Source organism: Trichosurus vulpecula, chromosome 5, assembly GCF_011100635.1.
Source record: "Trichosurus vulpecula isolate mTriVul1 chromosome 5, mTriVul1.pri, whole genome shotgun sequence".
Classification (NCBI taxonomy): Eukaryota; Metazoa; Chordata; class Mammalia; order Diprotodontia; family Phalangeridae; genus Trichosurus; species Trichosurus vulpecula.
The window spans coordinates 296,640,842-296,743,469 of NC_050577.1; the positions used below are offsets into that span (position 1 = coordinate 296,640,842).

Below are 102,628 nucleotides of genomic sequence, written 5' to 3' on the forward strand. Positions count from 1 at the left end.
TGTGATCTCCTCGAGGGCACACTATTTTCTTTCATTGTATTCCCAGCGCTTACTACTTCGCACGTCACTCCGTAGGTGCTTAATGAATGTTTATTGACTGTTGATTGACGTCTGAGGGCCAGTTTCTATCTAGTCTTTGCTACTTATTTCCATCTCTTTTTTGCGCCCCACCCCTCCCCACCCCAGCTCCTTGAGAGAAAGGTTTCTCTCTTCAGCGCATAGCGCCCAGCCTGGTCACTAAGGGACAGTTACCGGGCCTGGATCCATGATTTCGTTGTTTTACGGAGCTCCCACGTGAGGTAACTCCCTTCATCGAAGCACCTTCTGAACGATTTGTATGCTTAGTGTTAGCTTGGATCACTGAGGGGTTAAGTTGCCTAGAGTTACACGCCGGTATGTCAGAGGTGAGATCCGAACTCGGGTCTTCCTGGCTCCGAAACCTGGCCTCCCTTCTCAGACTCTAAATAAATGTTCGGTGATTGGCTGATTGGCACTGGGTAGGTTCTCCATAAATGCTTCCTTTTGCTACCTGCGCGATCTGAGTAAGTTACAGGCTCCTCATCTCTAAAATGGGCCTTTAAAGGATGGGAAGATTTTCAGCTGGTGGCAACGTAGGCAAAGGTATCGGTGCCGGGGTAAGCGAAGAGAGGGGACGTAGATGGGATGGGCGGGGTGGGGTGGCGGAGAGAGAAAGGGATGGGTGACCCCCACCGCCCTCCTCCGCCCCTTTAAATGATTCCTCCTTGCAGCCCGCCCAGCTTGGCTCTAGGCTTCCCCATTGGCTGCGCTGGGCCCCTTGCCTCCCGACACAGGAGCTTTTAGATGTGGCTTCGGAGAGCGCGGCCCCCAGTCCAGCGTGAGTTCGCTGCGGCCTCTGTCCATTTCAGGTGTAACTGACTGCGATGTGGTGCGGACGTCTACTCGGCTCGTCCTTGGCCCTAGCCCGCCCTGTGGCTCCGGGCGGGGGAGGCTGCCGGGCACAGTCAGCCCTGGCTCAACTTACGGGCATCCTGGAGAGCCAGCTGGACGCGATACGGGGGGCAGGCACGTGGAAGAGCGAGAGAATCATCACCTCCAAGCAGGGGCCCCACATCAGCGTGGAGGGCACCTCGGGAGGTAAGGCCAGCTCCGACCTGGGCGGAGGAGAGGGAGAAGGAGGGGAGGCTTGGGGGGATGCTCCTGCTCCTGCCCCAGCCCTGAAGGCGAATGCGTCGGACTCGCCAACCCGAGAATTTGCACGGTTGTCTAGCTTAGGGCGATGTCCCAGGACAGGCTCCTTTGAGGATGGCCCTTACCACCATCCCCTTTCCTGCCAAGAAAATTGTTGGCGATTGAGCTAGACTTCTGGAAGTACGTGAGGGCTGGGGATGGAAGGAGACTCATATGCATGTACCATCCACACACCGCCTCTCCACCCCAGCTGCCCCACTTTCCCCCAGGGAGGCTGCTCCTGTTCATTTAACATGATTTCACGGGCGGGGTGAACAGCCTGTCCCCACTGAAGGCTAGGAGGCGGCTGCTGCAGGGGCCAGGTGCAGGAACACCCTTGAGGGCCGGGTCTGCGTTTGTAATGCCTGACTGAAAGAAAGGGGCGGCGAGGGGGGTTGTTGCAGGGGAGAGGTGGGGGGTAAGGGCAGATGGGGATCTCGTGAGAGAAGCATCCTCCATTGCAATGCCTTCTTCCTTACTCCTGACTCTCCCTCCGCATAGCTCACACAGGTCAGCTTCATAATTCAAAGTCCTAATTATATCATTTTGCTCCTCACAAAGCCTTCCGTGGCCTCCTGCTGCCTGCTAAGCATTTCAAGCTTCTATAATCTTACTCACCATCTACCCACAGAGCCAAATAGATACTATGGAGTGTAGCGGGTGAAACATGGAAAAAAAAGTTAGCGGTGTAGAAGATTGGAAATTCCCAGGATCCTATAGCAAATTCAAGGGGCAGAAATAGAATCCACGGTCTCAGTTCTTACAAGAATGGCTAATAAACTAGAGAAATTCAAGAACATAGGGCAGAGAGAGGGAATGTTGGAATGAAAGGCTCATGGTCAGATAAAAGAATGGGAGGGTTCAAAAACTTGGAGGTGATAACAAAACCTAGGCATGCACCATGTCTGAGAGGGGCTGAGACTTACTGCTAGGTACCTCATGGCTGGACCTGGCCACAGAAAGGTTCATCCAATTGGAAAGGAACTGATTAAAAGGAACATTAGAGTCACCTAGTACTTTGAGAACATACATTCTTTTAGTGAGGATTGATAGAAATAAAAGTAATGTAAGAGCATTCTATAGCTTACCCAGCCAGAAGGAGAAAATGGATGATGAGTTTGTAACAAATCACAAAACCTGGCACAGAGCTTGAACCAGATTCTCAGAAGGCCTCTGTGGCCTCTCTGAGTCAAGGCTAGAAAGGTAGGATCAAGGTTGGAAAGAAATGATCTGTCTCTGAGATTCTGTGGCCCTGCAGTTTCCCAGCTAGCCTTTCCTAATACCCTATTTACAAGCAAGCTAAACCAGCTTTCTTCAAGGGCTGGGTCAGCTGTCTTCACATCTCTTCCACCCCTAAACTCTTATCAGCCTATTTGCCAGTTTGGTCCCATTCCTTCCTGCCTTCCCACCTTGCTTTGCTGACCTACTTCTCATGCTTTGGGTCATTCAGAGGTCTAGGTTCCAAAAAAGCAATCTATTTCCTCAAAACACATTGCAATTGACCCAGGTAGAAGCACCTCCAAGAATAGATAAAAGCATTCCAGAAAAAGTTCATGCCTCTGAAAGGAAGCTAAAGCAGTCAGGCAGGAGATTCCTTTGGGACTCTCCATTTCCCCATTCTGGGGTTCAGTATTCAGAGAACCACTTTTCTATTCCTCTTGCCCCAAGGGTCCCACAGCTGGGCCGCAGATCCATTACTCAGGGGCAAAGTTAACCGAAACTGCCCCAGGCCTGCCTCTCAACTCTGATGTGGGAATGTAGGAGTTAACCTGTGACTGGGGTTTAAATCATGCCTCCCCAGGTCCACTTGTATCTTGGCCCACAACATCTGTTCTGTTCCCTTGCCTTTGGTCTGTCTACCTTCCCACGACTACCATTTGAAATCCTGCCCACCTTTACCTCAAATACCACTTCCAGGAAACCTTTACTCATTCTCTAACTCTCTGGGAGCTCTCTCCTTCCCATGATCCCTCCTCCATTTCCATTCACACAACTTAGAGCATTTATCACAGCTTCCTCCTGTTGCAGTCATTCTTACTTTCCCCAGGCTGGAGCAATGAACCTCTCAAAACCTCAGGGCTGAGACAGGGAATTTTTTTTTAATAAAAATATATTCAGTAACCCCCAGGGAAAGACAGTCTTGTCTGCTAGGTGGTAAACGGTGATAAAAGCAGCCCACAGAGAGAGGCAAGGAAGTTCCCTGGGGTCTCAGGAGCCTTCCCTTATCAGAAGTGTGCTAGGGTTTTATCTCTGCTGTGTGAATGGCCCCTCTTCACAGAGGGAGCAAGTGAACAGCTGAGATTCAGCCACAGGGCTGAGTTCAAACCCAGTACTCTGAGAGCCCCAACACAGAAATCATAGGATCTCAAGAACCTAGTGTCTTAGCCTCCTTTCATTCCACAGCCACCCACCGGAATCCCCTCTATTCCCCAGTGTAGATCCCATGCCTCCTGAAGACTGGACTGGTATTTTACCTCTGCTTATAAATGGTGCCTAATAAGTGTGTCAGTGTTTGGCGGAGTCGCCACTACCATGGTGCTCTGCATTGGAGCAAAGAACTTATGGTCTTGTATGGACTGAGTACATGTACCTTGCTTCCCCCATTTGAATGTAAACACCTGAAGGGCGGAGGCCTCGGATTTTTTATTGTATCCTTGACCTGTTTTTAAAAGTACAAAAACCGATTAAGCCATGGCCCCTTCCAAGTATGCCTAAGCGTCAGATGTCAGCTGTCTCTGGGGGAGAAATGGTGTGGGCTGGAGTGCTGGAGTCCTGGAGAAAGAGGCAGCTTTTGAACTTCGCCCCGGAAGGAGGCAGAGAATCTGAAGAAAGGGAAAATAGGAAGAGGGAGAACATTTAGCAATGGGGGAAGGGCCCCCCCCATGACCTTGGAAAAATCATTTCCGCTCTGTGAGCCTGATGTTGCCCTCTATAAAACCAGGAGGTTAGACTAGCGATGAGGAATACCAGATCCTAGCCCTTTTGCCCAAATGAATTTGGATACGTACTTGAGGGGAGGAGAGGTTGAGATTTCCATTATCTCAAATACCACTTAAAGTTACTTTAAAAGACAATGGAATTCTTGTAGGCTGGTCCTAGAAATACAAAACTAACCTGGTCCCCGGGGATGAACAATAGAATAGGTAATTCCCGAAATTTTAAAATTACTGTCCCTGAGTACCTATCTCCCACCTCTTTAGCCTATAAGTCTCTGGTCACCTCATCCCCCCACCACAGCAGATTGTACTCTAAGAACCCCTAGCCTCTCCTGGCTAGGGCATTGCTCCCTTCCTTGGGGGCATCCCCCTCTCCCTTGGGGGAACCTGCCTTAAGCTGCAACTCCCTTAAGGGGCAGGGAAGCCTGCTTGGTGTGTTATATGTTAGCCCCAATAAATGCCTTTACTTGATTTGGAGACAGCCTAGTTGAATTCTTTTGGGACAGCTTTGCACTCCAATATTTTTGGGTGCACCCTGAGCCCTATCACTAGTTCCTTCTCATTTGTATTGGGAGTTAGGGGAGATGAAGATAGGATTTGGACCCTAAAAAGGAAAAGCCCCTGAACTTTCCCATGTGGCTCAGGTCCCTGGTGTTCACCAGGGGTAATCGGCCCTTCCCAGTTAATTAGCTGTACCTGGCCCCAGCCTAGACCACCCCTCCCTTAATTCCATCTAGACCCCTTGTCTGTTCCCACAGCCTTCTGAATAAAAGATCTATCTTGCCTCCATGAAAATGATTATATTCCTTAAGAGGCTGGCCAATATGGCAGATTTTTAGAATCACCCACCTTGGACGGTGTTCTTATAAAACTTGTCTTTGGCTGAAAGAAGGCTTGGGTCGAATTCATTCAGGCAGGACGCCTGTGTCACTATTTTAGAGTTCTAGCACCCCTAAACCTCAACAGGGGGAAGTGTTGGTCAATGAAAACAAAATTTGAGAGTGGAAATGTCAAATACCAAATACCTGCAAGGCCTCCAGAAGCAGATTAAAATGTAATTAGGGAATATTGAATAAGGCAGATTAAAAATACATTAGAAAAGAGATAACGTAAATGTGGGGTTTTCTGAGTCAGACGCTGCCTGCAGGGATCTTTCCATCTAGGTTAATGGCCTCTGTTTCTGTTTGAGTTGGATACCACTGGGCTAGACTTGGTTAGCAAGAAAGGAGCAAAGAGAAGTGGGCCAGGACACCTGAGTGGCAGCAACCTCAGCGAGTGAGGTGTGATTCCGTGGCCAACCTGGAGTGGGTTATCTGCACCCTATGTACAGTGCCACTCCTGGGCCTGGGGCCTCAGAAACTGCTGCTGGCCTTAGCTGCCCTTTTCTTCTTAATCCTCCTGGCTGCTCCAGCCCATCCCCTCCACCCTCCCTCCCCTCCTCTCCCTCCCATCTCTCCCCTCCCTCCCCTCTCTCCCCTCCCTCCCCTCCCATCCCTTCCCTCCCTCCCCTCTCTCCCCTCTCTCCCCTCCCTCCCCTCCCATTCCCCTCTCCCCCCATCTCCACCTCTCCCTCTCTCTTTCCCCCCTCCTCTCTCTTCCCTCTCTCTCTCTCTCTCTCTCTCTCTCTCTCTCTCTCTCTCTCCCTCCCTCCCTCCCTCTCTCCCTTTCTCTCTCCCTTTCTCTGTCTCTACCTTCTCTACTCTTCTCTCTATTTTTTTCTCTCTGTCCCCCTCTCTTTCTCTCTTTTTCTCTCTCTGCCCCTCCCCCCTCTTCTTCTCCCTATCCCTCTCTCTCTCTCCCTCTCTCTCTTTCTCTGTCTCTACCTTCTCTACTCTTCCCTCACTCTTATTTCTTTTTCTCTCTGTCCCCCTCTCTTTCTCCCTTTTTCTCCCTCTGTCCCTCCCCCCCTTTCTCTCCCTATCCCTCTTTCTGTTTCTCTCCCCCTTCTCTCCTCTCCCCCTCTGTCTTTTCCCTTTTTGTCCCTCCCCTCTTCTCCGAATCCTTCTTTCTCTTTGTGTCTGTCTGTCACACACATACACTGTAACCATGACACCAGAGCTAAGAGGAATCTCATTTTGCAGATTAGAAAACTGAGGCCCAGGCCGAAGGGCCTGTCACCGGCCTGCATGCACTGAGCAGGGTTTATGTGTTCAGTAAGACACTAAAAGCTTCCTGAGAGGCTTGGACTCTGTGGGCATTATCCACCAATAATAACGCTGTTATAGTTTACATCTTTAATCTCCTTTGAGTCTCATAACAATCCTCTGAAATAGATTCCCATCTTACAGATAGATAACTGAGGCTGAGAAGGACTTGCCCAGGGACTCATGGCTAGTAGATGCTTGAGGTCAGATTGAACTCAGGTCTCCCAGAGTTCTGTCCACTGCACGATGCAGATGTCTTTAGGGGATATAGTTATATATGGTTGTATTCCTCACAGCCCTGGATTTAGGGGCAGGAGATCTGAGGTTGAATGTGGCTCATCCTTGGAACCTACAAGACCCTGGGAAAGTCACTTCCCCCAACTAGGCCTCAGTCTGCTCGTCTGTATAATAAGAGGGTTGTTCTGAATGACCTCTGAGGACCTCCCACCTCTAAACCCTATAATTCTCTCTCCTCTTTACCACAGAGATCCTTAATTTCTGTGCCAATAACTACCTGGGTCTCTCCAGCCACCCGGAAGTGATCCAAGCTGGCCTGAAGGCCCTGGAGCAGTTTGGAGCAGGCCTCAGCTCCGTGCGATTCATCTGTGGGACCCAGGTATGAGGGAGACCCCCACCCCAGAGCAAGGCACCGAGGCAGGCGAGCCGTGACTCCAGCTGCTGCCTCCCCTAGCCCGATGGCCTGCTTGGCCGTGTCACCGATGGCTCTGGGCAACTCCGTGAGAGTGGGGGAGTAGGACTGGCCTGGGAGACGGCATACCTGGCTTCTGGCCCCGCTTCTGCTGCCGATTGGCAGTAAGACCTCTGACAAATCACTTCCCCTCTCAGACCATTTCCTCATCTGTAAAATGGTGATGAGGTCCCTCCTTACCTTACAGAGCTGGTAATAACCAATGAGAAATCAAACAACTAGTTTTGTTAAGCACCTGTATTATGTGCCACACTTGAGCGCTGGGGACATGAGGACAAACAGTCCCTGCGGGCAAGCTGCTTATACTCAAATGGGGGAGACAACTGGATACAGCTGCTAGATACAGAATGAATTCAAAGAAGTTGAATGCAAGGTAGCTTGGGAGGGAGGGCAGGCACCAGCATTAGGAGGATCGTGCAGAAAACAACCGGGCCTTGAAGGAAAAGAGAGATTCTGCAAAGCAGAAGTGAGGGAGGCCAGTGTAGGTGGTTATCCTGGGCAGTATGACCCTGGACAAGTCACTTAAATTCTGCCAGCCTCCTTTTCCCCATCTGTAAATGGGGATCAGGGTTGTCGTCCAAGTGAGATGACGTTCGTAAAGTGCCTGGCACAGTGCCCCCTGCACATGGTAATAAACAAACGCTCCTTCCCTTCGCTCCATCTTCCCTTCTCATTTTATGGATGAGGGAAATTGAGGGCTGAGGTCTCACAGATCAGGGTCCTGGCCACAGCCCCATGTAGCCTCGAGCAGATTTGGGAGGCTCTTCCGCCCTCCCAGTTACGGAATTAAAAGGCACAGGACAGGGGCTGTCAGCCTGGACTCTGTGTCATGGTCCCCATTGGCCTTCGTTCTGGGGAAGCCTGTGTGCCCTCTGCTTCTCAAGTCATCATAATCCCAGGTTAGACTTCCCAGTATATGGGGAAGGGGCAAGGCAGTCACAAGGACAGAGCTCAGGATTAGGAGACCCAGGAGCTGGTTTCAAATCCTGGTTTTTGTGACCTACATCCTGTGACCTTCTCAGTTGTCCCCATCTATAACATGAGTGACAGATGGACAAGATGGTCTCTGAGGGGCTAGAGCTAGAATCCAAGAACCCATGGTTCCTCCCTCCTGGCCTCAGTTTCCCCAACTGTGAAATGAGGATGTTGGACTAGATGACCTCTGAGGGTGCTGGAACTGAGAGATGCCTGGAGTGGGGAGGAACAGCTACCTGGGACCAATCCCTTCCATCTCAGAGCCTGGGGGGCTATTTCCTTATCTGTAAAACAAATAAGAATATGGGCATGACCTGTGGAATTGCTCTGGGTAAGGGGCTCTAGAAATAGAAATCCCCGTTATTTGGAGAACTGTTAGTTGGAGAAAGGAAAGAGTGGGAAGCATTTATTAAGCGCCTACTTTGTGCTGCGTTACTATGCTAAGTGCTTAACTGACCCTCCCTACCATTGTAAAAAGAAATTTTTTAAATCTATGTCCATATCACCGGATCAACAGCCCCTTACCACTAGAGTTGGCCTCGAGCATACAAGAGCCTAGGTTTTTCTAACCTGGAAGAAATATCAAAGCTTGCCTGGTCCAGTCCAGTTCTCGACCAAGATCAAATAAATCCCAGAGGCAGGAAGCAAATTCAAGTCTTTACCTCTGTCGAGTCCTGAAATAAATCAAAGCCATGAGTTTAAAGCATCTTTAACCAGGATAACTGGCTACCAAACTTGCCTCCCTGGGGGCTATCCGCGGATTTCCCAACTCCAAGACTGTGAAAAAGCTTCTTACACCTTTGGGGTAGGGGAGGAGGCAGGTGAGATGGCAAGGGCGAGTCATGAGAGCCCAGCGGCCAAGGGCTATCCCCAGCAAGGAAAGCCACTTCATCCTGGCTGCTTTGGCCTTCATGCCATGAATCCCAAGGAAAGGGGGCAAGGACGTGAGAAGCTGAGATCCAACTGGCTCCCCCACTGAAGCAAGATCCCTGCATGGGAGGATCTGGGGTGTGGTTCAGCTCAACCTAGTCAGGAGTAAATATCTTAAGAGTAGGAATGTAAGGACGTTATTGAAATTCTGACATTACAACAATCATTTGGGGAAGAGACAGCCCCCATTACATCTGGTATTAACAATTTCTGTCATTAATAATTTTTTATCAGTGCCCCTCCCCATACAGACCCTAGTGAGCAGCCAGGGGCAGACTCCCACTCCACCCACCACCCGGCCACTTCTTCCTGCTTCTGAAATGACACTTTGGCCTTTCTGGAGGAAAGGATGCTGGACTGAATGCTGCTGCACTTGCTTGGTGACCCTGAGAAATAGTGTGCCTCTGGCGGCCTGGGTTTCCTTTATCCGTGAAATCCGCCCGTGTTTGAATTTCTCTGAGATCTGGTCTTGGTCCTGTCTTTTGTCCTAATTTCTCACACATTCAGTTATTTGGGAGCTTGTCTTGGTGCCCGTTGGATGGCATCCTCTCTGCGCACAGGCCTGGCTCATGTCCATTTCTGTATCCCCAGCAATATTTAATAACCACATCATCAATAGAGTTACTATAATAACCTTTAATAAATGCTTGCTGAAGAAGTGATTGAGTGAATCAAATTAAGGGTTTCAACTGTGAGTTCCTTCTCTGTTTTAACATTCGAGGTACTAAAGTTCCTGCCAGTTCTGGTATTTCACTTTCAAAGGTTTCCCCCATCCATCCACCTACCCACCCAATCAGCAGCTCTGACATTCCCAGGCCTAAGGTTCTTCCATATTCTGTTAGCTTATATTCTCAGCTCTGCTGTTCCGTGTTCTAAGCTCCCTCCCAGCCTTGACATTCCATGTTCTAAGCTCCCTCCCAGCCTTGACATTCCATGTTCTGAGCTTCCTCCCAGCTATTGTAAGGCCCCTCCTAGCCCTGACAATCTCTGTTCTAAGCTCCTTCTCACCTCTGACATTCCATGTTCTAAGAAGGCCATCCTAACTCCACCATTCTGTGGCTTTATGGAGGAGGGTAGGTAACTTTGGGGGCGAGCACTAGGTGCCTTCCAGCTCCAGCCTTCATTCTGTAGCTCTGTGGCTCTATGACCCCAAGCCTCAATTTCAAAATTCAATCCTTCCCTCCCCTGGGCTCTCCCAGAGAATAGGAAGTGTGTGACCCTTAAGTGTGAAATGATCAGATGTCATTGTCTTGGAGAACGTCACAGGGCATCCTGACGGAGATGTGGTATTGGGGAGGGGAGAGAGGGAGCTGAAGACAGACATCCCTGACATTCTGGCCAATTTAGTTCAATTTAACAAGCCTGTATTAAGCGCCTCCTGGATGCCAGACGCTGTACTAGGTTTTACGTGTACAGAGACAAAAATGAGCCAGTCCCTGTCCTCAGGGGGCTTCTATTCTAGACCTGCTGGTTGGTTCTGCTGAACCTGGCCAGACCATGGCCTGGGCCTGTGACTTGTTGGCAGTTATCAAGGCCCCTCCCCCAGCTCCCTGACCTCCCATGTCTTATCTAGACTCTCTGCCTCTCCCATACAGAGCATCCACAAAGCTCTGGAGGAGAAGATTGCCTACTTCCACCAGAGGGAGGATGCCATCCTCTATCCAAGCTGCTTTGATGCCAACGCTGGACTGTTTGAGGTAGGTGAGCTTTGGCCTGGTTGGCCCCAGGGCCCTCAGTGACGGAGGCCTGCCTGGTACCAAAGGCACAAATGAGGAGAGTCCGGGAACCCTGGGTAGGCCTTGTGGAGGGCTCTCAAGGAGAGTGGAGAAGAGGTCACTTAACCTGCCAGCCTCAGTTTCCTTACCTGTAAAATGAGAGTCATCATAGCAGCTGCCTACTCCCAAACGAGATGTTCATAAAGCTCTCAGTAAGTGTCTGGTGCATAGTAGGTGTCTGATGAATGCTTATTCTCTTCCCTCCTAGATGTGATATAAAAAAAAATCAATAAAAATGAGGTTAAAGTGTTGAAATATACAGAGATGGAGAAAAGTGACAGGGTCCTTAATCTAGGCCTTGGGTCCCCATAAGTGACAGCAGAGAAAAAGCAGCAGAAATAAGGGAGAAATGTCCACATGTAAACATACAAACAAGAACAGTCTCTAACTCGAGAGCAGAGGCATTCTGGCGTCACAGCGCCTCTTAGCCTTGGGGTCAGATCCCACTTCTGAAAGTTAGTGGCTGTGTGACCATGGACCTGTCACTAAAACACCTGAGCAAGCAGGAAGAGGAGGAGGAGGAGGAGGAGGTGAAAAAAAAGGGCAGAGGTCCAAGCTTCCCAGAAGAGTCAATGAGCCGATGGGGATACTGGGTGATTTGACAAAAACCCAGGGTCTGTGGGGGAGGAGGCAAGGACCCCGGCCTATCCCTTCTCAAGGCTGTCAGGCTAAGCTCTTGGGTTCGGAGGTGGAGGGGAGCGGGACAGAGGGCAGGACCCCAGCCAGGTTGAGATGGCCCAGAGTTGTTGGAGCAGCTCCGGGCCAAGAAGGGTGGGCAGCAGCCCATAGTGGTGGTCTCTGCCCCCCACAGGCCTTGCTGACCCCCGAGGATGCAGTGCTGTCTGATGAGCTCAACCATGCCTCCATCATCGATGGCATCCGCCTCTGTAAGGCCAACAAGTACCGCTATCGCCACCTGGACTTGGGGGATCTGGAGGCCAAGCTGCAGGACACCCAGGTAACTAACTGGATGCCGACAGTCAGCTCCTCCCAGTTCAACTGTTAAGGCCTCAGATTCCCGAAGCCCTTTTCTCACAACAGCCTCATGAGATAAGGTAGCACATGTCTTGTTACCCTCAATTTATAGAGGGAGGGAGAAAAAAGAGGAAAAGGAAAGGGAAGGAGAGAGGAATGAGAAAAAGGGAGAGGGAGAGAAAAAAGAAGGAAGAAAGGAAGGCGGAAAAAGGGAAAGGGGAAAAAGAAGAAAGAAAAAGGAAGGGAGGAAAAAGAAAAGGGAAAAAGGATAGACAAAAGGGAAGGGGGAAAGAAGAAAAGAAATGAAAAGAAAGAGAGGAACAAGGAGGGGAGGAAGGAAAGACAAGAAAGGAGAGCAGAGAGAGAGGAAAGGAAAGAAAGAAGGAAAAAATGAAGGAGAGGAAGGAGGGCAGATCACACAGCTAGTTTTCAAGCCAGGATTTGAGTCCAGATGTCTTTTGACTCTCAAGTCCAACCCTTCGCCCAATTTTTACCACACAACTTCTCAGAAATAAGGCTTCCTGACCAGGGACCTCCCAGTGCAGGCCCCCCCAACCCCTTAGTCCCATAGTTGAAATGCCAGGGATCTGCTGCTCCCTTTGTCTGTGTCCGAGTCTGATCCCATGGAAGGAGGCCCCCGGGATCCCTCCACAAGCAGGTGGCAGCCCACCCTATGTCTCCTCTTGGGGGATCTGGCTCACGGGCCCCTGTGTGTCCTCCGTGGAGAGTCCCTCCCGGTGTGCTAGAGGCCTTCCCTGGGTTTCCGCCTCTTTGGGATTCAGTGCTGGCTGGGCCTGTTGTACCGTTGCTCCTGGCTCTCACTGCCTGACCAGCCTCCCTCTTCTTCTGCACTTACACATCGCCTGCTAGGCTTTGCTCCATGACCCCTGGCCCTGACTGGCTGACCTAGAGATTTGTGCCCGGGTTCAGAAGGAGAGCTGGGAGCAGAAGTGTGGGCACTTCCCAAGCCCCACCCCTGCCTTTGTCCCCTTGCAGAAGCATCGGCTGAGGCTGGTGGCCACAGATGGGGTCTTCTCCATGGATGGTGACATTGCTCCACTTCGAGAGATCTGCCAGCTGGCTCAGAAATACAAAGCTGTGGTCTTTGTAGATGAATGTCATGCCACTGGCTTCCTTGGACCAACCGGCCGGTGAGAAGCAGTGATGCATCCCCACAGTCAGCCTGGGCCCAGGCTTTTGGACATAAAGTCTAACCTCCCTTTTCTCACAGCCCTAGTGGGGTGGTAGGTTTAGTCCAGCCATCTGAGGGGAAAATTGAGGCAGAGAGCAGGCCTGGATAGGCTGGCAGGAGTTAAGTTTGAGGGTTTCTGCTCAGATCACCTGGTCTTCCTACACAGATTAGCGCTCCTCCTTCCTGTGGCTTTCTGTCCCAGAGGAAGCCTCCAGAGGATTCAGTTATTCCTCCCCTCAGCTCACTGGCCTGGCTTTCTCAGGGCCAGCCCTAGTCCCTGATTGCAGGTCCAAGCCGGGCATGCTTGTGGCTCCCTGAGCACTCACTCATCCCAGGGAGAGGCACAGCTGGAAGAATACAAACCCAAAGAATTCCAGACGTTAAGGGACCTTAGTGGAAACTCGGACCCAGAGAAGTTAATCAACTTACCAAAGAGCACGCAGCTTGTTAGTGGCAGACCTGGGCTGTGGCCCAGAGTTCTCTTCAGTCTCCACTTTGGTGTATCCGTCTTCATGGCCTGGATTTCCTGGGGGCCTGGAGGGATCTCCAGGTAGCAGAAGTGGTGATAACAATAGTAGGAGGAATGTGTGTACCTCAGGCAGCTGAGAGGATGCAGTGGTCAAAGTATGTGTCCCTACCATCATCACCAGAGGCTCAGACAAGTGGGCTGGGGACAGAGGACCAGTGGATGGGGAAGGGGGAAGGTGACGCATGAAGGGCTTTGGTAAGAAGGGTGTGTCTAGAAGGCCTCTCTGGCCCCCCAGCCAAACCCAGATTACTTAGGGAGAAGCAGGATATGGGGGCAAGGGGAGGGGTCCTATACCCCAGGGCAGGTAATGAATAGGCACCATTCCCTTGCAGGGGCACCGACGAGCTGCTGGGAGTAATGGACCAAGTCACCATCATCAACTCTACCCTGGGAAAAGCCTTGGGGGGGGCTTCAGGTTGTCTAGATGTCCCTTTCCCCACCCCCTCCCCTGGCCACAGCCTGGGATCCTGGTTCTGAGGGCAGAAGAGGGACTCCTCCTTTCCTTTCTTCTCTCCTCCCCAGACTGAGGAGTCTAGAGTTGAGAAGGACCTCAGAGGGCACTTTACCCAGAATTCTATTAAGTGCCTACTGTGTTCAAGGCTGGGGATTTAAGTACATTGAATGAAACCTGCCTGATGAGTGTTCATCCAGCATCTTCTTGAAGCCTGCCCATGATGGGGAACTCACTCTTTCCAGATACAGTCAGTCTCCCTTTGCTCAGCTCTAATGCTCAGTCATGTCTTCTATGAAGCTGAAACAGGCCTCCCTGTTGGTCCCACCTGTATTGGTCCTACTCTGTCTTCAGAGCCTAAGCAGAACCAGCCCTGCCCCTTGTTCACCTGTCCTCCCAAGTCTCTCAGGTGGGGAGGTTCATGGGTATGGCTTGAATGATCCCAGCTTGGGGGGACACAGTGGGAATCGAGGAATGCTTGGGATGGTATCTGCCTGTAACCTGGTTGTCTTCTCCCAGGGGGCTACACAACAGGGCCTCGGGATCTCATCGATCTTCTCCGGCAGCGGGGCCGACCCTACCTCTTCTCCAACAGCCTTCCCCCTGCTGTGGTTGGCTGTGCATCCAAGGCCTTGGACCTTCTCATGGAGAGCAATGCCATTGCCCGATCCATGGCTGCCAAGACCAGACAGTGAGGCTGGGCCTGGGGAAGGGAGGGAGTCCTGGCCTTGATTCAGGCCCCATACCCCCTCTTCCAGCATCCTGTCTCCCTCCTGTCCTGCACATGCCCCCCAGACAACTTTGAGGGATGCCTCTACTCTGCTGTCCATCTTGTTCTCTGTGTGTAGTCCTCCATGTTGTCTCTCAACACCTTGGTCATTTCTTTCTTTGGCCATGTTGTTCTGTCTCTACACTCAGGCTCTGAACTGGCAGGGACCCCAGGACCCTCTCCTCTACCCTCTGGAGTAGGCCTAACAAGGAGTGATTGCCCCTGTGTTTGGAGGCCTTAGATCAGGGGAGCCCCACTGCCTCCCCAGGTAGCCTGCTCCCCTTTGGGCCAGCTCTCCAAAATGTTGGCTTTTCTTCTCTTTGCACCTCCCTCCCTACCACTGCTACTGGTTCTGTTCTCTGGGCCAACCAGACCAAACCCAAACCTCCTCCACGTGACAGCCCTGCAAATATCCAAATCCACCAGGCTACGCAGACCTAGCTTCTTCCATTGATCTTCCTAGGCCTGGATCCTCCAGACCCTTCACCCATCCTGGTCACCTTCCTCTGAATGCCCTCACATTTGTCAATGGCCTTCCCAAAATGTAGCCTCCACAACAGACTCCATACCTCAAAGGTAGTTCAACCAAGGTCAAGGGCATTGGAGCAGTCTGTTACATTTGTATGGAGCTTGCAGTCCACTAAGACACCCAGGCCTTTTTTCAGGACCTGTTGGGTGGTTCCAACTCCCCTCACTTTGCCTTGAAGTTTTGGTTTTTCAAGCCCAATTTTAGACTTTTACCTTAGCCTTTACTAACTTCTTCCCATCTGATGAAATTCAGCCCATCGCCATTGGCCTTTCTCTATCCAACATGTTAGACATCCCTGCCAGTTGTCTCTGAACTTGACAAGGGTGTCATCTTTATCCCTCCCTGTTCCCTTCCTACCTCATTGTCATTCCTGCAGACCCATTTCTAGCAGACGTGTCCCTATGCCCACCCCTTCCCCTCCTGAGCTTCTGAGGCCTGGACTCAGGGACCAAGCCCACCTAACTTCTCTCCCTCCCTCCCTCCCTCCACCAGGTTTCGTAATAAGATGGGGGCTGCTGGCTTCACCATCTCTGGCAGGGAGCACCCCATCTGTCCTGTGATGCTGGGAGATGCCCGACTGGCATCGGTTATGGCTGAAGACATGCTGAAGAGAGGTAACTCCAGGGACTGGTTGGCTCTGCCCCAAACCCCAGGGCAGAGCCTCTACACCCAACCCAGACCTCATTTTCCCCATGTGTAAGTTAGGCCACAGAGATTATATCCTATGAGAGAATATGAGTAAGACTGTGCAGTCTGTTGTCTTAGGACCAGAGAAAGAGTGCAGAGGAAACCAAAGGTCCTCCCTCCTCCCTCCTCCCTCTTGGTCCGGCTCTTCTGCCCCAACCATTATAACCTGTCCTGCCTCCCCTTGCTTCCCTTGGCCCTGTGCAAGTAGGGGAGGGGCCCCAGTTCAGGGCATGGCCTCTGAGACCTTCAGGAAGTCCCTCCCTTCCTGGGCCTCTATGTGCTAGTCTGTAGAACGAGGGGTTGGGGGTGCTGAGAGAGAGCAGCTCAGAGCTTTGACATTCAGGGATTCCCACCAGGGATCTACGTCACCGGCTTCAGCTATCCTGTGGTGCCCAAAGGAAAAGCCAGGATCCGAGTTCAGGTCTCGGCCGTTCACAGTGAGGAGGACATTGACCGCTGTGTGAAGGCTTTTGTGGAGGTGGGAAAACAGCATGGGGCCATCCCATGAGGGACTGCTCGGGGCCTTCCTGAGAAGCCAGGGGATGGACTGTGCTGATGCTGGGGAGCCTGAGAGCCCCCGAGCCTCCCTTCGGAGGGTGGAGGGGCACAGCACCAACCAGCCCAGAGCCTGGCCCGGCTCCTTCCCACCTTCAGTCTGTTGTATCTCAAACCAAGTGCCTGGGAACTGAATATATGACCTTTTATATTTTCTATTTCCTGTGTCTGTTGAAAAACACCCACTGGCCTGAGCCCCTGCAGTTATGGCTAACAATTAGAACTGTTCAAAAATGGAGTGGATTATCTCATGTAGTAGTGAGTTCCCTGTCTCTGGGTGGACATTTTCCACCCAAAAGGAGGGTGGCCACCCTTTGGGAATAGTAAATAACTTCTGAAGCCCTTTGCTGCCCTGATATTCTGGGAGCAGAGGCAAATCCCTGTTACAAATAGCAAGGCCTCGGAGGGAAAGGAGGGGAGTCTAAGTGGTCCTTCTGAGACAAGGTCCTCCATAAGCACCCAGGCTGTCCTGAGGGGGTGGGGTGGTCCTGCCCACCCCTCCTGTCTGTGCTATTCTGTCTCTGGAAGAGGCAGGGCATGGCACCCAGTGCCATCCCTCCAGACCAGGGCAGTTTCATCCCCTCCCCTCACTCAGGCAGACAGAAAACATTACCAGAACACCTCCCTCTCCAGCTTCGCCCCTTGGCTTCTGTCTCCCCAGCCCTGGGCCTACCTGTCAGTGGGCTTTGGAGTGGTGACTGACTCAGGCCCAGGCACCACCCTCACGGAGGCTGCTTCTGGCCCTCCTCAGGAGCTGAAGCAAGCAGCAATGTACAGTAGGTTTCAGGCCAGAGAACCTTCCAATCCCAGGTATTCTGACATAGATTTGGCGGTAGAGGTTTTTTGTCCAAGTCCCTCCTTTTACAGACAAGAAAACTCCAGTGAGTGGCAAGGCTGGGAGTGGGCTGCCTCAGTATCCTCATCTGTCAAGTGAGAGGGTGTGACTAGATGGCTCTCCACAGTGTGTGGGGTGCTCTCACCCTGAGAGGGAGCAGGGGAGGGGGGTTTTCACCTCATAGGGCTGAGCAAACCCTGTCTGCATCCACTCCCCAGGCCTCATACCATGGCCTGAGGCCTTGTCCCTCCATCTGACACTTATGTGAATAATAATATCCCACACAGATCTAGGACCTGAGGCATTGAAACCTCACACCCCTCCCAACCTCTCCCCTGTCCAAAACCCATGATTTTTATTAACCTAAACTAAGCCTCAGAGAGTGACTGGGCCAGGGTCTGAGACAGGATGAGAACCCAGTTCCTGGAGTAAAGGGGTGAGGCAGGTGAAGGTCCATTTTAGGCTTAGGAATAGGAGCCTCCCTGAGATGAGGGTTTGGAGGGAGGGCAGATTATATTTGAAAGGGTTCCTGGACATAGCAGTTTTTAATGGTGGAATGAGAGGTCTGGGGAGAGACAGAATCTAGTGGCCCTCAAGTTGGGCCCCATTCACCCTTCTCCAGAGGCAGCCCACTTTTGCCCGGGCAGAAGCTGCTTCTAAGGGCTCATGGATCCACCTCCTGAGGGAGAATGCCTGGAGTGCTCAACCTGGGCCTGCCCCTGGGCAGAGATTAGCCCCTGTCATTTAGATGCTCACCCCTCGTGGATGGCTAGTGGGGGAGACCTGGGACCTGGGACCTGGCTGTTTGGGTTTGGGGAGCTGGAGCCCACATGCCCACAGTTGGCAGAAGCCATGTGGCCAGCCATGGCTCTTTCCCGCGATGCCCTACCCCCACTGCCTCACTTCCCTGGGAGCCTGCCTGGCCCAGGAGGAAGAGCAGCCGAGAAAGCCGCGAGTACTTTCACTTCCCACCGGTGTGGGGGGCGGCATGAGAACTGGCTGGTCCCCAAGACAGGCTAGGAGTACCCTGCCCTGTCCTATGCAGGCGCACTGGGTGACCCTGGGATGTAAGGATGAGCAGTGAACCAGGCAGATCCAGTTCGTAGAAAGGTGGAGACCCTGTTGCTTTGTCCGAGGTCGGGGTCCACAATGCTCAGAACCGTGGGGCTGAGATCATGAGGATTTTAACCAAGTTAAGCCGGGGACCTTGGCGTCGGAGGTTACTAGAAACGGAGGCTCTGGTCCAGGGAGATCGCCTGTCTAGGGCCTTGGCAGCGGAGTGGGGGCACTCCAGCTTTTTGGAACCCGCCACCACGACGCCAGGTGTACTGCTGCAGCCCCTAGGCCCGGACCACCCGGGCCGTCGGGACGGCGAGCAGCCACCAGCAATGCCAGCCTAGTGGCCTGATGTGAGTGGCCTGGGCAGAGTGGCAAACCATGCCGGGGGAGTGGTCGAGAACAGCCACGGACAGAGCCGTCACACGGACCGAAGATGGGTCCCGGGACACCGAAACGATGAGAGGCGGCAGCTGGCGCTGTCCGCTGGCTCAAGAGGCTGCACGCGCCGTCCGCCCAGCTCCCATTCCTGGGCGGTTCGGGCAGCTCTAGCTCCAGGCACGGTTTCCTGCGCCAGCTTGCGTCGGTTGCGCCTCCGCCCGCTCGCTGCGCTGCGTGCCCATCCCGGCTCCCGGGATGACCCCGAGGGCTCTGGTTCCAGCTCTGTGGTCCTCAGGGGAAGTTCAGAAGGATTTTAGAAGTACCCAAGCGAGCCGGTATTTGGGCTTGGGTCAGTAGGGGTACTCTCCTGGCTCCCCGGGGAGGCCGTGGGGCCCGAGGGCCGGCTCCAGACGCGGCGCGCGTCGTCGGGGTCCGAGCCCTGCTCGGGTTTGGATCTGGTTGAGACAGAGAGCGCAAGTAAAAGGGGGAGCAGAAGCAGGGACAGCAGGAAGCAGTCACGGCCACAGGAACTAGGGGTGCCCGTCACAAACACGGAGAGCCCGGGCGTCTGTCTGTGTGGTCCCCGGCCATCGGGGCCATTTCTCCTATCATCTTAGAGAGTCTGCCCCGGAAAGGGGGGGCCTTAGCTCCCAGGACGTGGCCTGGACCAGCTCCCAGAAGGAGGGGGCCACTGGCATGACTGCGTAACAGACCCCCACCTCCCAGTCCGCACCCAGCTCACGCACAGTCCCCAGAGGTGACATTCCTGCCCTTATGTATGCCTGGTCTAGTCCCCCGAAGGGCGGGTGATGCCTAACGTCTCCTACCCGGCCTCCCTCCTCCTGCGGTTACACGCTGAGCGCACTAGGATTTCTTTCCTCTTTCCACTCCTGGAAAAGTGGAAGCGGGATTCTGCTCTGTGATGGAGGATGGAGGAACAAGGTGATCTCCGGTCTCGCTCTGGCTTTGAGAGTCTAGGCCCCCGGCAGATATAAACCCTCAAATTCTGCCCAGTATCACGCAGGGCACAGCAGGGTTCCCTCGGCTTCTGCCTCATCTCTTCCCCCTCCCCCGCAAAATGATGGGAGCAGGAGCGAGGAGGGAGAGGGAGGTCTTGCGGGGTCAGACTCAGCATCTCCACAATCTCTTTCTCTTTATCCGTGACAGCTGCTCCCCCCGCCCCGCCGAGAACCTCTCCCAAGGTCCTCCAACCACAAAACTTTACGTCCTGCCCCAAGCGGGTTAGGAAGGCTTTTCAAAGCCCCTTCCAATTTAGTCTCGGCTTCTGCCCAATTCACCCAGGGCACCCCAGGCTCTCTCTGGCTTGTAAAAATCAGAACTTCTGGGTGAGCATGAGGGAAAGCAAGGCCCTGTGGAGAGGAGAATGTGTCCTCCAATGTCTTCCCTAGTTTTTGTAGAATGTAGAGGACCATAGTATGGCAAGGACCAGCGAAATCCAGCCTCTCTATTTTAAAGCTGAGAGAACTGAGTCCCAGGGAGATTGGGTGCCATACCCAAGGTTACCCAACTAACAAATGCCAGAATCAGAATGTGAGCCTACTATGTCCTTTAGCTCTGTAAGCTTTCCCATTTCTTCCAGCGCTCCGATATTCCATTACATTCCTAGGTCATTCCCCAACAGATCAGCACCCTTTACCTTCCAATTCTTTACCACTACAAAAAGAGCAGCTATAAATATTTGTGTACATGTGGGTCTACTTCCTCTTTGATCTTTTTGGGGATCAGGGGCCCAAATTGCTTTCCAGAATGGCTAGACCAATCCACAGCACCACTGCCTCCCCACCGAGGTGCAGGTTTTCCTGCAGCCCACCAGCAAATGTCATTTTCCCTTTTGTCTTTGCCAATTTGCTGAGTTTCATTGGGCAGTTATGAGGGACAAGCTTTGTAAGCTTTAAAATGGTCCAAGGAAGTTTTAGTTATGCCATCATGTGAAGGCTTTATCCAATCAGAATAATCAATGCAAGCTGCTTTTGGATCCTTGCATCTTTGGGACATTTCTGCATCTCCCACCTCACACAGGTCTTACCCCTACCTGGGACGGATCTTACAAGTGTGAGCATAGACATGGATCCAGCCACGTCTGTAGATAGTCCTATACAAGGCATCCTTGATACCCATACGATTAGTTGTGGGGACCTCAGGCAATCTCATCTAATCATCTCATTTTACAGACAAAGAAACTGAGGCCCTTAGGGGATAAGGGTTAGGGCAAATGACCTACCCAAAATCATGGTAAGCAGAATGTGGAAAAAAAAAAAAAACAACAAAAGACCATATATACTCACATATTGGGGGCAGTTAGTTGATGCCGCAGATAGAGTGCCATTTTCACATTAGCCATGTTGCAAGAGAGAGAAAGAAAGAAAGAGAGAGAGAAAGAAGGGAGGGAAGAGAGAAGAAGGGAGAAAGAAAAACAAAATTTTAAAAATATGCTTCAGTCTGCACTCAGAGCTGACCAAGAGGAGGCTACCATCCTTCATCATGAGTCCTTTGGAATTATCTTAGATCATTGTATTAATCCAAATAGCTAAGTCATTCACAATCGATCATTGTTTCAATGATTCTGTTACTTTGTACAACATTCTTCTGGTTCTGCTCACTTCACTTTGCATCAACTTATACAAGTCTTTCCAGATTTTCCTGAAGCCATTCTCTTCATCACTTTTTACAGCACACTAATATTCCACCACAATCATATACTTGTTCAGCCATTCCTCAATTGACGGGCATCCCCTCAGTTTCCATTTCTTTTCCACCACAAAAAGAGCTGCTAGAAATACTTTTGTACATATGCTACTCATCCTTTATTGAACCTCAAACTCAAATGTCACCTCTCTCATGAAGACTTCCCTGATTTCCTCTGTCTGAAAGAGACAGTATGATAGATACTGTGGCCAAAGAAAAGCATTGGCTCTCAAGTCACAGGAGTTGGGTTCAAATCCCACTCTTATATATAGCGATTGTGACACTGGTCCCAGGCCTCCATCCAAATAGGAAATTACATGGTGCTTCTAAAAAGTTTTCATTTTTATTACAAACTTAAATATCAGCAAACAAGAATATTTCATCATACGAAGAAAAAAACTATAAAGTGTTATGCGCAGATTTCCCTCACTATGTACATCTCGTCTTAAAATTAATTCAGATTTAACATGGGAATAATCACATGGCCCTGCTTGGCTATGGCCCCTTTCTAAACTTACTTTTGCTCTTTTCTCTTTTCTTCCTTTTTGTTAATACTGCTATTTCTCCTTCCGTGTTTCCTCCCCCTCCCCCTGAGAAATGGAAAATAAAAGCCCTCCCCGTGACAAACAAGCAGGGTCAGTAACACATATTGGTCACATCCACAAATGCTAGCTGCCTATCTAGACCGTTGCTCTGCCAAAAAGGAGAAACGTGCCGGGTCATTAGTATTCTGAAGCTGTAGCTCAGAGTTCTTGAGCACAGAAGGGCTCTGGAACCCCAATGGTGGTATATACATTCTGTCTTTCTCCTGGTCACAGAAAAGTCACATCCTTCCTTCAAGGTGCAGCTCAGGTGTTCCCCTCCTCCAGGAAAGAAGCCTTCCCTGAGACAACTAAAAGTGTTCTCTCCATCCTCAAATTTTCCAGGAACACCTTTACCAGAAGACTTTCATGAGGCAGCTAGGTGGTGCAGGGGACCTGCAGGCAGGGAAACCCGAGTTCCAATCTTGCTTTAGACAGTTGCCCTGGGAAGTATGACCCTGGGCAAGTCACTTTAATCGTTGCCTGCCTCAGTTTCCTCATTTGTAAAATTGGACTGATAATAATAGCACCCGCCTCCTAGAATTATTGTGAGGACCAAATGAGATAATAATTGTAAAGCTCTTATCACAGTGCCCCGCTTATAGCAAGTGCTTCATAAATGTTAGCAACTGTTATAATCTCTTTAGTGTCAGAACTGATAGAAAGGCAGCATGTCACACTGTATCACTGATCCAAAGAGGGATTGCAATATCCTAAATGTCCACCAGGTGGTGGTATAACCACACCACGAGCCAAATTGTCCTGTCAGTTCGGATATGGTACCTAAAGGGAAATAGCCTTTAAAAACGACAAGGAAACCCACCCAAACCGCCACCAGGGGGCGCTCAGTCTGCGCATGTGCAGACTACAGCATCTGCTACTAAGTCATGTGCAGATGACACATGAATTGTTATTGTTAGCTAATATTAATATAATGCATTGTATTGCATATACAATAGTATATAATACATAATAATATATATTGTATTAATAAATGATATATTGTAATACTATGTAATATAAATATAATAGCTTTAAGGTTTGCAAAGAATATATAAATATTTGTATATATACATCCATTTATGCACAATAATATATACCTATATAACGTGTACATACATGCAAGCACATATTATTGTGTGTACATAATGTATACACAATACGCTCAATAATATATCATGTGTACACATATGCATATGGATTCGGTTTGTGCACACACAGTAATTGCCGTTGGTCCTGTGAAGCAGGTGCTATTATCGCCATTTTGAAAATGGTCTCCAATTTACAAAGAAGAAATGAAGGCTGAGAGAGATGACATAATGCAGCTAGTAAGTGTCTGATGAGATTTGAAACCCGGCGTTCCTGACTCCAGCTCCAGGGTGCCAAGACTGAGGGAAGATTTCCTATTTTTTAAATAGGAAAATCTATCACATTCCACGTCTGGCTTTTCCTCTCTCAGTTTGGACGAACCCTCTCCTTCACCCCGCAGCATTCATAAAACCCAGTGATATGGTTTCTTGTGACCACAGAGTTTACTGGACGTAGGAGAAATTAGAAAAAAAAAATCGATGAAGGGCTCCCACCTGGATCACCCACCCAGCAATCGTGGCTTGAAACTCCCCCTGACCTGGAGGTCGTAGAAAGGGGAAGGAGAGAGGGTGTATCTCCAGGTGACACTGCGGGTGGACCTTATCAGGAGAAATCAGAGGGAAGCATAGGGTTGGGAGAAAATAAAAAGGAGAAGAGAGAAAATACCCTCCTCTCCATCTGGCAAGCCAAGGAGGTTTTCAAAACCTACTGGTTTGGGGCCGTTGCCACAATTTTGTCGCTGCTTGTGCTGGTCCCACATCACTGAAAATGGAACTAAAAGCTGATATTGTCTGATGATGTCATGGAGCCCCTTCCCCCCACTCATAAGAGTAGCTCAATATTATCTTCTGCAAATGACAATGACTAGCACTCTTAGAGGGGACAGTAACTGGCAAGAGGATTGGTCCAAACCTGATCACTTTATCAGAAGACATGTATTGGTGGTTGGTTGGACAGTGAAGAGCCAAAGTGAAATATAAAACGCCTAATCAGCTATCCTGCAAACTGACATATATATATGTATATATATACATATATATTTCCGCATTTGTCATGTTGTAGAAGAAGAATCAGAACAAAAGAGAAAAACAACAAGAAAAGAAAAAAAAGGGGGGAGAAAATAGTATGCTTCGATCTGCATTCAGATTCCATAGCTCTTTCTCTGGATGTGGATGGCATTTTCCATCATGAGTCTTTTGGAATTAACTTATATCATAGCATTGCTAAGAAGAACTAAGTCTATCAAAGCTGATCATCACAAAATGTGACTGTTACTGTGTACAGTGTTCTCCTGGTTCTGCTCACTTCACTCAGCATCAGTTCATACAAGTCTTCCCAGGTTTTTCTGGAATCTGCCTGCTCATTTCTTATAGCACAATAGTATCCCATCACAATCCCATACCACAACTTGCGCAGCCATTCCCCAACTGATGGGCATCTTCTCGATTTCCAGTTCTTGGTCACCACAAAAAGAGCTGCTATAAATATTTTGGTACGTGTGGGTCCTTTTCCCTTTTTTATGATCTCTTTGGGATACAGACCTAGAAGTGGTACTGCTGGGTCAAAGGGTACGCACACAAACTGTTTTATTTTCTGATGAAGTTTAAGGATCACTAGCAGCTAGGTGGAGCAGTGAATTGAGCACTGGGAGTGGAGTGAAGAAGACCTGAGTTCAAATCCAGCCTCAGATACTTACTAGCTATATGACCCTGGGCAAGTCACTGAACTCCATTTGCCTCAGTTTCCTCATCTGTAAAATGAGCTAGAGAAGGAAATGGCAAACCACTCTAGTGTCTCTGCCAGGAAATCCCCAAATGGGGTCACAAAGAGTCTGATAGGACTGAATAGCAACAAGCAAATTGGAATTATTAATGAGTTAAATTACTGAATCCCATGGAAGTCATTCTGTCAATGCTTGTATGTTTAGCATTTCTTTTTATGTAGGAATAAACTCCCACATCTGATTCATATTATGTTCATATATACATTAGTATGTTTCTACTGCCCACTTTGAGAGGAACTACCAGGTGTCCCTAGAGAGCTGGGGTAGTGATTAAATGAGCTGAAGACTGTGGAAAAAAAGGAGCCCTAACCCCTCTCTTTAGAGGCAGGAGATTCATTCTCCTGGAACTGAACCTGGTCCAACCACATGCCTGAGTCCAGAACCAAAGGGCCCTCTGGGGGAAGAAGGACCCCAGTGCCCATGGGCACCAAAGCATTCCCTCAGGGTTAGAATTTCAACCAAGAAAGCCTTTCTCTCTTTCTCTTTTTTCTTTCTTTCTTTCTTTCTTTCTTTCCTTCTTTCTTTCTTTCTTTCTTTCTTCGTTCCTTCCTTCCTTCCTTCCATCCTTCTTTCCTTCCTTCCTTCCTCCCTCCTTCCCTCCCTCTCTTTCTTTCTCTCTCTCTCTGTCTCTCTCTCTCTGTCTGTCTCTCTCTCTCTGTCTCTCTCACTCTTTCTTTGTTTAATGGACCTTCAATTTCATTAGTTTGGGGAGTTACTAGTGGAAAACTGACTTCATTAGGGCTTGGAGGATTAGGGCCTCTCTTCTACAGCTTAAAGTCACAGATGGTTGCCTGAGACAGTGAGAGGTCAAGTGACAATGTGTCGGGGTCACACAGACAGTATTGCAAATCCAAGATCAGTCTTGAATCTAGATTTATGTGACTCTGAAGCCAGCTTTCTTGTCCACTACGTTGAACTGCCTCTTTATGGCAACTTAGGAAAGAACATGGGAAGTAGAATAGACCAGTCGTGGACTAAGGACAAAGAGGAAAAGGTGAGCAACTGGAATTCACATAATACAGAGCACGTTGGATGGACCATCTGGGTTAGATTTATGGAAAGAAATGGACAAGAGTCCCAGAGGAGGGGCAAGCAATCTGTGTTCTTGGCCAGGATATTTATATCAGTGAGATCAAAGATCCTTCTAAATCTATCCAAAGGAGAAATGAGCTGCCAAAAGGACAAGTGAGCTCAAACTGGGAGACTGTCATGCTGAGCCTGGAAGGCTGTTTGTCAGTGATCCTCCAGGAGGGATTCCTGCCCAGGTCAAAGTGGAACTCAGAGGTCTATTCCAAGTCTGAGATTCTGTGATTTCATAACCACACGACCCAAATTCAGAGTGTGAACCCAGGCATCCTGGCTGCCAGTTCTCCCCTATCCTCTCCCGAAAACGGTCTAGAGCTGAGCCTCCCTTATCCTTCTGGGATCTGAGAGGGGGAGGGAAGGGAGCACACAGAGGGAAACCCAGGCAGAGACCAGACACTGAGGGGTTAACTCCCAAACCAGTGTCAGACACAGAAGAATCAATGGGCTACTTTGCGGGAGGGATGGAGGGAGGGAGGAAGGGAGAGAGGGAGAGAGAGAGAGAGAGAGAGAAAGAGAGGGAGGGAAGGAGAGAGAGAGAGAGAGAGAGAGAGAGAGAGAGAGAGAGAGAGATGCCCTGGGAAAACTGAGAAAGGAGGAGAAGAACCATTTCACTGGATGGAGAGAGTAAGAGTCCATTCTGGGAGAAGCAACAGGCAGGAGGGGAAAGGGAATGAAAAAAGAGGAAGAGAGAGAAGGGTCAGGGAAGGCAGAAGTGAAGAATGGGGAGGGGGAAGTAGTGAAGGGAGAGGGGGGAAAAGGATAAGAGAAGGGGAGGAGAGAAGGGGGAGGTAGGAAGAGGGAAGCGATTTGAAAAGAGGGAGGGAGGGAGGAAGCAGGTGATGGGTTAAGGAGAGAGAAGGACCACAGAGGGCAAAGGAAGGGACCGGGAGATCATTTTGAGCCAGTTCATCTGACTTGGGTTTGGACCAAATCCAGCAATGGGTTTTTCTTATCCTTTCCCTTTCTCTGCTTCAAAAATTGGGTGGGTACAGCTCCAGAGAGGTTTAAGGTTGAGCTTGGTACCCCTGCTGAGGTAGGGAAGATGAGGAAACCCGAGGGAGCCTAGACAGGGGTAGGGGGGATGCTGGGGGTGCCAGCCATCTGGGTTTGGGAACAGCTGCCAAATGACTATCTCCCTCTTTCCATGCCTGGCCAACCTGGTAGTGGGAGAATAGGAAGGAGGTGGCCCCATTGTACCTACACCAGCCCTCTGTCCTCCCTACTCCCACCACTGCTCATCCCTGCTAACCTCAGGTAAGAAGAGTTCCTAAGGTGCTTGCCTTCTTTGAGTCTGCAGGTAACAAGATAACACCTGTTAAGGGTCCGTAGACCCCTCTCTGATCTCTCTGCCAATTTCAGGTATGGTGGCACACACAGAGTGGGACCTGATCCTCCAGACGTGATGTGAACGGGGCAGAGGACAGCAAGGCTGCGACATCCCTCCTCCCCACCACCCTGATGTGGAGATGCCCGACACGTGGAACGTGTCCTCAGAAGGCCGGGGCACCCAAGGGGCAGTGGGCATTGTGGTCCCCGTCGTCTTCGCCCTCATCTTCCTCCTGGGCACGGTCGGCAATGGGCTGGTGCTGACCGGGCTGCTGAGACCCGGGCGGTCCAAGGGCAGCCCCACCGACTTGTTCATCCTCAACCTGGCCGTGGCTGACCTTTGCTTCCTCCTGTGCTGCGTGCCTTTCCAGGCCGTCATCTACACCCTGGACAGCTGGCCCTTTGGGACCTTTGCCTGCAAAGCTGTGCACCTCCTCATCTATCTCACCATGTACGCCAGCAGCTTCACGTTGGCTGCTGTCTCCGTGGACAGGTAGCAAGCTGGACCTCCCCTGCCTCACAGCCAGCTCAGGGGGTGGGAGGCTAGGGCTGGAAATGCACCTAGATTTCCTTCAGATGTCTGCCCTTTGGGGACCTGCTAGAAGCGGTGGGGGAGAAACTAAAGAATACTGAACTCGTAAGGTGGAAAGCACTTAAGCACCTACTGTGTGCCAGGTATTGGCAAATATTATCTCGTTTGATCCTCACAGCAACCTTATAAGGCAGGTGCTATTATTATCCCATTTTACAGTTGAGAAAACTGAGGCAAACAGGGTTAAGTGACTTGCCCAGGGTCACACAGCTAGTGAGGCCAGATCTGAACTCAGGTTTTCCTGACACTAGGTTCAGAACTCTATCTGCTGTTAAGCATGTGTGTAGGGACTGTGTTGGTTATTGGGGATATAATGTTTTTTAAAAGTACCTAGCTCCTGTCTTCAGGGGTCTTCAGCTTATTAGGGTGAAGAAATGGGGGCTCGGATGGTGTGAAGGGGAGATCTTGTTCCGAGCCTGAGAAGAGTCCCTGGGTGGGGGGGGGGATGTGATGACACTAACAACCAGTGCTCTCCCTAAGGCAATGCACAGGTAATTTAGACTAGAGGGCAGTGTCAGCTAGCTGGCTGAACGAGTGAGTGAATGAATGAATGAAGTGATTAATGGGAGTCTAGGTGGCCAAATGAATGAATGAAATGGACAGGAATCTAACTGGCTGAATGAATGAAGGCATGAATGAATGAATGCGTGAATGAATGAAGTGATGGATAGGAGTCTAGGTGGTGAAATGAATGAATAAATGATGTGATGGATGAAAGTCTGGGAGACATGAGTTCTTACCAGTTTCTCCGTCTGTATAATGAGCATAATAAGAGCCCCTCCTCCCCAGGGTGGTTGTGAAATATTTGGTAACCCTTAATGCTCCATAGAAATGTGGGCTCTCGACCCTGGAATCAGAGGACCTAGGATGATATCCTGCCTCTGAGGCTTATTACCTATGTTACCTTGAGTGAGCAAGTCACTCAAAATCTCTGGGCCTCAGTTTCCTTCTCTGAGAAATGAGGTGATCTGGTTTTGGGGTGCATTGGATGGAGTGCCAGACCTGGAGTCAGGAAGGCCTGAGTTCAAATTCTGTCTCAGATACTTCCTAGCTGTGTGACCCTGGGCAAGTCACTTCACCCTGTTGGCCTCAGTTTCCTCATCTGTACAATGAGCTGGAGAAGAAAATGGCAGAGCACTCCAGTATCTCTGTCAAGAAAACCCCAGATGGGGTCACAGGGAGTCCACCATGACTGAACAGCAACAAAATAATAGAATTTTAAATTAAGGGCCCTTCTGGCTCTCGAGCTAAAATCCTATTATTCTCACAAAGCAGTGTCCCCACTAAGACCCAGGAAAGAAATTTTTCTGCCGTTTCACAGGTTCAGTTGGACAAATGTAACATGCATTTCTGGAGCGTGTAACTCCATGTAGGGTCCTTGCCTTGGTGCTGGGGATGCAGAGATGAACAATAATCCAGCACCTGACCCCTGGGAGCTTCCAATCTAACCTAGGGCTTCAAGGGCCCCTCACCTCACAATATGGGTCTGCCCTCCGCCGAGGGAGCTCTCTAAGTCTCCCCAAGCATCTCTGAATTCTCCATATCATCCAGCCGCACCATGTTGGCGGTGGCTGCCCTCTTTGGCCTCTGCTGGCTGCCCCACCATGTAGTCATCCTGTATTTCTGGTTTGGCCACTTCTCCTTCAACTGGGCCACCTACGCCTGTCGCCTGGCATCCCACTGCCTCTCCTATGCCATATCTTCCAGCATGGTAATATTTAGTCATTCTCCAAATGATGGCCTTCTCTATGCCAGGGAAGTCCCTCTCCTGTCTTGAAGATAAAGAAACCAAGGCATGCAATTGAAGTGACTTCTCCAAGGTAACAAATGAGCCTCTCTGGGCACCAGGTCCTTCCTGTTGCCTCTCCTGGCACATCAGGGCCCGTGTGAGGGAGGCCTGGCATGCTGTGGCAGGGGCCAGCCTCCCTGCCCTCACAGTGGCGTGTCCTACCTTGGGAGGCAGAGAGGAGATAAAACAGAGATTCATGACAGTGTGCCTTCTTCTCCCCAGGTACCTGGCTATCCGTCATCCTCTGCGCTCCCGATCCCTCCGAACGGCTCAGAATGCCTGGGTGACCATTGGCCTGATTTGGCTTCTGGCCCTCCTCTTTTCAGGGCCTTACTTCAGTTATTACTGGACAGTACAGTATGGACGGCTGGTGCTGTGTGTGCCAGGCTGGGAGGACAAGAGTCGCCGGGCCTTGGACCTGGTGACCTTTGCTGTGGGATACCTGCTGCCTGTGGCCGTGGTCAGCCTGGCCTATGCCCGCACCCTCTGCTTCCTCTGGGCAGCTGTGGACCCCAGGAACCCAGCCTTGCAAGCACGCCGCCAGGCCAAAGCTCGGGCAGGCCGCATCATGTTGGCAGTGGCTGCCCTCTTTGGCCTCTGCTGGCTGCCCCACCATGTAGTCATCCTGTATTTCTGGTTTGGCCACTTCCCCTTCAACTGGGCCACCTACGCCTGTCGCCTGGCATCCCACTGCCTCTCCTATGCCAATTCCTGCCTTAACCCCCTCGTCTACGCCCTGGCCTCCAAGCACTTCCGGAAGCGCTTCCGCCACCTCTGCCCTTCCTGCTGCCACAGCCACCACCACCAATGCCTCCCAGCCCAAGGATCTGGTCCCCCGAAGGGGGCCAGGGCACACCGTCGGGTCCAGGCAGCATCCTTCAGGCTAGCTCCCCTCCGCAGGAAGGACATGTGCTCAGGGGTCCCCCAGCCCCAGGAGGAGGGGACCCAACCCCGCCACATAGGAGGGCAGTCCCCCATGGAGGGGAAAGAGAGGGTCCTGCTTCCTGGAGTCTGCTAGCAGGGCAGTGAGGAGGGCTGCCTGTTCTCACCCCTCTGAGTGCTTCAGCTGCAGAAGGGAATCAGATCTCAGCTTAGGCCTTGACTTTTTTCCATCAGTCCTCCCATACTGGGAGGAGTCAGCCTGGCTGGAATCTAGGATGAATTAACTCACCCGTAAAGAGGCAGGGCCAGGGCTTAAGGACCATCTCAGTGCCCAGTGTCCCAGCAGGAGCCTTTCAGGGCCCACTGCTGGGGAAAGGCTTAGGAGAAGAACTCGAGATTGTGACCTAAATTATGGATTGTGTGCTCAGAGATTCTCATGGCACAGAGCGCCCAAGTTTATCTCTTTCTCCTTGGCCCGTAGCCCTGACCAGGAAACCTTGGACAACATGCATGAAAGTGTCTCTCTACATACAAGCATGCAGTTTACGACCCTACAGGTGGAAGATTTCCTGAAAGAAGGCAGAAAACGAGACAGAGACCTTTGGTTGAGCAACCATGAGTGCCAGAGAGGTGTGGATACCCCCGGAATGATGTATAGTCAATGTCCCCTAGGAAGGCTTCCTTGGCAGAGGCCTGCACCCAAGTCCCCTCTTTGGCAACTGCAGGGGAAGGAGGGGAGGGGAGGGGAGGGGTGGGGCTATTTCCTCTCTCTGACTTTATTTCTCCTCTCCATAAGTCGACCCAATTTCTCAAACAAGGGGAAGATGCCTCCCTAGGGCACCTCTCCATTAAAAACAAGCACAAAATCCCCCTGGTACTTTTCCTGTCTAGGCCCACCAACACTCCCTAATCTCTCTGGTCTTTGTGCCCCCTCTAATCGACCCACTACCAATCTCACCCATAGCCATGCACCATTCATTCTTCTTGGTCACCCCATATTTTTAAGCCTTAGTTTCCCCTTGGCGGCCAGGGACCCTATCTATCCTATCTTTCTTCCTTTGCTGCTCATCCCCCTACTCATTAAACATCCTCGTTGAACATCTACTGTATTCAGGAATTCCCGTATTTTAGGGCTCTGTGGCTCCTCCTTGGGGCTAACCTGATGAAAGGCCATTCCAAACTCCCCTAGACTGGTCCTGTCCGGGACCACAGAGATGTTCCTGGGCCCGTAGCCCAAGCCATTTCTACTTGGCAGAATGAACACACAGCTTACATTCTGTTTGTACACCTTCAGAAACACAGGTTCCCCTCCATGCTCCCACAAGGCATCGGAAGAGGCCTTAAACAGAGGAAAGCCAAAGAATCTGCCCCAATTCTTGCTTTCAAGTTGCTTCCAGAATGTCAGGGGAGATAAGGCTTGTATGTAGATAAATTATTAAATTTTAAAATTTATATATTTTGTTGAGATTTTTAAAACTTTATGAATTTTAATTTCTGAATATTTCTCCATCTCTTACCCTGCAGACCATCCATAGTGACAAAGAATAAAAAACTCAGGGAGGGCGAGAGGGCATTTCAGTAAAACCGTTCCATTAATCAGGTCTGATAATAATGCAATGTTCTACACTCATAGTCCACCACCTCTGTAAAGAAGGGAAGGGGGTGCATCTTTCTCATCTCTTGGGGGCCAAGTAGAGAGAGACAAAGAAATTTAATATAGTTCATGTTAGGGGCCCAAAGAGAAGTATAGATAGTAAGTTCTTCGAGAACTAAGAGTTGAGAGAGGTCTGAGAGGGGTCTTAAGAGGTTAAGAGATGAGAAAGGCTGAGGCGGGCTCTGAGAAGGAAAAGGTTCCAAGAAGGGGTGATTTAGGAATTATTGGGTCCAGCTTCCTCGATTTGGGTCTAGTTCTGTCCTGAACCCCAGTGTCCACTATTATACTTCAGCTTACCCAGGTCAAACAGCACATCCCTTCTCTAAATCATTAGTTGAATGGTCTATTTGTGCCTGGTTTCTCGGATGCCACCCCCACCCCACACCCCCATTTCTTCCCTCTGTTGATTATCACCGATTTATCTTGTATGTATTTCGTTATATATGGTTGTTTGCATGTTATCTCTTCCATTGGGCTGTAAGCTCCTTGAGGGCAGGGCCTGTTTTTTGCCTTTCTTTGTATCCCCAGGGCTTAGCACGTAGTAAGTCCTTAATAAATGCATGTTGACTGGTGGATTCCTGCCAAAAGTGGACCAAAGGTAGTTTTTTATGCATTCTAAGGGGAAGATGAAAGCAGACAACATTCACCATATTCCAACAGCATTGAGGAAGAGTTGGGGATCCTGTCCCAGGACGCCCTAAACTGGTTTAGATGACTGGTATCAAGCAACGCCCCCCCAAGCCCTCGCTCATGTGAGGGAGTCAGGGCCAGGCTGCATTAGTCATTACTGAGTCGTTTTAGTCATGTCTGACTCTTCATGACCCTGCTTGGGGTTTTCTTGGCAAAGATACCAGAGTCGTTCGCCATTTCCTTCTCCAGCCCATTTTTACAGATGAGGAACTGAGGCAAACAAGGGTAAGTGACTTACTCAGGGTTCCATGGCTAGGAAGTGTCTGAGACCAGATTGGAGCTCAGGTCTTCCTGCTCTATCCACTGGGCCACCTGGCTACAATTTTCCTTCTAGAATACCTTGATTCACCCGCTACCTCTAGCCTGGGTCAAGCCCAAACCCCTTCCCCACCCCATGGAGTCAAATCATTTCTGAGATGGCAGGGACCTCAGAAGCTGGCTATCTACTCCCATTTGAGCCTTTTAACCAATGAATGACCAAAGAAAACCCAATTAAAAAAGGATTTCCGGGTGACAGGCATTGGTCCTCAGCTACCCCTCTGCTCAGGATGTGATGGAACCCTTGACTCCAGCAATAATGCCCTGATAAAAGGCCATTTGGCCTTTGCTTGGAAATGTCTAGGAATGGGAAACTCCACCCGCCTGAGGTAGATCTCCACTCTACAATAATTGATGGTGAGTCTTTCTCACACTGTTGACTCTGTCCCCACAACCTGCACCCAAGGCTCCTTGTCCTGCTCTCAGGGGCCAAGCAGAAAAAGACTAATCCTTTTACAAGAAAAGTCCTTCAGATACTTAAAGACAGCTCTCAGGTCATTGGCCAAAGTCTTGTCTTGTGCAGGTGAGGAACGCCAGTTCCTTCATTCTGATGACTTCCGGATGCTCTCTGGGGCATCCACATTCCTTCTACAACATGGCCGGCCCCCAGAACAGAGCCGGCTGCTCCGGACGCGGACTTCCGGGGATGAATCAGCAGCTGTGATTCTGTTCTCTTCCACCCACACCAGAGCCTCACCTGGCCCACCAGGGCTGCGGCCAGGACACATTTGTCCAAAGCCTCGAGGAAGGAAGACGTTGTCCTAAGGTGGTGCTTGAGCTGGGTCTCACAGGAGGGTCTAAATCCCGGCTCGGCTGATTCTAGCAGTGTGATTGTGTTTGAGTTGCTTCACCATCCCTGGGGTCTCAGTTTCCCTGTCTGTAAAATTAAGGGGGTCAGGCTAGATGTGCCTGCAGTTGCTTCCAGACTAAACCATGACTGCGTGAATGATGTTTATTATCCCTCTCTTTTCTCTCCAAACCCGCAGGGCTTCTCTTCACCTTGGATGGGCCTCCCCATCTCCTCCGCCAGCCGCTCCCCCCTTTCTGGAAAGCAGAAGCCTCAGGCCCAGCTTGCCCCAGAGACAAATGAAGTCCATCAATCTGTCTTGGTGATGGGCTAGCTGAGCACAGCTGAGCTCCCAGAGAAGCCATCAAATTTATGAGTTTTTCTGCTCATGCTGCAGCCTGCTGGCTGCCTCCCTGATCTAGTCCTCCCCCCACCCCCCATGACAGGGGTGGGAGGGAGGCTCAGGCCCTCCTAGACCCCCACCGATCAGGGGCGGGGAGGGAAGACTGTGTCTCCCACAGCAGGAAGAGGGCAGCTGGTTCTCAGAAGGCCTGTCCTCCCCTTGCCCCATCCTCAGTTCCATCCTCTCCATGATTCAAGTCAAGAAACATTACGTGCCTACTATGTGCCAGTCAAATCAGAGGACAGAGGTGCTTTAACTACATATACACAAGGTCCTCACTACCTGTACCTCTTGGGCACTGAGCTCTCCTGGCCAGAAGGAGTAAAAGTCGTTGTTCCCATCTCTCTACTGTGCCAGAGGCAGGTAGGCACAAGTACTATTTATTCCCATTTTAGAAAGGAGGGTCTGTGAGGACACAGCCAATGAAAGGGGACCATCTCCACACCACTGGCCCTCTCCCCATGGAGGGATGTCCCATGAGTGGTAGTCAATCCCCAGGCTTCCTGCCCCTGAAAATCCTGCCCTAGGAGCTGGAAAGGACCTTAAAATTGAAGATTTAGAGCTGGAAAGGGTTCCCTCATTTTGAAGATGGGGAAACCGAGGCACAGGGTGGTTAAGTCATTTGTCCAGAGTCCTCCAACTAGTTAATGTCTGAGGCAGGATTTGAACCCAAGTCCTCCTGATGCCAAATCTAGCCCTAAACCCTCATTTTACCCAGGGGTCAGTCAGTCTACAAGCATTATTAAGTGTTTACCTGCAGGATGCAAAGAAAGGCCAATTTATGGCTCCTGCCTTCAAGAAAGTCACATTCTAAAGGGGGAGACAGCATGCAAGTGACTGTGTACATTCAAAATCTATACGGTGGAATGAAAGTTAATCTCAGAGGGAAAGGGGGAGGGGGAGGAACTCACAGCTAGCAAGAGTCAGAGCAGAGATTTGAACCCAGGTCTCCTGACTCCCTACCCCAGAGGGCCAATTCCAGCATAAACTGGCCTGTGGTGTGCTGCAAATAGCTTTTCATTCTGCTCCGTACAGCCAGCTCTGGGTCGATAATGCCTCCGCAGGCCCTTAGAGATATGATCTGGGGACCAGCAGACTCACCACTGAGCTGGGAAGCAGGAGACTGGGAGGAGAAATATAAGGGGAAACGGGCCAGGTTCCCCGGCTGGGAAAATTAATTTTGTTATCCACCGGGGTGGGAGGCAAGGACCCAGCCACTTCGCAAGCTCCTGGGGCTGATTTAAGGTGGCTGATGAAAGAGTCGAGGAGCAGATGGTCTTAATTATTCTGACAAATGAAACAGAGACCAAGGGACAGGACAGCAGGGAGATGGATGGAGGAGGGGAAGGGGGGCACTGGCTTGAGCTTGGCTACCAAATGGATGGAAATGAATGAGCTCAGCTCAATGCTCCACCATGTTTCTCCAGACCTCCCCTCCCCCTAGCTGTCTCTGAAGCCCACCTGCTTCAAGGCTGGGGACTTGCTGGAAGAGGGACCCTGATTGCTCAACCTGGCTCTGGGGTTGGACACCATCAGGGTGGGGGTCCTTCCTCTCTCCGGCTTTACCCCTGTGTCTCCCTAGACCCATCCCTGACCTGAGGCATGAAAACATGTTCCACAAGCATCAGTCCCCATTATAACTATGGTCACTCCAGTTCAGCAGCCAGGCTGGTCATCTCTCATATCTGCCTTCACTTTATGCATAGTGGGCAGACACCATCGTTTGACCAGCTTGCTGCCTCTTCAGATCCTCCCTGTTTTCAATAATGGAGCTTTTATACCTTTTCTTGGGAGCCAGTCATCATGGGTAATAGAAGGCATCTGTAGGCTTCCCCTCTCCCTCCCTCCTAGTCGTTGCTTTGTGAGATGCAGATGCTCAAATGCACTTTCTGTCACCTGTGATTTAATATCTCTGAAAATGATGGTGTCCCATGATCTCCAGCCTCACAGTGTCACTGGGAGAACATCACTGTTAAGAAGGTGGGCATTGTATTGATTAGGGAAGAGCTAAACGAGCTAAACATGGATATGATAGAATGTTACTATCTTGTAATAAATGACAGGTATCTAGAATTCAGAGAAGCATCAGAAGACTTATATGGACTGATAGAAAGCAAAGGAAACAGAACCAGGAAAACAACATGCTGATGACTACAGTGATGTAAATGATGATATCACAACCCATGACAGAACAAAACTGAATTTTATTGTGTAATTATAATGACTACACTTGACCCTATAGAAGAGTTAAAGAAAATATACCTCTCTCTCTTTCTGCAGAGATGGGGCACTACAGGTGTGGGATTTCACACAGGCTGGTAGACATACCCAATGAGTTGAAGTAGCTGAATTAGCTTCTTCCGCCTTCATTTTTCATTCTTTGTTATAAGGGACAGTTCACTGGGTAAGACAGGAGGATTATATTCAGAAAAAAAAAGATAATGCAAAACCAAAAGCTATCAATAAAATATTTTAATGGGATTTAACGACAGGGAGATGGAAAGTACATGATTTCCCAAATGCAATCTAGTCCATTCTCCTTCTGCTTGATTCTGGGCTCTTTTCATCCAAGATATGTGTACTGATAGATTAACCCAAAGGGACAGATGCCTTCTCAACTACCTGTCATAGTCTGGGCAATTTGGAGCTTTCATCCACCTGGTTTTTCCTACGTAGATGATTAAGCTGATGTCTTTTTAAGGACCATGGATCCCATCATTGCATCCTAAAGCTAGACAAAATCAGAACAATGCCTTTTGCCAGCAGAGAATATCACCTTCTTTTCCATCTGGATTTTACACAAAGTCTCTCCCATAACAGCGAAACCTCTATCTTCCCCTGCTTTTAGCTTCACGTATTATTGATAATCAGAAAAATGACAGAACAAATCTTTCTCTGAAAATTGATAGAGACTGACAGGATTACAGCTCTAAAGCTAGAAGGGATCCCAGAGGTCATCATATCCAACCCCGTCATTTTACAGATGAGGGAAATGAAGCTCAGGAACCTTTAAGGGATTCACCATTTAGGGTCACAGAGACAGTGAAGGTCAAAGTGGGACTATAATGTAACCTATGTCCATGGGACCCACCTTTCTGGAGAAGGACCTTACAGGCTGAATTCTGTGCTACGCTATCACCTGATTGTTGGTTTTTGTAACTATCAAAGCACAATCATGTATTTTCTACACTTCTCAGTTAATTGTGATGGAAGAATGTGGTCTTCTCTAGAGAACTGTTCCTTTCTACCATCGCCATCAAGCATGTCCTTTACACATTCATAAATATGATGTAGAGATAAGAAAGGAGATGGGGGCGGTCCTCATCGCTGATATCTCAGTTGCCTTTGGAACAGAGGGGCAGTCTCAGTAAGTCACTTATGATCTGATTTCTTCCATTTTTAATTTAGATAATATTCTATTTCCCCCCCAATTACATGTTAAAACAATTTTAACCATTTTTTTAAAAGTTTTGAGTTCCAAATTCTATCCTTCTCTTCCTGCCTCCCCTCCCCTCTTCCTGAGATGGTAAGCAATCTGATACAGTTTGTACATGTACAATCGTTGAGCATTTTGTACAAAAAGACTTGATTTCTCATTCTTTTGAAATCTTCCTCTTGTGCCCTTAAGATTTTTTCATATCCAGGACGGATTTCCTTAACATGAATTTTTTCTTTTAGGTCTAACTGTTTCCTGCCTTCACCTTCATTTATTAAGTACCACTCTCTCATATCTCGTTGGTTGCCGAGGTGTTAAGAGCCCCAATGTGGATATGCTAATACCAGTGATGATGAGACTAGGTTTCTTTAGGTAGGAAGTGTAGCGCAGTGGGAAGACAGCTTGGTCTGGGCTCCAAGGACCTGGGTCTAAATCATACCTCCTCTGTGAATTCGGACAGATCAGATGAACTTCTACGAGCATCTTCTACTCCAAAATGAGGGTGTTGGAATCCGTGGCATCTGAAGGTCCTTTCAGTCCTAACTCACAAATTAGTTTCAGTTTTACTTTTCCCATCGTTTTTGGGGAGTGGACTCACTACTTTAGAATGATATGTTTGGTAACATCTAGTGATAGAAACCCATCTATTTGGTTTGTTTGTATTATGTTGTGCATTGTTAAAGCTCTAAATACAAAAAAAAATTGTCTTGATGAATCTAAAGTAATTTGCTAACTATCTTGATTCTTCAGAAACAACCCCTAATAAAAGTTTAAAAGGTTCAAAAAAAAAAGTTCTAAAACCGTGAATGTACTAGAATCATGCTGATTGGTCCCATTTCATTTCTTGTTGTTGGCTTTTTGCTTTAGAGATGAGCTGGCTTCGCTGGACATACCGTGCTTTCTGTAGGTTCCTTTTTCTCTTCGCTGGTTTTTACTGTTTTGTGAGTTAATACTAATTAATTAAAGGTCAATCGCAATTTTTAAAAAAATGTCCATTGAGGCTCATCAGGTTCAGCACCTTCCAGGCCTCTTATTGAAGAAAATATCCGTGATGCGCATGAGTGTGATTTCTATCTACAGGTCTTTGGCCTCTTCCATTCCTTAATTGGAAACTTTATTCACCAGCATACTATTTGTTGCCTTCTTCTCAGTCCCTGGTATATGGCAGGCACTTCATAAAAGTATTTTTTTTTATTTTAAGTAACAGCGTCAAGGCACGTGTTGGCTTGGACTACAGAATCTTGTTGAGTACTTCATAGAATTTCTCTCCTTCATCCTCCGCCACAGATAGTGGCACATACACTGCCACTGTCTTCATGGAAGAACCTTTATTTACACTCCTAATGGGTCCTGCAAGGCAAGATGGTGGAGCATCTCTGAAATGATGCCCTTTGGTGCACAATGACACTGACCCCACCAATCCCTCTCTTTGCCCAAGAATATGAGAATCTTCCTCCCAGGTAAGCTGCCAACATGGATACGATTCACTGCTTCGCAAACTACCTTGTATTTAATTACTTTGTATATATTTTTATTTATTAACTTTTTTATAATACTGCTATAGATATGTATGTATTAATAATGCATTATTAATATGTAAGACAAGTATATGTTAATATTTAAAACAAATACTATTACTATATGAGGCAAGTATGTATTCATATATAGTATATATTAATACATATGAAGAGTGTATATGCTGGTATATGAGACAAGTATATGTTAATGCATATGAAAAGTGTATGTACTGATACATAGGACAAGTTTATATTAATATTTAAGATAAGTATATATAAATAATATGTGACAAGTATATGTTAATATATATGACAAATATATACTAATATATGAGATACATTGTGTGAATATATGTATATATATTTCTATTTCTCGGTAGTGTGTGTGAATATGTACGTACATACATTTACATTTCTATGTTGTCTCCATCAGCATGTGAGATTCTGGAAAGGAGGGATTGTTTTATTCTCTGTATTTATACCACAGTGCTTGGCACACAGTAGGCACTGACTAAATGCCTGCTTGATTGGTCCTGGGATGGTAGCTCTAAAAGCACGAGAAGCCTGAGAGGCCTCCCTAATCCTCCCCTTCATTTATAGATCAGGAAACACAGTGACTCACCAAGTCCCACAGGCAGGAAGGAACAGGGGCAGAATTAGAATTCAGGTTCTCCTCCTCCAAAACCTCTCTTTCCCTTGTATCACTGCTGCCTCCTCATGTATTCATCTGACAGAAGGGGAAACTGAGGCTCATGGAGCTGAAGATGGACCTTGAACCCAAGCCACCTGACCTGGAATCCTTCCCTCTTTTTGTGGCCATACCGGGCTATGCAAATGAGGTGACCTGTCCTAGGTACCCCCAAATGGTCCTGACCACAAGGACTCCAGGAGTCTGGAGGAGAGGGCCCTGGCTGAAGCTGGTGGTGGGGCCTCAGTAAAGGCTCCCCAGAAGAAGGCCACATGAGCTGGACTTGGAAGGAAGCAGGAGCAGAATTGGAAGCAGTAAAAACACAGAGGGAGCTGGTCCTTGGTATGAGCCAAGCTGTGAAGTCAGGGAGGCATTGAATATCAGGAGAAGGGTGGCACCAGCAGCCAGACCAACCTGGCAGGAGGTACCTGAGCCATGCAGGGCCATGGAAGGTCTAACCTTGGGGCCAGATCATAGGGAGCCTTGAAGGTTGGACTGAGGGTGAACATCTCTGTCACTGGAGGGACAGAGATAACAAGGACTTTTGAGAGGCAATGTGCAACGCTACCAGTCCTGGACCAGGTCAGGAAGATATGGATTCAAATTCCACCTCAAACCCTGTGTGTGACGTAAATAAAATGTGAAGACTTCACAGGGAAGATATGTATAAATATATATATATATGTATATATATATATATATATATATATATACATACATACTAAGAAATGTTTAAAAATCAAGAAATAGGGAAGTAAAAAAAAAATTCTGAGTCCATGAGAGTCTGATGGCTCAGCCTCTGGGAAAGTTTACCCTGAAACTTTTTGTTCTTTCTTCTGGTTCTGGTTTAAAGATTTGCTCAGTAAGAACAGGGTCATAATGACCTGTTTTTCTCTACTGTAAAGAATGGAGAGGGTCTCCCCCTCCCCTTATCCTATTCTCCTTCTTTAGATTTATAGATGTCACCTCAGTTGTAATCATTAACTAAGGGAATGGGAATTGGAGTTTCTGTGCCTCAATTTCCCGGTTCTTTGTCTAGCTTTCACGCTCAGATTGTAAGCCCCCCCTCCCAGCCAATGGTGAGAAGGGTCAGAGGTGGGTGGGAATTCTCTTGTGTTAGGTATAATTATGGGGACCTTGCCCCTTGTAAAGCGCCTCCCTTGCTGGATTTGTTGTAGCGAGGGATGCCCAATTCTCGAGAATTGAATAAAATTTATTTCTGTTCCCACCCTAAGATGGCTCGTTATTAACTTTTAATTGGTGAGGGTCTTTCATCCCACATACCTGTGATCCTGGCCAAGTCACTGAACATTTCTGGGCTCAGTTTTCTCATCCATAAAATGGATTTAACAACCTCTAATCGCCTTCCTGTTCTAAAATGTGCTTGTGATCAACGCCCTTAGAGCCTTGGACCCAGGCAACCCTCCTGTCCAGTGGTTTGGGAAGGGGGTCGGCTGATGCAGGCTACTCCAGCTTCTCTTTCTCCATTCTCTACTGGAAGCTGGCCTTTAGTTGCTATTTATCATCTGAATGGCTTGTACTTGGGGAAATAAATACTAATTAGCCAGGCCAAGGTTTCCCATTAGTGGATATCAATTTCTCGTCCCTGCCCAGAGGCTCGTTTGGCATGTCATGGGCTGGTTTAGAGCTGAGTAACTGGCCGCCAGGGCCATGGAGACAGGGGAAATTGAAACTGCCTTTGGTTGGACCAGAGCCACAGAGTGACCGCATCCATGAAGCGGGGGTGGGAAGGATCAGAACGGGACTGGGGGCACAATGACGCTGGAGGAGGGGCATGGTAGAAAAGCAAAGAGGACCGTGAAGGGAGAGAGGGCTGAAGGAACAGGAAAAGGGGGAGGGGTGAGAGAGAGAGAGACAGAGAGACAGAGAGAGAGAGAGAGAGGAGCATACTAGGGCAGGGCATGAGAGCCCTGGATCTAAAGTCAATCCCCGGGTTCAAGTGTCTGCTCAGCTGCTGGACCTCTCCCACCTTAGGGAAGTGCCTCAGTTTCCTAATCTGAAAAGTGGTCTCTCACATCTATCATCGTATCCTGAGCTAACTGTATTCTTAGTGGGAGGAACAACCACTCAGACCCCTTCTTTGCCTTTGAAATAGAGACGATAATTTAATTACCTTTTGCTAGAGTTAGTGGGAGAATCCAAAGAGATGAAGCCCTCTGGGACCATGCCTGGAGGATTCTCAAGCTGCCCACTCTCTGGCCTTCTTGAAGTCCTAGGGAGGGGCAGAATGGGGCAAGACCATCCAAGCCCCCTCCCCTACTACAGACAGGTGGGCAAAGACAGGGTGGGAAAGCACAGATCTGCAGCCAGTTTGAATTCTAAGTCTAACTTGTTAGCTTTATGGCCATGGCTAAGTCAACTAATAGGGCCTCAGTCTCCTCCCTATAAAAGGAGGGGGGAGGGTGGGATCAGACGGCAGCTAGGGGACATAGTGGCTGGAGGGCTGACCTTGAGAGTCAGGAAGACTTAAGGACAAGTACCTTGACATAGCAGCCTACTTCCTCATCTGTAAGATGGACATAATAGCTCGGGGCAGTTGTGAGGATCCCGTAAAGCATTTTGTAAACCTGAAACTGCTGTGTAAACGGAAGCTATTAGGACGATGATTACCTTGGTTCTCACTCAGTTCCAGGCTTCTGGGAGGCCTGGAGTCAGAGACAAGAGCAGCAGACCTCACACACCACCCTGCCCTTGCACCTTGTCTCCAAGGTATTGGGGCTGGCCCAGCCCCTCCTGTGCCCAGTGTCCGTCCAGGACCCTGCTGGAGAGAGACCCCCACGTACACACGTGGGAGGGAGGGGGGCACAGTGATTATAATCGATGCGTCAACGTTTTTTAAATGACGTGGGATCTGGATGGGTGACCCTCTAACTTTAGAGCAATCCATCTAAAGGCCGGCAGACACTGGCCAGGAGCTCAGAAGCGGCAGTTCCCCTACCTATTGGATCTTGGCAAGTGTCTTCCCCTCCCTGGGCCTCATAAAAAGAAAGAGGCCAGGCTGGATACCTAAGATCTTATGTTTCTGTAAGTCCATGGGATGGGGATGGGGAGGGGAGGGGGCAACAATCTAGAGATGAGAGATTAAGTGAGGAAGAAAGGGGTCAGAGAAGTGGGCTATGTCAAGAATACAGCCCTAATTCAGAAGAGCCCAGGCTTTAGATCCCCAAGACTTCTGAGGTATCTAAATACCTCCATGGCAGGGTGGGGTGCACTAAGTTATTGCCTAGGTCCTTCCCAGCAGGGAGCACTGACATTCCCTGTTCTAAGGCCCCTCCCAGCTCTGACCTTCCCTGTTCTAAGGTCCTTCCCAGCCCTAATAATCCATGTTCCAAGGTACCTGACTTCCCTGTTCTAAGGAGTCAATTGGAGGGTTCAACTGATGTCTCTGGGCTCCTCAGACTGTGGCCTACAGGGTGAGCTGCTGCTGCTGCTTCTCTAGCCAGATGGGAGGTTACTCTCAGGGATTTCTGGTGCAAACCACTTTTCTAGGCTCCCACCTCCATCCCCACACTTAGGTCTCAATGGTTGCCTCCCTGATTGAGGGAAAATTGGGAAACGTTCATTGGCATAATCCGGGTCTTTTAGCTGGAAGGCTAAAAGGAATGGCACTCATAGATTCTTAGAAGGGGGATTTAGTTCGGTGGCCCCTCTTTTTATAGGTGAGGTTGTGACTTACCCAAGGTCACCTAACAAGGAGCCGGCAGACTGAGAGGTGCTCCTGACTCCACGTGGGACAGTGCAGTTGGGGGCTAGCCCCCTGACTCTGCCAAATCATGACCAGAGATGTTCCCCTCAGCTATTCTGACCCTCCCCTCCCCTTCGAGATGCAACTAGAATTCCACCTCTTGGAGAAAGCCTTCCTTCGGGGACCTCGAGCAAGACCCTTTACTCCCTGAGCCTCTTTTGATCTGTAAGGCTTTAGGCTTGAGGGACAGTCTGAGGCGCCACCCAAAGGTCTGGAGCTCCAAGATCTCACTCCCCAAGGACCTTCCAATCCAATTCCATCCAGTCCCACAAACATCCCCGGCCTGGGCCAGCCCCAATAAGAAACCAACACAGTTCTTGCGCAGTTTACAGTTTAATAAGGGTGAACCCACACATACACAAGTAGGAAACAGAGAGAAGACCTGGCCAATGGAGAGGCCAACACTGGAGGAGGCAGGCAGGCAGCACATTTAGCTAGAAGGGATGTCTGTGGACACAAGGAAGGCTTCCCAGAGGCTGCAGGCTCCAGCAATCAGTTGAGCGGTATAGGAATCACAAGGCCTAGTGATATGGCAGCGCATACCGTCCCTTTGGTCACTGGCTTGCATTTGTGGCTTGTCTCCCCCCGGAAAGGCAGTATGGCCTGAGGAGGAAGCTTGCTGCCCTGGGAGCCCGACACTGGCGTGAGACCTGGCTTTGGAGCTAATGGTGAGGGGGAGCCCCCAGAGGCCTTGGTCCCCCTGGGGTCTATCAACGGGCTGGGCATTTAGTGGGGCTGTGCCTACATACCTAAGTATACAGGGAAGCTTCTGGCCCAGAGATCCCCTGGGGAGAGGGAGTCAGCCCTCCCCACCAAGCAGCAGGGTACCCTGGGAAAGACAGGAGGCAGCAGGGGCCAGGCTACCACCCCCACCAGCCTGACCATCATCCCCCCTCAGACCCCAATGGAGACAGCCCAAGAGCCTAAGCCAAGAGCCTTGGGAATAGTTGTGCTACCCCAGCTCGGGTCCCTCTGCCACAATCCTGGGAGCTGCAGCCTGGGGAGGGCTCCTTCCTGCAGGGGCTGCAGCCACAGCTCCATAAGACCCAGAAAGGAGAGTTCTTATCACCAAGTCCTTGGCCCTGGCCAGTGGTCCAAAGTTAGAAAAGCATTTATTGGTGACTCAAGGGTCAGAAGACTTGTTTTAGTCTCATCGTGTGACCTCGGGCAGGTCACTTCCTCTAAGACAACTTCATTGTCTGTGATGGGAGTAGACCACCCCTGCTCTGCCCCCCTCCCTGGGCTGGTGTGAGGTGAGGACCCACCATGCACATTATGGCACAATGGCTCTAGCCTACAGTGCTCAGATAACAAATGATGGAATGGAGGCTTTGCTGACTTCCCTGCTCAGGGCCTAGACTCCATCACAGGCCATGGGAACAGGGTCTAGGGGACAAGAGGGCTAGAAGCCCCCCAGCCCTTCCCCCCCAAGGCAGCTCCCTGCTCCTGCTCCCCTTTAACATGCTGGCCACATGCCCTGAGGGCCCACCCTCCAACTGCTCCAGAGCCCCTGGGACCTGAGGAGCTGCTGGCCAAGCCTCTGGCACCAGGAGAGCAAGCTCTCACCACCTCCTTGGCCAATTCCCTTCTGCCTTGTGGACACAGCCGTGGCTCTCCGGTTGGCAATCCCTTCCCCTCCCAGAGGCCTCTCAGGGCCCTGTAGCTGCCCCAGGTCTCAGCTCCTCCCCCACGGGCTCAGGGGAGCAGCCTGGATCAGCGCCTGGCAAGCAATCTGCCCCACTCCCTGCCGGCCCCCAGCCAAAGGATGGAGGAATCCAAACTGGTGATTTGGGTCAGAAAAGGCAGGGAGGGGGTAAGAGAAAAGAGGGAATCAGAACCTGCAGGCAATACAGTCTGTTTTCCCACAGTGGTCCAAGACCATGGTAAGGAGGGGAGAGGCAGTGACAGATACCTTGTAGAGGTGCCCTGAATCTCCAAGAGGAGACCCCCTAAGGCTCCCTGTCAAGGCCCGGAAGGCAGGCAGCTTCTCCCTGGGCCTGCCCACAGGGGGAGGCAAGGGAGGGTCCTGCCTCCTGCCAAGAACCAACACTTCCAATGACAGGCTTCAGATCCAGGGTTTTGGTTCAAGGCCGTCCCCCTTCCGCAGACTGCAGCCCCACCCAGAACCTCCCATCTTAAAAGAAAATCCTCACTCAGCTTACCTCGCTCCACTGAGGTGTCAAGTCTGAGATTTAAACACCGGGTGAAAGGTGCGAAGTTTACCTCCAGAACCCCTGCATCTTCCCCAAAAGGCCTTGGAAAAGGGGCTCCCCACCCCACTCCCGCCTTCTCTGCTCACAGCAGCAAGCCTCAAAGTCATGCACTTGAATCTCTGCTGTTGAAAAGCTCATGAGAGAGAGAATGGTGGGAAGGGCTCAGGCCTATCTGCTCCCATTTGTGTCCAGGAAAGGAGGAGGGAGAAGGGGGTCTGGAAACCCCTGAGCTGAGGCTCCTGCTACCAGGGGTGGCTACTGTCCAGATCGAAGCCAACAGCATCAGCCCAGCCGGGCTTCCTGGGGGCAGAAGGAACAGTGCTGGGGTTCTGGTGATGGAGGCCAAGGGACGAGGCTCTGAAGAAGCGGGGGCCTCTCAGGCACCAGTGGGGGATCCAGGGAAGAACAGCAGGCCAGGCTGGTGTCTCCTCTCTTCCTGAGATGGGGATGATAGGAGCTGGGCAAAGGTCGTGGAGGGGACAGGAGGGTCTTCTCTCTGGGGCTACCTCTTCTCCAGCTTCTGCATCTGCAGGCTGAGCGACGTGAAACTGGCCAGGAGGTCCGTCACCTCGTCCACCTGTCACAACCAAAGCAAAGCTCTCTAAGCCTCAGGGTCCTCATCCGGAAAATGGAAAGAATTCTACTTGCTCTCCCTCTACCAAAAAACCAGGGAGAAAACTCACAAGAGAGCAGATGTGACCACACTCCTATTATAAAGGGCGGGAGAGTGGACAGGCAGACCTTCCCTCCCAGGCCTGAGTCCCAGGCAGCCTTCCCCTCATTTGGCCCAAAACCAGGAGGCATTCTCTCTCCACCCACCCACCCAACCCTAATTCTGAGCTCCTGGCATGTGTAGCCCTGGGTCACAGCAAGGGCCTAGAATAAGCCAGCCCTTAGGCTTCTGTCAGTGCTGAAGGCAGGACCTCTGACCCTCCACACCAGCTGGATACCCATTAGCTCCTTGGGGCAGAAGATGCGACCGCCCCAGGCCCTGATGACCCCTGGCTCCTCCAGAAAGAAGCCCCCTGTGGGGCCCCAGAAAGACTAACAGGGCCAGCCACATGGAGCAAGTCCACCTGGGAGGAGGGAGGAGGCCTCCCCAAGCTCTCTGAGCAGTAACTTCCCACAGGTCCAGGACCTCTGCTGCCTCCTCCTGCTGCCCCTACTAGATGTTCAGGAGTCCACTCTGTGGGCAGCTCTGACCTCTCTGGGCCCTGCTCATCTCAGGCCATGTAGGGGCCTATTCAAATGCTCCTTCTCAGTTTCTCTAGAAATTAAAATATTTCTCCATCCTATAATCCTTTGCAGACCTCAAGGCCAAGAACAAAAGGCCTTTTTGGGGAGGTGAACTAAGGTCCCTGTGGTCAGGTCGAGATCCTGGCCTTCCATCCCTTGGAGTGACTGGCCTGTGACCACCCTGGGTGGTCACAGAAAGGACCAGGACAGCAGGGAAGGAGCCAAGTGTTTAATGACCACTGTTCCAATCCTTGGAAAAGAAGCTTAACCCCAAACTGTACTTTAACACAGCATGACATTTTCCTGGTTCAGGACACCTATGGATGTTAGCAAAAACAAAAAACCACTTTGGAAGAGAGAGCTGGGTGAGGGCACAGGAGGGGGCTGGCAGCCCCTGGCAGAGGCGCACCCTCGGGGCCTCACCTGCTCTTTGGTGCTCGTCATTTGGAGGCGGGTGCAAAGGTCATCCAGCCGATCCCGCTGCTCATGCTGCCCCAGCCGCTCCAAGTACTCTCTGAGCATCTGTATGATCTACAGAGACAGAGGGAAGTGGGGGGTGGGGGATGGCGCGGAGGTGAGCTGCGGAACCTCGACAGGTCTGCAGCCAGGAGGGTTGAAGAAAAGGCCCCTGGAAGACAGCCTTGGCCCTCGGCCCAGAGCGAGAGCCAACCAAGGATGGAAGGAGAGGCTGCAGCCTCCAGGTGACCCAGGTCAGAGACCAAGCATTTGGCTTTGCTTGAACATCATGAATTGCTTTACAAATAGGCTCCTCTGAGCCTCACAGCAGCCCTGGGAGGAAGGGGCTGTTATTATCCCTATTTTCTAGCTGGGGAAACTGAGGCAGAGGTGAAGGGACTGGCCCAAGCAGTGTCTGGATTTGAACTCAGGTCTCTTGATTCCAGGCCCTTCATTTTGGGTTACTGCCTGTGCACTTTAGTTCATAGTTTGTTTTAAGGAACTTGCCTTTTCATACCGTAAAAGTATTGATGTCAAACTGGGCTGTGACTGTCATTCTCTTGGCCAGAGGGACCTGCCACAGAAGGCTGCTATCTACATCAGGGAAGGTATGCTTTTAGTGAGGAGATCACGCCCCTGGGCAGGATCAGGGAGGTCTTGAAGGCCAAGCAGCAGCACAGAAGGACCAAGAGAGGCCCACAAGCCCCTCCTCCCAACAATACAGCCCCTGACTCACCCCTATTAACAGCTGGGGACCCTGGGGCCACCAGAGAGCACCACAGGCCTGGAGTCAGGGATCCAATGTCCCAGACTAGGCTCGGGGTGGCTCCCAGGGCCATCCTGAGGATGACTTGGCACACAGTAGGCACCATGGTTACCTGGGGGTCGAGCCTGGCCAACCTCTCCAGGCCTGGTTCCTTATCTGTGATGCTGCGACATGTCCTCAGTCCAGGGCATGTGGGGTGGGCGATAGCACCCAGCGTGGAGCCCAGAAGGTCGTGGCTCTTCTCCCTCCCAGCCCACTCCTCTCTTCCTGGGTTCTAGAGGGGCCACTCTGGCTGGCAGGGGCCTTTCCTACCGGGTATCAGTCATTCCTCATCCAAGAGAAAGAGCCGGCAAGAGACCCATCCCTTAGGATGGGGATGTCCCCACATGTCCCCTCTCTGTTTACGGATGTGCCGACTCCCCAGCGATCCTTGGGTGGTGACCCTCGTCCCCCTCGATGATCTCCTCTGGCCAAGCCTGGCTTCTCCCTTCAGGGATGTGTGAGAACCTGCCTCACTCGGACAGGTCTAAGCCCAAACATCATCACTCTTGCCTCTGATACAGCCTGGAGAATCCTCTGGTGAGGCCCAGACATAGAAATCTTGGTTTGGCCTCCTGACCCTCTCTCAGCACGCTGTTGGCTCCCACGGGCAGCAGACCCCCGAGGTTCTCCCATAACACCCATCACCTCCACGAGCCTTATTCTCTCAACTCAGGCTAGTCCTACGCTAGGAGCACAGTGTAGGACCGAGGGCTGTCCTCACCTGTTTTACTTCCAGCCGGACAGCTTCCAAGCACTGGGAGTGCCCCTCCTGTAGAATATTCAGCTTTGACTTCGCAAGGTGCAAGGGGGTCCTGCCAGCCCGGTCCAGGGCATCTACCCGGGCCCCTGGAAAAGAAGGAAGGGAAGAAGGAGATAGAGGAGGGAAACAGGGATAGGTGTGGGGGGGGTAGTAGTTAGGCAGACTTGAAACCCCTTACCTCCTCGGAGCAGCGTGGTGATGACAGGAACATGGTTGGTGCAGGCAGCTGTGGGGGGAGACATGGCACTCGTCAGGAAGCCACCAAACCGGTCCTGGGGGTTGTGGTGGGTATGTGAGCCCGAGACCCCACTGCCTACAGGTCACCCTACAAAGTCATGCCCATTCAGAAACTTAAAGAACTGGCAATCAGTGCAAGGTGAGCGGCACCTGAGGGCAGAACTCTCTGCACCAGGGGGCTTTAGGGGCTTCCTTCGCTGAAGATGCTGATGTGAGCTGGGGGTGGGGGAGAGGGGATTCTCCTGCTGTCTCAGCACCAGATGCTGAGGATTGAGTGAGCCCTGGCACCACCAAGAGAGCGCCAGGGAGGCGGGAAGAAGGCAGAGATGGCGGCCTCTCAGAGCCTCCTGCTATCTGGTGGGGGCACATACCCAAATGCAGAGGCGTGTTCCCCAGCCCATCTCTCTGGTTGGGATCGGCACCGTGGTCCAGGAGCAGCTGCACTGCAAAGATGATGCCCCAAAGAAGGCTCTAGGAGCTGAGCCCCTCCTGCCTTGCCTCCCCTCCCTTTGTGCCCCGCCCTACCCCATGGACAGGGATGCCCACCTTCCAGAGCAGCAAAGGGATGCCCTGAAGCTGTTGGATCCGAGTTCTAATCTCAACTCTGAGACCTTCTAAAAGTCACTTCCTCGCTCCCTGAGCCTGCTTCCTCCACTATAAAAGAGGGTCCTGAACCTCCAGATGAACTCTGAGGTCCTCCCAGCTCACTAGCTAAAGTCAGCTCATCAAGGTCATTTCTCTCCTTTTCAGGCAGAGACTTCCAAAATCCCAATTCCAGACAGTGCCAGTCTGAGGACCAAGGTCTTCCAATGTCCCTGGCCACCATTCAGCTCCCAAGTGGAAGGACTGCTCTGTGTTCCTGGGGGGTCAGGAAGCATAAAGGGAGTCCCTAGGGAGGCACCTGAGATGTTCAGAGAAAATCCTTTGACAACAGTTTAGAAGCAACTGGCACATAAGAGGCTTGAAGCAGAGGAAGGAGCCGGCTAAGGCGCATCCTGATGGCTCTCTCTGGTGCCCAAGGAAAGGGGAAACGCATGGATTGTACAGGTCAACTGTAGGATGTGCATGAAAACAGCCTTTAAAATGTAAACAGGGTGGGGGAGGAAGAAATCACTCAGTACTTGTGGATCACCTCCCCCGGGGGTCTTGAAAATAAGCTGGGACCGCAGACCTGAAAGCCTCTTCACTAAGCATGCGACATCCCAGCATGGCCCCTGAGAGTCAAGGGAGAAACTCCAAGATGGAGAAAGTGTGAGCCCTTCCTGGGGAAGGGCTGGGTCATGACACCAGTGACGGGCCTCACCGGGCATTCGGAAGCCCAAGGCAGAGGCTAGGGGTGGCCCAAGCAAGGCTAAGGCCAGCAGCTTCAAAAATTCACTCCAGGTGAGGGCCAGTTCCCTGATAGGTGGAGATGGGAGGAACAATGCCAGCCATAGAATCATAGCTAACCAGGTGGGAAGAAGCCTCGGCTATCTCTTAAGTTCAATGCATTCAGTTCACAGAAGTGGAAACTGAGGCCCAAGGCAACAGGGTAAAGCCAAGAGAAAGGCACAGGTGTCCTGATTCCCACAAAGACCCCAGGAGAATCTGGCCCGCAGCCCAAGTCCACTTCAATAACTGATTGATCTAACCATGTTTCCAGCTCACAATGTACTCCAATGCTAAGTGGCATCTCCTAGTGGAGAATGCCCTGAGCCTCCAATCCAAACACCCTTCCCCCGGAAGGTGCGGAAGCATAGGGGTCCTGCCTCTGCCGCCTCCTCCTCCTCCCTTCGATGAGAAGCGACCCATCACACCAGCCCTGCTCCTGGGAACTCACCGATCTGGTCACTACCGTTGCAGGACGCAAAGTGCAGGGCTGTGCGGCCTTTGTCATCTGCCGCGCACGGATCGACCCCATCTTCCAGCAGATGCTGCACTGACGCCACCAAGGGAGGAGGAGAAGGAAAGGAGAAAGGGAGCATTAGCTGAGTACCATGACTGAGAGAAGGGGCTCCCTCCTTGCCATGTCTGTGACCAGCAAAGTTCGGGGTTGAGCTGGGAGAGCAGCGAGCATGGAGCACAGGAGCCCTCAGCACCTCAGCCAGCACCAAGCTCCAGCCTGGCCCAACTCCACCCCTGGAGCTTCAATCTACCTGAGCACAGCCCAAGACTTGCCCAGACTCTCACCCTGAGTGAGCCACTGGGCTGCAGAACGGGGCCACTGAGGCAGAAAAGAGACGAGCCCCACTGGAGCACTTCCCAGGAATTCAGCTGAAATCGCCAAGGAGGAGATGAAGAGAGATGGGGCATCAATAGGTCAAGCGCCAGCAGATGCTCCAGACAAGTAAGGGAGCAAAGCTCCAAGGGCCAGCCCAAGGACACCATCCGAATCAGGAAATGCCTGTACAAGGAGCTCCAGGGCCTGGGGCAGCCAGCTCTCATTCTAAGGTCCGGTCTGACCTGGTGTCTGCAGCTCCCCCCACCCCAGCCGTCAGTTGGGTCTCCTCTTCGCCCTCTCCCCTCCTGGCTAAACGTGCTCAGTTCTACTAAGTCTAGGGAATAATTCAACAACTTTGACCATCCTGGGCATTCTCGTTTACTTGGAAATCCCAAACTTCCTTTGAAGGAAGGCCTGTTCTGACGCACCCCATGCCAGTGCCTTCACCCCCAAACTCCCTTGCAGCCAGGCACACAGTGGATAGAGCGCTGGCCTTGCAGTGAGAAAGACCTGAATTCAAATCATGCCTAGACCCTTACTAGCAGTGACCCTGGACAGTCACTGAACCTTCCTCAGACTCAAGGTCCTCATCTATAAAGTGGGGTGCTAATAGCACCAGATGAGATGCTGCAGATAAAGCACTTGGCAGACCTAACAGTCTCCAGTAAATGCTGCCTATTATCCTTATGGAGTTTGTACCAATGTTGCTTCCTATAACCTAAGGCCTGCTCTGGATGGAGGGCAGGGACTCTCTGGGCCTGGATTCTGGCACATAGTAGGTGCTTAATAAATGCTGATTGTTGGCATCTTTCGTAAAACGTGGTACCCCAGAGCAGAGCCCCACACTCCGTACAGTCTGGCCCGGGCAGAGGGCAGTGAGATCCTCACCTTCCTCCTTGTGGACAGTCTGGGCCTACAGCAGCTTCCTGGGCTGCCTCAATCACTGGACCATCATTTATTCAAGGCCTACTACGTGCCACGCACTGTACAAGACAAAAACAAGGAAGCCCCAGCCCTTAAGGAGCTCATGTGAGCCCACACACAACCAAGTACAAACTACACAACCAGCCCTTTGTAGGAGACGGGCACTGGGGCCAGGGGACCTCAGGACAGCTTTCCATGGCCGGAGGCATTTGAGGGGAGCTCTGAAGGAGGCGAAGGATTCTAAGATGGGGAAGTGAACGAATGAACCAATGAAAAACCCAGGCACCATGCTAGGCACTGGGGGCCAGACATCTGCCCAAGGGAGAAGACAATAGACTTCACGGAGTGTGGTGGCCAGCTGGAGGGGAGTGCCATGCTCCTCCACCTGCAGCCTCTGGGCCGGCACCTCAGAGCCCCAGCAGGAGCACACTAAGCCTCCCACTGAATGCCTTCCCACCACCTACGCAAACCCTGCCAACACTTTTCAGTCTTGGCTTAAAAGTTCATCGTCTATGAAACCTTCCCTGACCACTCTGGCCCTCAACAGGCTCTTCCCTCTGTTAAATTCTACAGCATTTATAGTCAGTACTGTACAATTTAATACTTTGGTACAGGAGTTAAAATGTGTAGCGCACCCGGCACAGGGGCTGGCACACAGCAGGTCCTTAATAAACGCCTGACCTCCTCCCTTCCCTTCTTGTCACATGTGTTGGGACTCTGAAGGCAGGGAGGCAGCTGGGCCACCCTGGACAGGTTTCTCACCCTCTCTGAGCCAAAGTCCCCAATCTGTAAATGGGGCTGACAAAGCCTGCTGCACCAAGGGCAGTACTTTGGCAGTTTCCTGCGTGAAATGTGAAGGAAGGCCCTTCGGAAGGTGCAAACCCAAGCACAGGCGGGCGCCCTGGCATTGTCTGCTCCCTGCCCAGTGCAGGCCAGCTCCCTTTCCCCAAGTTCTTCTGGAGAGTCTGCATTTCATCCTTCCCGTTTCACTGAACCCAGGAAAGAGGCGCTTTATTCTACTTATCTTAACCAAAAAACCTAAAGTCCACCTGTCCTGACCAATACTTACTGACGGATGCGGGGTTGAAAAGCCAGATGCCCACAGCACCAAGAAAACTCAAATTTTAGGGAAGGGAAGGGGACGTGGCTGAAGCAATCTTGGACCCAAAAAGACTTTCGAGCCCTTGGCCTGGCCCTGTGCAGGCACCTCTCCTGGCCCAGCCCCAACTGGGGTGGGTGGTTTCTTTGACAAATTTGTGTGTATAGAGTACAGGGACCATTAAATTTTGGGGCCCCATCGAGGCTTCCTCAGGCTGGCGCTCTTTGGGGTGACTAAGGAGGCAGCCAGGAATCTAGCTGTTTGTTGTAATATGTTGCTAACACACACAGAAGCCGAGCATTCCTGTAGCCAATTCACTTTGCAGAAGCCCTTGACCCCGCTACTCAGGAGGGAAGCACAACCCTCTTAGACACATCCCTCCCCCTCTGTGCCTCAGTTTCTTCATCTGTAAAATGAAAGGCACAGAAGAGTCGGGGATAACCAGGACAGAATACCACATGTGTATCAGCCAATCGCTTCAGGCCTTCCCTGATCACAAGAAAAGGAAAGAGGATCCCTGCTGGTTTTGAAATGTGAATTATACTTGATCAGAAACATCTCTTGGGGTTCTCACCACTTCCTGTAACAGGCCCAGCCTGCAAGGATGATTAATCCCCACCCCAATTTGCCCAAGGAATTCCAGACAGAGGACCCCCTCCCACCCCCTCAGCGCCTCCCAATTGCAAGCTGTGAAGTTTTGGACATGAGGTACAAGAATGACTGTCTCTGGGTGTCAGACCCACCGTCCCAGGGCGTCACTCCAGAATTGCCCCCATTTCACAGATGCAGACATGGAGGCTCAAAGGGGCTGGGGGCAGAATCTAAAGTCACATCTCCCCGACTACAAGCCCAGTCCTCTCTCAGAGACTTGGGTTTGAGCGTCCCTTCCCCTTGCTGTGGGACCTCATACGACTGAAGTAGAACACTGGAGAACTTTGCCAGGAATAGGAAGTTCTCTGGCTTGGATCCCTCTCTTAATTAAAAGAAGGATTTTTCACTGTTCAAGACATGTGCCACCCAAGTCTGATTTCTCCTGCAGGATCTCTGAGGTTCTAGCCCCAGTCTGGTCCCCATGCGGCCCTGGCCTAGCTGCTTCACCCTCCGGGTGTGTACAATGACCATTTCGGCTCTGCTCCCCAGCTTGGAAGCCACAGGACTGCAGGCCAGTGCATTCCTCTCATCTCTCTGGTCCAGCAGCTTCTGATGCCCTGGCAGAACTTGGCCTTGGCGGGAAGACAAGGAGGGCTGGCCGCCTCTGCCCCTTCCTTCTTCCTCTCCAGTCAGGAAAATCCCAGTTGGAACATCCACCTCCCAGGCTGATAGGGAGCCTCCAATGAGCCGGTGTAGGTAAAGAGTCCTGTGGTTTTAACAAGTTAGAAGCAACATCTCTTGCGTTCCTCCGGTAGAAAGCCAAGGAGACATTCGTGGGGCTGTGGCCCTGCCTCCAAATGCAAACAGCCGATGCCAGTGGGGAGGTTTGGAGAGGCCCCCTGCCTCATCCCCAAGAAGCAACCAGGACCGGTAACCCTTGCACCCTCACCCACATGACCACATGCAGTCTGGCACATTGGTTAACAATAAGCTTGCCTCCCTCCAGAGGTTCCCTGTTTCTCAAAGGAATGACATCAGGCTCTTCCTCATCTGTTTTTTTTTTTTTAGCTGCCCAGGCCTCCACCTCCTCCTCCTCCTCCTCCTCAGGGGACTCCCAGGATCCCTGGAGGCATGTAGACACCTCTGTGAAAACTCACCTGTTTCTAAGTCATTGGCATTGGCAGATTCCCGAAGTCTCTTCAGCACTGTCAAGAGAATCAGAGACAACCAGTGTGAAAATAAAACGTCCTCGGAAGGGGCAACGGGGCATCATTTCTTAACTATCTCTCCCAGCCCAGGAGCGCTATCCAAGCCAGGGAAAGAGCCAGGACACAAAAGGCAACTAGAGGCCCCTTCTTCCAAATCAGTGACTTCCTAAGCTCCATAGGAGGGTCAGAAACGGCCCTTCTGCCAACTCCTTCTCTGGCCTTTCTTTGGGGGCATGTTAGGGGGCCACTCGGCTCCTTGGCAGCCCCCTGTGGGTGTCCATAGTTATTTTCCCAGAAATCCTGAGACCACCAGATCTTTGACCTCCTGTGCTCAATATCCCAGACCATTCCCCAAATATGTCTCACATACAAATGTTGCTGGTGATTCCTGGGCCAGAGCTCTGACACCGCAGGGAATGGCTAAGGTAGGAGACACGGGTTCAAATTGTGGTTCTAGTTCTTAACAGCCCTATGGTCCCGGAGCAAGTCACCCTACCTCTCTTAGCCCCAGTTTCCTCACCTCTAAAATGGGGTCAAGACTCAGGCTACCTGGCCAACAGGGCCCTTAAGGGGCCATGGAAATGTGAAATCCTATCATGAAGCATTTGGATGTAGTGAAAAGAGTACTGTCCAAGGAGCTGTGTTCAAATCCTCTCTGAGTGTGGACTCCTTCCCTTCCTCCTCTGTAGCAGGAAGGGGGTTAGATTGTAGAGGTCCCTGGCATTTCCCCAAGGAGGATTCTCTTGGTTGTAACTGGGGGGGGGGCGGATGGGGACTCAGGCAGGAGGGGGGGGGAACTGCCTCTCCGGCACATCTTTGCTGGTTTAAAGAGGGCTGATGATGATGTCCCTCCTGGACCCCCAGGAGCTGAAGGGGGAGGGGGCATCCCTCTGATCAAACACCAATGGCTTGGGGTGGGGGGGGACGGACACCAGAGCATCCCTCTGTCGGGTATGGAGGACCCCTGATGGGATAGGCCGAAGTGGAGAAGGACCTTGCCCCTTTGGCCCCTATGAGCTCTGGGAGGGGACAACCTTGACAGATCCTGGTGTCAGGAGGGGCGGGGGTATCCCTTCGGCAGACCCCGTGTGGCGAGGACGGGAGAGGAGGGGAGGCTTTACTGGGGGCGGGTGATCAGGGAAAGGGCTCCTCTCCGGTGTCCGACCTCGGCGCCCAGGCATGGGGGGAAGGTCTCGACCGTGGTATGCCTGGGGAGGGGGGCCTCCCCCTGCCCCGCCCCCCGCCCCCGCTCACCGTGCACCTCCCGGCCCGTGGGACCCAGGCGGCGGTGTGGCCGGGCCGCGCGCCGCAGGCGGCAGGGCCGCAGCTTCCCGCTCCGCTCACCCCCCGGATCTGGGCCGGGGTCGCGCTGCCACAGCTCGTGCAGGAGCCTCAGCGGGGCGGGGGCCGGAGCCGGGATCGCGGGACCCAGGCCGCCCAGCACCGCCGCGAAGCCCCCGAACGAGAAGCTGCCCTCGGGCCCCGCGCCGCCCTCGGCCCCGGCGCCCCCTCCCGGGCCTCCGCCCGGAGCTGCCATGGCAACCGCGCCGACCTCGGCCCCCGCCGCAGCCGCCGCCGCCGTAGCGTCAGCGTCGACGTCACGTCAACCTCGTTCTGGCCTGCCTCAGCCGCCGGCCCCACAGACAGCCGCGAGGGCGGGGAGAGGCCTTCTCCGTTAGGGCCCCAAGCCCGGAGGAGCAGCCTCTTGGACCAATCAGAGTCTACCATTACCGAGCGGCCGCAGCCAATGAGACCGAGAAAGCTAGGTTTTGCAATGTGGATTGGTGGTACGAATCCGACGGGCACCTTCACAGTCCAGTCAGATAGCGAGGCGGGCCACTCACCTCGAGAGCCAATCAAATCACCCTGCTTGAGACTCCTCCCCCACGGAGCCGCTTATGCCTCAGCCAATCAGTGCCAGACTCCCGCAACCAATCACAAAAGAAAACAGGGAACGGAATGGGATTCTTTCGATAAAAAATTTAAGTCTGACAAGGTTTTTTTTGGTATTTTTTGAGCTTATGTTGCGGGCGTGAAAAAAAAAAAGCTTCCGCCCGTGGGAAAGAAGTTCTACTAGATCCCTCGGGGGACGGAAGGCCTCAGAGCACAAGCGTTTGAAAACAAGGCGGGAGTAGCGGGGGACGGAACGCAACTTCTGACTTTGAGGAGGGAGGGGCGGGGACAAGCGGCGCCCTCTGCCGGGTGGAATGCTTAAGTCTCGGATCAGAACAAACATTAACATAAATGGAAATGTATAATACGCGCTCATGTTTATTAATCATGTAACTCTGTCTCTCCTCCCTTTCTCCATCTCTCTGTGTCTCTCCTCTTTCTCTCAGTCTCTCCCCCCCCCCCCACCCCGTTCAAATCCAGCCTCAGACACTTACCGGGCAGTGTGACCCTAGATAAGTCACTTAACCTCTGCCTCAGTTTCCCCAGTTATAAAATGGGAACAATTAGCACCTTCTCATCCCAACCCGCCCTCCAGACTTGTTTTTGCTTCTAATTTACCGAGGCAATTAAATTCTGCCAGATCATCCACAGAAGATCATCATGATCTTTCCTCAAAATAATATTTTGCAAATTTCCAAATTATTTGCTATTTTTATTTTCACAAGCCACTCCTCCCCTCCCCTCACCCCTCCTCCCTCCCCCCTGCAGGGAAGAAAAACAAACACCTGTGCTATGAAAACCTCAAGCACCAGATAATGGCCTGAAACTTCAGACCAGAAGCTTCTGACTGCAAAAAGGCTTGCTCCCCTCCCCCACCTTTTTGCTTTTGAAATCATTAGAGACAAAACTTTTATAGGAGCATTCTTTAGTCTGTGAAATCCCTTCCCCTTGTGTTGGTAAGCAAAATGGGCCCTTAGCACTTAGTTCAACAAGTGCCCTTGAAGAGTTTGGCTTTGTTTCCTTTGAGTAATTCAGTGTATTTCATGGAGTCTTACTAAGTGCTAAGCCCCAGGCTCTAACCCCTATTAGGTGTTAACCTAACCTACATGGATGTGAACCTCCCAGGGTCCTAAGGGGCGGGGCTAACTCAAGAGCCAATCATAGCAGCCTAAGTTCTGGTCATTCAGATGATGTTTGATGAGGTCTGAAGCTCTGTAAGAAGAGAGGACAGAGCCGTTTGCACCGCGCTCTCACTCATGCTGGTGTGCTGAGGCAGAGACTCCGGGCAGCTATAGCTAGAAGCCCTCCAGCTTGTAACCTGGATGCTGGGACTTTGTTAAACTCTGGTAACTATGTATTGGGATTTGAATCAGACAAGGTCTGTCTGTTGATGTTTGTAATTTGTTTGTATTTGTTCTGAAGTTCAGGGTGCTGGCTTTTCCCCCTAAACTAAGTGAATGATATTTGTATGCTGCATTAAAGTAAGCTTGTCAACCCCTTCACATAGCTTTCCTTAGTTAAGCAGATCAAAAGAACCTGTGCTTTTGCAGCGTTGGCAGCTTTCTGGGTGCTGGCTGTTGGTGGATCTTACACCCCCACAGAAGCTGCTAGCTGGATTGTTGAAACACCCCTACACTGAAGGGGTAAACATTTTCACTCAGCAGGGAAGAAAGAATGATAGAAGTGTCTAGATACAGTTTACATGCAAATCCCACAGTCTCTCCTTTTAATAGTCTCAAGGAACTATAACCTCCCCCCAAAAACACAAAAACAAAAACCACCACCAGGCTATTTCAGCCTATACAAAAACATTTAAACCACGTTCCCCTCATAATCTGGAAATACACATTAAACAGATTTTATTTCAGTTAGAAATTAAACTTGTCCAGCATTAGGAACACAGAGATGAGACAAAGCTAGGAAAGATTTGAAACCTTTAGCAGAAATTTGTTCCCCCTTTTTCTTTTTGACTAATTGGACCACAGAGAAAAGGTCACCTGGATTTCCACAGAACACAGATAATGCGGACAGCATATACTCCATGAAACAAACAAATCAAACACTGCTCTCTCTTACTTAAAATCTCAGAGCGCAGGAGCTTTTATCGTGGTTCTACATGCCCTTTGCAGGGAGTATTACTGGCATTTAGAAAGAAAAAGTCTAGACAAGCCAGGGCTGACTTTGTCAGTTTCTTCTTTCGTCAATTCCACCTATCTTCAGGATGAACCCTGGCCTCTATCCACAGCACAGCTGAGTTTGACAGACAGGAGGATTCTCTATCCCAAAGAACTGAGTCTATCCTGAGGCTGGGGCTGGGTCAGAATCGGTGATTCTGATTAGCCTTGGGAACCAGACTCCCCAGGACTCTTGCTGGGAGATCTAGCAGTAGGTCTCCCCCCAATCCCCACAGGAGTTTTGGCTCACTTCACTCACGAAATCACTGGCCATCAGTCACGGAAACTTTAAATCCAACCAAACTGCTTCTTCTGTTAATCTCACCTGGGAAGGATTTCAAGAAAGCCAAACACCACAAGGTTCAGACCAAAATCCTACTCTCAGCTTTGGCATTGATCAGACAGAGGTGGCCTTCCCATTGAGGCACAGGGTGCCAACATCCTGGCCTCAAATCCTACCTTTCCTACCATAAATCTTGTAAAGTGGGTGTAGTGCCTGCCAAGATGGGTTGACTCAGCCTCGGTTAACAGATTACGGCTAAGACCTGAAAAAATCAGATTGATTCCATATCATTCTTCATTGATCGTATTTACAATTGATTGTGTCCTGTTCAGAAATTCAGCTGGCCTATAATGGGTTAAGTTTAAAAATCCAGTTCTCCTACTAATCGCTGTTCCATTCCTGGAGCCTCAAGGAAATCTGTTCTCTTCAAGGGATGCAGATGGACACCGGGGAGTCTGGTCTAGCATCTTTACACCACGAAGCCATCTTTCAAGGATGTCTGGTTTGTTCGCCAAAGAAGTCTGGTCTGCTATGTCTAACCTTGCAAATGGACTCAAACAATGACCCTTTCTTAGTCACAGGAGGAAAAGAGCCCCTCGTTTCCAATTCCCAACCATACTGTCCCCTACACTTTGGCTCTTTTAAACAATCATAACTTGTTCCCCGACTATGAGGTTCTATTCTGTTCCGTACTCCCCAAAACGATAAAGAGAGGCTGTCCCCCTCATTCAGAAAGTCTTAGTTTTGCTGAGGAGGCTGAGATCCTATTTATTGGTAAATTCGCACTTTACTAATTGATTATCCTTAGACCTTTGTGCCTCAGTTTAGCTGTTACACTTGCTCAGAACAGAAGTGTCCTGCTTTGTAAAGCCTTACCAACAGAAAACCAGCTCCCTTTTCATCACCTTTTAATATGTTCCAATCTGGTCTCTTCCTGACAAAATAAACGTAAGGAAAATGACTTGTAGTGCCCATTGACTAGGAAGAGTACACAGAGCATCATGGGAGGCTGCTAATGTTGGCAAAAATGTCACTTTATGCACATTCAGAGTCACACAAATTGAGGAATTCTCTCAACCTCTTAGGAAAGGTATACTCAGTGACTGTGGATCAAAGACAGGACAGACTGAAAGGAAAAGAAATGTATTAGTGCATTAAAGAAGTGTATTCAGGCTGGTTCACGGAGGACCAAAATGACATCAGTATGTTAGGGGTCAAGATACGGTGTCCAGCTAGGGCTCACAGAGCCCAGCGCCTTCTTTGATTTGGGCACTCCATGCTGCTGGCTCCTTTGCCAGCATCTCCCACGTCTCACAAGTGATTCCAAAGTTCTTCAGAGAGACCTTGAAAGAATCCACGTGTTGTGTGAGCCTTGTGTGGTATCTCTGTAAAATAGTCTTTTAGGCAAGCACACGTTTGGCATTCGAACATAACCAGCTTATCAGAGTGACTCTCTGCAGGAGAGTTTGAATGCTTCAGCTCAAGAAAGGACCTCAGTGTCCAGTACCTTATTTTGCCATGGGCCCTTCAGAATCTTCTGAGGATGATTCACACAGAATCGATACGATTGAACCACCAGTGACAGCAAATGAAGAAATTTTGAATGCTGTGGGCAAATTCACATACCTTGGCAGTATACTTGCCAGGGATGATAAGGCTGATGCTCACATTGCCAGAGCTAGTTTAGTGTTTGGGAGGCGCCAGAGGAAAGTGTGGGAAAGAAGAGTATTAGGCTGCCTACCAAACTGGAGGTCTACAGAGCTGTTGTGCTGACCTCAGTGCTGTATGCCTGTTAAACCTGGACCATATACCAGTGCCATACATTTGGGTTAGGAGAGACTTCAGTTTCTTAGGGTATACTTTGAGTTTTTGTAGCTTTTTAGACTGTAGAGTCAATGGTATTCTGAGGCAAAATAGAAATCAGGGGAACATGTAAACCCTGGAGTCAAAATGTTAACTTTGTGGTCTCAGGAGTTGTCAAAGATAAGGTTTGTTCCAATGGAATGTCCTCTCTAGTTAATCTTATCAGAACATGCTGTTTGAGCAGGCAATGTCTAGGATAGTGGAGGCCTCCTGGAGAGAATCAGTCAGGCAGCTGTTGCCCCAAAAAGGAAAATCAAATACAGTCAGAGGGTCTCTCTCTATGTACACAACACCGTAGCCGTTTCCTTGGTCTCAAAGGTTACTTTTCAAGGGAGCATGTATTTCCCCCAAACTCAAAGTACACAGGTTTATCTACCTCCTTCATACTTCTTAACAAAGGGTTTGAGAGCATTAAGGGGCCAGCGCTCGGGACAGTAATTTCTTGTTTCAAAAGAAAAGTCATCCCAAGCCTATTCTGTTCTCCCCTCAAGGGACACTGTGGCAGAGGCCAGTAGCTAGTCCCTGGCTCCTTTTCCAAATGAGTCAACATTACTTTTCAGGGTTCAGAAAAAACGATGGAGAAGGGCTGATCAGATCCTCCTACTCACACTTCGTGCTACACTCGGCAGCCACTGCCCTCTAAATAGATAAATTGTGAAAACTAAACCGGCTACACCCAGGGGAGAAAAACAGACCACACGTGATAAAACTGTGGATAAAAAGTGGTTTATTGAGTGAACAATACAAATGAAAATGCCTTTATTCTATGTAACAAGATCTGGGGATACAAAAAAGGAAATTGAGACAGATTCTTGATTTCTAATTAGAAGAGACAAGACAGTTTAACTAAGGATAAATAAAAATACCCCGCAAGTCCCCAGGACGCGATGGCAAAGCAGATGGTGAGGTCCAAGGATCCTTAGGGATACAGAAGAATGTTCTTTGTGACCAGTGGAGGTCTCGGGACAGGTGGAGATGAGATGAGATGAGATGAGATGTGATGCTCTTCCAGTCTGTCTGGAGCTGGGTCTTCCTCTGCTATCAGAGACCTTAAGAGCTTATAGGCTCAGTGGAAGAAACGGGGAGGGGGGGAAGGGCAGTAGCTCCCCAAATGGCTCCTGGAGAAAGAGATCCCGAGGACCTCAAGCACATTAGAAAATCAGTGATGGATCGAGGCCTACTGTAAGAAAGTTAAAGAATGACTTCCCATGAGTATTGTAGAACAAGAAAATACCCCCTCCATTCTGTCTGATCCCATACACATGCTGTGACTTTTTTAAAATAATCAAGGGGTGCACTGGAACTTCACACTGCTCAAGCGAAGGAAGAGCCAGCCAGGCTGGTTATCCAACAGGCTGGAGGCTGGGGAGGTGGTGACCAATGGATTCAGGCAGCTCCTGTCCCAGCCTCTGTAACATCACCCCTCCAGCAATCCAACAGGCTAAGCCCACAACAGGTCAATCATCTTGGATGAGTACCACGCATGCCAGACAAGCCCTTATGTATTGGGCTGCCAATCCAGCAGCAACCTCCTTTACTATGGATCCCTTTGAGGGCACAGGTCATGAGTAAGGGGTATCAACAATCCCAGAGGTTCTCCTCATTACACAAAGACCCACGATCTACAACTAAGACAAAGTACAAATGTTTTGAATCTGCAACGATTCCATCTCTCATGCCATGAGAGCAGTTTCTGTTTTCAAGATCTCACAGATTCTGGCTGAAAGGGTTGGCAAGCCTGGGGCTTTTTATCCCTAATTTGTTATTTCCAAGCACCAAGGGGCTACAAAGAACAGCCCTTCACCCCTAGTCCTTGGGCTAGGCATTATTAAAATCTAGGAACAGAAAGCTCTTCCCCAGAGTTTAGGCATTTAAGGCAGAAGGTGAAATTACAAAAGAAGACAGAAAACAAATCTCCTGATGCGGAGCCATTTCTCAGTGGCTTGAGCCACACCCAGAGCATGGGTTTGGGGGCTCCTCTCCAGTCGGGGCTCTAAGGAGGGTCCTTCCCTCAGGTGAACCTGGAGAGTTGGCTAAGTTGATATTGGCGTCTGAGCCGATAAGGGCACTCCTTTATCCAATGACCAAGCTGTTTACAATAAAAGCATGCAGAAGGGTCAAAGGACTTCTTAGGACGTTGCCTCCTAGGTCTCCTAGGGCTTTGCCAGACAATCATCTTTTTCTCCCGCTCCAGCTGCCAGTAGTAGTGGGCTAGAGCTGCCAATTCATGGGTACATTTTCCTTCCCACCCCACACAAAAAGTACGCAGCTGTTCTTGAACTTGGGGAAGGAGGCCTTGGACAAAAGCAATTGCCATCCCTTGGGTGGCACCATTATCTGGGTCATCGATGCCAGAGTGCTCCTCAAAGACCTTTGTAAAGCGATCTAAATACATGCACGGCTGCTCATTCACTTCTTGCTTACAGGATATAATTTTCCCCCAATCAGATTTTCTGGGGCAGACCAGCAGGATAGCATTGAGTAAAGCCCGCCAGAGCCAAACCAAGTATGGCCCTTCTCCAGGATCATCCATAGGCCAGAGCGCCATATCAAAGAGGCGCTGTCTGACCTCTGTGGGCAGCACATATGTCAACAGTCTGTTCATATCTGCCCAGGTGGGCTTAAAAACATTAATAACAAAACTCAACTGATTCTTAAACTCTACTGGTTCTTTCTCAATGTCAGAGAGCTTATTAGCAAGGTCATACAAATCCTCAGGCCTAAAAGTAGCAAGATCACCTGAATTCCTTCTCCACCCTGGGTAATCTACCACTCTGTACCTGGGAGAACAGATGCGGGAGTCTCCAGCTACAAAAGGTGTTGGAGTTAAGGAAGGAGAGGGAGTCAAAGGAACGGAGAAGACAGGGGCTGGAGCCTGAGCTGGCACTGCAGGGGCAGGGACTGGAGCCTGAGCTGGCACTGGAGGGGCAAGGGCTGGAGCCTGAGCTGGCACTGGAGGGGCAGGGGCTGGAGCCTGAGCTGGCACTGGCACTGGAGAGGCAGTGGCTGGAGCTGGAGGTTGGGGAGTTTTGGGAGCACTCGAGAGCTCCCGAGCATCCCCCGGCATCTCCTGTTTTGGTGGAGGGTGATTGGCAGACTCAAAAGCTCGAATCTTGTCTTCCAGTTTCTCAATGGAATCCCTGTGGTGCTGCTCCCGAGCATCCTGGTGCCTTTTGGAAGCTTCTGTGTGCCAATCAATGAAGGCTTTCCACTCACCTCGCCCAACTTTAGAGCCACGAGATTCTAGGACCTCCTTCAGGTGCATTATTCTCCTCAAGTCAAATGATCCTTCTTGTGGAAACCACAGAGAGTGACCATGAGCTCTGGTAAACCTGTTCCAGTCAGCCAGAAACCTACAGCACTTGGGCCGGTAGTGAGTGTACATATAAAATGCCGGCGTTCCTTCCTCTGGAACAGTTCCTCTGCCGTCCTTAGATGCAAGGTTCCCCATTCTGGAGGCTCCTCCTACCTGTCCAACAAACAGTCCTTTTCAGGTTCACCCAAATAGTGGACAGCCAGGCCTCGGCCCTCACCAGTCCCTCTTGAACCCTGATCTACAGAAACCCAGCTCTCTGGGAGGGTGCCTTCACAGATCATCAGGAACCCAATCGCTACTGGGATAATTCTCACTGATGCCCTACCACCTCTTCCCTGGCTTGGGGGCACCTGATTAGCCTGTTCTGTCCAAAGAATCTTAACTCTTGAGTGGGATACAATGAAGACCCCTCAGGGGGACCTAGACATATGGAACTTTTAAGATATTGTGAAAACCATATCTGGCCCCGCTTTGACCTATGCCCAACTTTACTGTAAGAACAAGTTTAGCTACAAAATGTTCCAGGCAGGATTCCCAAGGCCAGTGGCCTGAAAAGGGGGAGATTGGAATTGGGCAGAATTTATGGAGTACTGATAACCGCCTGTACTCTTCCCATTTCACTCTGTACTTTTTCATTGTCACGGGGTGGGGGGGGGGGGAGGTGGGATTCCATGTTTACATTGTACCCTCAAAAGCTCATGACTGAGCCAAGAGGAAGGGGGTTCAGGGAGGGGGAGCTGTGGTCAGGGTCTATAAAAGGTCTGTTCTTTCTGTATTTGGTGCGATCTGACACTGAGACTACTCTCTGTGTGAGTTGCCCTTTCTTGCGAGATCGTAATAAAATTCTTTTCTACTTTCTATCTTGAGAAGCCTCTGATTTTAATTTGGGTAAGGGTCTCAGTCCCACACACTCTCAACCATTCTCTATGTGAACACAAAACAGGGTCACACACATTAAACCAGGTAGAATAGAGTGTGGGAAAAGGACAACATTGATTTCACCCCTTTGAGAGGCCAGGAGAGGTAACCATGGGATCTGTGGGTCTACCATAGGTGCCAGGAGTCAAGAGCTGTGCTATTCTCGGTGGCACCTCAATACCCTGAATCCTGTGTCTGGAGAGGAAAGCAGAGCAGGGGCCACACACTCAGCATTCGCCCAGCAACAAAAGGCCTTCCTCCCACTTCTTGAGAGCCCTGGTCCCATGGCAGGCCTCTAACCAAGGGGAAGGAGGAAGACCCTTGTTACCGGTTAGAGCAACCATCCCAGTCACCTCTCCTAAGACTGCAGGCGGTCTGTGGGGAGCAGGAACCGACCTCAAGGGGACTTCTGACACTGTGTGGGCAGGAAATCAGTGCCTACGTTATGCAATATAAAAGGTGGTTACAGATACAGGCAGGGTACAACCACAGGCACTTAAAAAGTGGTTTATAGGCCAATTCTTAAGGATGGGGATCTGGTCCAACAGGCAGCTTAATCCTAAAACCCCTCGGAGAGATATCATCAGATCTCTTACCTACAGGTGGCACCCGGGGTTTGGAGGTGAGCGATCTGGTGGGATTGCCGATAGGTGCTGGCACCCTAGGCACGGGCTCAGAGAACTGTAAAGGAACAAAAGGGAAACCACTTAGTTGGCTATGGGGAGAGGGGAGGTCCCCTCTTTACCAAAACCCACTGCGAGGGGCAATATTTTGCATTTGGCTTTTTTATATGTAAATCACCAATGTTTGAGTGGGTGACAGAACAGAAAATGAATAATTCAGTGTTTCTTGTGGGGTGAGGACAAGAAAGGGGGGGGGTTCCTTAGAAGGTTTTTAAGCAACTTCAATCTAAGTGAAAAGGGGATGAGCGTGAAGACGTCGGGCAGATGAAGAGGCAGGTGGTGAAGAACGGACGGTCCAAAATGAAACCCTGGCTTTTGGTTCTAAAAAGCTAATGATGATAATATCACAATGTTAATTAATTAATAATAAATTACTAATTAATTAATGAAGTCCCTGCAAGGCTCGCCCACGGTCCTTCAGGAGGCGTAGACAACACAAGAATATGGGGAGAGGGGGCTTGCCAGCAGCTGGGGGTGGGGAGGAGGCGGGGTCAGAAAAAGTCTCATGGAGTGCCAGTCACTGGACGCTGGAAATCCCAAGGCAAAGGGGGAATGGGAGTACTTAGGCAAGCCATAAGCATTTATTAGACGTCTACTGCGTACCGGGGGCTGGGGATACAAAGAAAAGCAAAAATAAACAGGCGGTGCCTGCCCTCAAGGAGCTTCCAGTCTAATGGAGGTGCATGCAAACGACTAGGTAAGAACGAGGTAGAGACGGCTAGAAGACGTAGGGTCACAAAAGACCCGGGGGGCCATCCAGTCCATACCCCCACCCCTTTACAGAAAGGGAAACTGAGGCCCGGAGAGGAGAAGCTACTTGGGGGTCGATGTAGAGTTGGAAGAGACCTCAGAGTCTCCCCACTTATTTTACAGAGGGGGAAACTGAAGCCCAGAGAGAAGTGCCTTACCCGGGGCGGGGGGTGGGGTGTCACCGTGAGACACTGGTAAAATGCAGAATTCGAACTCAGGTCCAAAAGAGAAGCTGCACAAGCGGAGGGAGAAGCCTCTGACTCAGAGAGTACAGTTGGCAACAAGGCTGCATGGGCACAGTGCAGGAAATGGGGGGAGGGGAAGGGGGCGGGGCGCGGCTCAGCCTCGAACCCCGCCCTCCCGAGACTTTGCAAACCCAGTACCTCCCCGCCCAAATAAGGATCAGTTCCTGTCTCAAAACATCATGGGAGATATATTGTCGGACACACGCCCCTCCCTCCCCCACTCCATGCTTAAGCATCATGGGTTATGTTACTGGCCTGGCCTTCCTTGGCCCTGAAGCATTATGGGATATATGGGGGGACCTTCTAAGGCCAATTCCCCACCCGTGTAAGGTCTAGGTTTCCCTGGCCCCAGAGCATCGTGGGACATGTAGTTCAAGCCAGACTCCCAAGGACCAAGATTCCTTCTCCCCAAATCATCTCGGTACATCTCTCTCAGACTAGTCTCCTGAGGAATAAGACCTCACACGCTGGGAAACGCCACTAGAGCTAGGGGATTCTGCGTAGATGCTACCGTGGAGCACAAGAGACATGATCGCCTTTGTGGCCCGCCCCGCCCCTCCGACGCTGACGTAACGTTCCACCGCCGCGTGCGTCTAGGCTGTCCGTGGCTATCGCCTGCTCCAATCTCAATGTCCACCAAAGGAAGGACCAGAAGCTCATCTCTCCACTCTGCTCATTGAAGGGGTTAAACAAAAGCCACAAGGCGGTTCCAAGCGCTCGATCCGTAGGTCTTATTTGGGTCTGGATCACCTGCGACAGAAGCAGGCATGGCTTAAACACCTAAACACGCTTTTCAGGCGTCCTCCGTCTGGGTTTACTAACACGCCGGAACCGGGGTGGTGGGCTTGGAGGAGGCGCCTCCATATTAGGTGTGGCAGGCCAGGGTTTTCTTGCGTTGGGTAACCATTCGTTCATTATCTTCTGCCGACACAAAAACAATAAGGAAGCATCGTCATGTCTCAGGCCCTCACCAGTGGGAAGCTGAGGAGGGAGGCAGCGGCGGAGTTAAAAAAAAAAAAAAAGAGTCACGTCCGCCACTCTCATCATGGCGAAATCCTTTGGCCGGCTCTCCCGGAAGTGCATGCGACGCTTCAGCTTCCGGGAATACTGCGCAGGCTCGGGCGGCCGGCGTTCGCCGCGCGCTTGCTAGCTCCTTCTCTGAGCCGTGAGTGATCTGCCGCCATGTCCTACCCGTCTGAGGATTATGACAATGAGGTAAAAGGGGGCCCTGCTCCCTGGGTCGAGGTCAGCCCCCTTTAGGGGCCCAGGGGGCGGGCGTGCGGTGAGGCGCGAGGTCCCGGCGGGTCCCTCCACCTCTCCTTCCCGTAATTTTTCCAGCTTTCTGGCCTCCCCTCCTCCCCCCGCAGTGAGTGGTACCTAGAGTGCCCCGGGCATAGCAAGCGCTCCTTAAGCATGTATTGAATCGTACGTGTGTCCCTTAACTTTCCCCTTTCGGCGCCTCTCCCTTCTCTTTCAACTTTTCCCACTGCCTGCCTCCCTCATTTTCACTGCGCTGCCCCTTCTGCCTGCCTTTCCCGTTCTTTGCCATGTCCCATCCCCCACTTAATCCCTCTTTCCCTCCCCCCCATCCGTGCCTCCTTCCTCCCCCCCCCACCCCCCCACCCCCGGAGCTGCGTTTCTGCCGAACCTCTCTGTTCCTGAAACGTTAAGACCTCGGGACACCTTCAGCTCGGGCCAGCTAAGCCGCCCACCTCGCTTTCGGTTCCCTCCGCCGTCGTTGTTGGGAGGGAAAGGCTCTGTGGACCCCGGGCTTTCGAATGAATGAGGTGCGTGCTCTTCTGTCTCCTCCTCTAGGCTGCCTACGATCCCTACGCTTACCCGGGCGACTATGACATGCACACAGGTGAGCCCATGCCCTCCGTGCCATCGGCATTCAGGGCCCCAGCCCCTGACCCAGCAGCGCCAGCCTCAGCCAGGACTGGTCTGCACGTAGGCCCGCATTCACTGGCCCGCAGAAGGCATAGCCTCGGTGCCCAGCAAACCAGGTTCCCACGGTCCGCAGACAGCCTGTGCTCGGTGTCAGTGGCAGACGGAAGGCTCCGCCGGTGCTGGGAGGTAGCTGACGTTTAGGTGAAGCTCAATCATTGTCCCCCAGGGACCTGGCAGGAGATAGAAGCTTCTGGAGACTGTCGAGTGTTTCCTCCTTTTCTGTTTGTTATTCCTCTGCCAAACAGCCAGACGTTTCCATAAATCCTTGTGGATCAATTGAGGAGTAATCCACAAATCAGTCTGCATGACTTCACGTGGTGACAGAAGTTACCCGATGTCCTTTGTTGAGGATGATTCCTGGGGTTTATGTGAAAGTCTTGGTATTAAAAGTGCTGTTCCTAAGTCACGTAAATGCTGGCTACTGTTGTGGTTTGGAGTGTTGGGAGCCCCGAAATACAAGGGTACAGGGGGTCTGCCTCAAAAGAATTCAGTCACTCAAGCCTTCTTTCAGTCAGAGTAGCAAGGTTTATTTGCGATGCCCAAAACGCAGGCTAGTTTCTAATTGAAACTTCGAACCAATTGTCATAAGACAATCATAATATACCAAAAAAAGGGAAGAAGGATCTGTGAAAAGATCTGGTTGGGATTAAGGAGTAGTAAATAGCCTGGTGTGGGCCAGGTACTGACCATGAAAGGAGCTGGGTGGTCTGGGTTGGTCCAAGAGCCACAGTGAAAGGACAGTTAAAAGCATCATTGAGTATCTAGGTAGGCTGAGACGGACCAGATATCTCAGGCAAAATGCCAGTGTGAGAAGGTTCAGGGCTGGGTTGCCTTCAGAGACACAGTCTTTTCCTTTTGGGGGTCCAAGTCCCACCCCCATCAGTTTTATATTTCAGGTTCACTCTAAACCTTTGCTCACAGTATTGCCCTGGGTGCTGGGGATCCTCCAGCCCCTTTCACTCATTTTCATCTCTTTGACCCGCAGGAGACCCGAAGCAGGACCTGGCCTATGAACGCCAGTATGAGCAGCAGACCTACCAAGTGATTCCAGAAGTGATCAAAAACTTTATCCAATATTTCCATAAAACTGTCTCTGACCTCATCGACCAGAAAGTCTACGAGCTTCAGGCAAGCCGGGTGTCCAGTGATGTCATCGACCAGAAAGTCTATGAGATCCAGGACATCTATGAGAACAGGTGAGGATGTCGCCAGGGGTGACGACTTCTCTCTTGCTGTGGGTTGTACAAAGCACACGCTAGGAGGGATCTGGGCGGGACAGGTCTGCCCTCATTTTACTGATGAATTTGCTTCTTCCCTCAAACTGTACTGGACAGTTGGTGTGATCCAGAGGCTTCCTGGGCGTTGCTGTCTCCTTTGACTTAGTCTTCATAAACTAAAGTGCTGGGTGTGGCTCCTCTGATCACTCTGGACCTTATAAAAGAGTCCAGCTACATGGTCTCTAAATAGCTCTGAATTCTAGTTGGAGACCAGCTGTTATTCTTAGGAATAAGTACTAAAGTGTGTGGTGCTGTGGAGGTGTGTTGGCATTTATTAAGTGCCTACTATGTGCTGGGCACTCAACATACAACAAAAGTGAAACCTTCCCCTCTTGAACAATTAACATGCTAACAGGGAGACCACAAGTGTGCGTGTGTGTGTGTGTGTGTGTGTGTACATACACAGAGATACTCAAGTAACTGGGTGGCACCATAGTGCATAGAGCACTGGGCCTGGAGTCAGGAGGACTCATCTTCCTGAGTTCAAATCTGGCCTCAAACACTTCCTAGCTGTGTGACTCTGGGCAAGTCACTTCACCCTGTTTGCCTCAGTTTCCTCATCTGTTAAATGAGCTGGAGAAGGAAATGACAAACCCCTCCCGTAGCTTTGCCAAGGAAATCCCAAATGGGGTCACAGAGTCCGACATGACTGAGTAACGATAACACACGTGACGTTAATACAGAGCAGTGCATACAGGATAGTTCTGTACAGGGTAGTCGAGAGAGGACGCTGGTGGTTACAGGCATCCGCAGTGACTTGGTGCAGATCTCTGAGGTATAGGGAAGGGGGAAGGAAAGCAGGAGGGTCAGCCGGGCTATAGGCCCAGTGGCTAGAGATGGAGAGTCCATGGGTGAGGCTAGTTTGGCAAGAGAAGTAAAGGCCATTAAGGCTAAAAAGGAGTTTTATTCCAGAGGCTAAATTGGAAGTCATTGGCAATGATAGAGGGCTCCCAGGGCTAGCTCTGCACTTACGGAATAGGAGCGGCAGCAGCCTGTAGGATAGACTGGACTAAGAAGAGACTTGAGGTAGAAAAACCTACTAGGAGACTATGGGAGTAATCCCCGTGGGAGGTGGTGAGAGCCTGCCCCGAGGTGCTGCCTTGAGAGGGGCTGCGAAGGTAGATTGGCAACAGATTGGACTTGGGGACTGAAGGAGGATACAGAGGCTAAGGGTGGGAGCAGTGGAGAGTTGTGTCTGGAAGCAGTTGATTAACAGGGGCAGCAAACAGACCACAAAATCTTTTTTCTTTTGAGAAATATTTAAAAAATAACATTGATGGTGTCCTGGTCGGAAATCCCGGGTCCCACCTGAAAACAATTATGAAGCCAAGGAGACAAAGTCTTAATTTGATGCTCTCAGCTTGTTTCATTCTTAAAGACGTGGTCACTTTTTCAGTCAAATAAATTCCCTAAGGGTTCCTGGACCTAAGATTGGAGTGGTGGCCAAACCAAGCAGGGATGTCTTTGGACTAATCCTGGTAGGTAGTCCTTGTTTGTCAGTGATCTCACTGGCTGATTTTAGGAAGCGATTTCACTAGAGGTTCTTGGACTTTGAGGTCACTTTTCTGTTTGAAGTAAATGGAAAGCCCTAAAACAGAACTTGGTGCCCATGTCTTATTGGGAGTTTTGTCAAGTGGATGTGCCTGGGGCAGAGGTGCTTTCATTAAACCAGAAGAAACTGCCTGCTTGGATCTCTCGAAGAAAGAATGCTTGGATATTAATGGATAGTTTTTGACAGATATTGGCTAAAAATGCAGGATATGAACTTCTTCCATGGTGCAGATTTTCTTGCCTAATTTCTCTTTCTGTCTCCACCCCCCACCCCTTCCCCCTTTCCCTCTTTCCTTTAGCTGGACCAAGCTGACTGAAAGGTTCTTCAAGAATACGCCCTGGCCAGAAGCAGAGGCCATCGCCCCACAAGTCGGCAATGGTAGGCTTGGCAGGCTTGTGCAGGGGCTGCCTGGGGCCCTGCCTCTTTTCCTCCTGGAGGAGAATCTTGGGGAGGGGCTGAGATGGAAACAGCCAAAGAGCACCACCTTTGTCTCTGGACTTTCTAGGGCCTGTGGCAACTCTCTATTGGTTAGGGAACTTTTTTCCCTGCCAGAAGTCCCCCTAGGTAAATTTTACCTGGTGCCCACCAGAGGGAGAATTTCTGAGCTGGAAGATGCCATCTTTCCAACCTGTCACTGTCCCTTCGTGGTCCATCAGCTTGGTGGAGAGATACCCAAGGGCCGGTTGCTAGCTACTGCTGCCACTCATACGTAATGACACAGAAACATCTAAGGAAGTGGCCTTTATTACATGTGCTCAGAGCTTCTAAAAGTGGCCTCTACAAACAAGTGGAATTTACAGTTACCAGAGTCAAGGTTTCCGTCTCAGAGATAGAGCAGACAAACGAAAAGGAAGGATGGTTGCATGTCAGAAGATAACGGATGAGATCAGGGCTGGATGTGAATTGCTCCCCAAACACAGAGGAGCTAGTCTGGAATCTACAGCTGCTAGCAGGATATCTTAGGGCTGAGCCAGAAATTCCTTTACCTGTAACCAGTTTATCCAGAATTAAATTAGTGGAAGTTGCTGCTAAATTCCCCTTCTACAAGGAAATCCTCCAGGGTTATAGTTATGGATAAAACAGCTGCTTTGGGACCGGATAGAAAGGATGTCAAGAGCTCTTGGGACAGAGGAGAGGGTGTACTTGTAGAGAGGCTTTGCAGAGGAGTGTTAACAGTGGAGAATGGCTGCTTCCTCTGATCCTTCCCCCAGCTCATCCCGTCTCTGCTCTAATGATGGTCACTGAGGAGGCTTCAGCATGCTGAATTGCAGACCTTGCCCTGACTTTGGTCATTGGCACAGTTGTGCCGTCACCATCCCAATGTGGCTGTTGTCAAGTCACCATGATCCAGAGTCAGCAGATATTTCTCTTTCTGAGCCCCAACTCCTCTTTAAACGAGGGCGCTTGGTCTCCCTCTCACGTCCTCTGCAGTTCTGATGTTGTCATGTCAAGTTTGGGGGCTGGGGAGGGGTCTGCAGAATTTGGGACTAGGAGGAGGTGCTGTGTTCTTGGATGTGCTCCCAGAAGCAGGTCTTTACCTTGTGTGACTGGGACAAGAACCCCCAAGGCCCTGGGGAGCTCACCGACCTCTGCCTTCTCTCATAGATGCCGTCTTTCTGATTCTGTATAAGGAGCTTTATTACAGACACATCTATGCCAAAGTCAGCGTGAGTATCTGCTGTGGGCCGCCGGCTTTTGGCTTCCTCTCCCGACAAATCCTGCCACAAACCGCTTGGGCTTCTGTGGCAGCAGCCGCGGGTCCCCCTCCTCCTCGGTGCGGCCTTTCTCAGCCTGAGGGGCTAGCTGACATTTCCCGAGGTGCTAAAGTAATGTTCCCCTGGGGAGTGATCCCATCCAGAGGTGGTAACGGGCCTGGTCGGGCGTCGACATAGCAGAGCTGCTGAGCCTTCCCGCGCCCTCCCGTGTGGGTGGTTGCTGCTGCCACCCTTTCATCCCATTGCCCAGGCGCTCCAAAGTCCCCCAGAGCTCCACTTCCTACCTCCACTGATTTACTCCTTCTGGACTCCCCCGGTGATGCCCTTCTCCCTCCCTGGTGGGACGATGCCCCTTCTTCTCACTCCCGATTGAGCGCTCGGTCATCCGCTCTTTCAGACCCTTGGCACACCAGTTGGCAAAGAGTTGTTGGATTTAATTGCGTAATTTAAGTTTGGATCCTCTCGTTACGTTTCCAGGGTGGGCCTTCCTTGGAGCAGAGGTTTGAATCCTACTACAATTACTGCAACCTCTTCAACTACATCCTCAGTGAGTCCTGGGCCCCGTGGAGGGCTCAGGGAGGGTGGCGTGCTGGCGGTGGGGTGACGGAGGCCTGGGCCTGCAGCTCTCTCCAGCAGGTTGTTTGATATCACAGTTAGCGTGTGATGGCTAGGATGAACTTGGCCTTGGTAGACTGGATGGACTTCATAACTACGGTCCTCAGTGAGCAATCCCCCTTTCCCCGGATGTTCCCCAGCCTCAAGGAGTACAGGAGGTCAGTGCCCGATCTCCCTCCATTTCGTGGCATCGCCACTGTCTGTCCTCTGCAGATGCCGATGGCCCTGCCCCCCTGGAGCTTCCCAACCAGTGGCTGTGGGATATCATCGATGAATTCATCTACCAGGTACCCTGCTGGGGCAGAACGGCCCAGCCCCTGGGAGGACATCCCCAGTTTCCTGTCAGGACTGCTGGGGCAGTGAGAAGCTCAGTCTCGGCCCTTCTGCTGGGTTAGGAGGGTGGGGGGGCGGGGCACACTTCTGAAATGATTGGTTGTTACCGAGACACAGCTCTGGGGGAGCCCACGGCTGCCCTGTCAGGCAGGCGTCACCCCTAGTTCGTAGATGGAGGAGCAGGTTTCACAGCAAATGATACTTTATACATGACGCTGATGACCTCTTCTGAACCTTAGGCTGACTCTGGGAGATTTAGAGTTGTCTTGATTTTACAGCCAAGGAAACTGAGGCTGGCACAGGTTCCCCAGAGTCATACAGCTAACTAATAGGTGAAGGAGCTGGGATCCAGACTGTGACAGGATCAGATCAGAGCCTGTCTGAATGGGGCCGAGGAGGAAGAAGCGCCCCTTCTCTTCTCTTCTCCTCAGCTGTGACCTGTCCAGCGTTGACAGTGGGCCTGAGCCAGCGTGCAGCAAGCCCTCTGGGTTAGAGGCTGCAAGGCCCTGCCTCCGCCGCTGCCCAATCCATGCCCACATGAGTAAACAGGCCCAGAGCAGGGAAGGGATTTGTCCAGAGTCTCTCAGATGACCTCGAGCTGGAGCCCAAAGCAGGCATTCTCTCGGTAGATCCCATGCCCCGTGTGTTCCTCTACCCCCACCCCCCACCTTCTCCTGTAATAAGGTTAAGGTGGGTGGGTACATGCAGATGATCCCTGCCCTCCCCGGGAGCTGGACAGTTGCCACATGGAATATTATGACTCCTGGAGTTCTGATGACATTTACTCTTAGGACTTAAAACTACTGAGGTATGTTAGAGCTTAGAACCACAGGGTAGGACCTTCAAGGCCTTCTTCTAGTACAGCCCCCATAGTCTGTTTTTTCTCTCTGTTTTACAGAGAAGAGAACAGGCCCAAATTGATTAGGTGACCCCCTTAAAGGAGCAGAGCTAGGAGTCCCATCCCAGTAGCCAGTTACCATCACAGGGTTCTTTCCACTGAACCGTGGCCAAGGAACTGCCCAAGTGAACATAAGAGGCCTTGAAGCATGGACTCCCAGACTTCATGTGTGATCAGTCATTTGTCTCTGCTCTAGATGTCACTCAGGCAGTGATATGTCTTCTCATTAAACAGTTTAAAGTTGTCAGCTTCACATAGGATGCATACACTGGTCCAGAGGGTGGTTAGGCCACAGAGCCTGAGGGCAGGGTCTCAGAAGAGGTTCCCAGCCTCAGTTCACACTGGTTTCTTTGCCTGTTTCCCTTTCGTTGGCTTGTTTGCGCTCCCTCTTTTGCCAGATGTCATCCTGGTTGTAAATTTAATTGGCTAATGCATATCTGGGATTGTAAGAGGATCAGCGAGGTGATCCTTCTTAGAATGAGCCCAGGCTGGGCTTTATCTAGCAGCTTTCTCTTGGAGAGTCAGAGCTCATTTTGTCCAGGACAAACAATATGGAGCTTGTCCGGTGACAGACACAAGTTTGCTGATGTACCTTTGATGGTTCGACTAGTTGGTCTGGAGCATTCCATGAGTTTAAGAAACAAACTAAGTGCCACCGTGTTGGACATGTAAAAAATATTCAGTGGCGATCTGTTGCTTATTCTTGACCCAAAAATCCATTTTTTTAAATTAGCAAAAGAGCAGACAGCTGAACCCAAGTTAGCGGCCTGGGAAAGAAGCATTAGTTATGGCAGCAACCAATGGAGAAGGCCCAGAAGGCTGCAGGCGCCTTTGTAATTGCCCTCCAAAAGCACAGAAGTGTTTCACATGGCGGGGCAGCCACGTTTCTTACAGGATTGTAACCAGGGCCTCTCAAGTGACTCACCCTCTGGGCTCTCCCTTCCCTGCAGTTTCAGTCATTCAGCCAGTACCGATGCAAGACAGCCAAGAAGTCAGAAGAGGAAATAGACTTTCTTCGTTCTAACCCCAAGATCTGGAACGTCCACAGCGTCCTGAACGTGCTCCACTCCCTGGTAGACAAATCCAATATCAACCGACAGCTAGAGGTCTACACGAGTGGAGGTGAGAGCAGCTGCAGGGAGGCTGCCCATCCTGGGAGCCTCTGAGGCCTCCCACACACGTAGCTGTGTTCTCTTGTATGGATTCAGGGACAAAGGCTCATTGGGCCATCCATCACCTGAGTGTGCAAGCCAGGCTTGACACTCGGGCCTCCTGAGCAAGGCCAGGTGGATGAGTTCTTGGTGCCTGCAGTACCTGGGGCTGCCATGCTCCTCTCTAGTTAGAATAATCTATTCGGCATCTCCTCGCAGAATACGGCTATAATATAGAATTTATACATAATATATAGAAAATATTAGCATATATTATGTATCTATATTATTATAGATCTATAATATATAGAACATAAGGGCTCCTTCCCAAGCTGGAGGGGAGGGCCGCTACCAAAGAGGTGTCTGGCTCATGTGTTGCAGGTGCAGCACCCTTCCTATGTCTCAGAATCCTTTGGGTTTCAGTGGCCTGACTGGAATGTACAGGGCTCCTCACCCCAAGCCTTGTGTCTGCTGCTAGCCCAGTGGTATCCAACTCATTCAGGTCCCCGGCAGGCCACAGAATGCTCTAGAGAGTCCCAAGTTAACATCATCACCGTGGCATATTTATTTTGCCAAATGTGTCCCAGTTACATTTTAATCGGGTTCTGTGACTCTTGTCAGTGGCCTGCGATGCCTGACTGGTCCTGCGGCTCCCCTGAGTCACTGGCTGGGCTCTGGGGGGCTTATTTCACCTGGTGCTGCCCCCCACCATAGGCAGGTGCTAAATGAGCCTCATTCCCCCCTGCCCAGGTGACCCTGAGAGTGTGGCAGGCGAGTACGGCCGGCACTCCCTCTACAAGATGCTCGGCTACTTCAGCCTGGTGGGACTGCTCCGGCTGCACTCCCTCTTGGGGGATTACTACCAGGCCATCAAGGTGCTGGAGAACATCGAGCTCAACAAGAAGGTAAGGGCCTTGGGGCCTGCATTCTGAAAGTGATCTTGTGATCTAGGGGGAGGGAGGCAGACAGCCCTCAGGCAGAGAGCAGGGCTGGAAGATGGGGGGGAGGCAGACTGGGGTAGGGAACTTCCTCTTTGGCCTCCTGGGGCCTTGGTGAACATTTGTCTCTTATTCTTTAAGAACACTGGCGTCCCAGCAGTCTCAGTGCCAAACTTTAGTAGCTTGTGAGTCAGTGGGTGAGGGAGTATAATAGCTGTTAAAACTTTATTTTTTTTTTTTAAGCACTAAGACTTGTGGGACACGCTGCCCATTCTTTCCGGTGTCTCTTCCCAGCATGCAGAAGTAGCCGGTGGTGATTGTTGGTTCAGTTCAGGAGCAATTCAGGCCCTTCTTTGGTCCCCCAGCTACTCTGAAGTCAGCAAGCAAAGGCCTTGCCTTGGCTATAGATGCTCAGACAGGCTGAGACTCCTGGCTAGTGGGGATGAGAACCCGGCCCACAGTGAGGGCCAGCTGCCCCCATTGCATTGGCCTGTGTCCACTTTTGTGGTGCTGAGTGCAAGGCTCCTGGTTCATAGTGAATCTGGCCGTCCAGGAGTCCCAGCTTGTGTAAACACCGGTTAATGCAGGTGTAGACACTTGGGTCCACCCACCAGGAAAAAAGAAACCCCTCGTATCTCTCAGGGACTTTGAGGAGGGAGAGAAGAGCAAAGTATAAAATGGGCTAGGCCAGGCACGCCTGGAGACAGGAAGCAACTTCTCCAGGCTCAGGTTCAAGAAATTTGTGACTGAGTTTGAGTCTCCAAGCAGGACTGAGACAGACAGAAGGAGGGAGACTGCAGCTCACATCCCCAGGGCTGCCAACAGGGTCACTCACAGCCTCCCGCTCCCTTCCCAGAGCATGTATTCCCGGGTGCCCGAGTGCCAGGTCACCACCTACTACTACGTGGGCTTTGCCTATTTGATGATGCGCCGATACCAGGATGCCATCCGTGTCTTTGCCAACATCCTGCTCTATATCCAGAGGACCAAGAGCATGTTCCAGAGGACGACATACAAGTATGAGATGGTGAGTGAGGGTCAGGCCCCGTGAAGGCCTCCCACTGGCCCCAGGACCCCTCTGTGTCCTGGCCGTCCCCCAGCAGGGGGCACCACCGCCCTGATCTGGTGGGCAGGCCTCCACCGATCGGGCCCCCAGGGCGGCTATGTTCTGGCTCCCACTGGTCAGGCCCCAGGGTGGCCGTGGTCTGGCTTCCACTGGTCAGGCCCCAGGGCGGCTATGGTCTGGCTCCCACTGATCAGGCCCCAGGGCGGCTATGTTCTGGCTCCCAGTGGTCAGGCCCCAGGGTGGCTGTGGTCTGGCTCCCACTCGTCAAGCCTCCACTGATCAGGCCCCAGGGCAGCTATGGTCTGGCTCCCAGTGATCAGGCCCCAGGGCGGCTGTGGTCTGGCTCCCAGTGGTCGGGCCTCCAGGGCGGCTATGTTCTGGCTCCCAGTGGTCAGGCTCCAGGGTGGCCGTGGTCTGGCTCCCACTGGTCAGGCCCCAGGGCGGCTATGGTCTGGCTCCCACTGGTCAGGCCCCAGGGCGGCTATGTTCTGGCTCCCACTGGTCAGGCCCCAGGGTGGCTATGTTCTGGTTCCCAGTGGTCAGGCCCCAGGGTGGCCGTGGTCTGGCTCCCACTCGTCAAGCCTCCACTGATCAGGCCCCAGGGCAGCTATGGTCTGGCTCCCACTGGTCAGGCCCCAGGGCGGCTATGTTCTGGCTCCCACTGGTCAGGCCCCAGGGTGGCTATGTTCTGGCTCCCAGTGGTCAGGCCCCAGGGTGGCCGTGGTCTGGCTCCCACTAGCCTCCACTGATCAGGCCCCAGGGCAGCTATGGTCTGGCTCCCAGTGATCAGGCCCCAGGGCGGCCGTGGTCTGGCTCCCAGTGGTCGGGCCTCCAGGGCGGCTGTGGTCTGGCTCCCAGTGGTCAGGCTCCCACTGGTCAGGCCTTTCTGACCTGGCTCTCCCCTGCTCCCGCCAGATCAACAAGCAGAACGAGCAGATGCACGCCCTGCTGGCCATCGCCCTGACCATGTACCCCATGCGTATCGACGAGAGCATCCACCTGCAGCTGCGCGAGAAGTACGGCGACAAGATGCTGCGCATGCAGAAGGGCGACCCGCAGGTGTACGAGGAGCTCTTCAGCTACTCCTGCCCCAAGTTCCTGTCCCCCGTCGTGCCCAACTATGACAACGTGCACCCCAACTACCACAAGGAACCCTTCCTGCAGCAGCTGAAGGTATTTGCAGATGAGGTGCAGCAGCAGGCCCAGCTTTCCACCATCCGCAGCTTCCTCAAGCTCTACACCACCATGCCTGTGGCCAAGCTGGCTGGCTTCCTGGACCTCACCGAGCAGGAATTCCGCATCCAGCTGCTGGTGTTCAAGCACAAGATGAAGAACCTGGTTTGGACGAGCGGCATATCGGCTCTGGATGGCGAGTTCCAGTCAGCCTCTGAGGTGGACTTCTACATTGACAAGGTAGGACCTGGGGCCGCTCCTCACCCGAGGGCCCTTGGAGATGGTAGCTCGGGGTGGGAGTGGGGGGGCAGCAGGGACGCCTTCAGGGGGACTAGTTTTTGGAGCTTTTTCGGGGATGGATGCAGCGTGTTTGGTCACCAGGCCACACCTGGAGGGCCAGAGTGACTTCTGAGGGTCCCAGCTCCATGAGGACCTTGATAACTAGCCCAGAGGTTGACCAAAATGGGGAGGGGATCATTTGAGAGAGGGCTCCCGTGTGGAAGCGCTGTACAGAATGGAGAGGGAGTCAGGCCCAGCCCTATGTCCCTCCTGTCAGAGGCTGGACAGCCCCAGGGAGGGAAGGGGGATCCGCTGCGGGGAGCTTTCTGCTCAGGGAGGAGGAGGTTTGTAATCCAGTGGGCTCTAAGGCGCCTTCCTTTCCGTCTCCAACATTCTGTGGTTCTGTAAAAAGGAGACTGAGCCTTGAGGGGCAGGAAAGCAGATCTGTGTGTCCCCTTGCTTCACCCTCAGCCCCCGTATTACTTACATTACAATAGTCAGGCAGGGTCAGTTCCTTTTGTAGAAAGAGAAAGATGAAGCCTCGATGCCAAGCCACTTGGCTGCTGAGCCTCATGGCCTGGCGAGTTTCTCAGTTGCACAGGAAGGCTGGCCTGGTCTTCGCTGCATGGGCTGGGCAGTCCCTGGCATTGGGCACAGACAGTCTAGATTCAGTACCTGGACTTGGAATGCTGGGCCTTTGTCCGGTTCTGCCCTGCCCCATGCGTCCCTCTCACTGCCTCCCCCCAGGACATGATCCACATCGCCGATACCAAGGTGGCCCGCCGCTACGGAGACTTCTTCATCCGACAGATCCATAAATTTGAGGAGGTAAGAGTCCTGGCTAGCATCCCCCCCCCCCCAGATTGGGGCAGGGAGGGGCTCTCCACCTTCCTCCTCGTGGCAGCCTTTCCGGAGGATTGGGGCAATAAGCAGCAGCCTCCTACATCCATGAGCTAGGCTTGCACAGCTGCTCCATGTTACAGTGGCCTCTCTTTCCTTGGTCCCACGTCAGGGATGGGATGTCCCACTTGTATAGACTTCGGAGTGCTTCCTGGCTCCAGGGAGATGGCCTGGGGTGGGTGGAGTTCTTTGATGGCCCTTGGGGCTCTTTGCAGCAGGGATCTCAGCCATCAACCAAGAGCAGCTCCCCTCCCTCACCCTAGATGCCTCCATGGTGACATGCAGAGGGCTCAGACTTTGCCTTCTCTCTTCCCTTCTAGCTCAATCGAACCCTAAAGAAGATGGGCCAGAGACCCTGATGTGCACCACCTTTCTCCGCATTTACCTAGAATTCATGTGGACGCTCACGTCGTTTTCCGTCCTGTAGTGTCCGGGCCAGCGGGCCTTCCTTGCTGGGCTTGAACATTTAAATAAATCCCAGGAAGAGATCTTTCTCTTGGAGTGAGGTTATTTTCAGTCATTGTTGGAGAAGACAGCCCCCACTACCCCCTTCCTTGGCCCTGGCCTCCCCTGGCAGAGGACAGACCTGGCACGAGCCACGATGGAGAAGCCCCAGCTGGGCCCTGCTCTCATACCCTGATGAGCCACTCCTGGGGGATCTGGTGGTGGGATACACGTCTGCAGGCTGGAAGCCTGTAGTTGGGACCCTCTTCCCCATCAGAGCTACCCCCAGGGACCAAGCATGCCCATCAAGGGGAGCTCTAGCAGCCGAGGCCCCAGTGATGGCAGGGAGGAAGTTAGAGGGAACTCAGCAGCTGTCATGCAGGGGATCCCTTCACAGATGAGTAAACTGAGGCCTGTAGGGAATGAGCCAGAAGTGATAGGGCCTGATTTCGAACCCAGACCCCTGCACTGCTGGGTGTGGTGCCACCTTGTTAGGACCTGAGCCTTGCTGGCGTGGTCAGGTGATAGCTGATAAGGTTTGGATTTGATGAGTGTCAGATGGCTGCCTTGGACTACAGAGAGTCTGGAGTGCCAAGGCCTGTGCTCTGGGCCTGGCTTTGCAGTTTGCCAGCTGTGTGGTATCACCCAGGCCTCTCCCTCTCCTGGCCTTACTTCCTCATTTGTGAAAGGGAGATAAGCACACTTTTACCATTAACAGTAAGTGGCTCACACCATACTCACAAGGACTCCCTAAGGAAAGAATTCTGTGGCCTGTCCAGCAGTGTAGACAGGCAGATTGGTACCCTGCATGCGGGAAGTGCTCCCAAAGCCCTTGGCAGCGGAGGGTGCCTTGGCCACCTTTCCACCCTGTTCCTGTAATGGCGATGTCTCACAGGATGAGGGATTCCTGCCCAGCGGAGCTGCGGGATGTTTCAGCCAGGAGGGCCCTGTGGGAGCAGGGACTGTGTGGGGGGTCCTTTGGGCCAACCCCCAGGGGCTGGGAAGTGGAGGGTTGATCTTTCCTGAGTCACTGCAGCCCTGGGCTTCCGGGCCCTGAGCCAGGGCTGTGTTCACACAACACTGGAGAGAAGCCCGGATAACCTTGAGCCTGTCCCTTCATTTCTTGAGCACTTGGCAGGTTTGCTCCGAGGCTGGGGAGGCTGGCCTTCTCATTTTGCAGATTAGAAAAGTGAGGCTTGGAGGAGAGAAGGAGCGATCGCCCACAGTCACAGCTCAGATTCGGACCCTGGCTTCTTGACCCAGGGCCACGCATGGCCACAGATGTCCTAGGATCCGGAAGGGAGTGTCAGAAGCTATCAATCAGAGTCCCGAGGTCTCTGTTTTACAGACAAGAAACCAGGCTCAGGCGGAGATTAAAATTGCTTCCCTGGGGGCACACAGCTAGGAAGTGTGGGTAGCAGGATTGGGACCTGGGTCTCCTGACTCCAAGTTGAGGGCTGTGGGATTGTAAAATGCTGTGCCAATGTCAACGAGCTTTAATATTATTTTATTAAAGATCACGATATGTATTCCAACTTCATCTTCTCAATCCTAGCCACCCTTCCTGGGCACTGAACATTTTGGGAAGGAAGGAAATTAGCATTTATGAAGTGTCTGCTTAAGCGAGCCAGGGGCTATGCTAAGCACCTTTTAAAAACACCATCTCATTTGATTTTCCTGATGGTCCTGGGAGGTGGGTGGTGGTAACTCCATTTTACTATGGGGGAACCTGAGGCAGGCAATGACTTTTACCCAGGGTCACACAGCTGGGAAGTTTCTGAGGTGGAATTTGAACTCGGGTCTTCCTGACCCCAGACCCAGTGTGCTCCCCATTGCACCCATGGGCTACCATCCCTGCAGTACCAGCTGGAAACTTCCCTGGCATCTGGTGCCCCTCAATTCCTGCAAAAATTCTGGCTGGGCAGCAGGATCTGTGGTTGCCATACTTCTTGATCTCTGTCCCTCAGCCCTTTCCAACCAGAAAACTAGCTTCAGAGTAGGACTCGTGTTCAAATCCTCCATCTGTCTCTACATGTCATGACCAAGCCCCCCTAGGCCTGTTTTCCTCCCTGTGAAGTGAAGAGGGTCAGAGCAGTGGCCTCCGAAGTTCTTCCAGCTCTAGGAGGGGCAACCAGTAGGCCGTGGGCAGTGCTCACTCAGGCCCGGTCTGCCCAGAGGGACGGGCTTGGGGCCATCTGCCAGAGTCCTGGGAAGGGTTCCTTGGCACTGCCTCGTGTAGGAGGGGGGCCGGCTCTGCTCCACACTGCCTGGCACAGGCTGGAGGAAGGCCGGGCATCAAGCCTGTGCCGCAGGAAGGACTTGGATGATCCTCCTGCCCATTATGTTTGTGGGAGACTCTTGCTCAGGGAAGCCAGAGGCTTCTGTTCCAGCTCTCACTTAAAGAGGGGGAAATGGCTACAGACTTGAGCCAGGTCTGGACGCCCCAAGTCACAGCCAGGCAATATCAGAGCCCAGGACTCAGGACTACTAGTCTTCGGTCTGAAGGAGCTGGGTTAGGGCCCAGACCACCCTCCAGGCCTTCGGAAGTGGCTTCCAGCACACAGGAAGATGAGGGGCCCTTCTCCAGATGCAAAGAGCATTGTCCTCCCACAGTTCTGTTCACTGGGGCCCTGGAGGTCTGAGCCAGCCTGGTATGGAAAGAGGGGTTCAGGCCCCAATGGTAACCTGCATTGAGGAAGCACCCCAAGTGTATCAGAGGGCTTTTCTCACAAGTGCCTGCTTTCCACATGAGGAAGCAGTGAGGTTAGCTTGGGTTCACAGCTATTCATGTGCCATGGGAATGAGGAACACAGGCCAATCCAGCAATGCTTCTTGCACTTAAGGAACTAGGCTACATTCTGGGGAAATCGAGGCCAAACCAGAACCAGGCCCTGCCTGCCTTCCCAACTCTGGCATTTTACCCCCGGAGGACAATCCGATATATTCACTGAAAAGTAACTAATGAGAAATGGAAGGCCTCACCTAAACTGAGCCTTTATGGAACCTTTTACAAAGACCTGGAGGTGTGAGGTGAAAGGCCAAGCTGGGACCAGTTTGGCAGCAATGGAAAGGGAGTTTGAAGTAGACAGAGGTGCTGGTGAGAGTCAGAGCAGATCTAAATATGACTGAGGATCTCCAAGCAGGGGAGGAGAAGAAGATGGGGGGATGGGAACATGGGCCTCAGTTTCCTCCATATAATGGAAAGGTTGGACTAGAGCGTCTGAGGTCCTTTCTAGGCACATTTGCCATTCTTCACATTGGGAGTGTTTAGCCTGGCACATAGTAGGCACTTCAGAAATGCTTATTCACTGACTGACTGACTGAAGGGCACCTTGCTTCTTGCTGCCCGACATTCCTTTCTCACCTGCTCCCTACAAATAGAACTTTTCCTCATTTTTTGGCTCCACCTTCCAAATTCAGAGCCTTAAACAAACTTCATGATCTCCCGCCAGGCCCCACCTCATCCCCAGCCTCCTACATTCCCCTGCCTGGAGCTGGTCACCAGGGGAGGCAGCTTGTGCTGTCTGGTCCCTCTCCTGAACATGGGACAGAGTGAAGGGCACCAGTGACTCCTGGGAAAACTGAGCTGTTTTTCTTTGAGATCATTCGTGACTGAGTCCAACCACTTCGGTTCAGTTCAGCACATTTACTGATCATCTCCTGTGTCGGGAGCATTGATTTTTTTGTCTTTCGTTCTCCATGTTATCAGGAAGATGATGCCATGACACGCAAGTGAATTGGATTTAATCGAGGCAGGGCTCTCTCCTCGGGAGCCATCTGGGTCCAGTGGCCAGATACAGATCAGTGACCAGAGATGGCGCCCCAGATCATTGATTAGGGTCAGGGGGAAACGCTAACAGGCTTCTTAACCTGAGGACCGCAGCCGGGGCGGGGGGGTGGGGGGGAGTGGACGTTGAGGAGGTCATCCATCTTAGGTGGGAATTTTAAAATTGCATTTATTTTTCCACTAACTTCTGACTAAAATTTATCATTTCCTCATTTTATGAATTAAAAAAATATCTTATTCTGAGCAGGGGTTCACCAGGCTGCCAAAGGAGACCACGATGGAAGCCCTGGGGTCAAGTTCAGCAGCTGACCCCTTGCTAGCTGCCTGACCAATGCCCATGACGTGGCAGATCAGATCCCTCCCTAGAAGAAGTGCATCAGTGTCCTTACCGCCCCTGGGGGTGGGAAAGAAAGAATGGAGAGGCTTTACGAGAAGACAGTGAGCCCTCTGCTTGATTTAATTGAAAATCACTGGGATTGAAGCTGGAAGAGATTCTATTCCCACCCTTGACACCCACTAGTTAATTGTATGACCTTGGGTTTAATCTCAGTTTCCCTCATCTGAGACTGAATCCGGTAAGTGCATAAAATACTTTTCAAACCTTTGTGGTAAACAAATAGAAGTAGCAATGATTGTAAGTGTTCTTACTGCCAGTGACATGGAGACACCACTATCATGGGGGGAAGACCCTAGATATGCCTGGAGTCGGGACCTGGGTTTGAATCCTGGTCCTACCACTTGCCTGGGTGACTTTAGGCCAGTCACCTCCCTTCTGCGGGCTTCTGTTTCCTCGCTAACAAAATGAGGGGGTCAGAGTAGATTGATTAATCAGTCAATGAGCATTTATTAAACACAAGCACGGTGCTGTATGCTGGGGACACAGAGGTAAAGAAAGGGAGCCTCTGCTGCTGAGAAGGCTCTATTCATCGGGGAACTGACCTCAGAATAGGACAGAACTTAGTAGACAGAGATGGGGTGCAGGAGATAGCTGGAGCAAAGACTAGAAATGAGAAAGTGGGGAGGGAGAAGCCTGGTTTGGGTGACAAGTGGGAGAGGGATGGGAGCCAGATTTTGGAGGTCTTGGAATGCCAAGTATGAGGGTCACACATCAACCTTCCGCTAGAACACGCATCTCTGGGCCATCCACCCCATGGGGACTGGCGCCATGGGCTCTGAGGCGTGACTGGGTGACTTCCCTCCCGGCAGCTTGCCGGTATGCCAGGACAGCATGGCCGGCATGCCCGGCTCACCCACCACCCCCTGCCATTCTCTTGGGTTAAAGAACAGAGGGATGGAAAAGACATCCTCCGAAGAGTTTTATGGGATCGTCTGGGATGTGGAAGCGCAGGAAGAGATGATACAAAGATGAAATTTTTATGAAGCCATTAGGAAAAGCCAGGTCTGAGCTAGATGCCTGGGCTACAGACACAAGACAATGCCTGCTCTCCAAGCTCTTACGTTCTGATGGGGAAAGGGGGGACAGCCAGGCAGAGGGTGGGGAATGCAGGTATGAGGGAGGGGAAGCCAGCCAGAGGGTTACCAGAGGAGGCCACAAACCAGGCAAGGGGCAGGAGGAGGAGAACCTGGGAGAAAGTCCCAGCTCTCAAGAGTGGCAACAGGAACCTTGAGGGCTTTGGGGCGGATAGCCCGAAAGTGGCTTCTAACATTCTATATTCAAAGTTCCCTCCCAGCCCTGACCTTCCCTGTTCTAAGGCCCCTCCCAGCCCTGACATCCCCTGTTCTAAGGCCCCTCCCAGCCCTGACATTCCCTGTTCTAAGGCCCCTCCCAGCCCTGACATCCCCTGTTCTCAGGCCCCTCCCAGCTCTGACATCCCCTATTCTAAGGCCCCTCCCAGCTCTGACATTCCCTGTTCTCAAGTCCCTCCCACCCCTGACATCCCCTGTTCTCAGACCCCTCCCAGTTCTGTCATCCTCTGGTCTAAGGCCCCTCCCAGCCCTGACATCTCCTGTTCTCAGGTCCCTCCCAGCTCTGACATTCCCTGTTCTCAGGCCCCTCCCAGATCTGACATCACCTGTTCTAAGGCCCCTCCCAGTCCTGACATTCCCTCTTCTAAAGCCCTCCCAGCTCTGACATTCCCTGTTCTAAGGCCCCTCCCAGCCCTGACATTCCCTGTTCTAAGGCCCCTCCCAGCTCTGACATCCTCTGTTCTCAGGCCCCTCCCAGCTCTGACATCCCCTGTTCTAAGGCCCCTCCCAGCTCTGACATCCCCTGTTCTAAGGCCCCTCCCAGCTCTGACATCCCCTGTTCTCAGGCCCCTCCAGCTCTGACACCCTCCCTCCCCGGGTTAGGTCCTTGAGGTTAAGCACCTCTCTTTGTGTCCTTCTTGTGTCTGAAGCACGTAGAACAGACCCTTGAGCCTTTAATAAATGCATGTTGGATTAGATAAGGATTAGCTTCAATGTGCTAAAATTGCTTCTCGCTCTGACCAAGGGCCTTCCTCTGACACTTGGCATTTGTAACATTTCCTGTGCCAGCACTTTGATAAAGCACGAGCCGGCTCCCTGGGTCACTGTGGCCTCCTCTGCCCCCCCCCCCCCACCTTCGCCCAGAGTCACTCTCTGAAGGAGGGGAAGGGGGCAGGGTTTCCTGGCTGAGTCCCTAGAGACCTTCCCCGAGGCCCTGTAGGAATAACAGCTCGCATTTCTACAAGGCATGACAGTGTGCGGAGTATTTTCTCAACTCACTAAGCACAGCCCTGAGAGGAAGCCAGTGCCAGGCTGATCGTCCCCATTCTACAGACGAGAAAAACGAGGCTCGGGGAGTCAGTCACAGCTAGCTAGTGTCAGGGCTGGGAAGCTAACCCAGACCTCCAACCTCTCCCCTCCCCCAACACTCCCCAGAACTTCCCTGAGAGGCAGGATTTGAACCTAGGTCTTTGGACTCCAGACTCAGAGTTCTTTTGACGGTCGGTCTCACAGCATAGTGTTAGAGCTGGAAGGGACCTCAGAGGCTACCTGATCCAATCCCCTCATTTTACAGATGAGGGAACTGAGGCAAATAGAGTGAAGTGACTTGCCCGTGGTTATGCAGCTAATAAATATCTAAGTCTGGCTTTGAACTTCCCGACTCCAGGGCCAGCCCGCCATCCGCTGCACCACCCAACTGCTTCTGGCACACAGTAGGTCCATTTAATGAACACTGTCTTCAATGGTTTTTGAGTGTGTGTGTGTGTCATGTGCTCCTTTGGCAAACGGTGAAGCCTGTTGACTCCTCACACTCGTATTTTTAAATGCATAAAATGAAATAATATAGATATAATAATATAAACATATAAATATAAATAACATAATAATATAAATAAAGTATTATAAAGGAAACTAATAATACTGAAATACAGTTATCAAAATATTATTTTTTTAAAGCTTATAGACGGCAGGATAGTATCTGTGATGCAATGGATAGAGCATTGGATTTGAAGTCAAGGAAGTCTGGGTTCGAATCCTTCCTAAGATGCCAGTGACTCCAGCTCTCTGTGTCTCATCTGTAGGACTTGGTGACCTGAATTTCCCTTCTGTCTCTAGATTTATTATCCCATGAGCCTTTGAGGTCTCTCTCCATTTTCTGAGTTTCTGTGCTTCTATTAGTAGTACAGAAAGAAGAAGAAATAAAAGGCTAAATCTTGAGCTTGGATGTTCCCTTAGAGGTTAGCTTAAGAGTGATGAATTAGGGGGCAGCTAGCTAGGTGGCCCAGTGAGTAGTGCACCAGCCCTTGAGTCAGGAGGACCTGAGTTCAAATCCAACCTCAGACACTTGACACACTTACTAGTTGTGTGACCTTGGCAAAGTCACTTAACCCCAATTGCCCTGCCTTCCTCCCTCTAAAAGCAAAAACACACAAAAAAAGAATAATGAGTTAATGAACTAAGGTGCTCATGCTTTAAGGATTGTCACCTCAAGAGGGAAACCAAACTGGGAGATGTGCCGCTCCTCAGGTGACTTCTGACCCTGTGCCAAGCGGGGGAAGTGATTCTTGACTTTCCCAAAGAATGAGCCAGAAGACATCTTTAAACCATGTTCCCTTAATACATTTCAAACATGATTCCACTTTTACAAACATTTCACTTCTATTCCTTTCAGGAACATCTTGCTGTGTAAAGAGAGGGTCACCTGGTTTTATTTCACTTTCAGGATTTCCAGGACTTTGGTTGAACGGCTATTCTTTTAAGTGTCAGGTGTAGTCAATATTTTGAATACTACTTTTCATAGCTTTTCTGAATGCCATTTCCCCTTTTATTTTCATTTCCTTTGATGTACTTTAAGTATAATTTTGATTACATTTGGCAGAGGGAGATTTCTTTTGCTCAGTACCTTCCATTTTATAGCAGAAGGTAATGGAAAGTTATATTCACCTAATGGAAACGGGCTTTGACGCCCCATCAAGTTGGCATGAGGCTTCAGTGAGATGGAGCCAATGTGGCACATGGCAGTGCTCGTGAGAAATGTTGGTTTCCAGCTAGAGTATTTGCACATTCATTTTCTCATTTATTTTTTTTTGTAAATTTTTTTTTTAAATTTTAAACTTAAATACAAAATGGGAAAAGAAAAAAAAAGTTGCCATGTATACAGCAGAGCACGAGAGAGTTCAATATAAAACAATAAATTTCCATTTCAGGAGAACCTGTATAATAAATACTACACCTTGCTTTCAAAGCTGCCCAGCTTTTCTTTGCTTCCTTGTAGGTTTTCTTTTGTTCTCTGCCCAGCACTTTTTACTGTGTTTTTTCCCTCCCCCCCCCCCCAGTCTAAAGAAGGCTTCAATTAAATGCGGCTATATATACATATACATAGATATCTATTAACATGCACATAGACACTCATACACTTATCTGTAAGACCGTACTGTGCTAATTTCCACTCTGTTTCTCTGAAGGTGGAGAGCTTCTTCCTTCAGAATGCAAGCCTTTCCATATTTTCCTAAACTAACCAGCTCATCCTTTCCCACTCCACAGCAATATTCCAACCCAGTCACATACTATCTGAGAGATTGCCTATGAAAGGTTTTTTCCCCCAATTTCAGGCATTCCTTCTATTCTTGGCTACATAGGTTTGTTTTTTTTTTAATACAAGAAAATTTTAATTCGTAATAATCAAAAAGATCCTTTTAACATAGAATCGTAGATTTATAGTTAGAAGACACCTCAGCGGCAGCTAGTCTAGATTTTTTTTTTTAAAAAAGGACTATAACAAATTCTAATTTTCAAAGCTTGTCTCTGATTCCTTTTATTTTCTTCTGGGCATTTTAAAACTGTTATAATGACCCTCCTTTCTTTGGCATCACTATTACTAATCCACCTCTCTAATTAGAAATTGAGAGGAAGAAAGGGCTTTAATTTAAGATGAGGAAACTGAGGCACAGGGTAGTATCTATAGCGCCTGAAGTCACATAGCTAGTAAGTGTCAGAGCCAGGCTTCAACCCCAGGTCCTCTGGCTCTAGCCTCTGTCTGCCCCCCCTCCCCGATACACACACCATTCTCCTTGGGCCACCTTTTCCTCTCTGCTCCTGAACCTGCTACCCTGGAGCTAATGATAATTCATTGCTTGTCCTACTCTGTGTTTTAGATGCAGTTAAAATGTAGAGGGTGTAAATGGTTGGAGGCTAATGATGGCCCTGAGCTCTGGGCTGGTGGCCAGGCAGCCTGAGGTGTATTCGGCAGACTTGCTGGGTGACCCGAGGCAAGCTTCTGACCTCTGTAAACCTCCCTAGCTAGAGGCAGCCTGCGGGGAGAGCCTGCGTGTGGGGGGACCCTGGGACTTCAAAGGCTTTTATTAGGGTTCAGTGGGATACAGACTGAGGGACAATGGATATTAATGGAAGGGTTTCTTTTCCCCTGAGGGCTGATGAGCCCTGGGATGGATGGAAGGTGGAGGAAAGGGATGGTATCTTTACCCAGACACACTCCAGAGCCACACAGGACAGGAGCTCAGGCTGGAGAAAGGATGTTTGTGTGCGGGTCGAGGGAGTGTCACAGGTCGAGGAAAAGAATGCTGGCTGAAAATGAGACACCTGTTTTCTGCCCTGCTTCTGCCAATAACACTTGGAGGACTCCCTTCCCTGGGCCTCAGTTTTTCCATCTGGAAAATGAGGGGATTGGTCCGGAGCAGGAGTTATTCACCTTTTGCTGTCCTGGACTCTTCGAGCCATCAGTCTGGTGAAGTCCATGGGCTCCTTCTCAGAACCATCTTGCTCATCTTTATTTATAATTGAAGGAACTGCTCAATTTCAGATAAATGTTAGTAAAAATAAAGCTGTTATTTTTTTCCCTTCCAAGTTCACAGACCTCCTGAAATCTGCCCATAGTCCCCTTGGGGGAGTGAGTGGACCCAAGCTTAGGAACATCTTCAAAGGCTGATGGCTTTTCTGTGTCTTTCCTTTTGTTTTATTCTTGTTTCAACATAGGAACTTATTGGAAGAAGAGGAAGAAATTCAGCAGTGAAAGTGAGAGAAAAACCAACACCACCAATAAACATTGTAATAAAGGTCTGAGTTGTGAGTTCTGTTATCTATCAACCAGGTCCCTCTGACATTAACTTTCTATGTTCTTAGAGTCTTATGTTAAGGTTGCTTCCCAGCTCTGACATTCCTTGTTCTAAGGCCCCTTCCAGTCCTGACATCCCCAGTTCTAAGGCCCCTCCCAGCTCTGACATCCCCTGTTCTGAGACCCTCCGTACTGCGACAAAACTCTGCCCCCTACCCTTAGCTTCAAGGTTGACTTTATTCCTTATTCCTTGTACAGTCAGGACTTTCTGCCCTTTCAGAGCCCAGCTGGGCTGGCAGGAAGCTGCCTGTTGTATAGCTGCTCTCCCGAGGCTCCCAGGACACCTCCTGCTGCCACTCCAGGCTTTGACCCCCTCCTCCCCCAAGCTCCCAAGACTCCACAATGCTGCCATTGTCTGGGGCACCTCAGCTCTGCTCGACAACTGCTCTGGAGAGAGGAGCAGACTGGGGGAGTCACTGCTTCACATCCCCAGGAAGAAGTGACCTTGTAAAGCTAGAGCTGGAAGGGATGCCAGAGGTCATCCAATCCAACCCTCTCATCTTTGAGATGAGGAAGCCAAGGACCAGCATGTTCAAGTGTCTTGTCCAAGCCATCCATAGAGAATAGGATCTGGGCTCTAGAGGAGGAAGGAACCTTAGAGTGTCTAGTCCAAGGAAACTGAACCTGAGGGAGGTGGAGGGGCTTCACCATGTGGTACAACCAGTGTCTGTAAGAGGCAAGATCTAAACCCAGGCTCTTGGACTCCAGAGCTGTACTCTTTCTACTGTATCTCACTGAAATTGTCTCCTGCCTTGTCCCCACTGGGCCAGCCTGGTCCAGGGCATTGCTATGGGATAGTGTTCATCTTATATTCATCAAACAATTCATTCCATGGTTTAGATGAGATGTGGTCGCTGCCCTTGTGGAGCTTACACCGTACTAGAGGATACAAGGAGAGAGGGGGATGGAAGGGGAAAGAGAGAGAGAGAGAGAGAGAGAGAGAGAAGAAGAAGAAGAAGAAGAAGAAGAAGAAGAAGAAGAAGAAGAAGAAGAAGAAGAAGAAGAAAGAAAGAAAGAAAGAAAGAAAGAGAAAGAAAAAGAAAAAAGGAAAGAAAAGAGAGAAGGAAAGAAAGATACAAAGAAAGGCAAGAAAGAGAAAAAAGAGAGCAAGAGAAAGGGAGATGGAAGGAAGGAAGGAAGAAAGAAAGAAAAAAGAAAAGAAAAGAAGAGAAAAGAAAAGAAAAGAAGGAAGGAAGAAAAAGAAGGAAAAGAAGGAAGGAAGGAAGAAATGTAAGAAATGGGAGGAGGAGTTTTGTTTCCACAGAACTAAAGCTGTGCTTCCCGGCCCTCCCCCATTCCAGCTTTAGCAGAGACCAGGCCTCAAGGTCGGTCAGGTGAGAGGTCAGAGGCTTGTACCCATGTGCATACTTTTTGAGAAGGCAGTCTAGGGAATTAGAGAGGCCAAACCCACTTGAACCAGTTCAAGCTTATCTAGGGTCTGGTCTTGGTCAGGAATCCAGGCCTACTGATTTGCATAATTTGCATATGTTAAAGAGGGAAAGTAGGGGAAGTAAAAGAATATAGTTTAATCCTAAACTAAGACAAGAAAAATCTAATTAACTTCACTTTTGCTTCTGTATCCTTATTATCCTATTTATATAAACTGTATAACCTAGGAAAACTATGTAAAAAAACAAATTGTAAACTAACCATAATTCTAGCAGGAGTGGAGGGAATGGTTACCCCTGCTCCTGCAGCTGTATCAGGGTGAGTGTTCCCGTGAACACTACACCCGCTTTCTCAAGGAGCATAATAAAATGCTTTCCTCTGCCCACTCTGGTCTTGAGTTCTTTGGGTGAGAATGGGCAAATCACATGGATTTTCCTAAGGTCAAATGAAGAGAAGCAACAGGCAGCGGAAGCTTGCCAGGCTTACTCCTGGATCTTGTCTTGGGGTGTCCTGTGATCCCCATAGATTAAGGGATGGCTACCATTTGGTCTTCCTCTGGAAGTCCTGTGGTCTGTACAGCCTTCTCTAAGGATTATCATAGGGTTCTTCCTCAGGACTTTGGCCCTGCCTAAGAAGTCCAGTGATCCCCAAAACCACCTTTCTCACAGAAAGAAAGAAAGGAAGAAGAAAAGAAAGAAAGAGTTTGAAGACTTCCATTGTCCCAAAAACATCATGCAAAGGGGAAAAAGGACCTCTCTCTGCAAAAATATTTCAAGCTGCCCTGTTTATTTTAGCAGAAAATAAAAGCTCAAACCAGCCATACAAACAAGCAAAAAAACTCAACCAAAAACAAGCTCTGTATCCAACAACTGGAGAATGGCAGCAAATTATGGTTTATTCATGTGGTGAATTTTACCATCTGATTAAAAATCTTTGAATACGAAACATCCAAGGAAATGAGCTAATGTGGAGCGTTTATCTGATACTTTAGTTGGCGTGCGTTGTGAAGATATGTCCTCTCACACTGGTTCTCACAACCGCCCTGGGATATGGACGTTTTTGTTATTACTCATTTTACAGAGGAGATTGAGAAAGGGTGAATGACTTGCCCTGGGTCACATAGCTAGTTCCAGGGCAGGATTTGAACTCAAGGCATCCTCACTCTAAGTGAAAGGACGCATAGTGAAATCAGTAGAACCAGGATTTCATTGTCCCTGGCTCCAGCTAGACAAGGCAGGAAAACCAGGACAAAGGTGATGGAAGCTGGACAAGGACTCAGTGTGAAAAAATTTTCTTTGTTTTTTGTTGTTGGTTCCTTCCTGGGGTGGAAGTGTTTTAACTGGTGAAAGCTTTGGCCTAAGGCTTTCCTCCCTTTTTTGTATGTTGATGTGACAGTTTTTGTTCCTGATGGTCAAGTTTGTAATTTTAAAAAAACATAGTCTAAGTGTGCAGTGTAGGCTGGAAGAATGACCCAGCTGGTAGGAATCCTCCTGAGAGCATCAGTAAACTGGACCAGGAGGACAAACCTGGAAGCAATGGCATCTTTCAAGGCTCAGCTCAGGTACCACCTCCTCCAGGAAGTCTTTACTTCCCTTTAAGAAAGCTAACATGTTTAACAAACATTTAATAGGTGGAGATGCTGTATTAGGAAGGCAGAATTTATGATTTCAAAGAGAATCATATACATGTCTAAACGGTTCAGAACCGCAGGATATAAGGAATTCCCTAAGTAGAAGGCAGAAGAATTAAAGCATTTATTCAAGCTCCAAAGTAGCGGACTCACGAACCAGGGTCCCCATTTTGATATCTTGGTCAAGCGCTTCCAGGCCCAATAAGTCCACCTGACAAGAGTAACCAGGAGGCCACAGAAAAACATGATGGCATTAAACCAAATCATATTCATGCTTCCCCTCTCCGGTAAGAAGATTACCCACTGGCCTCAAGCCCTTGCTCAGCACTCCTCGGTCCACAAATCTCCAAGCTGTCTTCTCTCCTCTTATAGAGTTTTTGATGTCATCAAGCGTCATCTGAATGACCAGAACTTAGGCTCTGGGGATTGGTTCTTGAGTTAGCCCCTCCGCTTAGGACCCTGGGAGATTCACATCCACATAGATTAGGTTAACACCTAATAGGGGTTTGGACCTGGGGCTTAGCACCTACTAAGGCTCAGTGAAATACACTGAATTACTCAAAGCAAACAAAAGCCAAACTCTTCAAGGGCACTTGTTGAACTAAGTGCTAAGGAGCCCATTTTGCTTACCAACACAGATGCTCTGAGACCACTGAGTCAAGAGAGCTAATTCGAGCGGACCTAGTATGGAAAGGGGAACCTGGACGTGCTTATGACTTTGACTGAAGGAATCTTGTGCTTTCAGGATGATGACACATCTCCTTTATTGTCTACTGAGCAGGAAGAGCAGATGACTTTGTAGACCTTGAAAAAGGGAAGGACTCTACCCCTGGCTTTCTTCTTTCTTAGACTTTCCATGTTTCCATTAGGTGGGGAGATGGGCTACTCTTCAACTCTGCCTCAGTAGAAACAGCCGCTGTAGGTACATGGCAGGTATAGAACCCACATCCTACCTAGGGGTGGTTGCTCCTGGGTTTGGAGTTATCCCTTCTGAGTTTGTTTTTCCCTCATCTTCAGTGAGTGAATATTGACCCAGAGATGTACCCACTTGACCTCAGAAGATGCCCTGTGAGTTCAAGAGGTTGGATGGTCCTATGTCCTAGGTCCTTTGGTCAGGACTGACAGGAGGAATCTTCCACAACTAGTAGTTGTTCTCTTAGAGCACATGAGCACCAACAAGAAGATGAGCCCAAATCTTGGTCCAGCTTGACAAAAGATTGAGATAGATAGTGCAGAGCCAAGGTGAAATGTATTATATCTACTCCACAGTCATATGTTCAAGAGGAGGTTTAACTATCAAGCTCTTGGGAAAGCATAACAGTTAACATAAGTTAATCTACTGAATCCTGTTTTTAAGTCTTTCTGTCAGAGTCCTCCTGAGTGTTTACTGTTTAGCATTTCTTTTGCATGTAGCAAATAAATACCTGTCCCATACCTAATGCATAATATACACTGAAGACCTTTTAAACCCCTGCGCTTTTTTGGAAAGACCCTAGACATGAGCTAAAAATCTAAGTTTTAAGCAGTTTTCCCTAGGGTGCCAGAATGGGGGTTTAAAACTCTTGAAAACCTTTTAAGGACTTTCATCAATACAATGAACAACCATGATTCCAGAAGGTGGATGATGAAACACACTGCACACCTCCTAAAAAACCTCATGGACTTGGGATACATTATGAGACATATTTTTTTTGCACATAACTAATGCAGGAATTTGTTGTGCTTGACTATGCATATTCGTTACAAATGTTTTGTGTTTCTTTTCTTTTTTTCTCAGTTGGGGTGGTAGTAGGAGAAGGTAGAAAGGAGAAAAAATAGATTTTTGTTCATTTAAATTTTTAAACAAAATTTTAAAAAGATGCATGTTGACCCACTGGATCCGGTCTCTGCCTCCAGTCCAATATTCCAGATCCCACCCATGGGCCCAAGCTCTCCTTTGGTGAAAGTTTTCCCCATCTAGCAGCTCTAGACCCACCTAGATAATCTCCAGCCACCTTTAATCACTTCTGCACCGCATTAATCAAATCAACACTGCCATTCCTGGAAAGCTTTGCTTCAAGGCTGCCCTCGCCATCTCTGGGATATTCCAGACCAGAACAGCTCTCCTCCCCTCACCACTCTCATTTATCTGTTGCCTTCTGTTATCAGTCAATTTATCAACCAATCAACATTTGTTGAGTGCCTACTATGTGCCAGGCACTGTGCGAAGCATCAAGGATACAAAAAGAGGCAAAACATCTAATAATAGAGAAAACATGCAAACAAATTTACACAAAACAAGCTATATAAAGGATAAACAGCAAATAATGAACGGAGGGAAGGGAGTGAAGAGGGTTGGGGAAGGCTTGGGGCTTAAAGAAAGCAGAGGAGGGGAGAGCCTTTCAAGCTTGGGGGAGAGCCAGAGAGCTCTCGAAGGCAGAGACTGCTTTACTTTTTGCGTTTGTATACCCATTGCTAACGGGCCTGGCACCTGCTAAGTCCTTAATAAATGCTTTTCCCATCTATATGTTCATTCATTCAAGGCAAATATAGAATTTTATGTCTCTCACGGCCAAATTTCATTTCCTTAGTTCTGGCCAGATATTTCTGGCTCCTGACCCTGCCTGTCATCCAGCGTTAGCTAGCCTTCCTAGCTCTGTTCTGTCTCCAAATGTGACAAATGTAGTGTCCATTCCTTCATCCAAATCATTGATTTTAAAAAAGGTTGGGGCCAAGTCTCTATTCCATTCTAAATTGACATTGACCCGCCAACGGCTGACGATCTTTGGGCAGAGTCACACACACAGCCCCAGATCCGTGTGATTATCTCAAGCTCGGCGCCAGAGACCTCATCAGATGCTCTGCCAAAATCTGGATAAATTATGACAGGACAGCGAGCACTGATCCACCCGTCTACTCACCGAGCCAGAAAAGGAAATGAGGTGAGTCTGCCATGATTCACTTCCTTCCAGCCCAAAGGTGATGACTGATGGGACAAGGTCAGAGAAGACACTGGAGGCTGAGGGGCTGGAGTTGTACTTTAGTAGAAGAGAGAAAGGTGTAAGTGTTGGCAGAAGTGCATTTTTAAAGGCCATTTCTTAGGTGATTTCATCTGAAACCATATGATAATCTGATGAGAGAGGTCCTGTGGGTGTTATCATTCCCGTTTTCCAGGTGAGGAAGCTGAGGCTACAGCAAAGTTTGTGTAAGGAGTTAGATTCGAACCTGGTCTTCCTCGCGCCATGTCCAACATTCCATCGAGGAAGCCAGGCTGCCTCCTCAAAGACGCTGGAGAGACACAATGAGAGTGGTGGCCTGGTACAGTAGAATGTGGATGGATTGGGAGTCCGAGGACCTGGTTTCCAAAATGCTGCCTCTATCACTCTGTCACACTTAATCTCTGGCCCTCAGTTTCCTCATTTCTAAAATGAGGTAGGTGGGTGAGGTGGTCTCTGAGACCCCATCCCCACCCCCCACCCCAGTTTGAGGATCCTATGAACTATATTTCTCATAATCCTATGAGGCAGAAAGTGTGTCTTCTCCATTTTCCAGATAGGGAGATTGAGGCCCAGAGTATTACACAGCTTCTGCCCATAAAATAGAGATCTCCTGGACCCTAACCCAAATATTCTATCACAACTCCCAGTGTGGAAGCTGGAATAATAAATGAGGGGCAGGGGCAGAGAGAGCCCTGGACCAGGTTCTGGATTCCAATCCCAGCTCTACCCTTAATGAAATAGCTGGGAGACCTTAGATGAATCACTTTTCTTCTCTCTATTTATTTTTTTCTTCTCTCAATTTATTTTTCTTTAATCTTTCACAGTTGATGCAATATTTGCATTTTCTGGATTTTGTTTTTTTCTCTAGTTCTGCAAATCCTTACCGTATTCTAAAAAATTATTAACATCTTATTTTTATGTGTTAATCTTGCAATACACATTGAAATGAAAAAAAAATTCAATGAAAAGCTTGTGTTCCATTAAAATGGTGCTGGGTTTTTAAACAAAAGAGGCTCGAGTTATGACCCCATACAGATAGTTTTAATAGTCTGGAGCCCTGGGCTCCAGAGGGTCTTACTCTCCCTTTCAGAATTCAGTATTCCAAGGAGGGCATATCCCTTGGAACATCTCTGCGCCTCAGTTTCCTCGTTTGGGCATACTCCTCATGGGCTAGACCTATGACTTTACTGGGGTAGGGACCTCCCAGGGAGGAATCTACTCCCTCTACCAAAGCTGATCAGCACCTGCTCTGGTATTTATAATCTTAGAGAGGTTCCTGAGGGCACTGACAGATACCCAGGGCTTCACAGTGTCAGGACTTGAAACCAGATCTTCCTGACTTGGAAGCCAGCTTTCTATCCAGCACCTTATGCTGCTTTTCAGGGAGCAACACTTTGTGGTGCAGGATTTAGAGCAAAACCCGGTCCATCCTGACAGACGAAGTGTGAGGGCTCATTAAATGCTTGTCAATCTTGATGGCGAGGATGACAACGGTCATGGGTGCTGGAGGAGTCGGTGGCCCAGGAAGGCAGGAAATAGCCAGGAAAGTCAGTTATCACCAGGCTCAGATGCTATGATGAACACAGAAAGCCATCCACAAATGGGAGGACATAATTAATTATTGCTAGTCTTGTTTCGAGTTGTTACTTGGCATCATTGGGAGGTCAATGACTCTCTGCTTTTGGAGTACTATAATTCCGTATCTCACAGGTATCCTAAAGAGAGAAAACCGAATTGCCTCCGGGGACCTGAAGTGTTCCACTGGACACAGAGCTCTCAGGTCACATTGTCCCCCATATTCTGGTGTGACTTTGACTAAGTGATTTGCTTTGCCCTTAGGGCCAGGACAAAGTACTAAGGGGGTTGTTAATGAGTTGCTAACCAAGTAAGTAAGGTGCCTTGTTTTCTTCAGTGGTCTGGAACCCAGTGTGTGTGTGTGTGTGTGTGTGTGTGTGTGTGTGTGTGTGTGTGTATGTGTGTGTGTGTGTTGTTCTGAGAGAGGCCTGGTGGTGCTGTGAGGATCCAAGGGCAGGCCGCAGGCCTCGTACTTCCCATCCTCCAAGCCGCTGCCTCCCCGACTTTCTCTCATTAACAGCAGCTCGAAGTAACCACTTCTTTCTCCAATTTAGTTCTGTTCAGTTGTGCCGTGGAAAGAACCCTGCCTCTGGAGTCAGGAGACCTGGATTCCAGGTCTGCTTCTGATGCATGAGAGCATTGGACTAGGGGACCTCTGAAGTGCTCTGAATTATGATTCTATGAGCCTCCCAGGCCTCAGTCTCTTTGTCTGTAAAATGAGAGAGTTGGTGCTTTTGGGCTCTACATCTAGGTTCATGTTTCTTCATTACTCTCCACTTTGACTCAGGGGCCAGAAGGGGGAACCACCCACACCCATTTCTTTAGCCCTTTAAGGTTTCCAAAGGGCTCCCCTGGAAGCTGAGACTGGTTTTATTTGGCTTTTATGTATCCAGCATCTGGAATCTCTCTCTCTTTTTTTAATCGAACCTGTGATTTCACTTGCAGAGGGAACTCCCTCTACAAACACAGACCATCACTTGCTCTACAACTCGAAGCCTCTGAGAGCACACGGTAGGCACTAAGAGCTCATAGGGTTGGATCAGTGTCCAGTGCTCATCAGTGCCATATCAGGTATCCGTTTGACAAAAGTCACCCTGTATTGCTTCAGCCTGGAACTGGATCACCTTGTCCAAACTTCTCCTGTGATTTTACAGTAAAGAAATCGAAGGCCAGAAAAACAAGAGGCTTGCCCATGGCCACACAGCTAGCCACTGAGGCCATGCCAGATCCAGACCTGAAGGAGGTAGAAGGTCATCTGCTGTTTGGAGGGGTGTGGGAGAATGAGCCTGAAATCTCACAGGTGTCCTAAGGAGGGAAAATGGAATTGGACCTCAGAAATTTTCTAGTCCAACCCCCTCCTCTTACAGATGGGAAGACTGAGGCCCAGAGAAGCCATAAGATCTTAAAGCTAGAAGGGACCTCAGAATGTCATCTAGGCCAACACCCTTATCTTATAGATGAGGATACTGAAACTCAGAGATGTGAAGTCTGAAGGTCACAAAGGCAGATAATGGCAGAAGAAGGATTTGAACCCAGGTTCTCTGACTCCAAAGAAGTATGTTTCCACTGTACTGCATATATAACTCACTTTGTAAACTCCACAGGCATTATCTGTGGTACAGGGGAAAGCTCTGGCACTGCCATCCAGCTCTGAATCTGTGTTCTCTTGGCCTTGTTTGTTGGCAACGTGGTGAGGGCTGGAGTCCTATCTCAGGCCCTTTCCCTTGTTTAGGGGTGGGGTGGGGCTCTGCTTGGCTGTAAGCCCTTTGACATTGGAGACCAGGTCATTTTGTCCTCTGTGGCTTCTGTATCTAGCATAGCACTGGGCACAGACCAGAGCTTAATGACTGTTGGTTGAATGGACTTAAGGGGTCCTTTAGCCCTTTGGGTAGTGACATCATGCTGGGGGTAAAGATCTGAAGACCTGGTACTTCCCATAAATAGGATAATTGCTAGGGGAATGCCTCCAGCAAATCCGTGTGCTGCGCTCACTTAGTCAGATTCTCCCTGACTCAGCCACCTGCTCAGAAGGGCAGCCTATCCAGGAGTTGGGAGCACAGCTGTGCAGACACATCTGAATTACATCACTGGAGTGATAATAATATAATAGGTGAAGTTGGTGGGGTGGAACCAGAAGGTCTGAGTGCTAATCCTATGTTGTTCAGTTGTTTTTAGTCCTATCTGACCCTCCCTGACCCCACTGGGGTCAAGAACAAATCCTTTCATGAAGGGGATGTGTTCTGTGAACTTTGGATTCAGTCAAAGGGCCTAGAGGACCTAGAGGGCCATGTGTGGCCTCCAGGCTGCAGGTTCCCCAGCCCTGGACTAGATGGACACTGATGTCCCTTCCAGCTCTATATTTCCTATCTTGTAATAGTGGGCAAGTCTCTCCCCCTACTCCAGCACTATGGAATTGCTAGAAATGGTGGGTTGTTGTCTGTCCTTAGTGGTGGTATTAGTGGTGGTATGACACTTTACAGTTTATCATGGCCATTGTTATTAGTGGGGGTGTGGTGCTTTACAGTTTATCTTGTCTTGTCTGAGGCTCCCCATAATCCTGGGAGATAGATAAATCAAGAATGATTAGGTGGAAAGACCTTGCCCAGGGCAAGGTGACTATCTTCCAATGACCAGCCTTGCTAATCGTGCAGAGGTGAGTGCTGGACCAGCTGTAGGGGGATACAGTTTTTAGTCTCAGGAACTCTCAAGAATCATCTACTGGTCATAAAGGAGGTGCGCTTGGCCCAGATAAATCTGACCAGGGCACTTGGGGAGTTCAATCTTGCCTCCAGGATAAAGAAGGAATGAAAGCATTTGTTAAGCTTGAGCTAT

General features: G+C 50.4%; 5 protein-coding genes across 6 annotated transcripts; 3 read left to right on the forward strand and 2 right to left on the reverse strand.

Moving 5' to 3' along the window:
- Positions 1 to 902: 902 nt before the first annotated feature.
- GCAT (glycine C-acetyltransferase) lies at positions 903 to 16,318 on the forward strand. The gene is made up of 9 exons (XM_036761698.1): positions 903 to 1,116; positions 6,775 to 6,905; positions 10,499 to 10,600; positions 11,490 to 11,636; positions 12,650 to 12,804; positions 13,707 to 13,789; positions 14,345 to 14,516; positions 15,616 to 15,737; positions 16,167 to 16,318. Exons 1-9 carry the CDS (start codon positions 903 to 905, stop codon positions 16,316 to 16,318), a joined length of 1,278 nt encoding a protein of 425 aa, XP_036617593.1.
- An 11,030-nt stretch (positions 16,319 to 27,348) lies between these two features.
- Positions 27,349 to 30,607, forward strand: GALR3 (galanin receptor 3). The gene is made up of 2 exons (XM_036758347.1): positions 27,349 to 27,701; positions 29,812 to 30,607. The coding sequence occupies exons 1-2, from the start codon at positions 27,349 to 27,351 to the stop codon at positions 30,605 to 30,607; spliced, it is 1,149 nt and encodes a 382-aa protein (XP_036614242.1).
- A 13,437-nt stretch (positions 30,608 to 44,044) lies between these two features.
- Positions 44,045 to 57,079, reverse strand: ANKRD54 (ankyrin repeat domain 54). 2 transcript variants are annotated; one of them, XM_036762096.1, is made up of 8 exons: positions 56,717 to 57,079; positions 55,412 to 55,459; positions 51,260 to 51,358; positions 49,812 to 49,883; positions 49,382 to 49,429; positions 49,165 to 49,289; positions 47,603 to 47,710; positions 44,045 to 46,520 (listed from the first exon to the last, which is right to left on the reverse strand). In XM_036762096.1, exons 1-8 carry the CDS (start codon positions 56,997 to 56,999, stop codon positions 46,446 to 46,448), a joined length of 858 nt encoding a protein of 285 aa, XP_036617991.1. In that variant the 5' UTR covers positions 57,000 to 57,079; the 3' UTR covers positions 44,045 to 46,445. The 2 variants fall into 2 exon arrangements, 1 of the variants encoding a protein (XP_036617991.1); XR_005010532.1 differs by having other exon boundaries at positions 46,436 to 46,520; positions 49,812 to 49,878.
- Positions 57,080 to 62,384: 5,305 nt separating this feature from the next.
- LOC118850355 lies at positions 62,385 to 67,865 on the reverse strand. The gene is made up of 3 exons (XM_036759686.1): positions 67,501 to 67,865; positions 66,506 to 66,590; positions 62,385 to 65,144 (listed from the first exon to the last, which is right to left on the reverse strand). Exon 3 carries the CDS (start codon positions 65,124 to 65,126, stop codon positions 63,687 to 63,689), a length of 1,440 nt encoding a protein of 479 aa, XP_036615581.1. The 5' UTR covers positions 65,127 to 65,144; positions 66,506 to 66,590; positions 67,501 to 67,865; the 3' UTR covers positions 62,385 to 63,686.
- An 823-nt stretch (positions 67,866 to 68,688) lies between these two features.
- On the forward strand, positions 68,689 to 81,924 carry EIF3L (eukaryotic translation initiation factor 3 subunit L). The gene is made up of 13 exons (XM_036759687.1): positions 68,689 to 68,802; positions 69,403 to 69,451; positions 70,523 to 70,733; positions 72,665 to 72,744; positions 73,972 to 74,033; positions 74,559 to 74,628; positions 74,910 to 74,983; positions 76,878 to 77,049; positions 77,829 to 77,983; positions 78,873 to 79,043; positions 79,998 to 80,495; positions 81,282 to 81,362; positions 81,755 to 81,924. Exons 1-13 carry the CDS (start codon positions 68,770 to 68,772, stop codon positions 81,791 to 81,793), a joined length of 1,695 nt encoding a protein of 564 aa, XP_036615582.1. The 5' UTR covers positions 68,689 to 68,769; the 3' UTR covers positions 81,794 to 81,924.
- Positions 81,925 to 102,628: the final 20,704 nt, after the last annotated feature.

Coding starts and splice junctions, on each gene's coding strand:
- ANKRD54 (XM_036762096.1), bottom strand. CDS start 56,999: ATGGCAGCTCCGGGCGGAGGCCCGGGAGGGGGCGCCGGGGCCGAGGGC. Junction 51,359..55,411: donor TGCCAATGACTTAGAAACAG/GTGAGTTTTCAC, acceptor TGGTGGCGTCAG/TGCAGCATCTGCTGGAAGAT. Junction 49,884..51,259: donor CAACGGTAGTGACCAGATCG/GTGAGTTCCCAG, acceptor TCATCTTTGCAG/TGCAGCTGCTCCTGGACCAC.
- LOC118850355 (XM_036759686.1), bottom strand. CDS start 65,126: ATGGGGAACCTTGCATCTAAGGACGGCAGAGGAACTGTTCCAGAGGAA.
- EIF3L (XM_036759687.1), top strand. CDS start 68,770: ATGTCCTACCCGTCTGAGGATTATGACAATGAG. Junction 74,629..74,909: donor CCTCTTCAACTACATCCTCA/GTGAGTCCTGGG, acceptor TGTCCTCTGCAG/ATGCCGATGGCCCTGCCCCC. Junction 77,984..78,872: donor ACATCGAGCTCAACAAGAAG/GTAAGGGCCTTG, acceptor CTCCCTTCCCAG/AGCATGTATTCCCGGGTGCC.
- GALR3 (XM_036758347.1), top strand. CDS start 27,349: ATGCCCGACACGTGGAACGTGTCCTCAGAAGGCCGGGGCACCCAAGGG. Junction 27,702..29,811: donor GCTGCTGTCTCCGTGGACAG/GTAGCAAGCTGG, acceptor TCTTCTCCCCAG/GTACCTGGCTATCCGTCATC.
- GCAT (XM_036761698.1), top strand. CDS start 903: ATGTGGTGCGGACGTCTACTCGGCTCGTCCTTGGCCCTAGCCCGCCCT. Junction 6,906..10,498: donor GATTCATCTGTGGGACCCAG/GTATGAGGGAGA, acceptor TCTCCCATACAG/AGCATCCACAAAGCTCTGGA. Junction 14,517..15,615: donor ATGGCTGCCAAGACCAGACA/GTGAGGCTGGGC, acceptor TCCCTCCACCAG/GTTTCGTAATAAGATGGGGG.